The sequence below is a fragment of the Eleginops maclovinus genome, chromosome 18 (genome assembly GCF_036324505.1).
Source record: "Eleginops maclovinus isolate JMC-PN-2008 ecotype Puerto Natales chromosome 18, JC_Emac_rtc_rv5, whole genome shotgun sequence".
Lineage (NCBI taxonomy): Eukaryota > Metazoa > Chordata > Actinopteri > Perciformes > Eleginopidae > Eleginops > Eleginops maclovinus.
This window is the reverse complement of record NC_086366.1, coordinates 18480622-18600084: the sequence shown is the minus strand read 5'-3', so window position 1 is coordinate 18600084 and position 119463 is coordinate 18480622. Positions and strand designations below refer to the sequence as shown.

At 39.0% G+C, this 119463-nt stretch overlaps 5 protein-coding genes and 1 long non-coding RNA gene across 12 annotated transcripts; 5 read left to right on the top strand and 1 right to left on the bottom strand.

Annotated features, from left to right (window-relative positions):
- Positions 1-18486: 18486 nt before the first annotated feature.
- On the top strand, positions 18487-24834 carry LOC134880822 (arfaptin-2-like). 6 transcript variants are annotated; one of them, XM_063907911.1, is made up of 10 exons: positions 18487-18831; positions 18944-19052; positions 20011-20119; positions 20409-20471; positions 21035-21121; positions 21258-21361; positions 21907-22128; positions 22210-22367; positions 22466-22640; positions 23502-24834. In XM_063907911.1, exons 2-10 carry the CDS (start codon positions 18954-18956, stop codon positions 23655-23657), a joined length of 1173 nt encoding a protein of 390 aa, XP_063763981.1. In that variant the 5' UTR covers positions 18487-18831; positions 18944-18953; the 3' UTR covers positions 23658-24834. The 6 variants fall into 6 exon arrangements, with proteins under 6 accessions (XP_063763981.1, XP_063763980.1, XP_063763983.1 ...); XM_063907910.1 differs by having other exon boundaries at positions 18489-18758; XM_063907912.1 differs by lacking the exon at positions 20409-20471 and having other exon boundaries at positions 18498-18758.
- A 1607-nt stretch (positions 24835-26441) lies between these two features.
- Positions 26442-33444, top strand: fhdc4 (FH2 domain containing 4). 2 transcript variants are annotated; one of them, XM_063907789.1, is made up of 12 exons: positions 26442-26635; positions 27083-27489; positions 28351-28412; positions 29079-29181; positions 29305-29390; positions 29476-29576; positions 29689-29759; positions 29838-29945; positions 30054-30124; positions 30213-30330; positions 30421-30585; positions 30666-33444. In XM_063907789.1, exons 2-12 carry the CDS (start codon positions 27127-27129, stop codon positions 31932-31934), a joined length of 2517 nt encoding a protein of 838 aa, XP_063763859.1. In that variant the 5' UTR covers positions 26442-26635; positions 27083-27126; the 3' UTR covers positions 31935-33444. The 2 variants fall into 2 exon arrangements, with proteins under 2 accessions (XP_063763859.1, XP_063763858.1); XM_063907788.1 differs by having other exon boundaries at positions 26476-26635; positions 27053-27489.
- A 1690-nt stretch (positions 33445-35134) lies between these two features.
- Positions 35135-50012, top strand: LOC134880066 (tripartite motif-containing protein 3-like). Its single transcript, XM_063906766.1, has 13 exons — positions 35135-35360; positions 43302-43474; positions 44007-44247; positions 44379-44530; positions 44647-44827; positions 44929-45658; positions 45920-46023; positions 46102-46269; positions 46355-46523; positions 47101-47160; positions 47389-47459; positions 47666-47806; positions 47900-50012. The coding sequence occupies exons 2-13, from the start codon at positions 43329-43331 to the stop codon at positions 48050-48052; spliced, it is 2316 nt and encodes a 771-aa protein (XP_063762836.1). The 5' UTR covers positions 35135-35360; positions 43302-43328; the 3' UTR covers positions 48053-50012.
- A 499-nt stretch (positions 50013-50511) lies between these two features.
- On the bottom strand, positions 50512-99576 carry frem2b (FRAS1 related extracellular matrix 2b). The gene is given in 25 exon segments (XM_063906764.1): positions 50512-52921; positions 53778-53924; positions 54015-54188; positions 54190-54203; positions 54651-54777; positions 56168-56302; positions 56378-56505; positions 56793-56897; positions 57009-57201; positions 59260-59591; positions 59783-59914; positions 60127-60430; positions 60693-60848; positions 60938-61068; positions 61152-61334; positions 61653-61817; positions 61906-62103; positions 62196-62405; positions 63230-63379; positions 71268-71519; positions 71730-71855; positions 73474-73704; positions 77053-77199; positions 93335-93424; positions 94433-99576. Coding segments are annotated over 25 exon segments (9342 nt in total). The 5' UTR covers positions 99444-99576; the 3' UTR covers positions 50512-52420.
- LOC134880067 (uncharacterized) lies at positions 55563-100752 on the top strand. Its single transcript, XR_010167897.1, has 3 exons — positions 55563-55841; positions 56153-56195; positions 100469-100752. It is a non-coding gene; the product is annotated as an uncharacterized LOC134880067 (long non-coding RNA).
- A 9877-nt stretch (positions 100753-110629) lies between these two features.
- trpc4b (transient receptor potential cation channel, subfamily C, member 4b) lies at positions 110630-118960 on the top strand. Its single transcript, XM_063907890.1, is given in 11 exon segments — positions 110630-111028; positions 111894-112412; positions 115002-115338; positions 115873-116012; positions 116139-116449; positions 116565-116760; positions 116869-117063; positions 117290-117331; positions 117437-117526; positions 117614-118033; positions 118035-118960. Coding segments are annotated over 11 exon segments (2751 nt in total). The 5' UTR covers positions 110630-110650; the 3' UTR covers positions 118158-118960.
- Positions 118961-119463: the final 503 nt, after the last annotated feature.

The window sequence follows — 119463 nt, the reverse complement described above, 5'->3', positions numbered from 1 at the left end:
ACCACACCAAATACCCAGTTGACCCTCAAACGTTAATGCGTATGTGACTGATGTTCACACAATAGTTCTTAAAGTATATCACTATATCAAACTACAAAGCACTTATCTTTGTTTTGCTGCTTGAGAAATAGCAGTGTATGTTGCTGTTTCTACTAATTGCTCTCAATATCTATTACCCAGATAATCCTTAATACATAAGAACAATGTGACCTACTGTAAAGTGGTGAAAGCTCTACCGTCAGAGATTAATATCATTGTAATGTTTTTATTTTGTTCAGTAAACAATACTGGCACTTAAAATATACAGTGATGTTAAAAAAAGACACCACAAATCACTTATTTTACCCCAATGAACTTTTCATCAAACAGCCAAAGTGTGCAATAGTCTCAAATGGAAATGTATTTGTCAGGGCTCTTTTGAACTTTTCCATATGTTAGAGTTAATGCACATCAACAATGTTACCAAATAGTGCTATTTTTTAAGTACGCAACCCCATCTGTCATGGGAACTCATTGCATCACTCTTATACTGCCTGAGGCTGGACAATAATCTGGCTGCCTGATGAAACTGTACTGAAACTGGACCAGCGCTGTTTGCCTGCCTCCAACTGGTTTTGGAGTTGAAACCTATACCCTGCGGTATTCTGAGCAATTACACACACACACACACACACACACACACACACACACACACACACACACACACACACACACACACACACACACACACACACACACACACACACACACACACACACACACACACACACACACACACACACACACACACACACACTGAGGTGAATTCACGTGTGTCGTTTTTTTGGTCCCTGCACTGGAAACATGGGCGGAGCTGGCTGAATGGGACAGCCCGTTGATGATACATTCAGTTTAGCAGACTCAGGTTATGAGATGAATGCTACAATGACCCAAGCTGAGCACCTTGGATCGGAGGCCAGTGTATACATAACAGAACTCAGATGATATGAGTAAGAGGGTAAAAGCCAAGTCATTACTCAAAGCTCAAATTAAAGGCTCTGCAAAACCCATCTGAAATCTATAATTTTCCCGTCAACACAAAGTGGATACTCAGTCTGCTCTGCTAACAGTCAATCTTCAGTGCCAAGATGCCCTTTCCCTTCACTGACACATGTTCTCAACCTGTGTCTGGTATAGAGTTGACTATGCTGCCATGTTTATACGATAGCAAAAGAAAATCATTGATCTTTCATCAATCAAACTTGCTATCTACTTTGATTACTTAATACTTAAATATATTCATTTGTTAACCTGGATGTCATTCTCGTATATGTTATTCAATTGTGACTAAAGATCATGATGTAATTGTTAATGGTGATGTCTTATCATTAAATGAGAAAAGCAACACGAGTGGGTCCTCTTCATTAAATTGTTAAAGTCAATAAATATTCAATGAAAAAGTTGAAACCAGCAAACCATTTTATTGTATTTGCTAATACTTCTGTAGCAAGCAAGTACATGTGAATATATATCTACGTTATTATGTATATAATTGCCATTATTCTCTCTGTTCACTTTGGTTCAAATCTTTTCTAATAGTATATGAAAATAACATCCCAGGCTGACAAATAAATAATAACAACAAACATCATTTCCCTTTAATTCTCTGACAGCTCACTGAGTTGTATTATTTTTCAGTGTGTTCATTAGGCTACATGTGTTCATGCTGTCCATGCCTAAAGCTGCATTTCACAGGAAGAATAAATCCTTTGAAATTCTTAAACTTGCAAGCAAAAAAAAGATGTTCATATTATATATATCAGTATAACACTTTCATCAATGAAAATAATGTACATCTAATTTCATGCAGTTTGAACGTTTTTTCCAATGTTTGCTGCGTATTGCCCTTGATGAATAAAAATATTCTCTTTGATACACAATGAGCGTGAGTTATCCTGTAGCATTGTGCTCTCTACTGACAGCCATACCTGGGAAGTTTTCTTTATTGCCGCTTTGATAATCAGTTGTCACTTATTTCAGATGAATTATGCAAGAAAAAGCCTCTCTTTCTACCACATTGATAAGAATCAGATAATTTCGTCAAGCATGTTTTAAAGCTGTGTCTCTAAAACAAAAGGAATGAATCCCTGAGATAATTTGTCTTTGTATTTGCATTTAAATTATCAGTACAGCAACAATAAAGAAGGTATTACAACTTTAGAAAGCTATTTGTTTCCTTGTTTGTTATTTAACACTGGCATTCCAGCTTACAGTTTAATGGATTGCTATCTTTATATTACCCTAAAAGATGGCAATCTTTTATTGAACATTATGAAGATTAAAGGTTGTCTCAGAAATTGCTTATCATAGAAAGATTGCAACTTGGTTTAGGAAATGAATTGGAAGACTAGTTTGAAAATGTGATGATTTAAAGTTGAGATACTAAGCAAAGTGTCTTTTGTTTAATAAACCTACCAACATACTGCAAATGAAGGCATTACAATCACTTCGTCCTTTCAGTGTTATGAGAAAAAAATGTAGATATTTGTGTTTGTACTGTTAGCCACACTGAAGGTCATACAATTAGCATAATTACTGGATTTTAGTTAATTGACTGACATCCTTTAAAATAGTGAACTCATACTTAAACCTACATTTGTGCAGTTGTAAAGAAATTCTAAAGAAAAGGAGCTGCTCATTTAAAACTGCACTAGGGCATGATGGGGACCACAGTGTCAAATGTCGTCAGAGAGGCGGAGAGTTTCATGTAGCTTGCCCACCTGGCAATAAAAGTGGCCAAAAGATTAACCCTTACTCAGATGTTCCGGAGAGCTCTCGTGCTCTTTAGCAGAGGAGGGCTTATACAGCCCTGAAGGCCTAATGAATATAACGACTGGAGGATATAATGGTTTTAACATGGCTTCTGCAGAACAGCTTGTGCCATGGGTCCTTCTCACTGTCTTATGTTCAAAAGCCCTTTCTATAATGAAGCTACCAAAAACTTTCAAACCATTGCAAGATACTGTCTCCTTTTCTTAATCTAGGCAGTGATCTCATCTTGATGACATATGTGACAGATAAAAAGATGAATACCAGCTGCAGAGATCAGTTGATTGTGAAGTGCATCACAGGGAAGGATTGGGGCTCGTGGATATGAGGAATGGGAATCTTACCATTCGGGTGTGAGTTGCTTTGTCTGCAGGCCCTTTGGTAAGGATCAGACTCTGCACAGGCTACCGTCCAGTTAAAATGAGGCCAGACCAGAGAGAGGGATCTCTGCTCATGCTTGGATTACCCATAAACCTCTCATACCTGCAGCTTGCACGGAAGTCTCCGCTCCTTGTTCCCTCAGCAGAGGGCCAGGCTCCAGGGATGCTCCAACCTCAGCTTACCACAATCCTTTCTCCAAACACTCCAGAGGGACTATTTTTCCCCCCACCGATCCTCTTGTCTCTTACGAGTTCTGTTTTTTTCCCCTGCTCTCTCTTCAAGGTCTTGCCAGGCTACTTGCGTGACTAGAGGGAGTGGAAAAAAAAGGTTTCAAAACCCATTGGCACGCGAACCCCAAATCTATTTTTGGAGAGCGTTCTTTTTTTCTTTGAAAACAAAAAAGCCACAGGGAGAAATAGGCAATACTGGGGTGAAGGGGGTCTGTTTCTCATTTGGCCAGGCCTGCCTCCTGTCCTGCCCCGCCAGCGTCAGAACCACAGCACTATGGGGAAAGAGGGTGGCTCAGACTAGGGAGGAGAAGTGTTTTTCCTGCAAAACCGCGGCCAAAACTGTGGACCCTCAACTGAGTTCTAGTCACTAAGCAACCGGTCTAACCTGCTTCCCATTACTACGCCATCTGCTTGTGTTTCAGACTTTACTTTGTTTTGATTTGTTTCGCCCCTTTTTAAGTTTTGTCTTTACATTTGCCATGATTAAATTACTCTATTTAAATGTGTTCTCCTTTGTTAATTCATTTTCATCAGGCATTGTTTGGTAGGCCTTTACTGCAACGCATCCCATGGCTTATTTCCACTCTGCCTCTGGGATTTGTTGCAGTTAGTGTGTACAGTGGTGTGTGGAGAGGACAGGCCATGAGATAGGAAGCCAATAAATTATGTATTAGGTGTTTATTGTTTGAAAAATGAGAAAACATGTTTCACTTTTTTTAAATGTACAATATAGGACTACAGAAACCGTGCATTGTGTGGATTTAACTGAGTTAGTGATTTTATGTAACCATAAAGACACGTTTCCTCGAACCAATTGTTGTGCAGAACAATGATGTGAATAGCAACAAAATGATCAACTGCATGGTGATTACCCCGTAAAATAATTCCTCCCTTCATTCATTTGACAGCAACACAATTAGCATAATAACATCGTTTTACAATGTGCATCTGGTATCCCCTTCAATTGTTGTTTGTGCCAATTTCATCTTCCCTTGTTTTGTTAAGAGGAGGCACAAAAGCGACATTGGATCTTGTATTCAAAAGAAATTCTGCAATAAAATGAAACGATGATGATGTAACTGTTTAAGACTTTTGTGTATAGGTCATTAAGGCTGACAACTTATCCAAGTTTATAATGACAACACTTGTAATTACTCCAATTTGGGCAAAAGATGCAACAGTTTGTCAGTCTGACGTGCCAAAACATTATGGCATGAATGAAAATGGAGAGCTTTGTGGTTTTAAAGTATAATGACTCACAGCAGTGTGCTGCTGAGCCGATGACGAAGTGTTTCCCATCCCTGACTCTGTTGGGAAATTTGTTGTAGAGACTAAAGAAACCCACTGTGCCCTCTACTGATTCTGTCAAAACCTCTTTTCCGATTTTTATATACTGTACAGCAACACTGTTAAAGTCTTAGTAACTTGAAATACAGAATCTTTTTTGGAGTATCCAACCCTAGAACCATCAATCCTTGTTACTTTAAAGGTCTCCAAATTGTGATTGAAACTAATTGAAACCTTCAAATAACATACTTTGTCTCCTGGCCCTTAACTTGTTGTAATGTATGAGCGAGCTCCAAACAAGAAGCAAAACATAATTGATGTTAGCATTGATTTAAGTGACATATTCTCTGGCTCTATGTTCAGGCCAAACAGGTCTGCTGTTTATTGATTGCTTTGTTGTATATCAGTAAATAAGCTTGTTTGTCTTGACCTCGTTTAAATTGTTTGTGTCAAGATAATTCACTGTTTCTGGACGGATCATATTTGTCCACTTCCGGTAGTATTACCGGATGTTGCTTGTAGTCTCAGATAGCATAAAGCTAATATTGTATTGTATATATGAGTGGAGGGAGAAGGACGCGTGGAGTTACATACTAAACACACCGCCTCTACCTCTCACTCATTGATGCTGCAATGATACTATTGCCTGTTTAATACCTGATAAACCTCAGAAGGATTGCATAATAGAAAATTGTAGTTGAGAGATCCAGGACATCACTAACAAGATGGCGACAGTGACGTCATAAGAGGACCCGCCCCCGACAACCTCAGCCAATAGAAGAATCTGGAGAACCCCATGTGACAAGCGGCCAACAGGATCCAACCCCCCACTACCAACCAATGAGAGCATGAGAGCGGAGCACGTCTTATTTTGAAGTTGTTTATTGTATGGTCGGAAAGGGGTGGTTCTATAAAGCATGTTCGTATTGTGAGATCGATCTCTCTTTTGTTCCGGACCGCCAGACAGTAACTACTGATGAGCTCCACTCAGTCAGTGGCCTGTGGACGCGTGTCCCGGGCTATTGAGCCACGGCTGTGAAACTTTTGTAAAACCTACTGCTGCATCCTTTTATTAAATACACCTTTTAAAACTTACAAGAGGAGGTTTGCTTTCTTTCTTTTGAATTGACACCTGGGCTTCGAATAAATGAACATTTCTTACATTACCTATAATGGTATAGCACACAAGTTAATTTGCTCTGGACCAAGTCTTTACTCTGCCTGCTTCTGGTTTTAAGGCTTGGCTTGGACTATCTTAAGTTGGTCTTAACTACAGCACTGCTGAACAATAGGTGTGAGGACTTTTTCCAAGATGGCATTTGCAATTATAAATAGTAGGGTTTGTTTTTTGGCTAGAGCTCAAGCTTAATGTCAAAGTAATTTCTCTTCTCTTCTCTTTTCTATTATTTCTTTCTTAAGGACAAAACCAGCTTTGAATAAAGGTTTGGGAAGATATTAAGCAGCAGTGACATGTATTGAGTTATTATGATCTATCTAAGCCAAAGCAAAAACAAGTCAGTCCAAATAAAAACATTTTTTTATATTCATAAAATCTTTTGCCCCACAACATTTCTAGAACAAATTGATTAATTGTCCCATTTTTAGCTTGAGAACATACCATGTTGATCTAACCTTATTAGTGACAGATGGGATTATTTTCTTTAGTTCATATCTCTATGGGAATCTGGCTCTGTTTTGGGCAAAGCCATTTGAGTCAGATTGATTGACTGAATTCAAACACATTTCAGCTCTCTTGTTTTTAATGTATCATAGAAACATGGGGAGAAACACATGTTAGTACACTTCTGCAATAAAATAAACCCAAGCTGTTTCAGAGCAAAACATTTAGTGTATTGAAAACTCAGAGAAAATGTTCCTATTAAATGATCAGCTAACCTGATTCTCCTGAAGAGTATACAGGTGCTGAGGGAGCAAGATTAGAAAGCATCCAGGGGGAAAGTCGCCTAAAAGAGGCACTTAAGCATACTTTCTTGACATATTTGGTCTGCACTAACAGCACTAAAGTCCAAGTGATGTAACTGAGGAACGCTGCACTCATCACCTGCTTTAACAGACATCTTTAACTTCCAGCACTATCCAGCCAATAGACATAAATCTGGGACTATGGTAACATGCGATGACAGACATAAGTAAAAAGAGCAGAAGAAGGAATGAGCCATTTTCCTCTCTCTTACTAAACTATCATACATTACTCTGGAGATGTCTCTGGAATGTATTAAATTGTATGTAATATTATCAAAAACTACATATCAAATTGTGTTAAGTGGGTTCAAACAAGATGATATTTGCCAGCTTTAATTTTAACATTTAACAACAGACTTCTTCACATTATGGTTGCAAACAAGCCAGTAAAACTTTGCCTGTTTTCCAGTTCAGAAATCAGAATCAGAAATGTTTGATTGATAAATGACTATAACAAAAACCAGCACAGACATTCCACAATCAGAATTATAGTCAGCCTTCTCCTGTGGTTGTGTTGTGGACTTAATGAGTGATTCATCTTTTTTTGTTTGGCCAATTCATTTTGGCTGGTAACTTTTCGAATAGACTGGAAATGATAGATAATAGCAACAAATATATGGACTGTTGCCAGTAAAAAGGCTTAGTCATTGTTATGAGTTTCCATGCCCAGTTCCTCTAACAAACAAGGCTGAACATTTTCCACCCAACCACCCAATTAAGAACACAAAGAAATATCTAATCCCTGGTGCTAATTAACCCGCTGACATGCAAATACACCAACACCTGAAAGTGACTTCCAGGCAATTTGGATTTAAACTCCACGAGCAGAATGATTAACAGATTTCTGGAACTATGTTTAAACTCCATACCGTTCAGGGTCTGGCTTTTGTGTTTCAATTGTGTTTCTGCTTTGTGTTGATGGCATGGAACACAGTAAAGCATGGCTGTATATGTGTTTTCTTTGAGCCGGAAGGATTCCAGCACAGTTCCACCAGACATGACTTTAACATTAGACTGACATACTAAACCTGATCAGGCACTGCGTACATTCTCTCATTTGCATGCAATACTTGGCTGTGGGAAAAGGGTGGGGTACAATAATAAAGTTGCATCCAAATGGGCAACAATAATTTATGATGATCCCTGATGATGTTTATATCAAATACACACTCTCTCTAGCGCTTTGAGGATTTATTATGGCTCACACGGTGAATCGAGAACATATGGAAATGCTTAGCTGCCAAGTGTTTTTTTCTTCGGCTCACTATCCTCGTAGCTCAATGAGGAGTGGGGAGATTGCTAATATTGAATGGGGATGTCAGTACAAAGGTGAAATCACAGAAGAGTTGGTGATAAGTACGCTATGCCATCCTTCGCTAAAGCTATTAAATTTCAGCTTTTGTCATTATAATTTTTATTCAGTACACACCAACAATGTTGCACAACTATTTAACTCAAAAATCTGCTTAACTTCCCCGCATTTAAACTTGCACATTAAACTTAACATGACTCCTGCAACCATTTTCAGGTGCAACAGACACTCTTTTAAAGCACCAGTTTCTTTATCCTTTGGTTTACAAGAGCTTTGTTGGCTTTCATTTTAATCAAGAATTGAGCAATACAGCTGGGATGTCAGCTGAATGCATATGCTACAAATAGGCATATACCCCAAAGCAGGCCCTGAAAATGAGAGTTATCTATGCCACAGTACTATGAATTCTGCATGATGGCAATCATTTAGAATAAAACAGAACCACTGCTCTATGAGCACACTCATCCAACTTCATCCCATAAACCTTCATGTTTATAATACAAATAAAGGTCTTAATGTAGGCAGGTAGCCTGCTACCATTGTTGTATGGTCAACCTGACTTTGGTGACCTCACTTTTTATATTGCTCTTTTGGAATCCCTTCTGTATACACAAAGTACATATGTATTTGATCCATGTCATATCAGCTTCGAATGCCACAGACTGCTCTGTGAGAATTTCTGAGTGATTTTATTTCTACTTAGCTAGCAAATGCCAAGCTATGTCAAATGATTAATTGGGTTTTTCACATGGGTCATTTTTGGCTCCATGTTTCTATTTATTTTCTTGTTTCTGTTATGATTAACAAACTTTAATCGACCTTTAAAAGCTGAAGTGTTGGCATGTCATAGCAGAAAAGGCACAGGTGTAATTGATAACATAAAAAAAGACTGCAATCCATTTAGGTGAGCTAATTCAGGGTATTGTGCAAGTCTGAATTAAATGACATGAAGCTCTAGCAAAAGTCCCCATTGGTCTGGAGCTATGATTTCTTTTCTGTTAGCTGCTCGCACGTGGTTTTCACATACAGGCATTCTTGTATTTGTGTGTGTGTGTGTGTGTGTGTGTGTGTGTGTGTGTGTGTGTGTGTGTGTGTGTGTGTGTGTGTGTGTGTGTGTGTGTGTGTGTGTGTGTGTGTGTGTGTGTGTGTGTGTGTGTGTGTGTGTGTGTGTGTATTATATAGTTATAATACTACTTAATGTAAGTTATTTTTTACTTAAAGTCAGCATTTTAAATTTTACACAAAAAAAATCAACAACATACACACATACATAGACATGTAATTTCTTTCAGTTTATAATCTTAAAATCATCTGGGCATTATATTCTGCTTGTTAAGTGCTTTTCTTTTGTTTCGTATACGTGTACATCATGGCAACAATGCTTGAATACCCAAAAATAACACTGTTGTGTCTGGATTCTTAGGTGCCATTCTAAATCTCTGCTATGGGTTCGTCCAGTCCAGTCAGAGGACTTCTGTTGTAAATCAGCGCTCTACACAACGACAGTGTGGTGAGAGCGGTGGGAGCCAAGTAGTTTGAACTTCACTTCTCCAGCCGGGCGTCTGGACCGAACCCAGCTACTGAGAGAAGTCTGTAAAGAGCGGTCTACTTCAAGTGGAAAGTATTTCAGCCTACAGCCCCATCTGCTTTCACTTTGATTCCCCATCTAAACAGATAGTCACTACAGCGTGTGGACGATTATGTTTTTTGCACTGCAATTCACTTTAAAAATATTGACGTTATGGAGTCGTCATCATACTCACTACTCAGGGTCGGCATGAATCTTGAGGTAACACGCTCAGCATCAAATAAAAGTTGTGGTTCATAATTGTAAAGCTTTTTTATTGCTCATAAGAAGATATACAGTTTATAACTTTGAATTCAGACAAGAATTTCATTGAAATCTTCAGAAATTGCCTGCTTGGTCTTTGAGTCCCCTAAATCAAAATAGACTTTAGAGTTGCCAGAATAATAAAACAATAACTGAAGTTTAATATCACCCATAATGCCTATACACATGAAGTTCAACATGTTCAGCTATGTCTGAATGTGAGTCTATTATGTTGGCTATTGCAGCTTGTATCATTAGCTCAAAGCACCCATCTCTTAAACAGCTAATGTGCATTTAACAGTTCAGTTTTTAAAGTGCAAGCCACCAAAATGTCTGCTTGCTTATTAATACTTGTTGAAATAAACCAAAGTGATTTAAAAAAAATAAATGGAGCCCTAACCCTCTGCAGGAAGAAGTTACAAAAAGAAATGACAAAGAAAGAATCAGGTCTAGTGAGAATAGATGGACCCTTGTTGGTTGGCTTTAGCCCCGTCGTGCCAAGCCAAGCCCCGATGAAAGGCATTTATCAATCTCCTTGGTTGGTTGGCCGCTTGGAAATAAATGGGATTAAGAGCCAAGAAAGTGTCTGAAAAAAACCCCCCACTTGTACAGTCCATAGAAACATGTTTCAGCCTTAAAATGGGTAGCAACGTCACCGTTTGCTGTTAGTATACAGAGACCTTACTGAGCCAAATGATAAACAATGCCATTTTATTATGAACAAAACTGTGGTAGCAACTCAACAACCTGTAATGACGTGGACTTGCAAGCTTCCAACACCAAATGTTCGGCAGGCAGCAACATTGTAGTTGGTTTATCCATTTTATAATATGTAAGGAAATATTTCCAAAAACTACTGTGTACTTTAGGGAAAAGGGGAATGTCCCTCTGCTCTGCTCCTTAACCCCTAGAAACCAATGGATGCTGGTAGGATTTCATGTTGCACAGTACGTGTGGGATGGCTGCTACCTAAATATTTAAAGGTTGGGTCAGCTTTGATTATCATGATGTCTATTTGGCAAGTATATAAAGGAGTCCAGTATATTGGTACTGTTCCGCCCTAGACCCACATGCTGCAAGGTACAGATGAAAGGCATATGGAGGCATAGTAATGTAAGGAAACTATAAATAATGTAATGAAATGTCTCTTAATTAAAACAGGAATTAGGATTTGATGGTGGTAGACTTGAATATCCACTTCCCATATCTTTGTTGAGCTGATAATTACTGAACAGGCTGTAAGTGTGAAGGGTCTGCCTGAACTTTGACCATACAAAATACTGCAATACGCAGAGTCAGCTATTTCTGGCCATCATGAGATTTATGTTGAGATTGGTCATGTTTCTGTAGGTTTTAATAGAATAACGTTCAGAAGAAAATCTGATTCTCTATGTGCTGGTTGTTTTGTGATATTTAGCAGAACAAGCTTTCTTTCTCAGTTGGTTTAGGAGTATAATGGCCTCATGAATACCTGCCCCACCCAACAAACACCATATTAAAGGACCCATGCAATGCAGTGTACACTCATTCCTGCCTCTGCTTCTATACTTTGTACTCTTTTCTGTTGTTAAACTTTTGATCAGTCCATTAATGTTTAGTGTCGATCAAATAAAAGAAAAGTTTTAGGACTTGAATATCATTCCTGTTACTTTCAAAGAAGTCCTGGATTCATAAACAATAACATGTGAAAGTTAAATCCATCATCGCAACATTAATATAATATAAGCTACACTGATCAGGGATTTGGGGTGTGCAGAGTTAGAGTTGAACTTCCTAGTTGTTAAGGGCCTCAGTGTTTCTCTCTTGATAGCATTGATGAGAAAGTGGTGCTCTGATTTGCAAGTCCGGTTTAACACTTCAAAGAGTATCCTTTAGTATTCACAGAGTGGGAAGGGAATCATGATTCTTCCCTTAAAGCCTGTGGAAAAAAAAATCTTATAGAGTCTTCCTTTGCCAAAGATGTGACTGTTTCCAAAGAATAGCAACCTCTTTTTGACACCAATTCCATCATGGCGTTGTCAAAAACTTTTAATCGGAACTGAATAAACCACAAAGACCCTAATGTTTCCAAATGTGTAAGTTGCTTTAAACAGTTCTTTGGAAACACACTTTCAGAAATGTACACAGAACGTGGTGCATCACTTAACAATACCACGAGAAGAGATATGCTGACCGTGATATTTCTATCCCAGATTAACTCATTACATTTTAGTCACAACTCAACAGTTTTAGATGCTAATGTTTTTAATGTGTTACAGCAGAACATGAACCCAATGCCTCTTCACTCATACCAATGGCCACACAAGGTGCTAGCTTGCTCAGTAAGATCAATTTGGTTTTCAGTTCGTTGCTCAAGGATGTACAGAGCAACCATAGATCAAATACAAAGACAAGAGATTGTTGGAAGCCAGAAAAAAAAGAAATGTAAATCAATTGTTTCATTTGTGACATGATTGTTGTCCTTGGGAAAAGCGCCGCGCAGGTAGAATAAAGAAAAAAACAATCAAACTTGCTTATTCAACTGTCTATCCTGCACACAGTCCGTTCAGAATGTAGAGTACAAAGCAGAGCTGCAAGGAACTTTCACATATTTGTTTTGCTAGTCATGCTGATGTTTTCAGGAAACACGATTACTCAGACAAAAAGGGTGTATTCATTGCGACCAATCCCAACACAGAGTACTTTTTTGTTTCAATTACAGTATGTCTAAATGCACAACATTGTAAACACAATGTTCAATATACAGTAGCAGCTTTAAGCATCCATTGTGCTAATATATCTGTAGTGCACTTTTCAAATCTATCAGGCTTCCTATTCCTAACTTTAAACAGATTTACATATCACTTTGAACACTGCAAGACACAGTAAGTATGTACGTATGTGGGTCTGTAGTTTAGCAGTTTACTGAAACAGGCACATCTGTGAAGCAGCTTGTACATAAATGAGTGACAGAGTTAGTATGCGGTGTGTATTGGTACCAGGTTAAATGGACTCAGGGGTCTTAGCTGATGGTGACAGAGGGTGAAAACAGTTTTTAATCAACACACATTGCTCAGCTCCACATCTGCTTTATTGCATCCTGCCTGTTGCTGTGATTTAGAGTGCCACATGCCTGCAGGTGCTGTTCTACTTACTGCATGCCAGAGGAATCATGTCCTATGGGATTAAGAATAGAAAAGAATAACACGGGTCAGAAATACTACTGTGCGGCACTGTGTTCTTTATGTGAAACTTTCTGTATTTCTTTTTTATAAATGCAATATAAGTTTAGTTGATGGTTTTGTTTAAACACAGTCTAAAAAAGTCTATTGCAAGTCTAGAGTATGGCAATCGTTCATGGAAGACAAAGATACCTTAAACATATATTATATATTTTAGCTTTTGACCATCAATTGACTTAAACGTATCATAAACATTTGTTTTAGCCTTTAAATTTGGTTTAGCTGTCAATTCAAACAATAGTGTTAAAAACATTTAAACCTAAATAAAATAAATGTTAATTTTAAGAGATAAGATAACAAGCTTATTCTTATTCTCTACAGTCATTTGCAATAAGCATGCCCTTAATGTCTTCATTTTTGTAAAGCACTTTGAATTGCCTTGTGTTGAAAGGTGCTATATAAATAAACTGCATTCTGTTCTGAAAGCACAGCAGACAGATTTGGGAGGTTCTGAACCCATTTCCTTGGCAGATATCCCTATAGTTTAAAGCCCCATGCTACATGAGAGCTGACCTGATATGCTAATGCTCTAGATATTGTTTGATGTTGTAACACTCTTGTCAATGTGACACAGCTTTTAAAAAACACATGAATAAGCAAACATGAATAGGGTTGCCCATATTTTGAATAAAAATAGATAGATGGATGTTTTTCAAAGTTTTTACCAGGAGTCACAGCTTCCTCGAAAAGCCTCTGGTGAGGTGCTGGGAGTGAGACTCCTGCCAAAACTTATTTAAAAGAACAATTTGGATCCTTTCTTGGTTGCAGAATGGTGTGCTTTTTATCGTTTCAGCTAACTGAGGCATGTGTTTTTCTGTCGATTTGGAAAAAGCTTTCAACCAAGTTCCCAAAAGAATCTTGTGAAGAGAACTACGAGTATGAACTATTTGGTTTCTGTACACTTATGATTAAAGACATGCTGGTTCTCTGAGGCGCACTCAATATGCGCATTAAGCTTTCAGATGGATGCTCTATATGTACCTCTCGATGGTAACATATTCATGGAAAAGATATAAAAACTAAAATGACAGCTATTAGTCAGCTATGGAGGTCCCAAAACAGAAGCTTATACAAATGCACCATTCAGGTGACGGTAGAGCAACTGCTAAAAGTAAAGGACGGTTGTAAAACCAAAACTTCTGATAATTGAAGGTATATAGAATCATGGCGCTTCAAAGCTAATCAGACCCCAGCCCACCAAAGTGCTCTTGCAAACCTCAACACACATCTTCCAAGTAGCCATGTCTACTGATGCTGCTGAGTCTGTTTCACCACTGGGAATGACTTAAAGAACAGCTTCAAGTTTCCATTGACTGATTTGACTTTTAGGAATGGTATACATTGGCTTCATTATTTCTAAATTGGACTTATAACAGACTCACTTTAACTTCAATTGTTATATTCTATACCAAAATGCTCACCAGCTATATATAGTCCAGTGAGTCAACTCACGCTTGAAATGTGAATACACAGCAGCATATAGTTTGAGTTTCGCGTCTAGGCTCCAGCTTGATCAATCCCTGCATATATATATATATATATATATATATATATATATATATATATATTAAATCAAATATTGAGGAGTGATGATTCCCCTACCCTACAGAGGGATGTTGGAGTGGAGGTGTGGCAGAAAATTCACAGCATGACCTGAATATAGTCAATTGGAACGAACAAAAGTTTGGATGCTCAATTGGTGCATTGGTCATGTTTTACTGATTCGCTTGTAATGTTCTTAATATTTATGCTTATGGCATGTGCTCAAAGTTTAATATTTTCTAGTATTTTGCCATGACCATCGTACTCAAATTATGGAAATAAAATCTCCCAAAATAAAAAGTTCTTCTAACAACCATTTAAACAGTAAAACATGTGGTTACATGTCCACAAATAGCCCTACTTTGCATTGCTTTGCAACACAGTTCTTGAATTACTTTGAGACACCCACATTATCTTGCATTTTCATTAAGTTTTTCCACACTTTAAGAGGCTGCATGAATACTTATTGAACAGGAGCACAATGCAGCAGCCTGAACAAATATGAATTTAAGAGGAAGAGTGTGGTTAACCAGAAGTCTTCTGGTTCATCAGCTGTTATGTTACAATACAAGTTTTAAGTGTTTGCTCTACATTTAGAAACCAGCACAGATAATATGTTTTAATAATTAAATTACTCTATTTTTCATGAAAAGTAGTTTTTAAGTAAATATATTTGTCCTTTATTAGTTGGCCATTTGCAGTTGAAGTAATTGACAGTTTGATGGGGGAACTTCTGTAAAATGATGCTTCATAGCTCAAAATCCTACCATATAATTTATAAATATTAAACTTGTCATCTTTATAATTATGTTTTTTAAGGAATTGTTTTGGCTGAGTTAAATTGATATCGTATTAGTATATACAGTTATATTTTGAGATAGAATTCTTATCTCTTTACATGGCACTCCTAATTCAAGGTTTGATAAAATACCTGCTGCTAAAATGAATGAGACCTGCGAAACAGAACATTGCATGACAAAGTACAGTGAGTAAACAGTATAAATAAACTAAACAACTGCCCTTTCGTGCATATCCAGACCGCAGCCTCTGTGTGCCAACCAAAGGTAGCGTTCATGAAAACCCAATTAACTGCTTTAACACTTCGGTGAAAAAGCCAACAAGCGCTTGTGGGATTTACGAGTCTTAAATTGGCCCCTCATTTTATTTGCGGCATCTGACTGTTTGTCCCTCTGATTATGCAGGTGAGTTTAAGTGGAAACATCAGGACTATAGAATAGCATGTATTATCTGGGGCCATGGCTCTCACGCCATATAACCAAAGGTTGTTGTGCTCACCACCAACAAGGTGGTTTGTATCAAAGAGAAATCTGCCTTGAAAATAAATTCAAAAAAACATATTCTTTAAATGTGTATTATCACACTAACTAAATAATGCTGTTTGTTTTCTGCATTTCCATTTATTGATAACATGTTACTTACTCTATTTGTTTGGGACGTGATATGATCTTGATAGTTTTGTGTTTATTCCTAATTGAAAATCTTAGAAACGGAGAAGATAGCAGAGAAGAAAAATGGAACAAATCAATCAATCAATCAAAATGTATCTTCTCATTAGAAATGTGATCTACCATCTCAACCATGCATTATTTCCCACAGAACAATCTCTGTACTGTTCATTATTTATTGAATAAAGGGAAAGCCTATAAATATGTATTGTTGTTTTCAATGATGTGTTGTCTTCCCAGACATTCTATGATTGATATTCACAGCATCTAAGGATCTATTATGAAGATGAATTGTTGTTTCTCTGAGAGCATTGATTGAATAACCAACTGGGAAAAAGTTTGAAAGATTGTTTGAAAAGCATTAAAGACACTATAAAAAATGACTTCCATATGCGTATTTATGTGAAACTTGAGCTCTGTTTGTAATTCCCATGGCATAAAGATGCATTCAGCCCCGTTTAGCTATGTTTGTCTGGATTCCTCTGTCTCACTCTGTACTCCTTTTTGGTGCTGCAGAGCACAGGGAACTGTGAGGAGTTTAATTGACCTCCCAACATCTGGAAGTATGCTTAATGATCATTAAAAACAAGATATCCTAAATGACAGGGGGCAGGATACACTGATGTTTAGGTCTCCATCCCTTCTCATGCACTGGATTTGTGACGCAAAGCAACGATTCAGAAGAGACCTTCGAGACCTTTAAAATTGTAGTTGATCTTGTTAACTTATAGGCAAATCAAAATTGACATTCTCCTGTGTGAGGGTCTGGTGTCTTAAAATGTATATTCAAAGTTAAAAGTAGGGAGAGCTTCAGAACTGGTATTAACCAACACAGCTGCTCTCATTAAAACATAAATCTGTTGACTGTCATGAAGCTAAGTTAATGTGATAAACATCACATTAAGATGCTGAAACATGAGAGAATTTGTGATTAAAGCCTTCTTAAACTAGCCTAAAATACCTCCTTGTAGCTTGCAACCTCGTGCAATGCTGGTAATTAACCGCAGCACATAATTTCCCTCACTTACACCCCAAAAAAACAAAAACAACTTGTTTTAAAATTTCAACTCTCAGCAACAGCAGGCTGTTTGTGGCCCATGAATAATGTGTAGGTCAAAGGTACCGGAGCTAAAGGATATTGAGTTAGTCACTCTCTTCAAATGGTAAGTCAAAACATACCCATACAATTATTCACTGACCAAACTTAAACTAAAGCAGCAACAGCCTCATTACCATTACAATTTCTGTGACCTCAGTTCCAGTCCTATAGGCATTGATTGACAAGACTTAAATATTATGCCCAAAAGCACATTACTGTCTTGGGTTTGAATGTTGATAGTAACAACTGTAGCCTTGTGTATATGCTTTGTTATTACAGCAAACATTTTGTACTGCTTGCCATTATAAAGATCACTATTCTAAACTTTTAGATCTCCATATTGTGTTTATTGGATGATTGATAATGAATGTCCTTGTTCAGCATAATAGTATAGTACTATGCATTTGAAAGGAAGATCAAAAGCAGAACACATAGAGTATCATGCCTGTCAAATAATCTTTGAGTTGTTGATTAAGAGCAAAAAAACATGTCTTGTCATTATATTGTCTTTGATCTTGTTGATGATGTAGTCATTTGAGTCATATGTGGATAATCAAAAATCCTGACAAAGGAGGAGTGGGAAGGGCGATGAAGAAAAAGCAGGCAGGGGGAAAAAGTTTTCTAAAAAGGACATGTTTGGAAAATATGTCACTTGCAGGAAATCATCACATCAACGAAAATTTGCCATTGTACTGACATGAATTGTGGGTTGGTGTGCGGGGCTGGTTCCCTGTTCAGACCTGGAGTAATCACAGAACATTTTCTACATTTGGAGACCATGTGCACTTCCCTTGCATCCCTGATTGAAACAAATGAGGCAAATAATTGAAAGTGTGGTCAGTTTACTAGGGTGAGGTCTATCTCGAGGCCTTTCACATCTCACAATAAAGACTGTATTTATACAATTCGATTTCGAGAGATATTGCAATCAACGTAACAGGCAGGACGAAACAACCTGCCTTATAATGACTAATAATCACAACATTTGAGGGGCCAACGCCTGGAGTCACTGATGCTGAGTGTATGTTTAATGTCAGCTTTTCTTTTCACTAGTCAGCGAGCTGTTAGGGACATCTTGCGGAGCAGGATAATACTGCAGTTTCGGGATAGAGCTACGTCAGCACAGCACGACGTGGAAGATGGAGCGGGGGGAGGAGGTTTGACGGTGATGCCACGTTAAAGGTATTACCCTTCAAAATAATAGCATCCATTCACATTATACGCTTCCAGCCCCTCATTTATTAAATAAATCAAACTAAAGAGATCATATCCTACGTTATACTTGAATTGCTTTGATTTGAAAACCCTGCCATCTGATTTGCAATAGAATAAAAATCACAATTAATTTTATTTCGAAGTGCTACTAAAGCTGTTAGCAGCCTGGATGCAGGGATTTTCTGGCTGAATTACATGAAAGCAGGCAGATAACGTGGACGTTGCTGGAAAAACAATGGATAACAATGGATGGATTTAGCATTCGATTATAGCTAATACAATAACGGTGCTTTCCCGTTGGACATTTTGCATTTCAAGTTTGCTTTAAGTGTAAATAACGGCGTATTTCTCCTCGGAAGGCTGGATTTCAGGTTGCTCGACTGGTGAGGAAGCTAGCTGTCAAGTAGTATAGCCACATCAGCGCCGCTGAGATTAGCCAGTCACATTAGCATCAATGTAAGCAAGAAGCTGCTTTTTGTCAATGTGGACATGAACGCTGTATGATGAGCATGTTGCAAAACGGCAAACATAATACCATCTTTATGTGTCACTGTGTGCTGCCTTGCAGAGATTAAAATATGGCAGACAGTATCATGAGCAAGGCTGCAACCATGGAGATCCCCATTAACAGCAATGGAGACACAGGCACTCTGCCAGAGGATGACAGCCTGGAGCAGGTCAGTCACATTTTCTCTCAAATGGCTGACCAAAACTTTAAATAAATCTGTTTTGTTAGTGTATGTGCTCAGATTGTTTGTTACTCGGTCCCTTTTTACACGACACACAGGACTACTGCTGTTCAAGCCAGCTGTTACCTAACATCACAAAGGCCTGCAGCTATTTACAGGATCTGTAACGTTATACCACTATTCCCATCAATACCTGCAGCTGGACAAGATGTTTTGAGAGCATGGATAGTGAGCACAAGGCTGACATTTATTTATGAGCTTCAGCTTGCATGAAAAGCAATGCACAACTGTAATGCCACATACAATGTCACATTTGTGTACAGGGATGAGAAAGCTGCAGTATCAGTTGTCCTATATGAATAATATGTCTGTGGGAGAAAAGTAGGGTCATCGTACTGAATAACCACAAACTGCATATAAGCAAATTCTTAGTGTGGTCACTGTGTGCAGGTTGACTTGGATCCCTCAGTGTCAGTTGACAAAGTTTGACTTATTAATTGATGTAAACAACATACAAAACTGATTTTTCTCCTTAAAGAATCTTGCAAAAGTAAAGCTTTGAATTGTGTGTTTACCAGAGAGGTCTTCATAGTTTTTTGTAAATAAGTCATTCAGCATGAAACTGGATAAAAACATCTCAGTGGACCAAGGCCAAGACATACAGTTAGTCCACTAAGAAGGGGATAGCCTTGGGAAATTAGCTTTGTTTTGTTTCATTTGAACAATAAGAATGCTTGTTTACTTTGCACTATTCTTGTATCATATTAACACGCATGTAATATTTTGGGAATATAGTACTATATTGTACAACTAGTGAGTTTGTCATGATATATTATAAGTTGAGTATGTAAACAATATACTAAAAGTTTCTAAACCATTACATTTGATAATATGTATTGCATTCTTAATCATATTAATTAACAATATTTTGTGGTGAATGCATCAGGACTTGCAGCAGGTTATGGTGTCTGGACCCAACCTGAATGAAACCAGCATTGTCTCAGGAGGTTATGGAGGACCTGCAGGGGGCATCATTCCTACCAGCAGCATCAAAGGTAGAAAAAGAACTGCCATCCTTTACAGGTTTTGCTTTGTTGCATATTCTTACAAAGATAGTTTACTCTGCAAATATATCATTGATTTATCCACATCTACAGGCTTCACATACCCCCATGCGCTGAGCAGGAGATGTGTCAATGCTGCAAACCTTAAGTCACCTAAAGTGTCGATACTTGACCCCCATTGAGAAACACATGGAGAGCTTTTCTGTCTTGTATTTTGATGTTTCTCAATATTCTGAACTCTAGGCTTCAGGTTCACATTACAAAAATCCATATCCCATAGGGCCTGCAGTCTGCTTCAACCCTGAGTATGTGGACAGAAGAAGAGCCCCTGCACTGGGACCAGGTGGCTGTGTATACTGACAACCCTTTTTTGTTTTGTAAATTAACCTATATGTTGGTTGGTCGGTTTGGCTCTGTATGAGGTTTTGATATTGCTTGACCGAGGAAGTTGTATGCAACCTTGCTTGTACCTCTTCAACTCACAGCTTCAACAACAAAAAGTGTATTGGCAGCTTTAAGGATTACGAGTACACTAACCTGATATTACAGGGCTGTCACTTTAAATGTTGCATTGTTTCCTGATACAACTGTCTCTTTTTACTGTAAAATGCACTTGGATGACTGTTTTGTCATTGCTTGGTAGTTACCTCTCATCCCATGAAGTCCATTTTCATCTTTGTGTAAACCCTTTCCTTCTGCATGAGAGACCTGCATGGTGGATTATTTCGAAATTGTTTAACTCTATTATTATTATGTATCCTCCATCACAGAGCTCAACATTTTCTTTTAGTCTACACACTTTTGCTGTTCAGCTGCATATCTCAATGCCAAACCTCTTTTTGACTCATATTTCACTTCATGCCTTATTCTCATCCTCACTATTTACCATCACCATGCTCATTTCAGACATTCGCATGAAATCGCGTGGTGTTGGCTTGCCCAACAGCCAATCTGCAGCAAGTCGACTTTCCCAACACACAGACCAGCATCCAGGTATCACCAGGCTCATCACCATGTCCACACTGTTCTCACTCACTGTCATATTCCATGCTGCTTATGTATACCCCTGCCTTTTAAACCTCTGATAAAATGCATTAAAATCTTCATTCATAATTTTTTTCTCTGTTAGGGTTGTCAAACAATAACACTGGTAATTCAACCGAAGAACTTTCTCGTGGTGTGGCAGTAGAGAAATTGGACAGTGTGAAGAAATGGGGCATAAATACGTACAAGGTATTGTGAACTGTTTGTAGATACTTTCTTTTCAAAAGATCCCAAAGCCTCAAAAAGTTTTAATATTTATAATTATTTGCATAACTCATATAAACTTGAGTATATAAGCATGTAAGAGAGGTTTAAAATAAATTATGTGAACATTTCGGGTGTCATTTGGTCCGAAGCTTAACCATGTTATTAATATATCAGCTTTATTATGCAAAAAGTTAATGTCAAGAAGTCAATTGGTAACTACCTTGATAATGGATTTAACAGAAAAAGTGATGCTAAAAAAATCGGTTTTTTGCATCTTAAATGTGAAGATGTTCTCTGTTTTTTCTGTTGTTTTTATTCTCTATTCATTAGTGAATATGACGGGCTGGAATAGACATTTTTCAGTATTTTCTGAGTTTACGATTAATAGTTTAAAAATAAATTATCACAAGATTAATCTATATTTCAAATAATTATGAATTGCAGCCCTAGTTTCGGTATTATTAGTTACATGTTTTTTTTACTTCCTTAACTTAATCTGAATTTCTTGATTCATATCCTTTATGCAGTGTACAAAGCAGATGTTCTCAGAGAGGTTTGGCAGAGGTTCAAGAACAGTAGATCTGGAACTGGAAGCTCAGATTGACGTTTTAAGGGACACCAAGAGCAAGTATGAAACCATCCTAAGACTGACCACAGCACTCACCACTCATTTTCAAAGCATGGTGCAGACACAACAGGCGCTAGGAGACACCTTCACTGACCTCAGCCAGAAGTCCCCGGAGTTACAGGTACTGTTCAGAATTGCAAAAGCTCCCAGTGTAATGTTACGTGGAACTGAAGTTGAAACGTAAAATTGTGTTTCTCTGCAGGACGAGTTTGGATATAATGCAGAAACACAAAAACTGCTGTGCAGAAATGGCGAGTCTCTCCTCAGTGCCATCAATTTTTTTGTGTCCAGTATTGACACGCTGGTCAACAAAACAATGGAGGATACTCTGATGACCATTAAACTGTATGAAAATGCAAGGTAACAAGCCCTGATAAGTGAAGAATATGATCTGAATACTTCGGTGGTTATCACCTTGAGAATGAGAGCCTGGCAGCCTGAACTGTTTTTTTGTGCAGACTTGAGTTTGATGCCTATCGTTCTGATATGGAGGAGCTGAGTTTGGGCCCCAGGGATGCAGCTGCCATGGTCCGCATAGAGATGGCTCAGCATGATTACCAGATCCACAGAGACAAATATGAAAGGCTGCGTAGTGATGTCACCATCAAGCTCAAATTCCTGGACGAAAACAAGGTTTGTGGTTTAAATGTATTTCAAATGTCCGCCTACTTAAAGAGGAACTTAATACCTCCGGAAATCTGTTATTGTTATATCTGATCTCCACTAGATTAACTTCTCAAATTCCTGCAGTGATGTGTAGGTGAAGTATTCAGGAACCTGTGACATCACTGTTGGGAGTGTCTGAAGTGCAACATTTAGGACCACACCCAACCCCAACCTTCAGTGATGCTGGGTGTGGTCAGAGGTGAAACAGGCTTAAAACTGTCAACCAGTAGAAACGAGTGAAACGCCACTCTTCAGTCAGGTGTTAAGTTACTTCCAGAGATTACTGCCTGTGTATAGCATTCGGAATGTAGAATCTAATTAGTAAGTTGGTTAATCAAATTCAGAATAGATGTACCAAATGCTGCCCTGATTATATTGATAAGAAATTCCTGTTACTTTTAACTATAATGCAATACAGCAGTGGTTTGAGGTTGAGTTGCCCAACCTAATGTGCCCGTATGCATCTATTGAGGCCGAACTGATCAACCAAAGGAATCCCGCAGACTTCTTCATGCACAGACATGAGTATAATTATGCTGTAGATAATTACAATGAAGAGAGAATGTGTCAGTTCTGTCATAATGAAAACAGATCCATGAGCCTCACTGTTTGCGTCAATAATTGACAAATAAGAAAGAAAAACATGAACATTAGGCACTGTTTGGACAGGAAGTTTGGGAGTGCAAGTTGCTTTCAGCTTGATTCCCTAGAAACTAAATAAACCGTTTGTAAATTTTATCTTAATAGAGGTCCATGGCTTCACTCTGTACCTCTACAATTTTAAAAATGTGTTTTTAATTGCAACATTTCCCTCTTCTTTTTCTTTAGGTTAAGGTTATGCACAAGCAGCTGCTTCTCTTCCACAATGCTATCTCAGCCTACTTTGCTGGCAACCAGGAGCAATTGGAACAAACTCTAATACAGTTCAATGTAAAGTTAAAGCCCCCAGGAACAGACAAGCCATCCTGGCTGGAGGAGCAGTAATCTCGGCTGGTTGAGGTGTTCAGTGACAAGCTGGTCAGAGAGGAACTTGACATTGGGGTTAGATGTTAAAGAATGAAATGCATAAATGAGTATGTTATAGGATCAATTGTGTTCATTGACACAGAAAAAGTAAGACTTTCTTTTGTAATGTTTTTAAGTATCACTGGTACATAGACAGTACAACTATTTAAGTTGTACTTTTTTTTGTTGAGTCACAAATTACTTTTTGTTACTTTCTTATCCTTTAGGTAGCACAATCATTTACATGAGTATAACTTTTTTATGTACTGTATGTACAGTATAGTCTACTATTGTGGAAATACTCCTTGGCAGTTTTGCACATACATTATGTTTTTTTATTTTCAATTATGTCAATAGCGTTATCTCATATATGTATATATATATATATATATATATATATATTCAGATTATATCACATTGGAGGAACTCCACAATTCAGATAAGCAAGTTAGTGGGATGATATCAAAAATATTATGAAATATTCTATGCATGACTGAACTCTATTTTTCAAATTTAGTTTCACAAATGTAAATCAGAGCCACCAGAATAAAGCATCATTTTTTTTAAATGATCCCACTATGCTTCTAATATCTTGTGGTTTACCTCCCTGAATAGTCAGTTTGCATAGAAGGGAATATATAAATATGCATAGGGTGATTAAAGCGATTTTCTCTAACCTAATATATAATCCATAACTATTTTGATATCCTAAATTTTGGGAACCTTAAGAGATGTGAATTCAGCTCAGTATCTGTCTTGTTTACTCCAGGGTTTATATATGGAAACAAGCCTCAATAGATGTTACACCAAGTAACTCTGCATGAATCCATACATTAGATGCTTCTATCAAAACATTTTCTGAACAATCAATAAGAAATCCAAATGCAACACACAGCCAGTGTTTGATAGGTGCAATTAAAAAAAAAAAGCCTTCAACACTCATTCTTGAAGTCTCAAATCCTAATATAATTTCAGTTTCTCTTAAAGGACCGAATGTATACTAAGTACTTTTCTTATTCTGTGTTATTTATTTACCAATCTGTTTGTGACACAACATTGTATGGTACGTACATTTATTTTCAGTTCTAGTCAGATGAATGTCTTTGTCTTGTTCTGCATTTCCAATAAAATCTGCTGGATGTTTTGTTTCACTTAACTGTGCCGTTGACACAGCTCCTTAAATTTTATGTGGGAAGCTCTTAACGATTATGTACAGAAAGCTCACAATATGTTATATGTATGGCAACATTAATTATGCACTCATTAATACAACCTGATATATCTTTAACATGCTTTTCATAATTTGTTATTCAAGTAAAATACTTCAGTTAATATTTAAATCATAGATGTGATACCCATCAGATCCTCTGTATGCATTTACAGTATTCAACTGCTGTGTGCCCTGAGCTTTATTTTCAATCATGTGTGCTACCATTAATTACATAGATGACATTACAGTGAATGGGAATGCTGAAAAAGTCTGAAACCACATACTGTATGTTCTAGGTAATACAAGTTTCAGTATCTCACCGAGGAGTGAACAATAATTATTTTTGTTAGGATTTTTTGTGATGCTGTACAGTAGGCTTACTGTAAGCCAACGTTGACTTGAGGGGTGTTGAGTCAGACATGTGTAGACTGATGCCTTTTATAACAACTGTAGCCTAAACAGGCAGATGTGTTCTTTTTGTACACTAGGTGTGTGCATCAGGTATAACCTTCCACATGGCAATACAACACTAAAATTACATAAACATTTTTATGATGATTTCATTTTCCAGCTTATCTCCCAATGAGCATGCATAACCCAGGATTTACTTTCTAAGGAAAGCCCTATATATCTGGTTATAATGTACTGTAGTGTAAGTGTTTGAATTCTAACCTTGTCTTAAAAAGGCACACAGTGCAAAGTGATCACACATTTGGTCTTATTATTATAGGTTATGAATGTATTCACTTTTGTTACGTCCTGTAAGAGTAGGCAGCCAAGAATCATAACATTCCCACATAATTATTGGTAAAATTCACTTACAGGCTTACAAGACTCTATTGCACACTAGATTGATGAAAATGACATTTTCAATGAATAAAAAGTTGCAGAGCCTTGGCTATATTTACATTGTAGTTTTTATGTGGAACATTTGCCTGCATTTCATAGATACCGTTATTTGTGCAGAAAGATAAGATGGCAACACATTAACTTTTTAGGTGTTCTACAATTGGATAAAAGATCCATACCTTTCCTTTTTGTGTAGCCTACTTCAAATTAGGAATCTAGTTGATACAGTGTATTGAGTTTCTCTCAGACAGCTGAGAACCACCTCATTTGAATACAAATGCATCTAGGGTATTACAGCTATCATTCTAAAGGGCTAATCATTTCTGGGACAGAGTTGAAGTGCTCACAGCTATGTGACGGGCTTAATCAATAACCCAAGTTTGTTGTTTAACCCATTTATTCATTTACTTAAAAAAAAAATAAGACCGAGCAGTTATTGTGTGTTCTTAGCTTTAACGTCTTCGTGCTATTATAGCACTAACATCACCGCTGTAAGCCTGGTTTGTCTTCTACAAACACCCTGAATAAATCAATGTTCTGTCTCAATCAATGAGGACGTTAATCACTCTGGAAGAGTCTATATATCAGGCCGACTGCTCACATGAGTTTCTGACAGCTAGACAGAAAACAGAGTTGCCTCAAACTCTAGCCAACAAGCCAAATACCTTCAGTATAAATCCCAGAGTTCCTCCTTTACGGGAAGGTGTGGGCTGCCATGGACACACGAGTTACCTAGGCGTGTCGAGTGCACGCAGACAGGAGTTTCGACACTTCTCTCGCGCTACCAAGGTTGTTGTCACTCGACATTTGATGGTGAAGTTTCAACAAGAAAACGGACTAAGGAAAATAAATCGACACAAGTTAGGATATTGGGGCAGCAGCTGATCCAAGAGCAAACGTAAGTGGTCCTTTTACTTCCTCATTATGTTAGTAGGCAATATTAAGAAACATTGTAATGGATTTATTTGATAGATAATGTTAGCTTTTCCAATTAAAAATCTAAAGCTCAGTCAACTGGACTGAATTTATCATTTAATATCAATACTGTGATAGATTAGGAGTTACAGCTGGATTATACTTTCAAAGTATATAATAATACTAGATGTATGCATTATCCATGGCATATTTCTGTTGTTTACAGCTAGTGTACTGTGTGTGAGACTTCTAGTCAATCTGTCCATTTTCTGTTCTGTTTCTTTCACTGTAAATGCATCGTCATAACTGATTACACTTTGGACAAGTCCCTGCAGCACATTGGCTGCAAAACAATTCCGTCATTCAGATTAGTTTATTTTTCCCTGGAAATGTGTAATAGGCTTCAATCTGGCCCGTATGTGTGACTCAGACCATGACTGCACCCCAAACCGGCTGAGAGCTCCTTGACCAAAGATGCAACCAGGAGGTCCACCCGCTCCACCACCACCACCACCACCACCGCCTCCACCACCACCACCACCACCACCTCCACCTCCAGGCCTTGGCCTCCCTCCATCACTACATGGCTCTGGCATTAATGCCAAGGGAGCGCACCGGCGCTCCAGGATGCGCAATTTCAACTGGGAAACCCTCCCCAAAGCCAGTGTGGAAGGAAAACACAACATCTGGACAGCAGATAAAACTGATGGGGAATATGAGCTGGACACTAAACACATGGAGGAGCTGTTCAGCCGCAAGCAGGACCAGCAACAACTCAAGGCCCTGAACCGCCAGAGCCTGAGGGGCCTGCCAACCTGTGCCTCAGGAGGGGTAATGGTGAGTTCTCTAAAAACACAGAGTTGAGTATCAGAGTTGCCCTTTAACCCCAAGAGTTTAGAGCTATAGATTGAAATGTTTGCTATTTTGTGATGTGTAATTCTGAGCTATGGAGACAACTTGATTGACCTGGATAGATGTTTTGTTTTCTTTGCATGCAGTTAAGAGCTAAAACATAAAACCAGTACAGCTGCACACTCTCCATTTGATGTTGATGTCCTCTGCTTAGCTTCTTCTCCATGCTAAAGGAATAGAGACAACGTGATATTTTGGACACTTCACTTTTTAAAATCTTCCCCTTTAAGAACAATATCAATTCATTTTTATATTGAGTTGCAAAGAAGTATAAGGAAATATAATGTGTTGTTTGCGTGTATTTGATGTGGAATCACTCAATACAAGGGTGGAGTCTCACCATTCTTCATATCTGTTTGCCTAAGGAAGGTAAAATGTATCATCCAACAGCTCTATTCTGTGTAATAGCCTCGTGCTCTGTGTTTGAGCTACTAGAAATAATATGTATTGCCATTCAGTCAAACTCCAAGCCAAAACACATCTATTTATAACTTTTTAGAACAAACAAAGCTGTTTGTCTGTCAAAGTAGGTGAAAATATGTTACCAAACCTTAACTTTGTCCTTTGTCCCATTATCCAAGAGAGACACTGAGAATATGTATCGCTGATGCAAAATGGTATATTTGCTCTAATTGTTCAATACAATCAACTCTAAGAATCCTTAACCTTTGGAATCGACTATGTGTTTAGAAAACTAAGGGTATCTGTTATAATAGTGGCAATAGTGAAATATCTTAGCGACTGACAAGCTTATTTATCCAGGTTTGTGTCTGTATCCATTCCCAGGTTTCCATCCTCAGCTCCAAGAGAAGCATGAACATTGGAATTTTCCTGAAGCAATTCAAGCGGTGAGTCAGTCTTAGTACTCATAAGGTGTGATGGGTTTTTTCACAATCATCATGTCATGTTTCAATGTTCAACAACACAGGATGAAGCATAGAGAGTCTGCAACATACACACAAGCCTTAACAATTCTTACATGTCCTGGCAGGCCTGATCTAGACTGTTCTACAGCTCTGACAGGTTACCTCCCTGGTAATCCACAGATCAATTACTAGGAGGTATTATGAATGTATTGCCTCAGGTTATTTGACATACGCAAAAAATTCAGCAGGAAGTGGAAACATTACGATACAACTTTTAATGATGGACTCAAACCTTGCCAACTGTTGACAATGTCAGCAACAACACATGCAACATCAAATCATCAAATTTTTTGTTCTGCTGTCTACTAATTTTCCTCCAAAAATGTAAATTAGTTTTTAATTTTCTCTGTTTCAAATCATTCCATCATTCCTATGTCCAATACAGCACATGTTTTTCTGAGGTTTGACATCACGAGGTTTGCTATTCCACAAAGATATTTGAGCATGTAAGGGCTTGTTGAAGTCAGCAGCAAAACAGCAGCAAAGTGTGGTATAAATAAGACACATGCACTTCTCATAATAAGTCCTAACATTAAACAAACAATCGTAATTGCTGAGTCTAAACCTTATCTTTTTCTCACTCCACAGGTCTGTAAAAGACATGATTGAAGAAATTAAATCAGGAAGCAGTCTCACTTTTGGTCCTGGAAAACTGAAGGAGCTCTGCAAGCTGCTGCCAGATGAAGGGGAGGTACTTGTGACAGCTTCTTTACTTTTATCATGTTTGTAATGTGTTTTGTTGATTTAACAACTTTGTAGCTAGTAGTTAAATAGCAAGCTGGTTTTAAATGTTGTGCTTGCCTTGTTTTTGCAGAAGAAGCAGCTGGTCAGTTTTAAGGGTGACCCTTCTGTTCTCCCTGACGCAGATCTGCTCATGCTAATGCTTGTCAAGATTCCCAGGTGAGCTACCTGCATGTCATCCCATGTATTGCAAGTTTTATGTTTCAATCGTAGTTCAGTTATGATGGAAAGCTTGTGTCTGTAGCTATGAAGAACGTCTCAACAGCTTGGTGCTCAAAGAAGAACTTTTCCCCCAAATGGATGAAATGAAAAAATACATCAGCACTTTGACAGCAGCTGGAAATGGTATTATTGTTTTCCTGGATTATTTAAAAACAAAAATGATTACATACAGTATTTTTAAGCAATGATAGAGTTGTAAACCCATTTGGACGTCACTATGTGTGTCTTCTTTTAGAGCTCTTGGAGTCGGATAACCTCCATTCTGTCATTCGCCTGGTGCTGAAGACTGGAAATTATATGAATGCTGTGAGTGTATAATAAAGTGCAGCCTTTCATGTCTTTTGTTTGTGTTTGTGCATCTATAATTGATTTCTTTGTTCACAGGGTGGCTATGCAGGCAGTGCAATTGGATTCCGAATGGCCTCTTTGTTGAAGTTAGCAGACACTAAAGCAAACAAACCAGGAATGAATCTGATGCATTATGTAGTGATGGTTAGTACCTTAACACTTTAATTTGTGTGCAATGTGAGTCAGTTTTTACTAATCTGGTGATATTTTTGTGAAAGTAGAATTTTATCCATGTTTTCATATTAACTGCAGCAAGCCCAGAAAGCAGAAGGGGACCTGCTTAATTTTGCAGACCAACTCACACATATTGAAGATGCAGCAAGGTAAACAATCTTACTAACAGACATTCAGCATTTTCAACCCTTTTTTTTGTATCATCAGAGTGTATTATGTTTTTTTTTTTTATCATAGGCTGAATAAAGGTGAAATAGAAGCGGAGTATGAAAAGCAGGTAAAAAGAGTGCAAGATGCCAAAGGAGACACCCTGAAGCAAGAGGACCTAAAAGTGCAGATGGAGGATTTTCTAAAGGTGAGGAAGCCTTGTTGAGAAATGTTTCCAGGTTGGTCAAATGTCAGTGGTGATGACATTTTCTAATTTTTTTATTTGGTCTCCATTTAGGAGGCTGAGGTCTGCTTAGCAGAAATGGAGACAGACATTCAGGATCTACAGTCAGTGAGTGACTCTGTGGCTGAGTACTTCTGTGAAAACCCAGAGAAGTTCAAACTGGAGGAGTGTTGCTCCATTTTCCACTCCTTTTGTGAAAAATTCATGCGGGCCATGCAGGTAAGCCTATATATTGGTTTTCTTTAGCTGAATTATAAAAAAAAAACATGCTTGATTATTAACTTTGTCATTTTCTGCAGGAAAATAAGGCTCGAGAGGGGGCAGAGGTGAGGCGGAGACACAGAGAAAGATTGCAGAATACCGTCAAACGTAGGTCAACAGCTACCTGCTCCATTAGAGACAAAGAAATGGAAGGAATTCAATTGCAATCTGTCCTACAAAACTTTCTCACCAGTCGTTCTCCTCGGAGGAGACCCGGGAAACCCTCATCTTCATATGGAAGCCCGACAAGTGGCAGTCCTAACAACGGGAGTCTATCTGAAATAAACTCTCAGGCAAACCACCCCACTGGAATTCAAAAAAGAGGAGGCTCTGTGAAAGCTATGGACATGGGCAGAAAAGAGTGGAGTTCAGCTGATGAACTCACAGACAAACCTCCACAAAAGGGAACTCCAACCAAGAGCGAGGACAACAAGGCAAAAGGTGGTATTTCCAATGTTCAAGTGGTGAACACTTCCAGAAAAGAGGACTCCAAAGGTTTATCACAGCCAGCCAACAGGACCACCACCATTTCCTCCTCAGGCAGACTTTACTCCGCCACCACTGATGATAGTGAGGAAGACCTACAGGATAATAACGAGGAGGAGGCCCAAAGATTGCGGGACGCGTCTAAAAAAGTTTTGCGTTTTCAGAAAAGCCGTAGCAGTGTCTCATCCGATTCTTTTGAAAATCAGAAATCTCCTGGTCCACAAGTCAAATTGACTCGTCAACGCACCTTTAATGAGGATGCAGAGAGGTATCCTGGAGATCCCACCAATGAAGATTTAGTTAGACTTTTGCTAAATCCTGAGTCTTTCTCCAAATTTGACCTTGGCCGCCGCCATACTCTACCTTCTAAAGTTCCTAAAACTGACGAAGAGGAAGATAAACTGTCTCCCAAGCCTTCGGTAAGATCTCCTTCTGCGGCAAGAGAAAAAGTGACACTGCCACCAGAAGGTTCTGAACAAAATCCTTCCAAACAAGTGTTTGACTTTACCAACATATCTCAGAGCTTCAAAAATGCTGGTTACAAAGACCAGCATTCTCCATCAGCAGAAAAGAAAAGCAAGCTGAATGTTTCTGTAAACCATGTTCCGGATGCTGGACATGAGGAGCAAATCAAAGTGGACAAATCAATAAAGCCGTCAGGGAACCCCTTGCGAAGAAATAGTGAAAACCCCCCTAACAGTGCATGGACAAAGACTGAAAACTCTGGACTATTTTTTAGCTTTTTAAAACGCCTTGGAGATATGAGCAAACTGCAGACTAGCAAGGAAACTGTCCTTAAGGGCAATGATTCTAGTGTTTAGGCATTGAGATGTATAAAATGTAAGGTCAGCAAAACACAAGTAGCTTTAGTGTTACTTGAATTACCCCGTCATGGTGATTGCGTTATTTAATGTTAAGGTTGTGAATAGTAATGAGGTTTTTAAAAAGACAGAGAGATGCTTCCATGAAAGTGGTTCGATTGGTGGTTAGAGGACGTTTTTCTTGAGGAAAGGCAATTAGCATGTTGTACCACTAGATGGCAGAAACTGAGAGTAACATGGAACATTGTTGCTCAGAAAATAAGGTTGTTGTTGATTTCCAGGCAATCTGTACATTGTAACCAAAGAATGATGGTCACACTGTAAACCATTTCCCTATTTGTTATCCTTAATATTAACTTTATTTTGACAGTAAGGTGTTTTCTGTTGGACAGATGGGAGAATATACTTATAGTGTGTGTGTGTGTGTGTGTGTGTGTGTGTGTGTGTGTGTGTGTGTGTGTGTGTGTGTGTGTGTGTGTGTGTGTGTATGTGTGTGTGTGTGTGTGTGTGTGTGTGTGTGTGTGTGTGTGTGTGTGTGTGTGTGTGTGTGTGTGTGTGTGTGTGTGTGTGTGTGTGTGTGTGTGTGTGTGTGTGTGTGTGTGTGTGTGTGTGTGTGTGTGTGTGTGTGTGTGTGTGTGTGTGTGTGTGTGTTCTTTGTCTGGATTACAATGTGAAACCTTTCCTTATGTGTTGAGAAAGTTCATGGACGTTTAGTGAGGGAGCATAAAGAAATGCAACAGTTTGTACAATCTTGGTTTGATTATTATTGTTTTATATTTTGATACTTCTTGTACTGCATGCTTGAATTCAATACTGTTTTGCAATCATGAACTTCTTTGCTTTTTGCCTATTTTTTTCATCCTCTGTTCCTGTCACATAATCACATCAAAAATGCAGAAGGTTGATGATGCTTTCAGGGTCTCACACAATTCAGCCATTGTTATGACCTTAAATGGGTCAGTGTTACATAGGTAACCTGTATGTAAGCAGAACTGTATCATGGACTGTCCATTGCAAAGTGAAGGGTGCTGATTTCAAATTAACTTGATAACAGATTACTGTGGTTGAAGGGCCAACTCCCGGTTGCCTATTACGAAGGAAGGGAATCAGCCTTGCTTCATTTGCCACTGTGCACTGCTTGTGGCAAAGCCAGGCTATGACCCCAATTTCTCCACTGGAGCAGATACAAGGGGTCAGTGAGGCCACAGCCTGGGCCAATACATCTAGAATTTCAAAATGTAAGTTCAACCTTGTCCAGCTTTCTGACTGAAGTGTACCAATGAGGTAATGACATTTATTTGAAACTGTTTTTTTTTAAAAATAATTCACACAGCAATGGAGTGATCTGAATGCGTTCAGATTTTATTGTTGCAATTTAATATATTTTATTTGACTGATATGGATAGCCACCAATTTCAGAAAATCATTGGTGTTGTCACTGAATCGTGTTCTTCGGTAACTGTATCTCTAATCATTAAGAGTGATAAATAAATATGTATGGATACCTGTTTCTAGTGTAAGAGAATCACTAATTGTAAAGCAATATACTTCCTGCACACATTTCATGTTTATAGTAAAAAATAAATAAATGATATGTGATGACACAGCAAACTTAAAATTGAAGGTTAATAAATTAAGTTAATGGGCAATAACTTCAGGGTCATCTTATGTCTTTCCATTACAACCTCATATGATGGGCTAGTGTTGGGGTAAATGATAGTATTTGTGAACTGCACAATACAAACATATACAACTTTTTCCTACTTACATTTATAATTACTTAGCTATGTAACACATGTTTTAAATCTTCAATTGAATCAATATGGAGCATCTAGCACTTTAACATAATTTTGGATTACTTGTATTCTTACATAATGTATTTATACACCCACTGACGTGCTGTCTATGATTTGATTTATTATTATATAATCTATTTATCCGGTTAGGGAAGGAACTGGCAGTTATTCATTTTTCCAGTTACCCATGAAGATTCATTTTTAATGAAGGAGAGCCTCTTGTTGGAGGAGCATGGGACATAAGATTTTCATTGCCAACATATACGTTGTATATGCTGTGCATATGACCAATACAACCTTGAATCTTGAATCTTGAAATCTTGAATAAAAACAACAACAACAATGTAGCCTAATTTTCAAATGATAATATTAAGGTTATTATAGAAAATGTGTGAGTGAATATAAAGACACTTTGAATTCTTCGATCTTCAGTAGTAGTACAAACCATGTTATTAATTATTTTGACGGTATGAGTGTTGGCAGTAAGGTTTGTACGGTGTGTTTTGTGTGACCTGCTCACTGCTGCTGCCAGACTGCAACAGCCATCTTGACTACATGGAAGCAGTTTCCATGGCAACGCCACATTGCAGAATAAAACCCAGAGATGACCGGGTTTGCCTCTCACCCAAAGCCCCACCCCCAACACACTCCCCACCGCCTGCACCACAACAGCAGTCTCACACAGTGCACCCACATTACAATACATTGCCATTTTTTTTTCAATCATCCAATTCTCTCTATAGTCCTTCTCATTAATCTTCACTTAGAGCATCTATTGACCCATCCCCCACTGCCCTACCAATAAACCTTTAGAGGGAAACATCCATTGTGTTTAAACCAATTGCTTTGTTCTCTAAACACCACTTCCTAGTTAATGTAGGTGAAAATCTCAATTTCTCCTGAGTACACCCAGTCCATATTATCATAATTGACTCATCAAGGGCCCTGATCCCCCACCACCACATCCTGATTCCACCAGAATAGTCATCCACAGCAGAACAACAGGAGTCCCGCGGCCTTTACAGATCATTTATCAATTTAAGTATTATGAGTTAAAAATGTAAGAAACTAGGGCCTCCTAAGGCAAGATCCCAGAGATTATATGATAATTACTGTACAACTGTTAATGACCTAAAGTTAGTTTCAGAAATGTTTCAGCCTGATTATTTCATTGAGCATTATATTCCTTGTGTCTTTGTACTCTAACATCTCTTTGCACCCTATCAATTTATAGCTTAAAGGAAATAAACTGCATCCTTTGTCCTTTTATGGGAACTGGGCGGTACCTAGAGAGGCCACACCCCTTTGCACCAGACAGACTGAATCCCTCAGTCACTTCCCGAGATTTCAATTTCTTTTTGCATATTCCCTACCCCCTCCGTATGCTATTGGGTTCTTCGACTCCTCCCATCAGCCATTCGACCAATGCTGCATGTCAGCCACTCCCCTGATCTCCTCCTTTCCCTTCTCCTCTTCCTTACTGTCCCCTTCTTCTCCCAGACAGACCCTGCCCTTTCCTTTCTGTCGCCCGGCTTGTGGATTTTGTTGTAGGTTCTGGGACGCTGACAATGGGAAGCCTTCTCTACGGCCTGCAATGCTGACACTCCACTCCCCCCTGCTGTGTATTCTTGTGAGTACAATGTGGCTTATTTTTATTATGTCGTATTTTTGCTTTCTGGTCTTGTTTGTGCCGGGAGTCCTTTATGATACAATGACTGGGATGAGATCAGATAAATAATTGAGTGCTGCATCTCTTCCTGCATCTGTGCTTCACATATCAAATGTTGTAATATGATATTTGCTTCATCCATCTGTCTTCAAAACATGAAGGAAAATCATTGTGTTTCAGCCTTGTTTAAGAGCAACTGTTGCACTAAAACACTCCTCTGCTCTGATTCTGTATGCTTCCTCCACCAGCCCACACACTTCTCCATTTTAGCTCCCAGGCAGGCTGGCTACGGAGCAGGTGGGCATCTGTGCTGCATTCTGAGGGCTGGGCTCTGTAATCACACATACATGCTCTTTTGTTTAGAGGATTAGTGAGCTGTCGTTGGTCTTCTGATCTGAATATATATATGGGCTGTGCTGCATGGGAGCTAATGTGAGCCACATGTGAATCAGCGTATTGTTTGCTTATGTCATTCTGTGAGTCCCTGTACTGCAGCACTAGCCAATGCATCATTTTCACACCTCTGGCCAGGACTTTGAGCAGATTCTTCAGTGGTTCCTTATTGATTGGTCTTTTGTTCTGGGATATGGCTCATCTTTGTGTGTTAATCGATCTCAAAAGTCGCATGGCAGATGTGCAGCTGCTGGAAATGTTGGGCTGGTTGTTGGCTTCCTGCACTGGGTCAAAGGGAGGCTGCAGACGGCCCTGGATGCTGTGCCTGGGGGCAGATGCTTAGCTTCAGGATTTCATACCGTTTGTATAAATAGGCTGGGATTCTAGGAGATTATGTCGAGATTTGTTTAGGTAAACAGGTCTAGCAGCATGTGTTACAAACCAAGGTGTCATGTTGACCGCAGCAGAATGTTTGAATTGTTTTATCACATCTTCCTACAAAACTTTGTGTATTGTAGGTTGCCTGTAAAAGAGATTGAATTTTGGCTAAGAAGGAACTAATCGTATTAACATAACCATGTGATTGTAATGAAAATGTTGCTGAACCCTACTTGTTGTTAAAAAAAAAAAGTTTCAGGTGCACCCAGGCAGCTCGATAAAGTAAATCTCCTAAATTAACTTATTGCTTGGACTGTTTTTTTTTTTTTTCTTCAACTGTGTCCTGAAGGGGCATGCGAAATATGATTTGGATTATTATCATCTAAAATTATTTATTAGGGTTATCCTTTACATTTCAAGTTGGTTCGTTTCTTAAAATAAGGATAGGTAAAGGTATCAGAAAATTGCTGTTCACAATAAAAGCATCCTATAGTACATTTGGTTATTTTATATCTATTTCTATTTGAAACTAGTTCCTAAATAACGGTTATTCCTGGCCCATTTTCAGACTAGGAACTACATATTTATATTGACCTCAACCAATTGTATTGGCTCTTTTTACTGCATGTATTGTAGTTTTCACTAAAGATTGATCAAAGCCAATCGTCAGAATATGTAATTGTCCTTTCTTTAAGATGGATTTCCAGAACCACATTTTAAGGCTTGGCTTTTTCATTAAAGTCAGCACTTTCACTGGTTTGGGGCATTTTTTAGGTAATGTTTGTGAGGCATCACCCTTGTAACATAACCTCATCAGAATCAGAATACCTTTAGTCGTCCCACAGAGGGGAAATAATGAATGTAGTCACATCAGAGATTATATAACCTGCATAATGAATATTAGATGCGAGTAAAATGTACAGTCCAAGCCATCCATCAGTGGTATTTAGGATACAAGCTTCACAATCCTTGCACAAAGATGTACAGGGTTGATACTTGTTTTATTTGTATATTTTAGCTATTGAACTTAAATACCATCAATATTTTAAATTAACAATATAGTTGAAACATCTTAAGACCCACATGATGCAATGCATCCGGGATAGACAAAACAAAACATTCTTTTTAAAGGTGTAACTGGCCAAACATGTGACAACCCTTTATTAATGAATGCTTGACTACTGAGTTATATCAAGTAAACAAAACCCAACACAAATCTCTGCTGTTGCTCAGACCATTCAGCACTGATGGAGTAGGATTCTTAAAACAAAACATTTGTGTTGCTCAACCAGTTCATCTTTCATAATGAACATCCGTTTGTCATGCTATTATTTATTTTTTTTAGAACACAATGAGGATTGGGAATCAAATCACAGAGCAAACCAATGCCAGTTTATTCACTCAGGATAATATGTTAAATACCGTACATCCTGTTACTACCTCTCTGCAGGTGGATAAGGGTTGGATGCAGGGGCTTGTACTTGTGCACTGATGGACTTTTTATAAACACCTGCATTACAAGTTGTGACTACAGACATCCTGCCTGCATGCTGCAATGCCTTCTGCAACTCTTTGTTAAAGTGGGAGGGACACAAATGTCTCCTGGATCCCTTTTTGTGTCAATGTTGATTAAAAGCTCTGCTAAATAATCAGCTTGACATGATGTGGTCACTTTCTCTCATTAGCTGTCAGATCTCATCAATCTAATTTCTGCAGACAAAGGCATATAATAGACCGCTTCAATGCTAGTCTTTTGAAATAAAGTAACTAATTGCGCAATTGGCATAATTTTGTTTGTTTTTTACATGTTGTAATGCTTAGTCAGCAATGTTTGGCCAGACATTTGTCATATACTCACATGTATGCCTATGCACTCAGACTCTGAGTCATAAAATATAAATATAAAAACAGGGCCAGTTGTGGATTAGATGAGTTCCATCAATACAAAATTAACATGAAACAGCAGTGGTCCATGTAGTTGAGTCTTATGTAGAGTATGTTGTTCTTATACATTACGTCCACAGATATTTCCTTTCGTCATGTGAAGCCCAACATCCACTCTGGCAGAGACTGATGCATTGAGATGGATTCCTTCATCTGATGCAGTGAAGTATAAGGGGAGCTTGTTAGTTTGAGTAGCAGGTTTCGGTGTTGAATAATGATTGATGAGTCATCATAGAGCCAGGCACCCTCACTGGCCTCACAACAGCCCCTTAACAACCAAAACACAGAAAAATAATTTCCGAAATTATATTCTATGGATGTTTTGTTCTCAGATGTATCTCAGCCTTGTTGCTGTAAAAGGCAAAAGGGTGATTTGGATACAAATGGGAAAATGAATCATGCTTGACTGAATTTGATTTTATCATGATCACAAGTTTTTCATTTGTTTATTACTTTGCTGCTTATGGGAAACATAAAAAAGCCAAATTCCCAATGCATTTTAGAGATGCAGTTAATGAATAGTAGATATTCTCCCATTCTTCTCTCAGTCAAAACTATTTCTTCATTAGTATCTACATAGTTTTCCAAAATGTCACCAAATCAGTAAGGAGGAGGTTATTCAAAATAAGACCTCGGCTCATTCTGCTCCGGCCGTGTATAGGCAGGAACAATTACTGTATGATGACACATGCGCAGGGACACAACAGATGTGGATGGAAACATAAACTTAAGTCTATATTTAAACCAAATCCTGACAGCAATCATCCAGGGCCAACACTTCCTACTTTAAGTCACTAAGACTTTTGCCCATGTTTACCGGGACAGCACACAGTTGCCTGCTGAAACAAATGGTTGGAAAACTCTTTCTCTCTCACTCTCTCTGCTGTGACACATGGCAGGTATAACAGAACTACTAATTCCTAACTACTATTTCCAAACAATAGTGCAGATAATCTAACACAGGTACATACAAAATTGTAAACTGAAACATGAACTAAAAACACTAGATGCAGTCTGAAGAAAAGGTGCAACTCTTACTCAAACATGGGAGAGGAAGCGAAGAGGAAAATACTTTTTATAGCTCTTGAAGTGCAAACATCCTGAGTAGCCACAGTTTCATTCCTCAAGTTTCAGAGTGATGATATCACCGTTATATGACTGTAGCAGACATCCAATGAACAACGTAATCACAGTTTTTGGAAAGACATCATATTATTTTGTTTAACATTGCATGCATTTGCTGTATTATGAAATGTAGATATACCAGACAATCAAACCCAGTTCACCATTTTAATATTAGCCACTTCTTCAAAATCTGTACAAATTAGACATCTATAACCACCCCAGTACAATTTAGTGAATGGAATTTGATTTGTAGTGTATAGAACACAATCCATAATGACAACTTTTTCGGTTGTCCAAATTAGAAGTAATACACATGTTTTTTCTAAACGGTTTTCACCTGGAACTATTCTCTACCAAATAGTGAATTTTATCCTGTGGATTATTTATTTCCATGAACTGTTCTTTAAATGAAAATACATGATAAATGAATCATAGATTATTTTCTGCATCACACTGTTGGAATAACCTGATTTGCCAAAGAGTACATATTTTCTACAGAGTTTTATATCACATGTCTCATAAATAATTAAAAGAAAACATGATTAGTGAGAGAATTACATCATTGTCGGACTTTTTGGGTTGAGTCTGGGCAAGACATTTTCTCATTCAGAAAATATGAAATTACTCATACCGTCCATTAGTCATAAGGCAAAACACTTTTATTTAGTAATTAGCAACAAAGTGGCATCTCTAAGTTACATACAACTGTATGGTAAGCAGCATGTTATGGAATAGATAAAGAGCCACGCATGGCAACCTGCCCTCAGACAAAATCCAAACTCCCAATGCTAAATGTTTTCTATGATTGTAAGCTTATGTCGCCCGAAATCCAATTAAACCGTTCATACTAGATGTCCCTGTCTTCAGGAGAAAGCCGTTTAGCACACATTCACCTCATGGAATTACTCCTTATAGTCTGCCTGTCCCTGCTACACTGGTGTAACAGCATAGGGTAGTGTATTAGTTTGTGCAAGGTGTTTGCTTAAAGCCCTCAGATTTGAATTGACTTGCCATGAGTCTGTGAAACACCGTAATCCAGATGGCAGACGGGGCCTGACCCTACAGGAGGACATTAAGCCAATTACCTGTAACGCAGGGTGAGAGTGGCAAGAGATGCTTTGCAGTCAAACGGCTGATTGTAAGAACAACATTCCTATTTGGTGGATTTTTCGCAGGCATCATGTTCCAGTTTGACGGACACAGTACAGAGAAAAACCACAGTTGGAAGACTGACCTCATCTGTATGAAGTGCTGATCATGCAGTTCCCGTGACAGAGCTTTGAAGAGGATCTAGTCACATGATGGCTTCAAACATTACAGTATACTGCAGATTTAGGGCTGTAGTCTACTGGCAGTGTTACTGTATGTCTAATATTTTTATCTGAGCTATTTTTAATCTAGCTATTTACTACATTTCCTTGTTATATTTAACAGTTTAAGGAAGTGTGACTGTACACATTACTATGATATGCTAGGCTTCACTATTTTATAAAACGTATATCTTTAAGCTATGATAAGTTCTATATTTCAACAATCTGCAATCAGAAATGATTACAACTATTAATACATTTTTGCTTCTATGATCCAGCTTTTTTTAAAGCACAAATAACCGGAGCTACTGTAAGGGAGAGACTGTTTTAAAGAAAGATCCTTTTTCAGCCAAAGAGTGCTGCTGGAAGAACGGGCAGGCAGGGAGGAAGCGAAAGGGAGGGCGGGGGAGACTGTTGCAATGCTAAAGGCAGCAGCTAGCCAGCCGAAAAGGGAGGAGCCTGAGGGCTTTGGTTCCTCAATCTTCCTCCTGATGTCACCGTTCAGCTGCTGCAATTCAGAGTCCATGTGAAAGGAAGGCAGTCCAGCGAGGGGAGGGCTTATAAAGAGGAGACAAGAGGACGGGGGAGGCAGAGCGGGTCGGGGATGGGCTGGCTGTTTGGACAGTGAAAGGGCTCGACGGAGCTCCTTAGTCTGTAGGCCCTGTCGTCACTTGGCAAGAGCAACAACGTCTTATACAATCCCCATCTGCAAGACGTCTGTGGCTGAGATCAGGCCTTCTGATGCTATGAGAGCATTTATGTGGTTGGGAGAGAAGAGAAAATGAGAGGACAATAGAGAGAGGGAAAATATATGAAGGGAGGGGAATAAATGTGGGGTGGTGAGCTGTGAGCAGATCTGGAATGCCATTGTTAGAGCTTGCCGCTCTGAGTTGCAAAGGGACAGCTGCCTCTCAGGCTTGCTTGCTCATGTGAGGCCTGTAGCCCAGTTCACTGTGAATTTTTGCCCCATCTCCAGACAGGTGGTGCCTGATCTTAGCAGGCTAAGAGTCAAGGGAAGGAACTGGTAGGAATTTGGGGAGTGGTGATTCAAAGCTTCCTCTTTCCTCTTCTTACTCTCAAAGAAAAGGGCCCTATAGCTATAGTGAGAGTGGGAAGCTTTAGCTCTTGGTGCTAGCTGATGTGCAGCTTCGGTTTGGGTGTCATTTCTTAGCAATAATTACTTATGGATCATGGCTGCTAACTGGGATATTAACACTGAATCAATAGTGAGTCTTTCTCAGTTGAGTGGTTTTGCTCATGAGTCTTTTAGATTTTTGGTGTCCTTGTGGTGTTTTGCATGGCATTAAATTGGTGTCTTTATTCTTGTGAATTCTTGCTTTAATCCTTTGTCAGATACATAAAACAAAAAAAAGATCAGCTAATTAATAAATATAATATAGCTTAAGTTGTTGATAGCATTGCTGTCTGGCTGACTGAATATATTAGCATAGACATCATGCATATCATCTGTTTGTGGTAAATCTTTCGTTTCTAAATGTAAACCCCGTACACACAGTGTTATCTTACAGCAGCATTTTTGCTTTTGGTTTCAAAACAATGACTTGCCTCAGTTTTTACAGTAATTCAACGTGGCGGAGGTCCTCATGTCACAGATGATGAGCAGACTTTGTCATTCCGTACATTTTATTTAGGGTTTAGGGTTAGGGCTTTTAAATTCAATCAATTTATAATTAAATCTAGAAGTAGATGGAGACTGAGAGCTTTTGTTTGAATGGCAGATGCATTCTGAAGGTTGTTGGAGGATGTTGCATGGCAGACATGACAACAAGAGCGGCATCTAAAAGGAAGTGATATTTACAAAGAGCGAGTGGATAATGAGACGCTCTCTCTACGATGTTGTGTCTGAGTTTTCTGTTGAAAAGATGTAATAGAAGACGGAAGATCTCTGGGGGGAAAACACAACAGCAAGCTCACTATATACTCAGTTTGTACAGTGAAATTGAACAAATACAAGTTACGATAAAAACAAGTTAAAATCCATACCAGATCTATGGATGAAATATTTTAGATTATATTACATTAATACACGTAGATGCTATTTTGTAAATAATACGTATCAATCATGTGACTGTTTTTGGTATTAATGTAATCCTTTATGGGTTTATGTACAATATGACAGATGTACAACATGTTATTAGCACACTGACATAATCTGTGCTTGACCCAGTGATAAAATTTCATGTAACAGCAACAACCATCTGAACAGAGAGCCCACAGGCATACACTCATTAACAAATGAGAAACAATAAAACATAACATAGTATGTATAGTAAAATATTGCCACTAAAAACATTTCAGCCTTATTGTCAACATCATGTTTACACACATATACATATACACATACTACACTTTTAAGACCACTGTAAACACAGGCATGTTGGCTCCTAGACTGCATAGTTGTTCGGCCCTGTGGTGTTACATTAATCTTTCTTCCACTGCATTAACTTGTAAGGGTTTGCATTTATAAAGTCAAACAACCTCTGGCTATGCGGATGTTTGTGAAAAAAGAGACTCATCCTACTGACACAGTTTAATAAGTAAGGGAGAGCATTAAATCCCTGCAGATATTTTACAGTGCATGATTTGGATGAGTTTTTTTTTTATTAACAGCATTATGACTCATGTCTTCCTTTGCTCCTGCAGAGGGTAAGCAAAGACGCTCTCCTCACCCTGTTTGAGCATTTCCTCAAGGCTTTCTTGACCTTTCTCCTGTTTCTCCCTGTGTGTGCAGGTTAAGTGGTCCCTGATCACCCTTTGAATGTCTTTAACCATGGCCAAGCGTGAGACCGGCAGCACCAGCCCTGTGGTCAGGCAGATAGACAAGCAGTTCTTGGTCTGCAGCATCTGTTTGGACCATTATCACAACCCAAAGGTCCTGCCCTGCCTGCACACTTTCTGCGAGAAGTAAGCCCTTAACCATCAAACTTTATTACATTTCATACAATGCAGCTCAAAGTGCCTTCCAGGTGACTGACAAACTAATACTGTAAGATGAATATGGCATTATAAAGATACACAGTAAAACAATGGGTAACTGGAAAATTAATAAGAAGGTAAATGTAAAGATGAGACAGATTTTAGGACAAGATGTACTACAACGTAATCTTTCTATGTGGGAAATTCTCCAAATGATCGTATAAAGTGACTGCATTCATTTCTCTTCATTATTTCTTTCTGCAGTAAGTTATATAACTGTAATGCAATAAAGGGGTGATTTTAAGACATTTGATATATAATGGATAACGTGTATAACGGGCCAAAATCACACCACTTATGCCAGCTTTTCTCTCATCGTGACTTTTGCTTTATGTAAGGCACTAACCACTCTGAGCTGGCAGACTGCATTTTTGGCACGAAGCATTGATTTCCACACATGGGACCGATAGTACAGTTATTAAATTAAAGTTATTAAAATCTTCATGTTGTTTCTGCGTAGATGTCTACAGAACTACATCCCTCCCCAGTCTTTGACGCTGTCCTGTCCAGTGTGCAGACAGACCTCTATCTTGCCAGAGAAGGGCGTGGCAGCCCTGCAGAACAACTTCTTCATCACAAACCTAATGGAAGTGTTACAGCGAGACCCCGAGTGCAGCAGACCTGAGGCCGGTAATGTCCTCGAGTCGGCCAGTGCTGCTACAGCCTGTCAGCCCCTCTCCTGTCCCAACCACGAGGGCAAGGTAAGCTAAAGTAAAAGGGCCTACGGTATTCAATAATCAGTCAGATCTATCTAATATTTCTTGTTATGTAAGCAAATATATTCATGAAAATATGAAGGTTGGTGTTTCACGCTCCACTGCACCATCTGCAGGTGATGGAGTTTTACTGCGAGTCATGTGAAACAGCCATGTGTCTGGAGTGCACAGAAGGGGAACATAGGGAACATGTGACAGTTCCTCTGAGGGATGTACTGGAACAGCATAAGTCAGCGCTTAAAAACCAGCTGGATGCTGTGCGCAACAGGTATGATTTTCATATCTTCGATCCATAATGACTTATGTGATTGCATTTGGTAGGTCTGGGTAGTAATGGAAAACATAAAGCATGCTCATTTGAAATGTTTTCTTTCCTACTGGCAGATTACCTCAGCTGACAGCTGCCATTGACCTTGTTAGTGTGATCTCCAAGCAGCTTACTGAGCGGAAAAATGAGGCAGTGACTGAAATCAGTAACACTTTTGATGAGCTGGAGAAGGCCTTACATCAACGCAAAACCGCCCTCATTACTGAGGTGGAAAACATCTGCAGCACCAAGCAAAAGGTCTGAGGTTTTTCTGATATTATATTCCTTTTTTTTGTAATCATATTATTTTAGTACAAGCATAACTGACTATCTGCCTGTGTCTCTTTGGACACTTTCAGGTACTTCAAGCCCAGCTAACCTCTTTGCTTCAGGGCAAAGAGAACATTCAGAGCAGCTGCAACTTCACAGAGCAGGCCCTGAGCCATGGCAGCGCCACTGAGGTCCTGTTGGTCCAGAAGCAGATGGGTGAGCGAGTCAGTGCCCTGGCGAGACACACCTTTCCTGAGCATCCTCACGAAAATGGACATCTGGAGTGCCAGGTAGAAACGGATGGACTGAGGCGCTCCATTCAGAACCTGGGAGTCCTGATCACCACAGGAACCGTAGGCCATACTAGTGTAGCCACCGGTGAAGGCCTCCGACATGCACTGGTCGGCCAGCACACTTCCGTCACAGTCACCACTAAAGACAAGGATGGAGAACTAGTGAAGACTGGTAATGCTGCTCTGAGGGCGGAGATCATCGCTGCAGATGGAGCATGCACTGAAGCAGAGGTGACGGACAACAAGAACGGCACCTACGAGGTTGGATACACCATCCGCTCAGAGGGAGAGTTCACCTTCTCTTTGCTGCTGTATGAACAGCCTGTGAGGGGGAGTCCTTTCCGTTTACGTGCCGTCAAGCCGTCCGATGTCCTGCAGTCTCCAGACGACGTGAAGAGAAGAGTGAAGTCCCCGAGTGGGGGAGGAGGTCATGTTCGACAGAAGGCTGTGCGCAGACCCTCCAGCATGTACAGCACCACCAAGAAAAAGGAAAACCCAATAGAGGATGAGCTGATCTACAGAGTGGGTGGGTGATGTCACTGGCTGGATGTTAATTATGGTTTCTGTCGACTGAGCTCTGTGAGGTTTTCCTCTAGAGCACACACTGAGTTATATATTTGGATAATTTTAGTACCTGATGATGCAGCGCATTTCGTTTTAGATCTCTTTTGTTACAGCTTAATTGTTCCTTTGTCTGTCACAGCAAACACAAACTAAATATTTCTACAGAGTATTGTTGTTAGCAAAGCACAGCAGAATTAAGCCTGATGTATATTTGATATGACAGGAACAAGAGGGAGAGATAAAGGAGAATTTACCAACCTACAAGGCATCTCTACCTCCAGCAATGGACGCATTGTGGTGGCAGACAGCAACAACCAGTGTATACAGGTCAGTGTCAGTATACAAATAAAATGAAGTATTAAATTGTTCAGGCTTCGGAGTACTAGAAAATTCTCTTTTTTCTAGGTATTCTCAAATGATGGCCAGTTTAAGATGAGGTTTGGGGTCAGAGGTCGTTCACCAGGACAGCTGCAGCGCCCCACAGGGGTCACAGTGGACGTGAACGGTGACATTATTGTGGCTGATTACGACAACAGATGGATTAGCATCTTCGCCTCGGATGGAAAGTTCAAGGTAAATGGTCTCATCCAAGAAAAACTGCACACCTTTCACACACTTCACAATTGTTTCTCTGAATGACTCCAGTGTCCTGTCATAGAGCAAAATCGGGGCTGGAAGATTGATGGGACCCAAGGGCGTGGCTGTGGATAAGAACGGACATATCATCACAGTTGATAATAAGGCCTGCTGTGTATTCATATTTCAATCAAATGGGAAGCTGGTGACAAAGTTCGGAGCCAGGGGAACATCAGACCGGCATTTTGCAGGTACTGTGTAACTTTATAAATAAGTGACTATTATCATTGAATCGATGTTTCTTGCAGGAAGAAAAGATGTACAACAAATGACGCTCAGGGCATGTGGTTGGGCCAGATTTATGGTTTTCTATTCATGCTTTATAGTCTAAAGTAATGTTGATTTTAAGTATCATTTATTAAGTAATCGGCATGTTTTTTATCCTCCTTTTTGTTTTAGACTTGATCCAATGTTAGCATGTATAGCTGCTTGTTTAATAATAGACATAGATCCACAGGATTTGAGTGTTTTTATTGCGTTGTTTATCTTATACTGTTACCATGCACCTGATCCTCATGGTACAAGGCAGAGCTGCAAAGAGGCAAAAGATCATAATGCACACTAATGCCTTGAAATAATGTGAAGATTGTCTTTGCCTTTCACTATAATTTTTGGGAGAACAATCACGTCTCTCAGTAGGATTTGCTTGCCTTACTGGAATCCATCATTCGTACTGCTTCAGTTGTTGCACAGACAGCAGTATTTCAGTTGGAACTCACTCTTTCTTTCAATTTAATTTCTCACTTTGACTTTTTCTTTCCTTTTTAGAAAAAAGTGGTGCAAACATTGCACTGGAACAAAAGCTTAGTAAATCTGGCCCTGTGTTCAGTAAGTAATGAAGTCACAGTGAATGTAAACAAACTCGTCTATGTTCTTCGTACGTGTCGATGCATCAACTCTGTGGTGTCTCATGCGTTGTCCCATGTCATCTCTGAGTGTCTGTGTGTCCTGTGTTTCCAAAAATAGTGGGGGACTTCCTGTTGTGCTGTATGTTCTAAAGCAGTGGATGACTCATCGTTTCTCTCTTTACCTCTCGTTCTTCTCTGCTGCTTTCAGGTCCTCACTTTGTGGCCGTGAATAACAAAAATGAAATTGTGGTAACAGACTTTCACAACCATTCAGTCAAGGTAAGACTATTTGCAAGTATGTACGTACATTCACATTACTATATTTTAATAAATCGTCATCATACGGCAAACCTCTCCTCCAGTTAACATCACTTGTACTGTGTTGTTTTATATCATTCATGTCCCTTTTGTGTATATATTTGTGATATGTGTCACAGCAGAGTATCATTTTTTACAAAGTCTTTCCTTTGTAATCATTCCTGCAGGTTTACAATGCAGATGGGGAGTTCCTGTTTAAATTTGGCTCCCATGGGGAGGGGAATGGCCAGTTTAATGCTCCAACAGGCGTGGCTGTGGATGCCAATGGAAATATCATTGTGGCTGATTGGGGCAACAGTCGGATCCAGGTAAGTTTGAGAAACACTACTTCTGATTTACTGCAGAGACCGACTTTGTAAGTATATCACTAACCTTTTCCTCTGTGCTGTGTAACCAACTAGGTGTTTGACAGCTCAGGGTCCTTCCTGTCATACATCAACACAACAGCGGACCCCCTTTATGGCCCCCAGGGCTTGTCCCTCACATCTGATGGTCATGTGGCAGTGGCAGACTCTGGGAACCACTGCTTCAAGGTCTACCGCTACCTACAGTAGAGACGTCAGACCGCCATCTTTACCACAGCAAGCACTGACAACGACACAACCAATGTATTCCACAGGGTGCAATGACCTTTCCAATGCAGCCTTTTGATGTGCACATCAGCTGTTCGACGGATATAATTAAGTGTCTGAGTTTACCCTCCTTTTGATGTGTATTGAAGGTTGTTTTTAAAGTTGGATAATGTAGCATCCGCTGGACAAGTAATGGTCATAAAGCTATAAACTGGTTTTAGAGAACTTTCAAAAGCTTTTTTGTGTCTTGTACGCTGTTGATGGTATTATTAAACAACACTTTCTTTGAGACCGGGCAGGGTAGGATATAGATTGAGGTATTAAATGAGCCATAACTTGTTCAAATGCATGACCTTTTATTTTATCTAAATACCTAGGCACAACACAGTGTACCCATTGGTTGCTTTTCTCATAAACTAGTTAATGCTTACAGTAAAATTAAAACAGCGCTACGCTTCTCCAGTAATGAAGTATAAAATGTTTCATTTACTGATGTCTCACATAAAAATATCACCACCATCTGTGCATTGATTTGCTGTATGTAATGTATATACATAAATGTATATTGTGTATATTAGATCACTCCGTATGTATGTGCTATGATTTTGAAATACGCAGCCTTTTGGCGATTCAGAGAGCAGCAGTCAAGGATTTCAAACGTGTTTATGGCAGCTGTTAAATAAGTGTGCTTTCTAAACATACCCAGCACATGCTTAAATGAAGAAGTGTCATATTTATTGCTAATGTAAGCAGCACAATATTTGTTTTTGTTAATATCTATTGATTTAAAAGGAAAAAAAATGGGGAAAAAAAGCCTATTTATTTTATTTTATACACTAGCTCAGCTTTTAAAAATTATTTTTCTATATTGATGTTCTTTTTTTTCTTCTTTTAGGGCTTCACACTTTCCGTTAAAAAAAGGACATTTAATCTTAAAGTAGGAGTCGGCATCTCGACATATTTGGAACATTTTAACAGTGTTATTGCACACAAGCATCTCTCTTTTCAAACATACAACCCATTTTTGTTTTTGTTTTGCTCAAGGATTTCTGAGTTTCTTTGTCTTATATGATATGGGCTCATAGAATTATTGTTTTGCCTTTTATTTATTCAAGTCCTAATAGTCACAAACCAGAAATGATACACATATCTCAGGAAATCCATCCAAATTAGATTAGCATGCCAATGGAACAACTTAAAAAAAATTAAAAAAAATCTTTACTGTTGATCAGCTTTAAAGAGAGACATTGGCAGCTTTGAGATACAACTGTTATTCTGTGCACATATAGTTTGGATCCAAAAACGATTGGGATGGAATATGAACTCTGTTTTACAGTGGGCTTTCACATAGGAACCAGTTACAACTATGACATGATAGTTTATTAGATGGCATTTGCCAGCAAACTCATCCACGCTTTAGAATACACTCGCCTATTATACTGCTATCTAAGAAAAATGCTTTTAGATCTGAGTTTCTGCCTGCACTGCATCAAGCAATGATTCTCAAGTAGGAACCTGTAACAGTAGAGCTGTTGGTGCTCTTGCTCCCCTTAGTGTTCATTCTGTGTAATGTCATAGAATCTGGTGCCACAGCAGAATTGAGACAATGGTGCAGGAAAAAGGCAACTTCCTGGGATGAAATAATTACCCACAGCACTGTGCTAAACCCACACACGCACCTACATTCACCTTCCCACATGTCGAGATTTTCAGACATACAGGATGTGACCTGATTTCACTTGTTTAGACAACCAGGAAGATGCTGTTTTCCGTGCACCTGATCTGTTGTTTGACTTGTTGCCAAACAGAAGCCAATACATGTTTAAAGAGTCGAAGGCTCCACCTTTCTGAAGCATTTTACTCCATGCTGTGTCACACCAATACAAACTGTTGTGTTTTCTTTATGAATATGCACTGGTAATAAAAGCACATGGTTTACTGAGTTGTTGTATGACTGATGGTATGGTTGACTGGCACTGAGCAATGTCGATATTTCTAAATTTGCTTGTAAAACTTAAATGAAATGAGTTAAGTAAGCACCATTTTTTATTCCATTTTACATTCTAAAAATAACATTAATTGCACATGATATTTACAGGAAAGTGGCAGTTGTTTTATTAAGTAATTATGGTTTAACATTTCATGTTGATTAATGCATTTCTGATTGTTCTTCAACCACCTTTGTGCCAACATAAAATAATACAAATATAGGTACATTTTGATATGGTATGGGATATCCATTATTTGTGGGTTTAAGGTATAGGTATATTTATAGATTTTTTACAAGTATGGAGATGGTTGCATGTTTTTCAAGCCTTTTTGTGTACAAAGTTGATGGAAAAGCTTTACGTCAATCACAAATAACTGGTATAATTGTCTTGTAACACTGGCCAATAACACCTTCAAGCTAAAAAAAAAGTTTAATCAAAAAACACAAAACGTCTTGAAAAATTATTTTATTTGCAGACCATGCTGTGCTTCTGGCCTATGTTACAAATACTTACATCACATACAGTATGCATTTTTTAACAGTAACCATTCCCAATACATCCAAATGGTATATTTATAGGTAATACATACGTATATACATACATACATACATGTGCATAAAAAAACTCAGGATGCACGCAAATCATTAGAGTGGAATAAAAGAACCACAGTACATTGATACAGTGTCAAACCTAGATAAGCAAGCAAATGTAATGTGCACTGAAAAAAATCATACTTGGGGAAAACATTTCATGAAGGTATGATATCACAGGTTGCATAGCATTGTATTCAATTTAAAAATAAAATTGCAAATAAACTTGACATTTATAGAGCAGTGATTACAGTCGATCATAGGATATACAGTCGTATGAGGTAATCAGATTGTATGGCAATCCTGTGCCTGCATCTGGGGAAAAAAAACGTAAAACATAACCTGTATGTGTTTATTGTACATTGAAATCTGAATTAGTATTACAATTAGAATTACACAGAATAATTTACTTTAATTAAATGTATTATGTCGGGAAAAAAAATACATAACTGTATTAGGTTAGTGAAAAGCAATAATATTTAATTTAAATACGGTTAACTTAATATTTTTGCTTTCAACTAACCTAAAACCGTCATGTGAACTTGTCGACAAAATACATTTAATTAAAGTCAACGTTCCAGTTTTTTCAGTGCAGGTTCAAGCTAAATTAAAAGGGGGGGTAAGGATATTATGATATTTTTCTGCGCTAAATGACAAGCACAACAAATAAATAAATACATTTAAAAGTGATTGATGGGGGGAGGACTGCAGTTCTGAAAGTAATGATGAGTCAAGGTAAAACATTTAATTCCCTTTAAGTATAATTGGCTAATTGTGTTGGACTATATTTAATGTTTATAAATGTATTAGCCAAGAGTGAATGGTTCCTGTTGGAAAAAGTGGATCTGGAACCGCTACTATAGTACACTGTACATTGCAGACCAGCTGTCTTGAAAAGTCAAATCATTACTACAGACTCTAACAGTTTTACTCCTTTTTTTTTGATTTAGTGCCATGTGTCAATTATACGTTTTAAAAATAATACTAAATATTAGAGGGGAGTTCAAATTTGGCCATTGATAAATACTGTTTTCCAGGGAATACAGTATAAAAAATACACTAATGGAAATACAGTAGATTAGACACATTTGCCACAAATCCATTCAAATCATCATTTTGACTTATTTTTACAATTTGAAAAAAATACAAAATTAAATGCATGCATGCAAAATCATGAACACTGCAAACACTATGATGTCTTACTGATCATCACACAGGAAAAATCATAACATACAACATAAAACCTCAAAATGATTTCTTAGGCACGCACTGAATCAAGGACAAATCATTCTCTAAAAGAACAGACAGGTTTACCCAGTGTAAGTAGACTTCTGACAGTGTCTTGATGCAGAGAATCAAACATAAGAAGCCTGCTGTTAACAACTGCAATATTTGTTATATTCACCTTCTCTTGACCTGCTCAGCAAAATACCAATTGCCATCCTAGTTAAGAGGCAGCTTCTGTAGCACCTTTGGAAATGTAAAAACACCTTTTTGGGATCAAGTGGCATAAAAAAGCAAATTAATAAGTGAGTGCTGACAACTCAATTAGAATCTTAAAACAGCTGCTAACAAAGTCCGTCTCTAAGTCAGTGTCCCAAACCAATCCCCGGTCATGGAAGTGATGCCGTATTTCAAGTAGATTTCTGAACAGATTCAAAGCTCTTGTAGTTTGTGTTGCTTCACACACAATCTTCAATTGATATCTAAATGTGAGGCACTTGCAAAAGAAAAATATTAACGATAACTCTCTGTGATCAGTCTGTTTGTTAGACCTCTGAACTGTCATTGAGGGCTTGTGTCATCATGGGCTCTGCGCTGCTGGACTTCTTCGGTACATCTTTCTTTCCTCGCTTGGACCGCACCAGTAACACCACTACGATTATGATGAGCACCGTTAGGAGCAGCCCGACAAAGACCCCAATCATCAACACCAGTCTGTCATCACTGTTGTCTCTCTGGTTGAGTTCACGCGGGATGATCCCTTTGGTGAAGATCTCTCTCTCTGGGCTCGTCCTCTGCTGGCTGCTGCGATCAAGCGCGATGTGGAGGATGTTGGTGCCGCGGTTGTTACTCTGACCGATCTCTTCTATTATGTCTGGCACATCGTTGGCTGATCTTCTTGTGCGATGTTGACCCTTTGGGAGTAGACTTGTTTGCTGGCTCATTACATGGTACTCAAGGCTTCTCTTACCTATGCCACGGTTAGCGTTGTCCCGAGAACGGACAGTGTAGATAGTGTGAATAAACCATTCCCTTCCTGCAGACACCTGGAGAGAGAAATAGTTATTGTTAGAAAAAAAGATACACTTTGGCTATTTTTATTGCACTAATTTCTACAGAGTATCTGATGTTTTGTTTATCCTAAAGTAATAAAGGAAAAGAAAACACCATGAAAGACTTAGGCAACTGTTAAAAATGCAGTTGCTGTCAATGGTGCTTGTCTTCAATAAAGAGTGGCCATGGTTGTTGAGGCATTTTTGTTCCGTAATAGTTTATATTAAGCCAACATGGTATGCCGCCTCAAACACAATGAGTGGCCTTTGCAGTTACTGTACAATAGAGGTGAAGAACAAAACATTTTCAGCCATTGGAATTTAATGTCCATCACAGTCAACAAAGTTTAACACCTGCACCATAGTTAATGTGCCCAGTATGTGTTTAATGTGTTTATTTTTTTATGTTTGTATCGATCTCATTTTATCTCATTGTGTTGCAGTTATAAATATCCAAAGCATATTGTAAATTCGATAAGGGTACTTGGCTCCCCTTTACAATCTATCCTGTGTTTGGTTTTGTATTTTTTGTTTGTACTGGATTGCTGAATAGCAATATGGTTTCCACACAGATTATCAGGTCAGTGATTCTCTCTCGCCTTGATAAGAAGCAAAGTAAACAATTTGAGAAAAAACAAATATCTTTTAATGTTACTTTCTATGACCCTTGAACAGCATACATTATTTCTACGTTGCTCTTTTCATTTGCTCTTTACACAACAGGATGGAAAAAATGTAAATTCCAGCACAAACATAACCTCTAGGGTGCATTAAGGATTGGTTGAGTTGGAGAATAAGGACTATGGTGTGTGTGCTGAATGCGTTTGCAGTGCTTGACATTCACACTGACCTGGAAGAGAGCTGAGGAATCTACTCTGAAACCATCTGACCCAGGTTGTCTCACTAGAGCTAAAGCGCCGGGGTCATCCACTGCAAGGAAGGTGTTGAAAGCTACATTACCAAATGAGTGGGCCTGGGTCTCTGGCTGGGCCTTGTCCTGGGGTAAAGGATGAAACAGGAATGAACATTAAGATTAAATTGGACACAAAGCCTTTGTGACATGATGAGATATAACGTTTATACTTACAATTATCTTGAATCTGTAGAGAAGAGAGGGAGCATCTGCCAGACAGCCAAACTCAAAGTTGCCGGGGTTGTATTTAGGCACATATCCATCAGCTCCAGTACACAGGAACACTTTCTCTATGTTACAAATAAAGGAGTCGCCCAAGTTCTGCACTGGATCCACCATCACTCGGCCTGTAAATTGTATCACCTGAATTAAAGATGAATAAAAAGTAGTATCACTGCAAAATACCTGGGTATTAAAAGTTGTTGATTTTACTTTGAGAAAAACATTCAAACCGCAGCAAAAACTAATCTCTCATTCTTGGCAAGAAGAGCTTTCCACACTGACTTGAAGACGTTCAAGATGTTGTTGGAAAAATAAAATCCAGCTCATTAGCTTGTTTGTGGAAAAGACATGAAAGTGGTCAAAATAACACATCATGGCTGCCTCATTTTCATTTAAATTTATGCTGTTTGGTCAGATAGGGAACATTTTTGCTAAATCAACAGAAATATTCATCACAAAGGGATTCTAGTTTGAGCACTAGCACTGTAATGCATTTTCAGCCATCCATGCAATTTCAATTACTACTGTGGCGCTTTTTGCTTATCTGTTTTTTAATCCTTACGCTATCAAACATATTTTATGCCTTACCTTGGGAGAAGGCAGTATCACTCTCCTGTCCGAAGCCCATGGACCCATCTGAAAGCCAGAGCGTCCGCTTCGATAGTAAGATCATCTGCGTGTTCAGACTGAACTCAGCAGCCACAGGGTCGCTAACCTAGAAGCACATAGAGGATGGACAGACACACAAGCCATGTTAAGAGGCAAAGCCAAGCAAGTTTCTTTTGTTCCATCATTATCAGTGAGATACTTTTGTTTTTGTTTCCTTTAAAAACTGTTGGAAAGCCAGTAAAATATGTTTTAAGAACTCTCTTTGGTCTTTGATAAACTGCGATGAGGATTTGTTATTATATCTGGCATTTTATGGGATAAACAGTTAATTATTTGTTTGGGTGATTCGATTTTGGCATCAAAATGTGTAGCTGGACACATGGCTCTCCATATGCATCTGAATATATTAAAATAACGATGTTGATTAGAGATCTGTCCTGTCATTGTAAAGGAGAAGAGTTGCAGTTTTATGAGCACTTAATTAGTTAGAGTAGGCCAGGAAAACAGATTGAGGCAAGAAAATAAATGACTAAATAGGAGTCTAGAGATGTGGTTTACAGGAAGCAAAGAATATTAGAGTATGCATAAGTTGATGAATGTTCAATCATGATTTCAGGTCTTTTTGTTTTCAATAATTCTCCTTATTTCATTACTTCCTGTAATCCAAACCTCTGGGTTTCACAGCAAGGCCTTTAAATGCACAGTATTTGAACAAGTAGTTCTGAGTCCACTTGACCTAATCAAAACATGTTGTTCAGTTTATGGTTTTCTTTTATGTAGCTGAAACAATATATGTTTTGACTGAGATACATACATGTTATATGAATCCAGGTCAATGCTGCTTTAAATTATTTGTCTAATTAAACCACACTAGTCAGGTGATCTGTTTCTCCAGAATGGTGAAGGGGCGTGGCCTTGGGAACAAGGGGAATTGTTTGGGGTGGTAAGGAAGGAAATGTGTTTTTGTGAAGAGTAGGAGTACAAGAATAATGTATAATTTGAGCAGCATTCAGTTTAGAGCGGTAAACAGCTCATAGCTAATTTCAATGGCTGTGCTTCACTCATACAAAGTCAACAAGGAACCCAGTGTGATTTGAGAAGCAGAGCTATGGGGCAAAGGACTGGAAATCGACCCAAGGCCAGATTTACTGATTCCCAACACTGTGGCTGGTATGTTTAATACTTTTAGTTTATTTTGGAATGCATTAATTTACTTTTTTTGAAGCGCTTTGAAGAAAGATATTCTGTATTTTGGGCAATTTGTTTGGATTAATGGAGTTGGAAACATCTTGTGTACCTTTAAGTGAACATGACTGCTATTTTATTCTGAAGGGGCAGGGAATTAAAACATACATCTCAGGGGTTTATAAAATCAATGTCCTTTTTTAACAACATCTTGGTATCAAAGTAGCTTTTAAATTGTGTAATTTTTCCTCACAAGCTTCAATTAATAAATCCTGTTTTTTCCTATCTCATTTTAGACAAGGATAAGTCACCTGCTGAAAGCGGATGTCCATGTCGAAGGTAAGAGGCTCTCTGGGGTTGCAGACAGGAGGGATGTTGTACTCCAGGCCGGGGGGAGATGTGCAGGGGATCAGCTTCACCGTATACGTGCCAGAGTAGTCACGCACCTAAAAAGGGAAACTTTCTTTTGTAAGAATTAGGTGTACAAATATTTAAACTGGTAAAACAAAATGTTTACTTACAGCAAAATCAGAAACAAATGTCCACTGCTGGATGGGCTGGTTGTAGGTTGGCTCATTCCTCACAAGACTGAGGTTATAGGTTATGCCAGGGTGTTCCGGACACATGACCATAGAGGTTAGAGGTGAAGCTGATAGAGAAATACATCCATTAAAGCATATGTGGCAAGGTCAATTACTGTACCATCAGGAACGTATGATAAATGTGACTTTAAAAAAAATCATTTTATCTTTAAATTAATTGTCACAGACAAAGCATACATTTAAAGGCTGAGTAAACCCTCCCCTTACACTCAAAAATATTCTACATCAAGAAAACTGTTTTCTTTTAACTTTAAAATAATGTCATGCTATAAAGCAAAATCTATATAAGACTTTAAATACGTCAGTTCCCTCTTTTTAAAATGGCATACTCTACCTGGATGTGCAAAAACAAACAGGCCTCTGAATCGAGCCTCAGTGCGGAAGTTCACTACTAGTCTTCCCTGGCCATTTATACGCATACTGGTAGGGTACAGGGCACCTGCGAAGACATCACAGACAGATTTAAATCAGCTACTTAACTAATTTAAAAGATAACATGACATATTTATAAATATTTCTTTATTTAAAATTGCAACTGCTGTAGTCTTACCTTGTAGTTCAGCTTCTGGTGGGCTACCGATACCATCCCTCCATAAGATGGCAGTGTCGTACACAAATGTGAGCTTCATTTCTGACTGCAAGTCAAAGTGCTGCCATCCTCCTGCTCCCACAGGGGAGTGGAAGACATAGGAGACATAGAGCGGGACTCGTAGAGTCACATAAGACTGGACCAAATTCAACACCTGCAGTGACAACCAACATCTTGTGTAAGCGCAAAGCCTTAAAATCTTTACTTTGTTCAATCCCTATGAAGATAACAACATTTTGTATTCTATCTATCTATATTATTCCTAATTATTGCTGATATAAGAAGTTTTTGTTGTTCAAACTTGGCAACACATGTGATAGGAAACTTTCTTGGGATATAATTCCTCTAATGGTAACATCAGGCATCAGTAAATTCAGCTCTTGTGCAAAAGTATATGATTGAATGTATCTTAGTGGTAATGGACTTAATCCATTATACAAGTACTGACATTATTATTTATAGCTTTCTTTTTCTTTTCATGTCAAATTGCAAATCAAATGTGTCCAAAACATATTGTTTAGCAGTTATACATAAACATTGAAAAATACAGCATTACAATAACATTTGTATGGGATTTTACATTGCTTCAAATTGTCCTTCTCTGAAAGAGCTGTCTTAAAATGGTCAAAGGATTTCAAGTGGTGAGAGCCCTGTTCTCCGGTATCTGCACTTTCCTCTGACCTGTGAGAGGTACCTGCCTGCACTGGCTCTGTGTTCATGTGGAGACGTGCCTATGCCTCTGGGCGCTGAGAGCTCAGGCAAATGATTTGGCCTTCTGACACATCCTGCTGGGCCTTAATAGATTCCTTTGGTCCTGTTAAGCTGGGCACTAAGCCCTACACTGTGACATGACACTGGCCCCCGGCCTTCACGGAGCTGTCTTCTCTCAGGCAGCCTGCCCACTTAGAGGAGCACCCGGGTCACAGGGGCACCCACAAACAAAGGCACCCTTTTTCCCCCAATGATCCTGCCTTACATATCCTGAAAGTGAACCTGTGACGCCCCTGTGTATGCTATCAATTCAGTCTTTTGCTCTGTTTAGTAACCATAGCAACAATACATTCATATACAGAGATGTATAAGGGCTGAATGTATACTATTCTTCCCCTTGATGGAAAGACAATGGGGACCCTAGTTGTTTGTTCTTCAGGATTTCTAAACAACTCATCATTTGCAAAACTTAGTTAGTTGGTTACTTTTCTTTTATATGTTATTGGGTTATCTCTAATTAATGTGGCCACTTATCAATAAAGATGCAAACTTTCTGCATCATTTATTTAACCTCCAGGTACATTTTATGAACTGGCAACTGTCTGGTTACTTGTTAAGACATGATTATTACTGCCACATTTTCATTTACATCACATGGCTACAGGCTACACTGTTTCACTTGTTGGGAATGTCTGTTATCACCTGAGTGATGCCTTTTGTTATTAATTAAACCTTAAGCCATGTTAAATGACAAATGGCCAATACTTATTAAAAAACATATACAATCTTGTATACAGTAGCTTAAGAGCCAAAACCTATTTGCAAGTGCTATAGGGCTTTAATTAATAATATTCAGAAGGGAGCGTACTGGAGGTTTTCACCATGATGTTCTCCTTGCACTCCTACTGCCCTCTTTATCAACACTCTAGCTTAATTAACTGCAAGTCAACTAACGGTGGGTTTCCAGGGTGAATACAAATATTTGAGGCCGAAGGTATGTGAGGCAGGACGAAACACAGGGCTTGAAGATTTCCTCTTACCAGCACTGCATTTTACTGCTGCTACAAAAAACCCATTGTACACAGCGAAACAGAGGAACACAGATCTGTATAAGGCTGCTGGTTATTGACTTGCTACTTTAAGAAGACAAATAACTGGAAGTAGGGTGGAACAGGGTGTTGGGTTAGTCATTACTACAGAGGTTAACACAGGTCCCTGGACACTAATGGATGACTTCTCTGCAGGCTGGTATTTACTTTAGGATCACTTAAGGAAAACCAAGTAGGCAAAAAGGGTTTTAATAAGCCTGCAAATGATTAATAAGCATGGAAATCCAGGAGGATTGCAAAATGAAAATTGGCAAGACTAAAACGGACCAGTAACTGCTGCGTCTACATTAAGGTGGTCTGCATCTTTATTGAACTGCCTCCTTGCTCCTCATGTCTTGAGATGACAAAAAAGGGTTAGAGGTGAGCTGAAGGTCAAAGGTAGGGCTGATTACCTGTCCATCAGTCCCAATGGTGCCTCCACAGTCACTGAGCAGCTCAGACATGTCATAGTAGCTGGTGAACTCCCACAGACAAGCCTCCAGGTTGAGGTTTCTGTAGAATCGTAGTGTACTGGATCCCCTGAGGGAAGGGCTGTATTGGTAAGAGGCCGTCTCGCCGATCACTTCTGGATTTTTGGTGGCTTCACTTAGGAAGCCGTAGCGAGTCATGACCTCAGTGTAGTCCAACAAATTGGAGCAGCGATGGTTTCCAACACGGGTACCGTCGGGGCTCAGTGTCAGCTCAAAGTTAGACAGGGCTCGGGTGGAAACTACAGGCAACATACCTGAGGCAGGACACACATGTAGAAGTCAGGAAGTGGAAGCATTGGAATGTTACATTTACAACACTTTATGTAAAATACTGATTGATGAGAGACATAACGATCCAAGACTCCCAGCTCAAGAGTGGTTTCAAACCAACAACCTGCCCTTTTACATTTTCACTGATGAAAATGACTTGAATTGCTGTTCTTACCATCAATGTGGGGCATGGTGACAGTTAGTTTAATGAGGTTTGGGTGGTCTGTTTCTTCCATTCCAGTGTATCGCAGCTTGGCAGAGAAGGGCTCGGCCCCCACTGTGCCTGCAACACGCGGCTGGCACATTCCTGCAACCACGGCATACACAAACAAACATCAAACGTTTCGTTTCCCTAACACTTCTCCACAGAAAATGATTTTATGTTTCAATGTTTTGTCGGAGCAAGGACAGCAAGTACTGCTGTGGGAGAGCAAAACGCAGCCAACAACTGCTTATTGCATTGAGCCATTTCCATGAGAGGGAGTATGCATCTCAAGCTAGAAAATAAATTGCACTCACCCTCGTCCATGCTGATTGACACTATGGGGCTGCTGAGCTCTAGACCTTCATCCCCGTTAGAGTTCACGCCCCTTGCAGCGCACTGCACCCTGGAACCAGCCTGAAAATAGACTGAATCCAGAGTGATAAGCTTTGACGAGGTGAAGAAAGTATCAAAGTCAACTTCCCTCATAGGGCTGGTGACGCCATCGGAGCCGGTGGGGGCACTGACGAGCCAACGATAATGAGTTAGGGTGTTGTTGATGTTCTCGCTTACACAGATGGAGCCTGTTTTGTCATAGTCTGGGAACTTGGGGTTACAGGCCTGGGAAATTAAAAGAATACATTAGGCTTTTGAGTAAAATGCATCCTACAATCACTGCAGCAGCCCAATTCATTCTGTATTCTCCTGATGAGCTTTCAAGGTAGATGGTAATTGAGCAAAGTCTGCACATCTGCTAAACACAGCCCCATCAACAGTATTTACGGCTAACTGCACATCAAGTCTTGTGAAATAGATCTTTTGCAGTTGAAATGACTGAAATGTTTGCCCTTAAGTATTTATTTGGCTATCACTTGGAACATACAGTGACACAAATGACGGGGTATCCAGCCACAGGTGAAGAGTCCCTACTCCTGTCGATGTCGTCGTAATGCAAGAGAGAAACCACTCTGGGCACTGATGGGAAGGTGACATCCGCCATGCTGTTGGTCTCCTCGATATAGATTATGGCTTTGCTCATCTGTTGATTGACAAGAAGGGGTAATCAAGAGGATGTTAATGGAGAAAGTAGTTACACAGTTGTTTATGTTAATTTGGCTACATTTTCACCTTTGTCTCTGCCACCATGTTTTCGTCAGGCTTCAAGTGCACAGTGAACGCCTCCCTCATTTCTCTGACACTATCATATAAAATCTCCACCTCCACATATTGCTCTGTGATACCCTCTTTGAACACGATTTCTGCAAAAGAGGATAGTGGATACATTTTACTCACAAACACCATATATGCTATTCTGATTTAAGTGCCTTGCTTTATTATTTACCCTCAGAGATGGGATGGTAGTCCTCCCCAGAGGTGGCAGATCCATCCTTGGTGTGTACTCGGACAACAGACACCTTGGAGGTGTCTCCAAGACGCAGCACTGAGATCCTCACAACAGACACTTGGCCACTTTCCTTTGGCTCATTCACACTGAATTTTGTCTCTCCAAACCTAATAATCGCCTCTGAGAAAGCATAGTTTCAAAATGCTGTGCTAACTATTTCATTACAGCATACCACATATGAAAGCCCCTGTGTATGAACCTTTTGAAATTGTTGCCTTAAGATTCATTTAATTAAAGTTACTGTCCCATATCTGGAAAAATAGCAACACTGGCTAAACAAATTGTTCATTTTTTTCACATTCTCAATGATTGACATCGGGATAGCTAAAAACTGGGGGGCATGACCCCTATAGGGGGCCAGAGTTTAATGTAATAATCATATCAATATTATGCATTTAAATATAACCTTTTAACTAACAAGAAACAAAGCATCCTTACTGTCTCCATCGTCTTTGACCTTGATGAGTGTTTCCTTCTGCCTTCCAATAGATGCTCCAAAGGGAGATTCACTCTTGGGGCTTCCCAGGACAAGACGTAGCTCTTCTTCCTCCTCATGTTCTGTATCATCAACTAGTACCAGCACACAAGGCTTTTCAATCTCTCCTGAAAAAAGGAAAAGTGAAAAAGATATTGAATGTCTCAATCTGTTAAACAGAAACTATGCAAAGGGATGTGTGATTAAAAACACCACCTGGTAAAAATGTGATTATGGAATCATCTGTGTTGGGCCTCTCATTGAAGTCCATCATGACCTGGGCTGTCCCCTGCCTGCTGTAACAGCGCACTGTGGACTTGTAGCCGATATCTCCACTACGGTATACAGTAGTTGAGATCTGCCCTGAGTTCTCATTGCACACATACACAGCATCACGGAACTGCACCTTTGGCACTAGAAGAACATAATTAAACCCATAAATTACCATCAAAATTGCAGCATTAACGTCTTTAATCACTTACAAACCAACTAAGCTGTTTACTCACAGTCTGAGACTGAGTCATTGATGAGTATGGTAGTCTTGCTTGGCTCCCCGAGGATCCCATTCATGGGCATTCGGAGTACTAATTCAAACTTCTCTGGCCCCTCCAGCACTGGCTGGCCCAGGTCATCCAGGATGGTCACACGAAACGTCTGCATGGTGACCCCTGGTGCAAAGTCCAGATTCCGGCTGATCCCAACGTAATCCACACCAGCTGGTCCGCAACACAAAATAGGTCAGGAATGTTTCCGATAACATAGTGCTTATGGGATATAGAGGATATATCACAAATGGACTCTGCATTTTGATCTTATTCTAAAGCAGTTCTCATGTTACTCCATAATTCATTTGTGAGTGTCAGGCAGCGAGCAAGATGAAAGGAAATATCCTGTATTCTGACAAAATAACACTTTCTATCTCATGGTCAAAAGCCATAAACAGTTGGAATTTGTTGCGTGATTAAAAGATAGCAGCGAGAAACTGGATATCTCCCTGAGCGCAAACAGGTTATTCATTTGCCATTCTTTGAAGAGTCTGAGTGCTCACCCTTTGCCTGCAGGGTTTTTTCATGTACTTATGAACCAGATATGTGCGTAACCGTTGGCGTGCATTTCTACCATGCTGTATATGATTAGTTGGTAGTTATATTAACGGTTATGAAGCAGACGAGAGCAGAGATGGTAAAACTATGTGCACGGGTGGAAGACCGCCTCGGGGCAGAAGATAATGGGGACTGTGGGGAAAGTCCAAGGAGATAGCAAATGGTCTTGGGTCCAAAGCATGTACAAGTACAACGGATGCCTAGAAAGTGAGGGCCCAACTGAATAAGCCTTGACCTTTCCTTCTAACCTAAAACATTGGTTACTTTCCCCAGTTCAACTATCCAACATATCCAGCTTTAACATCACCATGGACTCTTGAGCTTGGGAAAACAAAGAATGACAGGTTGATGATTTAAGTCTATTGTTTTCTGTGGTTTACATTATCTAAGCACTAACTAGCTAAAGCTGTCTAAAGGCACCTTGCAGAGACACGTACCCTCAGCGGAGACGGGATCTGTCTTTCTGGAGCGCACTGTCACGGTTCCTCCTTTTGAAAGATCAGTCCCCGTCCTCCATACCTGCACCTCCACGTAGCCGTCACTTTCATCCACGTGGTAGTCTGTGTTGCCAAAGTAGAAGATGGGAGCTGGGGAAACAACAGAGAAATGCATGAAGGCGATGATTTAAAGCACACAGGACGACCAACTTTATCTGTTTCACAACAGGATATGTGAATGTCTGTTGTAATTGCTGAGTTAAATCTGTAATAGCTAGCATACTCTGTAGGTTTACCTCTGATTACAGGAGAAATTGAGAGATTGTTTCTTTCAAAACACCAGTAAGTAGTCCACACTGTAATTAGAGCCCTTAAACAACACTTTCTAACTTCCTGGAATGATGTTTTGGGAGGATTTCTACATCAGTATTCATTAATCAAGTCTTACAAGACAAAAAAGCAACCTGAAGGCAGACTTGAATTTGCGGGTTTTGTTTTGGATGAGCCTGTTGGTGGGGATGACTTTGAAAGTGATCGGTCTGAAAGGCAGACAGGAGGCCTGACAGGAGGTCTGGGGGATGTAGAGCTCGATGTGCCAGCCCAGGCCTGCCTGAGTGCAATTAGTGTTTCTAAGAGCTGAGATTCCACTGCAGCCAAACTCACCCACTATTATTCTATTTAACCCTTTCAGAGGCTGTTTTCCCCTATGTCAGGCTGCTTGTGAAATGGTTGTTTAAGTACCTAGACCTCTTGTGCAAATAGAGTATCTGGTTTAGTGAGTGCTGTAAGACCTGCAATCAAATAGAGACTATTGTTGGATTTGAACAGAGGGGAGTCAATTATGGAAAATTAAATAAAAAGCAGTAAGCTGAAAACAATACAAAGAGGAAGTTTATCCTTACGAAATACATACATTCTCACACTTGAGCAAATACATCATTGCTGTTAATACTAATGAGAACAAGCCACTTTTGAGCTGTAAAAACCTTGTGATTTTGAAAGCAACTGTGAACAATTAATGAATAAATTAAGTGAATGCTGATGGCCATGGGCAGAGTTGTGGTTTCCATGACAATGAAACTCGGCACCTCTACAAAACGACACTCAGTTATTTCTCATCTCATAGCATAAGGCTAAGTGAAGGGTGGGGATGATGTAAAACTGAGCAGTAAATGCTAACAAAAATAAATCTATACAGACATAACAGCCAGACAATTAGGTTATCTAACAAAATACAAGAGCAGGAAAAAAGAGGTTCACTGTCGACAGCGCTGCCAGGCACAATTACTGATCAAGAAAAATATGTTTATTATTCTGCATGATGTAATTATTCTCTTAAGTAGAGCTTCAGATGATGTTGCATATGTTGGTGCTATGACATTTACTGTTTTATATTTACAAGATAAGACTTGTTCTAAAAAGGAAATAGTCTCTTTAGACAAAGCCTTGGGATCCGTGGTTCTCAGGGGAACCATCTCTGAGGTTGAAATAATATTTCCCCTTAGAGCAACCAAAGGACAGAAAACTTTTATGCTTTAATCTATCCTGAGAGCACAGCCAGAACAATGAGTGCTGCATCAAGAGGCGGCTGCCAGCATTTCTCCCCACAGAGAAACCAAACAAAGATGGTTTTGGCTGCCTGCAGTGGGTCCCCAACAGGAAGAGTAATCAGATCTACTTGCCTGAGGTTTGCAGCCAGGAACTCAGGCCCTGTTGTACCAGTCCAGTAATCAGATAAGGTTTGTGAAGCAGACAAACGTTGAGCTTCAAAGAACCACGGCCCATTAACTGAAAGGTAAACCACTGGCTACTGGGCTCCAGCCTTCTACACCACACAGTATGAAGTTACCTGGATTTAAGTAATCCAGATTTAGACACACCTATTATGTAGATTTAGGTAAGGTGTATTATCAAAATATATCAAATGTACCTGATTTATTAGATTACCGGTATATATTTTTCATTGTATGACTAAATCTTTGTCCATAACAGCCCCTTGGTTTACTACTTCAGAAATAGGAGCCGCTAATGTATTGTCATTATGTTGGTTGATTTGTTGTGTGATTTTGCTAGAGTTACAAAGCCAAACAAAGGACATATTTTCCCAGTTGCATATGTGTGAACACAGAAATAAAATAAGAGTCACAAGGAGAGACACAGGCCTCCCTAAGGTGGCTGTTACACTCCCACTGACTGCTTGATTCTACTTGAACTTTGCATGACATTCCCACAGCGCTAAGTGGCTTCTCTAATGGTGAGATTCAATTGAGCCCAGGCAAATGCTCCTCTGCCCACTGTGTGCTTGACAAAATTCTTTCCAACAGCAAAAGCACATAAAAACAGCTCAATTCAGAATAATCAACATCTTTTAATCAATGAATACTCTATTAAAAACGTTCCAATGAAGGCTTTAGATCTAGTGGGTAAAAGCTCTTGATCAAAATCAGCATTATTGTGCTTAAGAACTTTCAACATCTGTTTTATATCAGAACGAGTGGAAATCCAGGTGAGACATAATGACAGGGTTTGTGGGTTCCCCCTTGATTCATCCCCATCCAGGATATACTGCACACGCACAGGGCCGCCCATCTTTAAAGTGGCTCATAATCATACCTTCAAACCCAGAATAAAATGTACAGGCAACTGACACAAGACCATAAATACACAAGTCAAGTCCTGCTGAACAAGCTTTCTCATGTCTTACAGCCCCAACCACCAAAACATTCTCCCGGATGCAGAGACAATATCAAACAATAATTATCTCTGCAAGAAAAGACAAGTTTCCCCAAACCCATGGTACCCAAAAGTCAGAGTGGAAACTGTAAAGGTGTGAACATTAATGTGCAGATGGTCTGCCGCTGGGAAAATAGCAGGTATTCTGAGGATAGCAGCTGTCCGAGCATGCTAATGTAGAATACCTGGACAGCCTGTAAACTTAACAGTCTTACATGCAACGCTTTAGTTTTTCAAACAATAAAAGAGAAACATATTTCATGTCCCTGTTGTAAAAAGTAGTCAACTGTTAATATAAGCAACAAGCTTGTAACTAAATATTGAGCAGGAACTACAGTATTTTGTGTTCATTCGTGCATTCGTTTCTTTGTGTGAATAGTTTTGAGAAGACAGAAACGAAAGTTTGAAAGGCTATTAGGCTGTGTGCTTAGATAAATATTGGCCATAGGAAATAACAATATGCTTTTATGTTGTTATTGTCCATGGCAGTATTTACTTTAGTAGTACTTATGTCCTACTGGCATTTAAGATTCTCCTTGCCGGTCCATATGTGTGTTATTTTATTTTTCAGGCTCTGTTAATTCCAATTTAATTCTTTACTTTCTATTAGGTTAGGGTTGTGGTTATTGTATTGGCTTTATTGCGCTCATTTTCAGTTTCATATTTGTATTTTGTGCCTTTAAAGTGACATGCATGTGCTTTAATGCTCAAAATGCTACTGCCTGTGCTGCAGCACCTCCTTTCACCCTCTGTCTGAAACCAGAGCCCAGTCTCCTCTGATAAGTTAGCTGGTTCGGCTCTGTTGTGATTGGTCAACAGCTTAGAGATGCACCACCCCTTACCATATCACTTACAAAATGTTTGAGTGGTAGCCAATAGAAGCAAGAGTGTTACATAGGGATGTCACTATGTAATTGAAGTAAACAAAGAGTCCAATGGAGAAGTTTCAGGTATGACAGGAGTTTGTGGGACCTTTGCAGACCATTTATATGCACAAAATCCTACACAGCACAATACAGGATAAGTAACACCCTAAAAAACACAATTTAAGGTATATTTTAAGAACCTTTTTACTTCTTTGTCTTCTCTGGTCATATCAATTTCTACGTGTCTTCTCTGATCTCATCTAAATTACCTGCTTGCCACCTTTTATAAAACACCATTATCACGAAAGTCAATACTTCAAATTAATTTTCAATTAATTAAAGAGGTTTCCATAGCCCTTAAGGATCTGAGACTTTGGTCTTTTTGTAATCTTCCCGTCTAATACACAACCTGAACAACCAGCAGGGACAGAAAGTGTAGCAAGCAGACAATGATCCCTCATGACCTTCCCACCCAGACTGACAAATGTGTTTGTTGTAGGTCTGGATGGGCTAGAAGAACAGCTGTTAAAGCTGAACCTGCATGAATCTCTCTCTGACTGAGTGCAAATAGAGTGCCTCAGGGATGACTTATTTTTGTATGCTAATCCTGAAGTTAGCATAGCACTGGTTCCCTTGAGAAAAAAGCCAAGGGATTAATCTATTGAATTTTGGATCATTGCAGAAAATTACCTCTTTGCAAAACAAAGTTTCATAGCACAGACATGTTCTGCAAAATGAAGAACTGTTAAGTGTTAACATAACAAATAGTAAAGAACTCCAGTACTTAATTATTGTTTTATACATAGGGGACATTTAGTAAATGAACAAAATGTATTCTACTTAATGTTTTAAATGGATTTCCTGTAGAAAAATTGAAAAAGTTTAGAGACCACCCAGAGGGATTTTTCTTCGGTTTTGGTTACCCTTTCTATCTGAGATCATTTGCCAGCAACGTTCCTTCAGAGGCACACATAACAATTCCTGTGCCATGTAAGAGTCTGGTGGTTTTCATTTCAAACACAGCTGATTTTAATGACTCTCTCGCTCTGTGGATGAAGCTGTGCTAAGTGAAAATAATGTTTTGATTGGATAGAAAACTTGCCTTTTATTCCATGGCACAGTTTCTACACAACAGATTATTATCACAGAACTTTTCAACTCATTTATTTGTGAAGACTGCAAATATGTTCTCAATTCAGAATCCCATAAATTGTCAGATAAACATCAGACTCCTGGCAGACAATCCAAGCTCCACCTCTTACTGCACTTGTGTGGTATCTTGCAAGAGCTTGTATCTACTTACGGTAGGTGGCCAAGACTGTGTTTGCTCAGAACAGGGGGTGCATACATTGGTTCCCTGTGGCTTCTAATTGCATCATAATGTGAGCTACGCTGGTTTGTTTTGCTTAGAAAGAAGTTGCTGACATTTATTTTTGCTGATGGGACTACTATATGTTTCTAAGACCTCTCTGCCCACAGCTTGGCATAGCTGCTGGAAGCCCTCCTGGGGAGACTCAGCATAGACCTCTCACAGACAGGGACAGGTGCTCGGCCAGGCACAGACTCTTTCTTCCAATGTATGCCCACTGGGCAGCTTCTGCTGCAATAGGGATGACAAAGAAAGATGTGATGCCCCCATTTGCCTCCCTGCCATACATAATGCAGTAGAGTTAGGAAACGGATCTGGAGTGTGTACTTAAATGTAATACTAAACCAGAAAAGCTAAACTTGGAGTAGGTCTAAATCTCCTTCTGCCATTATACTTTTCCAGACAGGGGATCATTCTTGTTATGCTTGCCTCTGAGCTATTTACTATTTACCTCACCATCAGCACGCAAGCCATTTCATTATCGTCTCCTTCAGGGAGATATGAAAGCTTGACACCACCTTATTTCTCCCCGCTATGCACATTCCAATTATTCAGTGGATGCAGGAACCTGAACACCCCCAGCATCTAATCCAAATTAAACTTTGGAGGCGTTGTTGCTCAAACTTTACACAAATTGTGTGTATGTGTGTCTTTTTTCTGTATGTGTGTTCAGGCAGCATTATTTGTCTCCACATTATGCTGAAAGTCTTGACAACAGTAAGTATCTAAGATGACAATAAAACATACACAAAGGCAGTTTTCACAAAAAGAGTCTGTAGATTGTCCCTTTAAAAAGGTGCTGTATGGGGGACCCTAGTGAGTTTGCTGCTTTCTGATAACTGATATGCATAAGGAGATTTTGATTGTCACTCAGCCATCCTGTAAAAGCTAGAGGCAAAGAAAATATGATTACAGATAAAGCAGGAATAAACCTGATTGCAGACTGTTTACGCCAGTTGTCAGGCTGAGTCAAGTTAATCCTATAATGCACTGAGCCTTTTTCTCCTGTTTCTGCGTGATAATACACTGAGGACCTCTAATGTAGGCGTGGCATGCCAGGAAGTTTCAAATCAGTGGAGCAAGAACAACTGATTGTATATTTAATAATGAATTGGCTTTTCAAACCACAAACATTTGATTACTCAGGCAAGTAATTGTTTATATTTGCACACTGACTGATTCTAACCGGCGGCTTAAAATAGAGTATGCCTTCCAACACTATGAAAAGCAGAAATTCATAACATCAAGATGCTATTTATGAGTAACAGGACAATACTAAAAGAGTAGTCCCTTTAACCCATAACACTTTGCAATTTGTTCTTCTGAAACCACTTCTGAAGCAAACTTTAAGTTGGCTTATCTTACTTAGTACTTCCTACTGTATACAGTATGCGGTGTATTTGTCAGCCTCCGGGTTTCTCAAACAGCATAGACCTTAACCCAAACTGTAAATGAGAAGCAACCGTGTTTGATGGAGTCAGACAGCCATACTAAGACTCAATAATATCTCCAATCAACAAGCTGTCTGGAAGGTGTTACACATCAGTTCTTGCACTTTAGAGTCAGAGCTATCCATAAATACTGTATTAGCACATTACTTTGTCAAACATTCTGTAAGTACCGACTGTTGTTCATCCTATTAAAAACGTGTGTGTCTCAGCAGCTGTCTTGGCAGTCTTGAGTCGATACCCAGGAGCAGCGGAGGTCAAAAGGACCTGTACTCACTCTCAGGTTACACCAAACGCTGCTACAGTTAGGAAACATTCCAAACACGTAACCTCCTCCTCCTTCAAGCAGTTCAAATCCACTTGCCTCGAATCCCACAGGAATTGAAGCGGAGAGTAACTTGTTACACAGTTTAATTTGCAGTAGCCTTTAAGGCAAAAACTCCTAAGCACAGGTTGAAACACAGGTTGTAGTAGAGACTGAGACCTGGATACATTTCTTGGGAGGGGAATAACATCATAAATATTTAATAAAAATGTATGTGTTGCTTAAGCACACCTCATTAATAAATGTGAGCTGGTAGCGGTTGGACTATCATTAGGAACAGAGCGACAGTGTTTAAATCATGATATTTTTACAATCAACATAAAGTCTATGACATTTTCAGTAGTATGAACAGAATATGAAATAGGAGGATCTCCTGCAGGAAGCCTCCAACTTTGAGCAGTTGAAGAAGATTAATATAAATCTCCATAAAGCTGAATAGCTTTACAGAAGTGACTAATTTCACAATGGTGATGATTTTTCTGAGTACTTTAACCAAGCAATTAAATTATGTAAGAATGCTGAATTGAATATTGCATCATCACCCAAATAATGAAGTTTTAAATGGGTTTGGATTCAAGGGAAAAAAGACCATTCAGCAATAATGCCGGGTTTTTCAGCTCTAGTGTTGCCTGCCTGTGATCACGGAGTCTTGAGTTTAGAGCAGTGCTTCCGGAGATCGGCAAAGCGATAGGGAGCTGAGGAATGGCCGTCAGGTGTTTGGGAACAAAGAGGCGTCAGGAAGAAATGCGAGACTATCAGCCCTCCAGTCTGAGCCTGCAGATATGAGATAAAGGCTTTGCCTCGTGGAAGAAGGCTCACACACTCAAACGCTTTCCCTCAAAGACATTGTCAGACAAGCAGGAACCCATTCAGAAAAAACCTTCAAGCACACATTTCAAATTTACTCCTACACTTTTGCTGTCTGTCTGGCCACCTGCCAACTGTTTACATCTCTATTTGGATCAATTTAGCAAAACATCTTGCAGTTCAATAAATACATCAAAAAATATGTTCAGCTATTGTCAAAGTGCTTAAACAAGACGCAAAACAGCTTGAACAAATACAGTAACTCCTCAAAATAAATTGGATAATACCTAGGAAAATACAAATTCATGCTGACTTTTTCTGGAGGTTGAATTAAAAAAAACGTTGAAAGTAAAGGAAAAAGCAAAAATGTGTATCTAAATGTCACACAAGGAGATTCAATGACCAAAGCCCTTTTCATTTCTAATCCCCGACCATTTGACACTGTATTGCATTCCACTTCACACTTTAGAGCATTGAAATGTCATCTTACCATCTTCCATATCGGGAATGATTGTGATTCTAGCTGCGGGGAACTCTGAGCCCAGACGGCCCCCCATGGGCATGCTGAGGGTGACATTGAAGCTTTCCTCGTCTTCATACAGAGAGTCGTCAATGATCACCACCCGGCAGGATTTCTCAACCTCTCCTTTGTCAAAGCGCAGTATGCTGTGATGGTCCTCAGGCCTGGAGATGTAATCAGAGTAGGACAGCACGGTGGTGGGCACGGTGCCTGTGGCCGAAACTAAATGAGTAGAAAACAGAAAAACTGATAGCTCAGTTAATGATCCATACCATAATACAGTTTTTCACATTTAATCAATAATTTAGTATATTTTCCTTTTAACCCAAATTCCTTTCTTTTTCAAATTATCATTTATCTTATAAAATCATCATATACGGTCCTGAAAATAAGCTTATTTTGCTGCTCACATTTCAACACAGTTGTTCTTACCTTGCTGTGTGTAGCAGATGACCATGAGCTCCTGGCTAACATCTCCACTCCTGTGCACCGGGATCAGCAGCTCACCAATGTCCTCCTCTATGTTGTACTCAGCAGAGGGGATGAACACTGTTGACTCTGTAGAGGAGAAAAATCAATGCACATCAGAGTATTACGATGACATACTGTAGAGGCGTTAATATGTTATTAGTGTTTAAAATGTTTTGTCAAATTGTATTTGACTTTTGGTAGACATAAATTGCTTATGTATGAACAATTTGGATGTGGTTGTATGTGATTGTATGTCAAGCAAACTAAACTGAATGAGAGAAGAAGAAAAAGGAAAAGCTTCAAAACATCTAATCATTTGTGACATGATTTACTTTTAATACAGGCTTGCAACTTATACACCAGGACCAATGACAGCTCTCATTACAGCTCTGCTGATGCTGCCTCCTGCTGAATCCCTAAGAGAATTAAAAACAATGTGTACAAATCCAAGCCTCACACCTTCATTCTGAGTTTCCCACATAAATTGGCTGGTATAAAAACGTGGGTAACACTAATTGTGACACGTTAAACAATTTGGTAGTTTTTCCACAGTTTTACTGGCAGCCCTCCATTCCTTTGTCTCTTTACTACTCTGAGCTGAATGTGAAAACTAGGAAGCTCAGTCAGAGGCTTTGTCTTTCTCTCTCAGCTTGCATCATGGTCACCCACATTAAAAGTGTTGGAAAGTCAACAGAGCTTGACCTGTCCTTTCCCGTCCTGAATACCATGCATACTCTTCACCTCTTTTAAAAAAAAATGTTGTAACACTAAGCTGATTCTAGTCTGAGCCACTCTAGTCTGTCTGGTGTGAAATTATTTATTTATAGTTTCATGGTTGCAGCCTGTGGGGATTTTTTTATTTATCTGCTGGAAACAAAAACACATTTTTATGAGTTCAGAGTTTATTTGACCTTGAGAGACCAAAACACATCAAAACTTTAGATACCCTAAACGAAAGGAACAAAAGCAAAGACAATCAGAAGAAAGGAAAAGAAAAAGATCACACTGTGCAGAGATATCTGCCAATTGAAAGCCCACTAGAGACCGATGTTCTGTAAAACAATGTTCCAACTAAACATCTTAATTAGCATTAAATATGTACAGCTACTTCTTCCTTTTCACCAAATGAAGCCTTATGGGATAACAAGGAGTATTATCCATATTTAAAATATGCAGTCCTCTATCTCAGTTCTATCACAGTCAAGCTGTTCTCAGAAACACTGTTCATCTGCTCTTCTAGAGCTCATTTCAGATGCAGGGAGGTCGGTGTGCTCTCCAGATATCATTTTGACCTTGTATGCACTTTAAAAGAAAGTACAGCCCTTACAGTGTTTCTCTTGTTACTTATTAGTTTTTGCCATATTCTAGTGTAGTTCAGGATGTGGTTAGTTTCTTAAAGCATTCAGTTTACATTTGAATTCATTTAGCACCCCTTTTCAAATTAGGACATTGTTGTCCCTGATTTCTTTCAGTATGATAGAAGAACAGCTGTGAAACACAATGTTAATGGTTTGAGACATGTGAAAACTTAAAAGAAAATGTAATGTATAACTCTGAAGTGTTCTGCTGTCAAACTCCATCGTAGCTGCATTAAAGACCTGAGCCTTGTTTAACAACATCTTATAACGTCTTATTTTAATCGTAAAATAAGCGCTATCCCTATTTTAAGCAATAGAATGAAAAGTAAACGTGTATCGTTACTGACCATCATCTGGGTCCAGGATCTCCACAGTAGCAAACTGGGGGAATTCAAGGGCGGCCATCACCGGCTCAGACAGGACAATATGGAAGGTCTCTGACACTTCATGCTCGCTATCTGACAGGATCCGCACCTTCCAGGTGGCTGTGTTCTGGCCGGGGTTAAACTGCACCTGTTTCTGAGATTTCCCTCGGAAGTCTTTGTCTTTCTCTGCAGTGCCATCCTTTGTGCCAATACCTTAGGAAGGACATGGAAGAAACAGGTTATTATCATCATAAGAGAATGTTTCACCCTGCTAAGGTTTTGATACCAGTAACTATGCATATTTTTAATTTATTTACATAAAGACATTTCCTAATTGGATTAACAATCTGTGAATCCCGATATTTTTTAGCAGGGAAAGGTCATTGTTCTACAGCTATTGCAAAATATGATAATAGAAAATATAGATTTTTTGCCCTATTTAAAACAATGAAAATGTCATGTCCCAGTTAGTCTAACCAGCCATCTGACCATCTTCTGGTTGCAGTTTGCCATTACCAATGATTCAAATATCCATAGTGGGAATAAAGCCAATTATCCCTCATGTCAGCCTGCTCTCAGCCGCTGTTGGAGGCTGACTTGCGTTGTCTGACCTTCACCATGTGAACAGTTTGATGGTGGCTTCAGACACTATAGCTGAGAAACTGTCAGGGTCTCTGTTGAGCGGGAGCACTGAGGCCGGTAAAATGTCACACAGCCTCTCCATTGTCATTGCTAACTGGCCACACAACAACCAGCAGGGATCTAGCATTCAACGGAAAGAACATGCCTGCACAGACCAAGACAATCCTGAAGGCTTCAATTAATGTGAAAAGCAATGCATTATTAAATAAATGAAACAAGAGTATTGCATTTATAAGAAAAAAGGCAAAATTGAGAAAAGGTGCTGTTTGTTAAAACTGAAGAAGGAAGAAAGAGTAGAGAAATATGTAAATAGCGCACCAGACTACAAACAAGCTGTTCAAAAGACCACAGATTGAGTAATGCATGAGTTTGGGCTTTTAAGAGAATTACCATTCTGTTCTTTGATGAAAATAAAAAAAATGGGCTTTGATATGCAAGTACAGAGAGAAGGAAAGGCCACTGCACATACGTGGTAAGATAAAATGGTCAAGCTCAATTGAGCTTGAAAAATCAGCAGTCTTCAAAGAGCAGCTAGGAGAGGCAAGAGTATGATTTGCTCTTAACTCTATCTCTCGCGCAATGCCTGGATTGGATTGCCCTGATCACAGCAGTCATTCTGACGCTTCGCAGCAGGTGGGCTCGCTGTAGACTCCAAACTGGTGACACCTGAACTGTACACATTGACCAGTGAAGCGGTGGATGGCTCCTCTGATCAGTGTTCACTCAGGCTGGGTTGGGCAAGAATAGATACCTCCAGGATTCGTGAGTCGGTACTTGCTTGGGATCAGTCATTATCTCATCGCAACAGAGACAGATGGGTGGCTTAAATTGTCAGGATCTTTCGTGGCCTGCAAAAATTGTCTGCTGCTTTTGCTTTGTATCTTCAATGCTGCTGAAGAAGAGCAGCACTACCAATGATTACTTTGAAAAAAAGTAATGAGTGCTCTTCTTTTGTTCTTTTACCTCACTGAGACAGGATATTGGTTTTTAGTTGTTTACCTGTATGGGAAATGCGGCAGAGATGTTTTTGAAGCATGTACTGTATGATAGAATACTCTTCCCAAAATGATATTTCTACGGTTTCTCATTAAAACCAACATTAATTATTCAGGCGTGTGGTCATTTCTGACAATGTAAATATATGCAACTTGCATCCCAAACCAAAAGCAGTTTCAGCAAATGTTTTTCTTGGCTAGAAATGAAGAAAAACATTTTCAAAAGTCATTCAATAAGACTGACAGAAAAGGAACAGAGTGATCTATAATCAGAGAATTGACTCCTGAAGATGTAAACATGTATTCAATAACTGTAATAAGAAACGGACAACACGAAAGCTTTCATAACTAAACATTTAGAAAGATAACCTTTATTGCTTGTAGGGAGCTGTAAAACACAATAGTTGTCACTTAAGATTTTTCTAAATTGCAGCTTCTTTTGAGTGTTTTTTTCACCAGCATGTAGGAGTGGACCATCCTCCCTCAATGATTATCGTTCCCCTTGATGCTGCCTCAATCATAACAAAACTGCACTGTGGAAAGCTATTGTTTGGACTTGAAAGCTCACAATAGTACTTTTAGGCATTACATAAAGTGGAAAGCATGTTTTTATTGGGGACTGAACACAGAGTGCATCCATTGTTCAAAATAGCGCTTCTTTAATTTATAATGCAATCATTAATAAAACAGTAGCGATTCTCGAGAAAATCAAAACAAAGGACAGTCATGTGATTATTTGCCGAAGTTCCTGATTCAAGATATGCTACTTTGCTGTTTAATGTTACTTTGCTAAAAGATGACATTCATCTACTTCTTACAGTGGTTTATAATCACCTATGTGCCTGTATATCTGTAGAGTGTGATGATCTGTATATTTCATTACAATGAGTGGCAGAGATAGCGATGATAATATAATGAGCAGTGTGAGGCACTATAAAGGTCGGCAAAATTTGCATATCGTCGAAGAGATGTTTCATTAGTCTGTCGCCCCGGGGCATACACAAATACTGACGACAGTAAAGGAAATGATCCTTAGGGATTTTGACCTTTAACATCCAGTCATTTTAATCACACCGCGTTTTTATGGACAGAATAAATATAGGCAGTAAAAAAGGCCGATAGTGTCGGTAATATGAATTTCTCCCAGCAGCTTGTTATTTTAAATAGTGTTAACAGTTATTGTCTGTTTGGTTTCTGCCAGTAAATCTCCTCTACTAATATTTGGAACAGCATCTTTCTATAGCCACCAACTTTGGGTGACCTTTGTTATGTGCACATGTGGTTTCTGAGGGGTAGTGTTGTGCTATTGTGTGATTGGAGCGTAAATACTGGCTGGAGGGGAAGGGTGAAAGGTCAGGACCTGTGTGACCCTAAGGGTGTCAGGGCAGCCTTAGAGTTGCCCCAAGATATATCAAAATGTGTGTGACCTCTGGCACTCTGCGTTAGTAAAGGGAAACGGAGTGTAGGTTTCTCATTTGTTTTCTTCTTTTGTATGTTTTTACATAACATTTTGGCAGATAGTGAGATTTTCTGATTGGTTAGCTCTTTGGAAAAGCAACACAAGTGTAGTTTGTGGTGTGGATCGGGGACTATATCCAGGATGTAAATTTCACTAAAGCACAAACATATGTGCATATTTACATGCACTTACTTTAATAAAAAAATCTTGCACGTGTATCTCATGCTACCTTTTTATATGACAGTACCTTTTTGATGTTTGTCACAGATCTTGTATTTAATATATTAGGTGTTTTACTTATTCAGTACTTTTATTCATTATTTTTGGTGCATAACTTGATCCAGATCAAGATAGAGATCAACATCATTTTTTAAACAAAATTGCTTAGAAGTGGCATTGAGTAACGACTATGGAGAATCAATTAGTATAAGTGTCATCATAAAATCAAAGGAAGTGTCTGCTTACTAATGAAGGAAGTCTCCCCCAGGTAGCCCCGACGTTTCAGCACCACCTCTAGGAACTTGACCTCTTCATCCACCACATAGTGCTCTTTGTCCAAAGAGATCCAAGCCCAGTTAAGACGGTACTGCTGGTTCTTCAGTTTGTTGCCTCCTGCAAACAAATATAGTTAATCATATTAAAGAAACTTAAAAATGGATCCAAAGAAATAAACAGAGGCATGGGAAAACACAAGAAATAATTAAAATAGCCCAAACGATTTAAAAATAAACATTGGTATTTTTGATAGGGGAGTAACATAGGGATTTTCAGTAGCCCTAAATAGATTAATTTCTTCCTTTAGGATTTGACTTTGAGACTCATAGGTATTACTCAGGGAGAGTGGTGCACAGCCCTAATGCCAAAGAAATAGAGTTGTCTAATTGCTTCTTTTTAATTACGACAAAAGGTGTCTGTTTCATGTCTGAACGGAGGTATTTTTCTTGCTTTAGTTGGATTCAAAGGGCGAGGCTACAGTCCTTGAGGGCATCACTGCTTCCATTATATCATAAATACTCAAAGCCACACACACAGCCATCAAAAAGACACACCGGTACGGAAACATCATCAAAAAAAGTGCACACACTGACCTATAAGGAAACCACCACAAAGTTGAATTGAATTTTAATTGCACTGACTTGCCGTCTAGATAATTATACACTCAATTTTAAAACATGGAAAGCATTCACCAGACTGCACAGTAAGTGCTGCTGCTTTTCTAGATCAGGCTGGTGAGAAACAACTGACTGATCCACTAAGGATCTGGCACTTCTGAAAGTGCTGGGATAATAGGATAATAGGACACTGACAGAAGGTTGCAGGGTCAGTTTTGTTTCCCAGTATTGCTGTTGTATTTGTTGGGCATGACCTAGTCTCTAACCTGCCCCACCATTGTCGTTAGGGTCAGTAAATCTGTTACATCCAGCTGACCGCTCCACTGTGTCCATTTCCTTCCTCGATAGTCCTACTGAGACCTTTACACATTCACCCTGGATGTTTTATTATGTATGAGGGGGCACGCATTTACCATTAGTTAGTGTGTCTAAATGCTCTCTGCACCAGCTTTTTCCTCTGGTACACAGAGCATTTCTTCAAAACAGGGTCTGAATGCCCACCCATTGATGCTTGTAAACAATATTGTGCTCTTACCATTTGTGTCACTGTGACCTGGCAGAAAAATTGAGTCCTTTTTGATGCCTTCTTATACAAACCCAGCAAATTATTTAGTTCAGTAAACTTCCTTCTTCCATAATGAATACATGGAGGTACTTTCTACCCATAGAGAGCTTAAAGAAAGTTGTGAAGAATGAATAAGTATAGGGAGATTCTAAAAAAGCATGACTCTCCATTATTTATCTCTGCATTTCTAGTTAACACAATGAAGAATAAAGAGATACTGGTGTCACTTGAACTTGTAGCTCCAATTCAGAGTGACACAGATAGACTTTATGGTTTCAATTACTGTCATTGGAAATCAAAGTTGTAGAAACTTTAAAGCTTGAGCGGGAATGAAAGCATCTTCTCTAAAACATAGCATGTTTACTTTACTCCAGGGCACCACTATGACGATGTTACTAAGGTCCTGATTAATGACTAAAAGCATTATTAAGTTAATGAGCGGTCCAACAAAGATAAAGGTTTCTATAGTTGCTGTTGTTTAGTTGGTCTGCTTACCCCTCAAGTCACTGTTGATCCTAAAGAAGTTGCTTTTTTGTGCTACGCTATAATTTGCATCACAAACAGCATGGTAATGAACATCATAAGGGACAAGCACTGAATAAATTACTAAGCACAGCAGGGAAAGTTGTTGGTAAGTCAATATGCCATTACAGTTATATAATATGCCTTAAATTATAAAGTCAAACAAGCATGATCAATGTTACGGCAAGCAAGTGATAAGAAAAACTATTCAATATGAAACTTTTCCAAGAACACACTTTTTTTTTGTGTAACACCGGTTGAATCCTGTGTAATAAAAGCAACAAATATTGGAAAAAGTTTGATTTACCATTGTATAATATCAACTGGTTATAGAGAAATATCACTTTCAAAACATGTTTTTTTAATTAAATGTCTCAAGTGATACATTTTCAACCTCATACATTCTTGAGGTCTATCACAGTGTAAGATTTGAGCTTCCTGTGTGTTCCACATCATTCTTGTGGAGACAGGTGACCTGTGTATGACAGGACCTCCCTGCTCCATTTGGATTAAAGCCAGCCGCATGGCACGCATGGCACCGGTAAACATTGCATGTGTGATCTCTGAGACGTGGAGGAGACAATCCTCCACTGAGGTAATGGCAAAAGAGAAGGTTTTGTCTATTTGTCAAGATGTATATGGTTGGCATAGAGGCAGCTATAACATAGGGACATTTTAGAACCATTTATCGCCAGATTTATTCAAAGGATCCGCTCATTTCAATAAAAGCATGAAATGGTTAGGTTTTGCATAATTATTTACATGACCCTGAAGAAAACTGGCTACAAATCAAGCTAAGCCTTAAAGGAGCAGCCTTCCCTTTCAATATGAATCACATTAAACACCTGTTAGCCTTCCACAGTGTTCACAAACATAAAGAGGATCTATTAATTATTAATTTTTCATATCTGGCAAGATCTAAGGAGGATACATCCAGCAGCGTTTTCAAATTTCCTGAAAACAAACATTTGTGTTCACAGTTTATACAACATACAATTGCACCATGTAAAGACCAAATATTGAGTTGAGAAGGCATTAAAGTCCCGGCAAAGCTGCAGTGTGGCCTTCAGGGAGCTGGGGAGTGGAGGTGCTCGTTTTCAGAAGACCACTTCACTCCTACGGATTTCTTTCTAATTAAGATAAGCAGGGGTTAGAGTAAGTCCACTTCAAAGAGGCCCAAAGGAAAACACCAGAGTCAATCTTTAACCAACACTTGCAGCAGTGAGACGGAATGTATTGAACAGTATTGGTATCTCTTATGCCCCGGTCTTGCCACTGCTTTGCAGTATAGTGCAGAAACACACACCATACGCAGGGAAAGCATTACGTAAGCCAGTTATATGAACTGTGTGTTTCTTCTACAGTGTATGTATGTAATATTCTCATTTAATGCAAAAAGCATTTGGTAATAGGATGGTTCCCACACATTCCAGTGATTAGGCATCTTTAATTATTCACTGAACTAATTGATTGACTTTCAAGCAGTGGGAGTGTTAGTTTCTTTATAAATGAAAGTCCAAACAAAGTATCATCCTCTATTATTAGAACCACTTCATGATTACCAGCCTTGAACATGACTTGTTTTCACAAAAAAACATGTACAATTCATGGGTCAGCCCTTTCTGTTCTGTCCACTCACATACTAGATGTTTGATGAGGGATGCTAGCCTTTTCAGAGAGTCCAAAGAATGTGAGAGACTGGACTGTGCCAGCTTAGTGCCCCCTGTCTCCTAGCATACATGTTGCAGACAGACCTTATTTAGTCACCGTGAAGCATTGTGGGGCCACAATGCCCCATGGACCCTCGCCTGTTCATTCAACCAGACAGACAGGCAGGCCTTTGCCCACAGAGCCAGCATTAGGCAGGATAAATTGGGACAAGTCTGTGAATCCCTTTCAATAAGCACAATGCATCTGATCATATACCTCAAATGGATGTGTGTAGATCCAAGATCCACAATAGCTGAAATCCACTGTAGCATTAAAGCCAAGTACACTTTAGAGACGGATGAACAATCAGGAAAGTGCTCGCAGGCCAGAGATTTGAGCTTTAAGCATGTGATTTACAAGATGCCCTTCCGATGCTTTTGAAACAAACCACACAGGGACAAAAAGCCATGGGAGCTTCTTATTATACCATGTATCTTTTTCATTATAAAGTCTGAATACTGGTGAAGAATAACCCTATCCTATTGCTGACACAACTCGCAAAGCATGTAGCTAAGGAGACTGGAAGACTTTATTTATAGTATCATAATATATTTTACATATATGCTAAAGCAGTCTGTCACAAATAGTAGCCCCTGCATCGAGGGCAATAAATAGTTTAATCTGTTCACATTAAATGTTTTACTGTCATAGAAAATGTCATAATGTGCATAACAAAATGCATGATAGGGAGTTTTCTTACCAGGAGGTAAAAATTCTTATGAGGAAGATTCAAGCATACGTTTTATTTACTCATAATGATAAGTCAAGTTTTCCCAATCCTGATCAAACAGGTTTTTGTGAACAGCACAAGCACAGAGTAATTGAAAATAAAAGATAAAAGGATTGATTGACTTTCCTGTTGGAACAGCTGTGCCGCAATTGCAATCAGCTGATCACCTGCCTAGACTGACTGTTTTTGGTTGAAAACTAAATGGAATAAAATACCTGGTCCCAAAAGCGAGTTGAGCAGAGACATATGAAGTGAAAAGCAGATTGTCTTTTTGTGTTTATCTAACATTTTCAATATGACCAGAATGCAACAAAGCATAAGGGGATTCTAAAAAAAACAACCCTTCAATTCAACTCAAGGTTTAGCCTAGACTAAAACTTGCCCATGACAAAATACTGGACTGTGTGTTGGAAACTAATGGTCACATCTCCTCGAATGTGCTGTTGCTATTCATGATCCACAGAGAATGAACCATGACCCTTAGAACACATCATGAGGTTTCTTCAAGCACAATAGCAAAACTTTATACATAAATCCGACAAGCTATAAAGATAGGCCTTAATGTTGTATGGTGAACATAGCAGAATTACGGGCATTTAGTGGGTCTTTATTTGAAATTCTGCTGTTATATATCATAATAACAATTTGGGTGTTTCATTAGTTCTATGCTACTTACAGGTCAAGGGAAAAAAAGAAATGTCAGCTTATATATCATTAAAAAGTTTTAAAAAATCAAAAGCCAAGGTTCTGAACAAGCTTCATATACCCTATCATCAGTAGTTATCCTATTCTCTATAAAAAATGAGCTGCCGCTGGGTTCCATTAAGTACCAGACACCAGCATACTTTTTACCTATGGGACATGATAATCTTGTTGAAGGAAAGAAAGCACATGGCAGAGGATAGAGAGACAGAGAGGCAGGGAGAGAGAGCGATATTTTCTAATCACCCTAAGCCTTGTATCAGCAGTAACGAGTTGGTCATGGCTTGAAAGATTTGGAACTGTTATGATTTCACAAGCCCTAAACCCACTTCTACAAGAACGGCCTTTCCGGACACTGGTGTGCCATAAATTTGGCCGCTCCACAGGGTCCATTTTGGCTGCTGTCGCCTCTGTGTCCGCTCTGGTCACTCTGAGGCGACATTTGAGGGGCCTCAAAGGAAGGCCAAAGGCACTTATGAACAAAAGTGCTGGGTCTGAGAGGCAGGCAGGGCTTTGCTCTCAGCAGGGAAATTTCTTTGAGATTAACATATGAACCACAGCTACAGAGGTGATTTAACTCTCTGTGCACTTAAAGAAATTGCTATTGCTAAAGATGTTTAGAAATGCATTAAACAAGAGGTGCTGAAAAATATAAATTTCTTTTCAGTTCCTTGGGAAGATAGTTCTTATGTCAGCTGTAGTGAAATTACAATACCATTTTGGAGTTATTTTAGGTTATATTTTACACCACTTATAGGTGTGTAAATAAATGATATAAATCATTATATTCTCTCCCTTGTTTGGCATTATGCAGGCAAAACCTGACAGTAAAATTGACAAACGTTTAAACCAACTGCTCAGAGTCCATACTTAATGGTGATGGTTGGATGAGCACAGAAACTAAATAGCTCATGAGAGCAAGAGCGTATTTTTAAATTGCGGCACAATCAACCAACATTCACAGAAAGTCATTTAAGGCAAAGTACGTAACTTTCTAGTTTCTGATTAAATGTGCCTTCTTTGATTTAAGAAGGAGCTTTAGTGTTATTATACATTTTATTCCCCACAGTACGACTGACAGTAAAATGCCTTTTAAATTAAAGCTACGACTTCCAGTCCTTTCCCACACTTTCTCTTTTTGATTCCAAATTGCAGCATAACGTTGTTGTGGTAACAGCTCCATGATTTTCTCCCTGGCTCGCAGCATAGGAGCCCCATCGCTTATATTTTAAAACAGTAAGGGATGCAAATGCACATTATCTGGATGGAGCTCCTTTATTTGTGGCCCAAGAGAGAATTGTGTCAGAAGAAATACTGTACACTGTCCTTGCAGTGAAAGGTCACTCCTGTCCTGGGAGTCTGCTTCATGCTCTAGTGTCCTTACACACTGCCACAAATTACACCATTTATCACCCTCTGAAGAAAACACTTTACACAGAACTCACACATTGGCTTTAGAGATGCACTATTTGAAAGTTATTGAGAGAAACTCTAAATTAATTTGTTGAAAAATATGAATCAATGCTGTATATTGGAGAAAAAAAACAGCAGACAGAAAAACAACTCAATACAGTGCTCTCTGGATATTTGCGAAGGTCATTATCTCTCTGTGTCTACAAATTACTGCCATGAAAAACAGGCAAACATCCTTGGTTTTTAAGTATAATCCTATCAGCCTCGCCTGGAAATGTTAGTTGAAAAATTATCTTTCCAAACACCTTATGGATTAGGAAGCAGCCAACTCTTGATGCACAACTCTGCAAAAGATTTGTCTTGTCGTGTGTTGCTGATTTCCAACGGGGGGGGGCAGAAGGTGGCCTGCCAAGCAACCAGGGTCAGGATTTATCCCTTATCATGGCCACATCATTAGAGCTGAAAAACAGACTATTCACACTTGGGTGGTCGCAAGTTAATCTAACTTATTTCAATATTCAAACGTCTGGTTAAGCTTAGAAACATTGACAAGATTGTGATTAAGATTTACTCCTTTGGAATTTCTAAAAAATCTTTCTCAAAAACATTTATTATAATTATACTTTAACATTCAGACAATGCCATGTGTTGTCTGGCCTTGTTCAGCAAAATGATGACTGGTGCACCTGAAAAGATTAAAAGTCTAATTCCCCAGTATTTTTTTTACAAGCAATCAATAAGCTCACCTTGAGTTTAGCAATTGATCCAAAAGATGTATAAAAGTTGTTTCTCAGGACTTGTTTTGATTGTGAAAGTGAGGTCAGACAAAGTATCCCTTGATTGCCCTTGAATGGAATTCCTGTCTGTCAAAGAGAATGCTGCCTTGAGTGTCTTAATTAACAATCAGCCACATGATTTGGAGAGCAAAAGCCTGAACTCTCAATAGCCGGGGTAATAACAACAGGCTAAATTAGCAGCTGCAGGGCTTTCTTACGCATTCACTTGCAAAGGCCATTGTGTAATTAAAAGCAAGTTTCTCGCTCATTAGCAATCAGTTTTGTACAGTATGAATGTCCTGAAAGCCAGAAGAGTTAAAGATAATAGAGAAGCTTCGGCAAAACTGTGACCCACTGGGGGGAAAAAGGAAATGCATAAGGTGGAACATGCAAAATTCTAAAATCTAAAACCATAGCAATATATTTACTAACTCATTACAAATTCTTTATAAATAAGGTCAAATGTGTAAAAGAATAACAGGTAAAACAACTTTTGGGCTATTTTTGAAAAATAAACAAACATTTTAAATCACACACTTCCTGATTGAAGAGATGAGTTTATGGAGACAAAAATATATCTACATTGTTACAATGCATGTGTTAAATATATATCAATGCCTTCAGAAAAGGAAAATACATGTACATAGGTAGTGAAATAAAAAAGGGCATACAATGAGAAGTGTGAAAATGTGAGAGAAAACAAAGCAACATAAGGATGCAGGATGAAGGGACTTGACAAAGAGAGGGGGACGTGCTTTTTCCTTGACCCTTGAATGCACAGTGTTTGCTCTCTTGTCAGATCGAATAATGGTGGACTGTTTGCTGAAAGCAGCAGTGTAAGGCCATAGAATATAAAACCCTATCCCAGTCCCACAGACTCATGAGCTCCATACTAATAGAGCATGTTTGTCGAGACTGTTCTCAGGGCCTCCATTGGTTTCAATATAACAACATGTTCCGGCTGCATTACACAGTTTTTTTTTCTTGCAAATCCTCACATGTAGAGAGGCTTTTGCCTGAGAGGAAAATGCTCCCTGAAAAGCTTAAATGGTAATTCCTAAAGAAGTGTTAAATGACTCTCGGTTCTTTGTTTATGACTGGTAAAAAAGGAGCCTTCAAGTAGATCTGTGCAAAGCTGTGTGTTAAAGATAAGCATGCTAGTCTGCTTTCATGAAAATAGGGTAGAAAATGTCTTAGGATTTAATGTTGTTATTTTCTCCTTTTCTCCGTAATATTGAACTGAAGATTAGTCCGTGCAGAAATAAAACCCAGGGCTCAAAAATGTAAAAAAAAGGTTCAGAGAGGTAGAGTACCGGTATGTTCAAAACTGCAAGTGCCTTGCCCTTTATTTTAATTTGGATATCTTTGTTCAACCATATTTACTTAGCACTGGAAAACTGATGGAGTACTGGTAGCTGTATGGGTGGATTCATTAACATTGTATGACATTGTAGTGAACATGCGTAATATGTAAACATTATTTGTGTGCAGTAATTGTATTTCAATAAGTATCACTCGTATCAATCATTTACATGTAGTATATATAATATATAAAATATAATATACTAAAGGCTAAACTAAAGTATGGACTTGATTTAGTTAAGCCATCAATTTTGTAATGCAAATAGCATTATCATTTGGCATAATCATGGCCAGTATGTTTTGTTTTCAATATTATCGAAACTTGTGCATTTAACTTTTAAGCCACATAACTGGACATCTTGCAAATTACAGTCATTATCTTTATTGTCCCAGGAGCGCGATTTTTCGTTCCCAGCCAGGTTACTGAAGCAGTCACAAACAATCATTAAGAAACAATATTTAGAATACTTTCAGTTAAAACAAGCCATTGTAGCAGTAGAAATGTGACATCAGCCTACTGTAATATCAACCCTTAACCTACTAGGGCTTATGTAGTTCCTTTAATCGGTGCACCATAGTCCCTGCAGGTCTAGTAGGCAGTGTTACATCTAATGCTTTGTTGATCCCAGAGACTGCAGAAAAAAATAGCTCCTCAGCTAACTTTGGCAATTTACACTGAGATGGAAACTAAAATGTTGATTAATGTGCACTGTCCCTGATACACCTCCAACTTAACAAATGGCATTACTTTACGTACAGATAGGCATTTAAATGATGAAATAACTATTTCTTGGCAGTTGGAATAAGCAACTAATGATGTTTTATCAGAAGTCATTTTTCAAAAACACAAATGCCTCAACAAAATGTTATCTAAAGAAGCCTGACAACAATCGTAATATATCTCCTGTTATGCAAAATAAAACCTTATTGCTTTATATAGGTCATTCAAGTAGTAAGCAGATTTTATTTTATATGGAACCCGTATTTTTAAAACAAACCTAACACTTTGTAAAATGTCCACAGAACTGTACCAAAATGTGTCAAAAACTCTCAACAATAAAACGCTACAAGAAGCTGCTCTCTATGTTGGGCTGCCATTCGGAGACACTGGTGTTCACAGAAGCAGGACCTTGTGTAAGGAGCACAACACCCAGACTCTGGGGGAATGCTAAAGTTATATGGTTTGATGATTCTATTTCAAAGACAGACGACAACATCTGAAGGACAAAAGCTTAATGTCAAATAGAAATAATAAAAACGAGATGCGTGCAGAAGTTACATTGATGCCTACAGCTATATTTGGGACTTTTTAACACACACACTGTGAATGCCCTTAAAAATGATCAACCCTCTTCAGAAGTTAAATTAACTGTGAATTAAAGCTTAAGTTCATGATCCCAAGGGTTTCACAAAGGCCCCAATAGCATTGAGTGTTCCCTCCCCTGTAATGAAACACAAAGAACGTTTTTCCATAATGACTTATTGACCAGTGATAACCTTTAAAGTATTACAGGACAAATTTGGGGAAAGTGTAATAGCTGCTGCCAATTACTTAGGGATTAAAGGAGCTATATGTGACGGCTGTATCAGAAAGCCCAGCGGTCTAGACCTGCACCCTGTGGCCTATCTTTGTTTCCTTACTCCCATTTACTTGCTAATATGTAACTCTTCACTCACGCCTGTGTCCTGGAAAGCCAAGATAAGCCCAGGCATGGTCTAGTTAATTTCAGGCAGCAAGACATTCCTCACTATTCTACATGGGGGAAGGGGTTTATCTGAGCTCTGGACATTTGCCTGGTTGTTTCAGACATGTTTTTAAGTTGTTATTTGTGTCTTTTAAAGCAGTGTAGAGAAATCAGAGAACTCAAGTCTGTGTGAAATATTTTTTAAAATCTATTCCGTCTCTGTTGCCCTCCTCTTTTTTCAGAAAGTGGACGTAACAGTATGTAGATGAGGCTGCACACCCACAGGGCTTACCTACTACATTAGAGCCATCACAACTTCTCAACACAGGCGGTGTTTAGAGAGTGAACTGCACTACAGCACATTCATTTCTTCGCTACAGGCGACAGGAAGCCGCTTGAAGCCTAGCCCCCACCATTACTGGGACCAACAGAGCACTTCTATCTTTCATCTCTTCTGACTGCTTTCCCCTCCCACTTCTCAACGAGATGAGTTCTCATATCCTGCCTATCAGTCTCCACTTATGGAGCATAGCAGGTGGTGGAGGTGGTGGTGAGTGTGAGCTTGATCCACACACAGAATCCCCAAAGGTTTTCATCAGCACCTTTTATGAGATGAGCCCTGTTACTCTCAAGACACTCCAACTATGTTCACAGGGAGAATTTAAAATGCGAACCTTCTCAAGAGAGTTTGCTTCAAATTTTCAATTCCACTCTACTGTATATCTTTTCTTGGCATACTGAAATGCTGATTGTATCAAAATGATAGAAGCTGTTTTTCCCCCTGGCCTACATCATAGCAGTTTAATCAAGAAAGACAACAGCTTGAAATCAAAGACAAAGCAGTTATCAATTAAACTGTAGTTGATGCCAAGCATCTTGATGCAACATTTGAGCAGTGCCAGCTTCATCTCTGATTATGGGATCAGGCAGCTGGCCCCGAGATAGATAAATGGTGGGTGATTTGTGTAGGCAATTGTGTGTGTGTGTGTGTGTGTGTGTGTGTGTGTGTGTGTGTGTGTGTGTGTGTGTGTGTGTGTGTGTGTGTGTGTGTGTGTGTGTGTGTGTGTGTGTGTGTGTGTGTGTGTGTGTGTGTGTGTGTGTGTGTGTGTGTGTGTGTGTGTGTGTGTGTGTGTGTGTGTGTGTGTGTGTGTGTGTGTGTGTGTGTGTGTGTGTGTGTGTGTGCATAAAAAGTGTCTACACAGGAGATCTACTGTACAGTACCCCTCATTTGGGCTCCAGTGAAACCCAGGCTTAGCTGGAGAGTGCTGCAACACTACAGCCTCAGCCCAGCTGTCAGAGACTTATGGTGCCGCAAGGATGTGAGGAAGATCTCCGGCCCACTGCTGGGATTCAGGGGCCAAAAACACATTTTCCAGAGTGATTTGGCGAAATTGAACAAAAACTCTGCTACTGGGAAAAAAAAGATGTCACTGCAGTGATTATGGCTTGACTGACTCTCAGAGTTCCTGCTGTTTTTTTGGCAATATCAGTTTTGTGGAAACACAGTCTCATTGAATTGCTTGATATGTGACAGCTACAATTCAATTAAATACAAATGTAATGCTCTCACAAGAGACAGGGATTTTATATTTGCTTTCATATGTGGGAAGAGATGTATGAAAAGAGTTTAAATTAGCTGAACATTTTATTTTTTCCATTCCTTTCTACACATTTCTTTCTTTCTCCTATCAGCAGTTTTAGAAAGCTCTTTATATTTTGTATATGTCTTCATAGGTTTCCTGAAGTAGATAGGCCTCCTGACTGTCCAATCTTAAACCGAAAACAAACTTCAGCCTGCAAGCTTTTTCCACATAATAGGTATTTCCTATACACTCATTACTTGAACAACCCCTTTTCTGCTACACTAATATCCTAAGGCAGGTATGACGACACATGTCATCATCCAGGGAACAGGCCTGGACTGGGTATCTATACTTTTGGGAATTTGCCTTCTTTCTTTGTTAACCTTGGTTCCACACACTGCATTTGGCAGCAAATTATCACCTAGAAAGGGGCTAATGTAGCAGGGTTTCACTTGCTTTCCAGGGAGAAAATAAGGGCACATCAGTGTTAAAGGGTCTAAAACAACTATAGTCATGTATCACCCAATTCCTATATAATATCCAATCCCTCAAAAACGTAAGAGATTGTTGCTCCTCTAAATCAGGATATATCATTAAGGGTTCTCTTTTATTCTGTTCTGGCAAATCCCAAACAGTAAAATATGTGTTTCTGACTATATAGCAGTAAACAGCCCTCAAGAGAAAAAAATAACAATAATGGAGAAAAAGTAAAATAAAACACATCCCAACAATCTTGACCCAGGGAAGGAAATAGACAGAAAAACCTAATGTATTGCATACTTACAGTGGTAATCAAAATAGAAAACCTCTCACTTTTTGAATCACTGCAGCACTATGCAGATATGCTTTTACTTCATACACATAACTGATAAGAAATGTCCAACTCCTTGTGTTTTGTTGAAAGGAAGGACTGGAGCATGGTAATAAACATTTCACCACAAAAACTCAAACAAGTTAGCAATTGAGGAAATAAGGGACCAGTGAGACATGCAAAATCAGTCTTCATTGAAAAAAAAAAATCACCTAAATACTTATTTTGAAGCAGCTGCTACCAAGAAATTCTTCCTTTAATAAACTTCTGGATGTTTTATCACAAGCTGTTTTTCCATAACAATAAAATGACTACCTAGCATTTTATGAGCTGCAGCACAGATGGACTGTGAGAAAAACGCCCCAAAAAACCCTTTAAAACAAAACAACTTGTCCAGCTATGTAATTTGTTGAATCTTACTCCTATAATTCACACACTATAGGTTCCAAGGACAGAAACATTTTATAACCCCCAAGAAAAGTGTAGGGGAGACACTTCCATTAATAACAGGTGAGAAACACACAGAGCAACTGCAGTCATCACATGCACTGTGGTGCGGATATTATAGCATACACTAAGTCTATATTTCCCTCACAACTGCATGTGAGTTCATGTTCCCCCTTACTTTTGTTTTGCTAGCACGCTATGGGGAGGAAGATAATCCTGCCTAACCTGGGATTACACAGGAGGAGAGTCAAGGGAGATGGATTCAAGTATGCACTCACTGTCACAGTGAGATTACACACCGATAACATGGAAGACGTATAAGATCAACTTGGCAGATGTTACTGCAGGCCGCAACGGTTCAGAGGATTTATTAGGTTGAGGTACTCACGGTGAACTGAATTTATCTTGTTACACGGGGCAGAAATAACAAACACAACAGGCATGTTTAGGTGGGCGTTGTAAACTTGCATTGAACACTTGTAAGGAGAAAAAATCCTCTGTGTTTCAGGGGCTGCCATGCGAGAAAAACATTGCAAGGCTATTTTACCAATCTATCTATAAGTCAGATTTCTTGAGAAACACAAGGAAACTTTGAACATAGCTGGGGAGTTTGACCTTCAGAAGTAGCGCATTAATGGACTGAACAATCAATGTTCTTTTGCTGCCTCTTTGTAGCTCAGTAGAAGAAAAAAATGAGATGGTAGTGAGAGCCTGGAATGAAAAACAAAGGCCACAGCAGTGTGTCTGTCAGTAGGAACATCCCTGATGCTGACTGACTGGTGGGAGGTAGACAGGGATTCTGCTTCACAGACAATTGACTGGGAATGCCAGGGCTTGTGTGTGCTCAGGTAAGCTCACCTGAATGCACCCAAATGCTTAGGAGACAAGGGGAGGTTTTAAAGCCAATGAAATACAGCAAATAGGTGACTTATTTGCCAAGCCAAGTTAACAAAGTGAAACAGCAACTTTTACAATAAATTCCAAATGATAATTTATATCACTAAACAAAACATTGAAGAAGAGTTAATCATCGTTTTTTATTTGATAATAAATCTAAAATATTCAAAGCAAAAGGTCATTTTTGCAACAAATATTTACTGTGCCAAAAATGAACAGGAGTTGGGGTGGTCCAACATACAGTAGATTGTAATTTTGGCTTTGAGCAATCCAAGTTTAAATGACACATCAAGCAGCAGATAAATCGCTGCCAAAAAGAACTCAATTTAGGAGAGCCTAGAGAGTGCCTTGCACCAAGAGAATCCATCTATCACAGAAACTATGATCTCAGCTTCAACAGCTAAAGCAACCACGTGGTGTAACTGGTATAATATTTCAATTGAGCCTGATGAATGGCTTGGCACTATTAATTCTCACATCGCAAAAAAACCTGCAAGGACTAAATTAGTGCCCTGCTCTGTAATGAGAGCAAGTTGCACTTGTGGAAGATGTGAGAATGAGCTGAATATTATTGTGTTTAATTGTTCATGTTGAAGCTGATTTTGTTACTTTATTCAGATTTTTGTTATTAAATAAAATGATTTCTTAATTTTAAAATAAACGGAATAATCACAACCCTATGTTGTTTAAATGGAAATGTAAACAATGACTACTAGCCTAAAACTTCATACAGTACATACATTGGCTGAAACATTTACACACATTCACGGTTCATCACAGCTGTTAGCCAAAGTTTCTGGATTCCCACTGAGCAGCTGCGACATGAAAAGTAACTTTTCACCGTAAAAAAAATGCAAAGTGCAGTTGGAACATTTCCTAATGAACTTGAAGTGAGGAGGGGAATGTTTTCCACTGCTGAACATGACATACTGCAGCTGTGTACACCGTTCAGCTCCTTTCCTACACGACTGTTCAAAGAGCTGGAGGCTCTGTCTGGGGATTTAGGGCAGCCACCAGCGCAGCTTAAATCTTATTAAAAAAAAATGTCACTGACTGCCTCACGAGCTGCAGTGCAGTATGTGTCGTATCCTTATGGAAAGTCTTCCAACAAGACTCTTAATCAATCTGTCAAGCCATTTTGGTGCCAATGTAAAGCAACAACATCCATGTCATAGAATAACATTGAGATATGTGATGTGTCAGACCGTTGCAATTTCATGTTTTTTTCAGGACATAACTTTGATTGAGAACAAAAAAAGACTTTTTTTTAAACTAAAATTGCCTTAGATTCACATTTCCCAGAACTCCCTACACTCTTATACATTACCTTTTAATTGCCAGTTCTGAAAGATAAACTACCAGTATGGGATACAAGTATCAAGTATCATCAAGCATAGAGAAAGCTAGAAAGAGAAAGAATGTGACAGAGGGAGGGAAGTCCGGAGAGATCCATGACAAATACCCCAATTGAGACAATAATAAAGGGACCAACTGAACCTAGCACAACAACAAAAGAGCTCTGCATGGGCTTGGCATTTGCCAGCAGTTCAGGTGAAGCATTTTCATTCAGTATCACCTCCTGTTAAGGAGTTGTCCTCTGCATTTTAGTAATCACTCATTAGCATGCCATCTACCTGTTGGCATTGATGTTAACCTGTCTATTATTCAACCGAAGCCACAGATTAGTCCCGAGTGGAGAGATGAGAAAATTTGTACAGGGGCCCACCAAGGTGCTTGTGGGAAAAGAGGGCCCCTATTAGAGAGGTCCTTTGTGCTCACTCATCACAGCTGAAGGGTAGCAGAAAGGACACACTGTCAGGCACACTGCTTCTGCTAATCGGCAACACCGGCATGATTGCCTCAAACCATTCACTGATTACATATCTACAGTTGAAGGAAGGACTTTGCTAATTGTTTTACTAATTACTGACTTGATAAATCATTCCTTAAATTCCAAAAGAAGAAATCCTTGCATGGAAATCATGGGTGATCATCACTGATCATCACTGAACTACCTAAGGTATAGTGCACAGTCATACTAATGTTCGAATAAAAGCTTAACTAGCATGCAGCTCTGGCATTCTAATTTTTTGGGCCAAGCCATTAGATGAATCGAAATCAACAAAGCTTGACATACACAAAAGTTATCTTTAAATATTTAATTTTCGTTAAATCATGTTTAGGGCATTGTTAAAGTGTTGTTAGTGATTTCTATCAACTGTGCACACATCTTTTGCTAAGCAATTTTGTTAAATTAGGTAAATTATGAAGAATACTCAAGCTTTTATCTTTCCCTTATTAAAAAATGGTTTCTTAAAGTTAAATATGAGACAGTGAATTACAATTCAATATTTCAGCCCCAAAGTCAGCATATCATTGTAAATTTATTAGATTATAATTTCAAGAGGGCATGTTTAGGATATGTAACTTACCGCTGTCCTCGATGGAGAAATAGAAGATGTCATTTGTAGCATTGTCACCATCCCTCAGAACATAGCATATGTTCATGTCGTCAATTTCAGCTGAAAAAGAGATACATTTGCATAAATATCCATGCTACTACTGAAACAAGTTCACATCAGTTAATTAGCTGAAATGACAAGTGGGAAAATATGTCCAATATGTTCCTGACAGACTATTTGCCAATTACTGCTCGTGAGCCCTGCTATGAGCAGGCGCAGGCTATATGATGAAATGTGCTGTCTGCCTAGTGTCAGGATGGAGAAACGGCTTGGTAACACAGGCTGTATATATCTATGACACAGAACATAACATATGGTGATAGACATGGTTCTTTATAGCTCTGGATATGGAAGAAAGTGAAGTTAACAAGGCTTGCTGTCTTTAATATTTTATATCAAAATATTTCCTTTTTAAAAGGACTGATGCATCAAAATGCATAGCCAGGATTTAAAAATGCCCAAGAATGAGTGCCTTTATTTACTGTCTGTTTATTCTCGTGAGAACTCTTGAAATATTGAACAGGCCTTGTGGGGAAAGCATCTCACAGCGACTTGGTAAATAAAAGCAGGGATTACATGGATATTGAACTAAGCTCTGATGCTGTTTCCTTGATATCTAGCATTTACCAAGTTTTACCAAACCCTCAGGTTTGTTTAACTAGTGCAATCATGTTTGCAAAGCCATTGGTCAGCTTTGAGCCACCTGCCTCCTATGTTATAATATATGACTGTGGTAATGTACAAATCACCATCTATTCTATCCCAAAGTGAAACACATTAGGCTGTGTTGCGCTCCTTTAGTGAGATCTGTTCAGCCTTAGGCACAAACATATTTCATCTCTGTAAATAGGCAGTCTCTTGAGTGAAAACAAAAACCTTATGATTGAACTCAGCATTTTTCAGGCTTCACAGGGGAGTGCAGTTAGCAGTGTGAGTAAATGTAAAATGAGTTTGAAAGTGGACTCTAGTGAATTAAAAACTGTCTTGAATGTGAATTCTTGCAGTATGTTACAAAACTAACAGATTGTTACAAGCTTTCAAAACTGTTTTGAAATGCATCTCTCTTACCTTGCGTGAAGATGGAGATGGTGGCATTTCCTTTGCCAAGGTTGATCAGGTAGCCGTGTTCTGGGGCGACAGTAATCCTAAAGGTCACAGATTTTTGGATGCTGTCTCTGTCCTCTGCTTTAAGGGTCTTACTGGTGATCACAAACCCGAGGTGACCAGTCTCCAGAACACGCAATGTTGGGGCACCCTTGTTCACCAAAATCTGGGGTACCCCATTATCCACAGGGAGGACTGTTATCTTCATCATTTGGGGCTTTCGAGTCTCAAAAACTGTGTCGGGAAATATGTAGAAGTCTGTGTGGGTGCCATCAGTTACTGTAAAGGAGAAACTGTCCTCTGCACTCTCTGTGCCATCATGCTTGTAGCTGATCATGTTTTCATTCAGGTCCTGCTTTGTGAAAGAGGTGACAGGCCGGGTGTTGTTAAAGAGCAGTCGACCATGAACTGGGATTTGAGTGACTGTGAACTTCAACAAGTGGTCGGAGGTGTCTCTGTCTTCCACTGTAAGTTCAAAAGGAGTGATGAGTTTGTTCTCTCCCTCAGTTACCACCAGGCCGTGTATTGTCACCACAGGCTTTTTGTTATCCACATCGGTGATGGAGATGCGAAAAGTGCGGAACACAGGGTTATAGCCATCAGTCACTTCAAATTCGAAGCTATCCATTTTCACTTCATCGTCAGAAGTATGGATGTAATAGACTTTGTTGCCAGCCAGCTGGAGCTGAGTAAAGGATGAAATCGGCATCCCAGGTGTGTCTGTGCACTCAAGGTGTCCTCTCATGGGAGCTCGAGTGATTGTAAAAACCAAGTGTTCATCCGGGCTGTTGAGATCACTTGTACTAAGCAGGTCTGTTGTCAGAGAAACCCTCCCCCCCTCTTTAAGGGATACACCTTTACTGATAACATCTGGAAAAACCATGTCAATGCCACCCACTGTGACATAGAAGTATCTGTCAATCAACGGGTTGATGCCATCTGTCACATCAAATTTGATGAGGTCTCGAATCCCCTCTTGCCCATTATGGATGTATACAATTAAACCCTGATCAACTTCCTTCTGTGTGAAGTTCATTCCAACTGTGATATTTTGCAATGTCCCAGAAGTTGATGCCTTCTGTAAATATCCCTGCCCAGGCCCATAGCGAATAACGTAAGTTAGCATATCATCCTCTGAGTCCAGATCGGTAGCTTTTAAAACATTACTGTTTATGACTCTCACATCACCTATCTCAATTTCAAGGCCATCATTTATTGCCATCCTCGGAGTCTCGTCGTCCACAGGGATAATCATAACTATTATAGTTTTCTCTACACTGAACTTTCCGTCTGTGAGCACAATATCAAAGCTGTCCTCTGTGGTCTCTGAGTCATCATGCTCATACACAATGCTAGAGGCCTCCCTGATCTGATCCAAGGTGAAGTTAGAGACAGGGATAGTACCAGTAGTGAGCTGATTGAGAATAAATCCGTGCTTGGGGGTTTTGGTAATAAGGAATGTTAGCTGATCCCAGGGAAGATCTGCATCAGCACCATTAAGAATGGGAGTGTCAATGACTATGTTCATGCCCTCCATAACTACAAACTCTCTCATGTAAATCTCTGGCTTTTCATCATTAGAGGGGATTATGGAGATTGGGAAAAAGTGCCTTTCAGAGAAATTGATGCCATCAGAGCATCTGAACGTAAACCTGTCCTCCACTGGCTCGACTCCTTTGTGAATGCTTTGAACATAGTAAATGTGATTCTGTCTGATGTCCTTGATGGTGAAAGCACTGATTGCGGTCCCGGACCTGGATTTCTCTGAGCCTGGGGCAGGGGAGATATTTTCCACATATCCTGAAGTCGGCTGTACAATGATTGTGCAAAGGAGGTCGTCGTTGGAAGTGTCTTCATCATCAGCGCTTATATGAACAATTTGAATGACATTCTTCTCTCCCTCAACAACAGTGAACATTGGGCCAACAAAGACTTCTGGAGCTTGGCTGTCCAGGGGAAGAACAGTTACATGTACTCTGACACCGGTGATCTTATTTCCTCCCACAGTCCACTCATCAGACATATCCGTCAAAGTGAGATTAAAAAAGTCTTCCTTTGTGGTCAAGCCTATCTCCCCACTGGTATGAGCATAGACCACAAAGCCATTAATAATATCAGCTTGGGTGAATGTGCGAGAGGGTACACCTTTCACCAGAATTTCACCAAATGATGGTGGGTCCTCCACAATGAAGGTCAAGCGGAGGTCATCTGTGTCCTCATCTCTTCCCTGAATTACATTGCTTGTGATTTCCGTTGCTCCATTTTCCAGTACATCTATGTAAGAGCCAAGTGTGCCAGCTGGAAGGCTGATAGTTGGAGTTTCATCATCAATCGGCTTCACACTAATCCTTATAGTAATTGGGACAATGTGGACACCATCACTGACATCAATTTGTATTGAATCAACTGTTGATTCATCTCCATTATGGATGTATGAAATCCTGTCATTTCCAATATCCTCTAGGCTGAAAGTGTCCCCTTTTGTCATGTCGGTGAATGTAAACTGAATCCTGCCGTGCAATGGAGGCTGAGTAATAGTGAAAGATATCTGTTTGCTGTCTGTGTCTGTGTCAGAGGTGTCCAGCTCTGCATTTGTAATGATATGTGTGCCGCGTTCAAGCACAGTAAATCCAGAGTTGGTTATTTGAGGGGGATTGTTGTCTACAGGCTTTAAAAATATAGTGAAAACTCCTTCTACAACATTTCCAGAAACATCCTCCACAGTATACCGAAACTGCAAAACATGACTGGTGATGCCAAGCTCTAAATCAGGCGGTTTGTAAGCTATTTTATGGTGGTTAATTTGCGCCTGAGTGAAAATTGTGACTTCAGTGTTTGGCTTTTCAGTTAATACCAAAGCTCCCAATACAACCGGGCTATTCTCATCTGTATCCGTCGGTGGCTGGATGATTGTGTATTTGAGATCCCGATCCTCTGAGTCCAGGTCAGTGTAAAGGAGGAATTTCTTTCTTAAGTAAGTAAGCTGATACTCGTGCACAGTCATTTGCAGAGTGGTGCCGGGGTACAGTTCAGGTGCAACGTCGTCAACAGGGAGAATTTTGATAATAAACAAACTGTCACCTGATTGGTTTGGTGGGTCATTGTCATCTTGAACTCTAAACACAAACTGATCCATAACTGTGCTAGTGCTGTGGGGCCCAATGTGCTTGTAAAACAGTTTACCATCGGTAATATCCTGCTGCAGCCATTCAGTTACTACTTTCTCATACAATTCATCCTCTGTATTAAACTTCCAGGTTGATGGGTCCTCTGGGGCCTCAGACTGACGCAGCAGCACCTGTCCAATCGTGGAAAAGGGAGGCTCTATTGTGAATTTTATTGAAGAATCCTCTGAGTCAATGTCTGCTGCACTAAGCATTAATGAGGAGATTGGCATCATTTGGTGTTTAAATAAAACCAAACCAGTGTTGGCATTGATTATTGGAGGCTCGTCATCAGTTGGAACGACAGTGATGGGAAACAGAAACTCAACCTCATTTTTGCCATCTGTCATTCTGAAAATTATATTATCACTGTATGTGTCACTGCCATCATGTTGATAAATGACCACTCCAGCGTCGAGGTCAGCTGGGGTGAAGAATTTCCTCCTCAAGCCAAGAACAGTCAATTCTCCATGCCTCAGCCCATCAACAACAGTGATTCTGACCTTGTCCAAACTGTCCTCATCACTGATTTGTAGACTTTGTGAACTGGACAGAGGCCTGGATTGACCCTCATACAGTAACTGGCCAGTATTCCTAGTCACCACAGGGGCCAATGTGTTCATAGGCTTAACAACAATCATGAAAGCAAAAGGGTCTGACACAGCCCCCTCTGTGTCCACAACCTCAAACTCAATCTGGAAAATCCGCTCAGTGTCTGAATCGACAGCAGGGGGTTTATAGGCGATTTTCAAGTCTTTGAGGTCTCCTTGATAAAATGAGGTTATTGGTAAATTCCTATCATCGGTGCTCACTATGTAGCCCTCTTCAAAGGACAGGCTGGAAGTGATGTTAAAAATTAATTCATCAGAATTAGACTCTACATCCTCTGCAGCCAGCATATCCATAGTTATTGCTGTCATAACAAATTGGTCTACTTCCATCATCATCATTGCAACAAAACTGGGTTTAGGAGCAGTGTTGTCCTCTCCCTCTTTAATCCTCACCAAAATTTGGAAAAATTCCTGCTTTAGCAAATTGCCTTCCTTATCATGTAACTCCACAAGCATTGGAATGTAATCTCGGTTTGGTGACTTCAAAGCAAAAGTATGCTGATAACGGATGTTCATTTTAATAAATTCATCACATTCCACCATTGTTCCAAGGCTGTCCTCATCCACAAGTTTCCCGTACCTGGGGAGCACGCTGCCCCTGGAGAGAGAGGCTATTTTGCATTGTGCTGCACTTTTGTCATAGGTGAATTCTAAAATTCTTCTATCAATGGGGTTACTCGTGCCAAGCAGTTTCTCGACAGTAAGTGGCATGTTTTTGGTAAGCACTTCCAGCTGTGTAAAAATTACTTCCACCTCCATCATGAAAGGAATAATAATCGTATCCGTTTGGGTGTCATACCTGAGTTGTAATCTCACTCTATCCCTCGGCGGACTCCTGGAGCCAAAGTGAGAATACTTCACGTCGTTGGGGCCAAATTCACACGGAAACTTTTTCGGAGACAGGTGTCCAGGCCTTTGAGACAAGGGATCACTGTCCAGAACCGTTATGCTGCATCTATCGCCGGGCTGAACTTGGATAACCAAATCGTTGACGGGATCAATGAAAACTGATCTCCCAAAAGGCACGCGGATCCCATTATTGGCAACCAATATCGTGTCCTCTGACAGCTCGGACCTCAAGGCGTATGATAATCCATAGCTGTCAAAAACCTGCGAAACTGCATCACCTGTCAGAATCACTGCAAGCAGAACAAAAGCAGCGCCACGGCCGTGCAGATGAGGGAAAATAATCCAGGCCATTTGTAATGTGGAACCGCAAAGGAGACACGGTGAACTTTGCGCATTCAGCCTCGAAAACTAAGTAGCGTTAAAGTTGCAAGAATATAAAACCAGAGTCGGATAATATCACGCACCTACGGACACCAAGGTGCACCATTCTCTCACAGCAGCTGTACACTGGTAACATAAACTTCATACTCCTGCTTTGCTGGAGTAAGGAGAGTTACGCCCTCCCCTCAGCCGATTGGTTAACATCTCCGCTGGGAATGCGTTTGCCAGGTTTTAAATGGACGTGGCTTGTGTCATTCTAGAAAGACAAAACGATGCCGCGTGGGCTGGACCTCGTCAGGTTTGATATGATAAAACAAATTAATGAAAGAGGCGATCTTTGAGCCTGATGCAAGATTTATACAGTAGTATGACCAGTTGTTATATTAGGTTCAAGGTGCATCAATTTTCTCTCATTATCTTTGAAATATCTTGATATTTTCTTCAATCAGAGCTATTCAATCACTCCAGACTATTCCTAACAATGAGGGAAATCAATTAGAAGTAGCCTACAGCTGTATAAAAGTCTTTACAGACAATCTTGAGAAAAGCTTTGTCTCCCTCTCGTGGTTCCGCAGCTGAGGAGGGAGGATGCTTCACACACCCTTCATTAGCAGCATAAATCACATACCTCCCTCGATTTTATGCAAATTCCCCACCTTCTTGTCCCTGATAAACACCAATTGCATGAAATTGCATAAGCAGTGCTCATGAGTTGCTGTTTAACAGGGCATACCGATGTAAAAGCAGATTTTGAAGGAGTGATTGGTGACAGTATGTAGCCATTCACAACAGAATTGATGGAGTGAAGGCACCACACACATTTTGACTCTATCACTGTTGTGCCAATATGGCCACAATACAGCTACTACTCTTGACAGCTTTCACCTGTAAATTAACCAACAATTCACTCTTAAAGCGTGAGTGAAAAGTCTATTTATTAGATTCATGCAGTTGAATTGTCCTGTTTCCTGCTAAGCTGCTTTCTCATCACACAGGTCCTCCAGGTGTCAGCCGCTTCCCCCAGTAGAACATTCTCCTCTGACTTCTGACAAGCCCAGTCATGATCCGGCCTCTCTCCGTGCCGCTCATGTGGAGAACTGGTGTTTATTGAGAGGACACCCACACAGACATTGTGCAGCACAGCATGCCAGGCTAAGAACTCAATTTTATTAGAAGGTGCTTTAATTTTGGCCATTGAAAGTTAATAGAAATTGGTTATAATGGGTCTGAAAATGATGATGATGTTATATATATATATATATATATATATATATATATATATATAGTCTTAGTAGTCTTATATATAGCTTCTCTATGGTATGTGTAATGTTTTTACATTAACATAAAATGTCTTAAACTAAACAGTGATATGCCTTGTACATAGCTACAACTGCAGCTGTTATGCATGTTTGATTTACTCTACATCCTTTGTATCTATTAGATATAACATAGTAATGCTCCTGTGCCAATGTGAAGCAACCCTAAGGCCTGTGTCGCCTGGGAAAAACTGACTTCAACTGTGTGCAGTCCTCTCTGATCACTGTGAGATGCTTTTCATTCCATCCACAAATAAAGGGTGAAACCATTGTGTCTACACCTGCCTATTGTTGCACATTAATGACATACAAACCGTCTCACAGCTGGCATGTGTTGAAATGGGTACACATAGCTGCCAAAACAAACTATGCAGTTGAGTTGCACTGGACACTGTTGACGGGGTCCAATTATAAATACAGCCAAGCAAACTGCAAGGCAAAGCCCCCAGGCCTTGACAGCTCCTAGTTACAAGAGAAAATGAAAAAGAAGATGAATAGAACTTTCTGACAGCAGCCATGGCAGAGAGGGAATTGGATCATACCCAAACCTTCAGGCTTATTTTTGAGGTGAAGGGAAGTTTGATGATATTCTGTCATATCACATTGATATCAAATGTATTGTAAGTGACTAATTCTTCTCAGAAGATAGAACTGTTGGTCTATAAAGGAAGTAAGGATGCCAATTGCACTCCTGATGTGCCAGTTGTTTTATTGAGGTTCAAAGGTTTAGGCTGACATATTGCAGTTCAGTTCTTTTTTTGGATACCATTTATAACCATTTATCAGAACAACAATAGATGATTTCAGAAGCTCATCCATTTTAATGTTTACTCATTCCTAAGCACAAAATATTCAGAAATGTTTGTTCTGAAGCTCATAGAAACCATCTTTGTTCTGCTTTGAAATAACTCTAATCTAATACTCTTATAATTGAAAATAAAATAATAAAATATATTCACATTACATAAATCCCTAAACTTAAAATATCCACTTTTCCCTGTTCTTACAGAAGGCTAATCTTTTATTTCTTTCCACTTAGAAGAAGAGGATGGATCTTTAATAATCCCCCAAAGAGGAAATTCAGTTCTCCGCTCTGTTTTTTTATATACACGCACATGTAGGCGTAAATTCACACACAATTCACACACTTGCAGTATACACATGCATCGAGAAGATCTAGAGTTGAGAAGCAGCCAGTCTAGCCGGCGTAAGGGAGCATGTGGGGGTTTGGTACCTTGCTCAAGGGCACCTCGGCGGTGGCCCACAAGGTGATTTGGCTCCTCTCCAGGACCAGTCCACACATCGCATTTCTTGTTCCGATCGGGACATGATGCGGCGACCCTTCAGTCCAAGGTCCAAGGCCTTACAGATTAGACCACTCCCGCCCCTGTCTAAAGAAGACTAACGCCCTGTCTTCTCATCAGTACACACACACTGACAGGCCAAACCCTGAAAACCAGCAGGGCATCGTTAGTACGGGGAATTACAGAGTTATGTATCATGTAAGGTGACCTGAGCCCTGAGAAGTGTAGACAATCTGTAGCTAAACCAACCATTCGTTTTTATCTGCATACTTATAGCATACATCAGATTTTGAAATACATGGGTGACTAAGACAATTTGGAACGTGTGTTCGGTCTGTGTTTAATAATAAAATGTCAATATCAGACATAATATTGGTGTCACGGCACTGTTTGTGTCAGTGTTGCTAAAGTGACTCCATTCTTACAATACCTTGGACTTATCAGGGCTATTTCTGTTGGTGGCTTTTCCCTGGAGACAATCGGCCCCAGTCTCCCTGATCTCATAAGGCTATTTTTGTTCATTATGTCTTTGTCAGGGACAATTCGTTTGATGATTGAGCCTGAAAGGTTGGCAGCAGCTACTGTGAAGTCCTCCACTATAAAAGTATATTGTGTAGCCCATAGAAACACAATGCAGAGCCAACAAGCAGTCATATCCATCTTACCCCAGCTTATATTACTCTTGGGATGCTACAGATCTAAAAAGGCAGCAGAACCAGTCAAGTTTAATCACATTCTTTGTGTGCTCTGCTAAATCCCCAGGTGTTTGGACGCATGTGTTAAGACATAACGCCTGAGGAATCATACTGCTTACAAACATAACAATGCTTATTTAAGTTTATTTACAGAAAATAGATTAATTGTTCGTTAATAGATTTAAAAAATCAAGGACAATGTTGTGTTGGGTTGAAGCTCCTTTGCCACATCATGTTAACCTCCACATGAAACAACGCATAACCTCATGCTTTCATCAAACGTTTTACTTCAAAGTGTAGGAGTTTAACCACATAATTATCTTCCAAATCTAACCGCTAAACTTTTCTTCTTTTTCAGAGGCTCATTTAGTAGTATTCAATGGGAACACAGAACACAAAAACAGAAAGAACTTCAATTAAATTCAAAACGCTTTGAAGGTTTCTAGAGGCAACACCAGTAAATATTAACTGGGAAGTTTGGTAAACATCTTAAATATGTTATTGATACAGTATGTTTAAACAAAAAAAAAAAGAAATGAGTTGATATAATTTTTTGTTTGTTTAATGACATCCAAGCTGTCCATAAAATGGCCAATATTTTTACTTGAACAAACTGCCAATACATTTGAGCTAACTTTTTTCAGTTTGAGATAGTAATGACTTAATGTTCTTCTCAGGACATCATTTTACAGAGAAACTTTAAAGAGGTGTCCAAAAGCTTTTGATAGTGCAAAAAAGATTTAAGGGGCACCAGGGCACTGTCAAAACAGCTTTTTAATGTTGTTCAACTACCCTGAGTGATATGGCAGTTAGGGACACAAGTAAAGGCCAATCAGCGGACATTTAACCATTCATCCGTGACTAAAAACTGCGTCATTGACTTCAGACTTTTATGTTATTAAAAACTCAAAATCTTTGGCTTCCTGTGGAGGTGTGGTCGCCTACAGGCCAAAGGTTACATCATTTAATCGGATTGCTGCTAGATACCCCGCTGGCCTTCATTCTCCAGATGAGTTTAAAAGCTGAGAGGCACTTAACATGTTTGCCCACCCCGCGGGCTGAGCTCATTTTCACTGCGTATAAAAATATAGAAATGAGAATTCACCTGATGGGAGACACTGTGTGCCATCTGCACATTGTCACAACATCAGAAGATAAATGCTTTTATGAGTTTTTCAATTGACTTTTTACTATAAGAAATGACTTCTGCATTGAGAGTAAATTGATCTTTTTTAAAAAACATTTTTTCTTGAAAGGTGGAATGATCCTACTCCCCAAGTATTTGCCTGTGGACTTAACAGCTGCATATTCTTGCCATTCCTCCCTTGTGCATTTTTTTCTCCTTGACCCTTTTGAGTTTCCAGTTTCTGCTGAGCTTAATGTGTTCTCTTTCTACCCGGTTTGATCTAAAGTTGGGGACTAAGTCAGCAACAATATTGTCTAGATGAAACAGAGTGCATTCACTAGATAGTCATGAAAAAGCTGCAGACACTGCAAACGTTGGGGCAGTAATGCTGTCACTTGGACTGGGATTCAGCGTTGTCATTGTTATGTTATTATCCAGATTTATTTTTTAGGAAAAGAACCAAGTACATTTTGTTGGATTTACTCTGACATATAAAATGTACGGGCTTGGTTTGACAGCGTCTATGTGAGTGCCTATTGTTCCAATAGTCTTGGGAATGTCTCAAATATGTCTTAGTCCCCCTGCCAAGCTGTAATTGACTTAATCTTTCCATTGGCTCCAAGTCACTAAGGTCATCTGTCATCTGTTAGAGTTAATTGTTGTTAAAGGGTGCTTTTTATGCTTCCTGCATACATGTGACTTAGCTATAGACCTAAAGGTGAGTTTTAACCCCATTCCCCACTACACACACACATACACACATCTCCCCTGCTGACAGCTCTAATAAGCACCAGCACACAAACTGACAAACTCCTGCTCATTTTTGTCAGTTGATGGGGAATTGCTGATGTTATTAAGTTTAGTAAATACCCCCGCAGACAGACATAAACAAAACCTATAACCTCCATGCACCACTCAACAGGAAGCACATTCAGATTCTTGCACAGTTTTTGGACACAAATGACTGCCTTTAATTGTATTGAGACATGAGACAAGAAAAACATTACATTTTTAAAATTTTCAGTACGGCATTCAAACATAATTGCTGTAAATAGCATGTACGGTATCATACTTCACTGCCAGAATATGACAACATCATATTATACGTCTTGTGAGTTGCAAAGTATACAATATAGTGTTGCATCATAAATGTATATATTATGACAGCTACATGAAGTTAGTAGACTAATGAATAATAATACAATATTAAAGTAAAAAATAAAGAGCATTTCTATGGGGAATTGTCACATTTTCGTATCTTTGGGTTAATTTATTGTAGTCAAAAGTCAAGTTCTCATTACAAAATGAATGCTTTGGTATGATAAGCAACCTAAATAATGAAATCATCTGTTAAAGGAATGGTTTGTCTACTTTGAGTAATGGTATGTCACATTGTCAGTAAAACATATTTATGTCCTGTTTGTGGTATGATCGGGCGCTAAATGGGAAAATGAACTGCTTCAAACAAAAATACTATATCTTTTCCAGATGTGTTTAGATTTATTTCACATGTCAGTTGAGCTATGCTCTGGCTGTGTTCTCTCACTACCGAAGGACTGGCAGGCCTAATTAGTTCAAGATCTTGTTTAATGACTTTGAATTTCTGCTGCAAGCTTGACTATTGCATCAGTGTTCATTTTCAGAAGCTAGTTTAAAACCTGCCAGATACATACTACATCTAATTGACAGATAGCTGGACTGCAATACCAAATTAGTTCTACAACCCGGCAAACACTGACCACCTCGTGAAGTCAAATCATTCATGCATACCGCACAACCCCACTGCTCCACTGGAAAAATGCATTGATTTCACTGTAGAATATGGTCCTTGTACAAGTATACAAGCTATTTATTTTGAGTTGAAATAAATTAAGAATATTCTGCTGAAGCAAGCTTAAAGCTCAGAAGAGATTCAACAAGGCCATTAACAGAGACTGGTTTTATTTAAAATGTCACAAAAACACTATAAGAGTGCCTGCAACCTCAAGTTGCAGAAACAAATAGGGGTTTTCTTTGGCTTAACTAACATCACAAGTTGTCTCTATAGACAACATTATAATTAATAATTATGCCAGCACCACTTAATAATACAATTCTGTAATTAATATGAAATTATTGTGCTTTAAATGTCTTCAGTAACTGCTAGCAGCTTGTGTACCAAGTGTTGTTCAGTTTTCATTATTTATTATATGCAGATTAAAGACATAAACCCCAAGTGCTGGCACCAGAAAGCGAGAGTCAAGTAAAGTGAAAGCAGTAATCAACATGCCAAGAACTGGGTCAGCAGACTCTTTGATGATAGCAAACACCATTAACAAACATGTGGCCCAGATTTAAATCTTCACTAAACATCAACCTTTGTAGGAAGTTTACTTTACTGTATATGTTTCTCAAACAGAATCCTTTTGCTCAAGGGGAGCCTACTAAGGAGATATTTTTTTCCGACAGGGTGAAACAGTCAGTGCCCAAACAAGCCACAGACTTTTGAAGGAATGGAGCTGCCACTAAAGAGCAGATGAGGCAGACGATTATAAAAATAATGGCATTCGTAGTTTGGAAGCCTTAAACATCTGTGCATCGTGATGAAGCTTATCAGGGTTTTGGGAGAAAAGGAAATGTCTCTCTGCCCTCTAGTGGAAAATGAGGTCATTTCCTTTAGTGAATCATTGAATTACAGTGGTACTGCGTAATACGCAATAAAGTTGAATGATTCATAAAGAAATAACAAGCAATAGTGTGTTTCTTACGACTGATAATAGTTACAGATCTGGGCCTGTTTTACCACGATATTTGTAGATATTACTGTAGTTAAAGTCAGTAAAAATACATGTTTAAGTGTTTGGACAAGACCATTTAGAGGGGGAGTAATAGGTTACAATCCTATGTTTTGCGTATAATTGTTTTGGTAATAATTTTTGTTAGCTTATAGCTTTTATGATAATTTGTTTAGCTGTTCTTTGTCCATTTTAAAGATAGTGTTTTAACCAACTGAGATCTTTTTTGTTTAACTTTGTTAGTTGATTTTAGTGGAGCTGAGTGCTGGTAATTGTCGGGGGCTAGTCACCCTTATTGTTTGCTGTGGTGAAGAGCACTGGGACGCACGAGTGAGTTACCTCTTTGCTGTGTATGGTTGGCTGTCACTGCAACCTGTGCGAATATGGTAGCACCCCATCACTTAAAGTAGCCTGCCACCCAATATACTTGCCTCAGCCCACTTTAGTTTTGGTTTCTTTCATACACATATACTTTTAATATTGTATTTTGAGTAAATATTTTTAATATATTTTGTTCTAAAGTTATTTTTAACTGAATATGTTGTTGTTTTCTAGCAAACCATTTTATCTTGCAGCAACCATTTCCTATTTATTTAAAATAACAGTTAACTCAGTCTTGAAAGCACTCTGGTAGCCTATGTGATTACTTTCTGGGGAATTCACATGTCCCAAACTGCCTGAAGTAGGAAATAGAAAGTCTGATTGAGAGGGACCTCCTCAAATCTTAAGCTGAACTAACCAGTAGGAAAACAGGTGTGTTACTCTGGAGTTTGCAGTTCACTGAACACAGTCACATTACACTATTCTTCATTGGCAATAAAGTGCTTACAGACACACCTCCAGTCATAAGGGATGATTGAGAGATATTATGGTATGAGTTTTAACGTTTCCCTTATAGAAAAATCCCTGCAAATTGTGTATTTAGAGTGATATTGTATAAAATATGTCGGGTTAATAAGTGCTATTTTGTTCACCTGTGTAAGACCATAATAACCTATGATCAGGTTTTATGGTTTAAAGAGGTTATATAATGCATACATAATGTAATGTATGTCAAGTACAAGTACACATTTTATGTCTGCCTTTCACTGTAGGCTACAGCTGGATAACACTGCTGGCATAATTGTATTGATTAATGCACAAACCAGATTGCCTTGCAGATGTCTTGTGAGAATTGTGTTGTGATAATAGCTGCAGTGATGATAATGATGGCCGCAAGTCCTGTAAGTGGGAGGCACTGTTGATTCGGAGGGAGGAAAATGTATATTCTCATGAATTACTTCCTCTCAGACACATTGTGTATCTGCCAAAATAACACGAAAGCACACACATTTCTTAAGTGCCTAAAACTTGCTAATTGCAATGACTAAGAAGAAAAGGAGAAAGAACTGATTGTGAACTAAATCATAATATGCAAAGACCAGGAACAAAAATGAATGATGTTAAATAAAACTATTTAACTGAAATCCTTATTTAGTCATGTGTTATCTGTGTTTATATTGGCTATCTTAGATGACTGTCTAAATCGTAATGGCAATATTGGTCAAATGAGTTTGTATTTGTAATTCTCTTGGGCTGGAGTGAAAATGATTCAACACAGAGTTTGAAAAAGGCTCTATCAATAACATCTCAACGAAATTGCTAACTAAAAAACAAAACACATGATTTGTTTAAAGAGTAATTGACAAACGTTCCCTATGCGGACTTTAAAATCAGCTGCATCTCAAAGGTAGTAAAAAGACCTCAACAAACATTAAGCTCTGGATGTGGAAGTAAAAGATGGGTTGGACTGAGGTTTCTTAGCAACAGTGCATGCTCACATTAGCCAGTTATAGACTGATGCCAAACATCTTGAAACATAGTTTCATTGATGCTACCCCTAATAAACTTTGAGAGCTCAATGGAAAAATATATTGTGATTATTAAAGTACAAACAATCTTTGCAGTGTAAAAATACAAGACGAAGACATGTTAAACACGCTCTGACAGTTCCTTAAGGCTATTGAGTAGAAGAGATGATGACTCTGTGAATGAATTGATGCAATTGATCCAAGTGAACATCTGTTACATTACTTCAGGGCAAATGTTCCACATGCATGTTTCAGTCTCACCAAATCATGTCATAATGAAAGGGCCACTGTGTGTTCTCATACAATGTTTCAAACAAACATCACATGATATATTTTCAACATTGTATTAGTTCTCCATTATGAATAGGAGCCTAAACTACAGCAGTGATGCTAGCCTGGTTTTCTTCCTCTTTACATTACTACACTCTAAACTAACTTTAGTCTCACCTGTAGAAGTAGTCTGTTCAGATAGATAGCTCCCTCCACACTTTCTTAAGCACTCCAGTTTACACTTTATTACCTCTGCCGAGGAGATTAAGTTCTTGCTTATGTTTGTTGGTTTGTTTGTGTCTTTGTCAGCAGGATAAGAAACTACTGGTTTTCTAAAACTCTGTGATTCCAGTCTTAAGAGAGAGCTTTTACCATAAATATATCCATTTATTATAGATCGAATAATGTTCATTCCCAGCAATTATTTGCATTCAAACATTATTTACCAACAGGGGGAGCTTTTTGAGCTGCCTGAAGTGACGTCATCGCTTCCTCCCACCTGGCCTTACTCCCGTGATAGAGGAAAGTTTGTGTCCGTGCATCACTCGCACTATTTCAGGTAAGAGTCCTTCATACCAAGTTTATTTGTGGGTTTGCTCAACATATGTAGCCCTACATTTGGTGGACAAAATTCAATGTTTGCTTGGGCAGTTTTATAAAAAGAAAACCGCAGTTATTTTCATGGCAAAATTACTCAACTAGCTAGCCTTATTACTGCCGACCACCAAATGGCAGCACCAGCCTCTTAAACAACGACGTCACAATGTAACGTTTCTTTCCTTATCTTAAAATAAATATATTAAAAATAATAATAATAATATAAAACTTTAAGCAGATATTTCAACTAGTATAAGACTTATTTGTAAAAATCTCTCAATAGCTATGACGGTCATAATGATGCATACATCTCAAACCATCTTGCTTAAGTTCATGAATCTTCTGAAGTAGGCTATGTTCTGTGTTTATAACCACATTTTCAAAGATATGCATTTCTTTAGGAAAAAAACTGCGTAACGTATTTCGTTAATGGAAAACTGACCCTCTCATCGCCAACAGTTGTTACACTGTGATAAAGTAGAACAAAAGTGTAAAGCTACAATAAAGGGACAACGGGTATAGATGCGTTTCCAGGTCGCGCAGTTTTTGCAACATAATACAGCGAGTCACTCCTTGTCACCACCTGATCCTTCTCTAGTCTTTTACAGAAAGGGAGAGCACAAACATTTCCTGCTTTCCTACAAACGAGTGAGGGAAAGGGGTGGGCAGGGGATTTCATGACATGCCGATAAGTTACAGTGACTTCAGTGGAGACTAGTGATGAGATCACAGAGGATCCGACCACACAACTTGCCCTCTGACAGCCGCATCCTCTGGTTCTTCTTCCAGTAGTTCCAGAGTATATCTCAACTGGGAAGCAACAGGAAGAAGGTAAAGTTTCAGTGTTTATGCTGGGAATGCGCTTGGATTTCTTATATTGTTATTGTGACAAAGGATGTTGTGATTACTGTTATTTTTAAGAAGAATCAAATATTTAAATTATATTTGAGATTTAAATTATTTTTGAAAAATTCTAGGAGTTAACAGTAACGTGTTTAAATAATATTTTGACTAAAATATATTGTTGGATATTTTTGGCTAAACATGTCCTAATAGTAAAGCATACTACAATGATTTGATTTTGAAATTGTAAATGAAATTGCATTTGTCAAATGAGTACAAACAAGATACATTTCAACATTAGTTATTCTCCCACTGTTAGACTTACCTGAAGTGTAATGCAATATTTTCCTCTGTCTTTATTTCTCATCTATTTTCAGTTGAGACTGTGATGCTGTAGCAGCAATGTCACAGCTGTATTACAAGAAAAATGACTCCTCTTCATACAGGGACCGCATCCCCCTGCGTATTGTACGGGCAGAGTCTGAGCTCTCTGCCCTTGAGAGGGCCTACCTGGGGGCTGTTGAGAAGGGGGACTATGCCAGTGTAAAACAAGCCCTGGAAGAGGCTGAGATCTACTTCAGGATCAACATCAACTGCATTGACCCCCTGGGGCGCACAGCTCTGCTCATTGCCATTGAAAATGAGAACCTGGAGATCATTGAGCTGCTGCTCAGCTATAATGTATATTTGGGTGATGCCCTGTTGCATGCCATCCGCAAAGAAGTGGTGGGGGCCGTGGAGCTGCTGCTCAACCATAAGAAGCCACGCGGGGAAAAAAAGGTACTGTATATAGTTATTGTTAATTTAAACTGTTTTCTTTCCTCAGTCAATTTCTATTTTGTTACTTTTTGTTTCCATTTTTTTCGGAGCCTCTTTGCTTCTGGAATAGAATTTGAACCAAACTGCTAAAAAAAAAGGTTTATTTTTAAACCTTTCCTTTACAGCATATTGTAAGCTATATAATAGCACAAAATAAGCATTTAGTGTCTATCTCACATATTGTTACAGCATATTGTAAGCTATATAATAGCACAAAATAAGCATTTAGTGTCTATCTCACATATTGAATTAAATGGCTGTTGCACTGAATGTTTGAATGTGAATGTATTTGTTTAATCTTAAACTGATAAAGATATAGAAAAAACATTATACAATATGTTTGCTTGTCTTTACTTCGAACATTAGGAAATCAACGCCCTGTTTTTTCTGCTTACACGTTCCAGCTCTGATACGCTTTGATGTGCTGCTGTTGGTCGTTTAGCCTCTGTTTTCAGTTTGTTGACATCTTTGTAAATGTGTTTTTTTTATGCTGCTGGGCCTCCCTGTAATGGACTGGGTGTAATGTGTTTCCTGTCAATATAACGAAAAAGAATAAAAGGGTTTAGTTGCCTCCAAACAGGAAGATATGTTGAGGCCAGCTTAACCACAAGCCATTAGCTGTGTGCTTGCTGTTAGACATTGGAAGGTCAGATGTCAAAAAGAGATGAAATTAGGCCCATTCAAACTAGCTGTTTCTGTTTGTGTGCGGGGATCAGAAAAACTGTATTTTTGTTGTGAATTCCCTGAAAAAAATGAGAATATAGTGTAAATTGATTGTGTTTAATGCTTCTTCATTTGTCTATTCCTCTCTCTGCTTTCTCAAAAGGTCCCACCAATTCTACTGGACAAACAGTTTTCAGACTTCACACCGGACATCACTCCAATCATCCTTGCTGCCCACACCAACAACTATGAGATCATTAAACTGCTTGTTCAGCGAAGTGTTTCCATACCTCAGCCACATGCTGTGCGTTGTAACTGTGTAGAGTGTGTCTCCAGTTCAGATGTGGACAGCCTACGTCACTCACGCTCGCGCCTCAACATCTACAAGGCCCTTGCCAGCCCATCTCTCATCGCCCTCTCCAGCGAGGATCCTTTCCTTACAGCTTTTCAACTCAGCTGGGAGCTTGGGGAGCTCAGCACAGTGGAGAATGAGTTCAAGTCAGAGTATGAAGAGCTGTCCCATACATGTAAACAATTTGCAAAGGACCTCTTGGACCAGACCCGAAGTTCTAAAGAGTTGGAAATAATCCTCAACTACCGTGATGACATCAACCCCCTGCTAGACGACAACACAAATGATCTGGCCCGACTCAAGCTGGCTATCAAATATTGCCAGAAAGAGGTAAGCTCTTTGAAGGTTATAATATCTACTGATACTAGTGAAACAAGTACAACAAGGAATACGTATTACGTTATTTGAACAATATGGTCTAACTAACAAGAATGTTTCAAAGATGAGTTGTTAATGGACTGAGATGGGTGGAGATGTGCTTAGGGAGTTTAGGATAACATATAATTGCTAGGATGGCTCTTACCAATGCATTACAGTAGCACTCTCAGAGTGTCCCATGACAATTGGATAATTGGGGATAATGATGGAATAAGTGATGACCATTTCCCTGAAATACAAACTCATAATATTTTAATTAGGGTGGGATCATTTTACTGTCTTTTACATTTTCTTTAGAGGATGAAATGCCAGCTTTCTTTCATTTATTGCGAAATACAGCTACTTAAAACGTGCATATACACATTGGCAGGAACAGGATGAGAAATATCATTAAGTGTTTCATACTGTATGAATCCAAAAGTATTAAATACTATTTATGTTGAAATAAAGGATCATATCTGTAATTGTATATGGAGCATTGATTTTTGCACACCACAGCAGCAGGTGACAAGAAAGGAAGCTTGTATGAAATTATTTCTCTTTCTGCTACAATGTAAACAAACAAGCTCAGTATTTTTGTCTTGTGTACTGCATAACCAGGCTAATATATAGAACAGTGTAAGTATAGACAGGGTTTCAGTCATTGTATTTCATTTGTCCCCTTAATTAAAAAACTACCTAAAGATTTGAGGGTCTTGTTTGTATACAGCAGTTTTATAATAGTGGCAATGTAATAATGATAATGATCATATAATTATCTGCAGGGAGATTTTACTTGCTAAAGACCTGAATGCATTATACTCAACTTAACTTTGGAAACTGTTTAAACCAGTAAAATCCTGGAGCCATAATTAACGTGACAACAAGGCTGTCAAAAGTAGGACAATTAATATGATATCAAGTCAAATTAATATAGGAGTGTTCACTGTTCTTCCTGGCTGTCCCTAAATTCACAGTTGGTGCCATTGAGCAATTGCTTTGTACATGACAACATAGTATGTTTTGAGCATAAGTTATATAGACCTAAATTGTCTATTCATGCTAACGACCAGAATAAAAAACTCACAACCTGTGCATATTTTTTAAGGTTCGTTTTTAGACTCCGCCTAAAAAAAGCACCAAATTGGTTACAGAGTTTTAATGGAACAGAGTAGTGCTGGTGAGATACAGTAGATACAGTACAATATTGTAACATTGTGGTAGATGAAAAACTAAGTGCACTACGTGCTTTTATTTGCTTAGCAGAACTTAAATATTAAGTTGTTCATTATCACGTTTTATCATAGTGAAATCTAAAGTGGGATTACGAATCATATCTAAACTGACCAATTTTATTCATTAGCATAATTAATACACACAATTGATTCGGCCTTAGGACAAAATGTATCCTTGAATGTGAATATGCTGTGACGTGGATGGGGTGATTTTCACCTTCCAAAAATGTCCTCTGAAAAAATGTGGTTCTGCCAGATGCTTCCTTTACCCTCCAGTCATGTTACAACAAGTCAACATCTTACAAGGACGGATAGGAAGAGGAAGCTTTAAAGAAGTCAAATTCTGCATTGAGATGACATCATCACTCAAAATGTAATGCTATATTATACCATAATGGGAATCCATTTGGCCATAATTTGGTTAAAAACGGAATTAACCTCCATTACCATCTGCAGATGTCCAGCAGATGTTTGTATCAAATCTCAAAGTCAATCACTCCTTAACAGAGGATTCAGAAATATTTTTCCAACTTGGAACTTTTGTCTCGCATGCTTACATGATATAAGTCAGTTATTCATTCAAGCACTAGTTATCTAACATCCATACATGTGTCTGACAAGTCACATGTATGGATGTTAGAAACACTAGTGCTTACAATAACAAGGTTAGCATTGTCTCTAACAACACTAAATAAATGTTGTAGCAGAACAAGCCTTGGCAGTTTTTGTCACTTCAAGATCAGAGAGTTTGAATCGGCAGGGAAAAACAATCTTTGTTACAGCTGTGAAAAGGATTTCTTTGGTCCAGGCATTTCCCAAATGTCTGCTTGCACACCCTGTGCAAATGAACAGTATATATGGAATAAATGCTGAACAGACATGTTTCACCTGGGGAGTTTTTCTTTGATTAGCAACTGTAAAATAAAATCGTGGGATTTCCGAAGGATTGTTTTAGATACTTCTGAGTGTTCTGTGTTGTGTGCTTATACAAAAGTTAAAGGGGTTGGCTTGGCATAATAAAGCTCCCTGTAAGGGACAGAGAAGTTTTGCATTTTGAGGAAAAATGTGATCTAAGTTTAGTGGCAGTTTATTCTTGATAGAGCACACATAGGTCTACTGGTGTGACAGTAATCAACATTACTAAAGCTTATCAAATACGCAGTATATATAGCTACTTATCAACTTTTAGTCTAGAAAATTGGTCATAATCACTTTTAAAAATTTGATTATTTTTTATATACAGTCTGTATCAAAGTTATGTTTGCAGGTTATGAATTGTGGAAGTTAAATCTTAATCGGCTAAACCTTGTCTTTCCTTTTCTCTCAGTTTGTTGCTCAGCCTAACTGTCAGCAGCTGCTGGCTTCTCGGTGGTATGATGAGTTCCCTGGCTGGAGGAGGCGGCACTGGGCAGGAAAACTCATCACGTGTATCTTCATTGGCCTCCTCTTCCCACTGTTATCCATCTTCTACCTGTTCTCTCCAAAGTGCCGCTATGGCTTATTCATTCGTAAGCCCTTCATCAAGTTCATCTGTCACACTGCTTCCTACCTGACCTTCCTGTTCCTGCTCCTTCTGGCCTCGCAGCACATAGCGTCTGTGCAAAAGGACTATCAAGGCCCACCACCCACCACGGTGGAATGGATGATCCTGCCCTGGGTGCTTGGTAACAACACACTCTTAAAAAACTCCTGTTTACACTCAAGTTATCATGTTTAGTACTATTGTGCATCTGTATATTTGGCAAAAGTAAAACTTAGGTGCTTACTGTGACCACTGGTTGTTTGGCACACTTTTGTTCCTGTGGACACCTGCAAAACAGTGTTAAAATGACAAATTACTTTTGGTATTTACCAGCAGTGGCTCAGTCAGTAGGGGCTTGGACTGGGAATCGTAGGGTCGCCGGTTCAAGTCCCCGAACAGACTTGAAATATGGAAAGTGGACTGCTACTTGGAGAGGTCCCAGTTCACCTCCTAGGCCCTGCTGTGGTGCCCTTGAGCAAGGCACCGGACACCTCCAATCCCCCCTCCCCATTGCTCCCCGGGCGCTGCACGATAGCTGCCCACTGCTCCTAGTACTAGGATGGGTTAAATGCAGAGGACTAATTTCACTGTGTGTGCTCTGCTGTGTGCATGTATGTGACTAATAAAGAGGGTTTCATCCTCCGATTCTATCTATCTATTTGTTTATATTTCCAAGGCTTTATCTGGACTGAGATCAAACAGATGTGGGATAGTGGTTTCAAAGACTACATTGATGACTGGTGGAACTTAATGGACTTTATTATGAACTCCTTGTATCTTGCAACAATTTCTCTGAAAATTGTTGCCTATGCAAAGGTAATGTACTTTCTAATTTCTCTCTAAAAAGGGTAAATAAACTTGTATTTTGCAGTAAAAGGGCTGGTTGCCTTTTTATTTTTTATGGTATGGTATTCATCATTCTCCTTCTTTTCTTTATTACAGTACAGTGGGCATAAACCCAGAGACAACTGGGAAATGTGGCACCCGACTTTGATAGCAGAGGCATTGTTTGCCATCGCCAACATCTTCAGCTCCTTGCGCCTCATCTGCCTTTTCACTGCCAACTCTCACCTTGGCCCCTTACAGATCTCACTGGGCCGCATGCTCCTGGACATCCTCAAGTTTCTCTTCATCTATTGTCTGGTGCTGTTAGCCTTTGCCAATGGCCTCAACCAGCTATACTTTTATTATAACGACGATAAAGAGAAATGCTACGGCGTACGCTGTCAAAATCAAAACAACGCATTCTCAACGTAAGTAAGAGTCCCTAAATAAATGTTATTCTGCCAAATATTAATTTTGAATAGTTAATTTATCAGATTTGTTTTTAGCAGCACATTGTTTGATGTATCGTTGTTTGCTTTTCAGGCTGTTCCAGACGCTGCAGTCATTATTTTGGTCGATATTTGGCCTAATTTCCCTATATGTTACCAATGTGGGACCAGACCATAAATTCACTGAGTTTGTGGGCTCCACCATGTTTGGCACGTACAATGTCATTTCCCTGGTAGTGCTTTTAAATATGCTAATTGCCATGATGAACAACTCCTACCAGCACATTGCTGTGAGTGCTTTAGCATACCAATTTTATATTTTACCACACTAATTTGTCTAGTATGCCTTTTCAAACAGTTTTAAGTAATTGCTTGTCTGTTTTGTTTGTTTGTTTTAGGATCATGCCGATATAGAGTGGAAATTTGCAAGAACAAAATTATGGATGAGTTATTTTGAAGAAGGGGGAACTCTGCCTTCTCCTTTCAATATAATACCCAGCCCAAAGTCTGTTTTTTATCTATTTGGATGGATTAAGACACATCTCTTCAGGAGAACAAGCATAAAAAGGCTTGAAACATTCGAAACTCTGGGGGTAGGGGCATTTGTTGTGGTTTATGTTGTAAGTAGACTGTAAAGTGGCTAATCAAGAGCAAATTAAATAACCTGTTCTCCTTAGAAATCGATTAATTTAAGTGAATGACGTCTCTCCTTTCATGTATATCATAAGGCCTCCTATTGTCAAAGGGCGAGTACAAGCACTATACTTACAAAAAATAATGAGTTGGAATGTTAATCGACTTTTTCTTTTTTTTATGTAGAGACGAGCAGCCGATAATGTGAGATTAAACTATGAATATCAGGTAGTTATTTGTATACCATTAAGTGCTGTAAAGTTTGGATGTTAAGGTAAAACTTATAAACCATTGAATCTGCAATTATGTTTTTAAAAAATCATCTTTTTTTAGGGGGTTTTGAAGAACCTCGTGAAGCGTTATGTGGCTGCAATGATCAGAGATGCAAAGACGGAGGAAGGGCTGACAGAGGAGAATTTTAAGGTAATATGCAGTCAAACTGAAGTTGGTATTATTAATTGTTGTGTTATCTCTGCTGTTGGTTAATATCTGGCTCTTGGTGATTAATAGGAGCTTAAGCAGGACATCTCCAGCTTCCGCTTTGAAGTCCTGGGAATGATGAAGGGTAAACCTCAAGGTGAGGGGGTCGCTGGTAACGTTCTAGGCTCCGCCTTGGCTTACCCTGGAAATTGTTTCAAATATTCTCCCAAATTCCCTATTGATGAGCCACAACAGAAGCTGAGCCTGTTTGACATGACCAACCCCACCCTGCAGAGCGGAGCGTCCGCCACCTCCATCCCTGTGGGCTCTAACAGTCAAGCCAATGGTTCAGTTGTCCTGTCCAGCACAGAGCAGACTCTGAACAAGCTATGCAAAACTGTCTCAGATGCTGTGTCCCCCAAGAGACGGAGCAGACTCCCCTCTCTCTGTGATGAAATATACTCATTGTCAGAGGAAGATATGTTGGGAACTGATGGACAAAACCAAGGACGACTTACTTCAGACTGAGAAATCCATTATTGAATGCTTACGGCAAGCAGATAAGGACATTCAGGAGATTGAGCATTCCTGCAAAGAACAAACTAAGGAAGTGAACAATGGGCCAAAAAAATAGACGCAAAATAATCTGTGTCTGCTAGTGTGAGTTTTTAACCATGTATAGATGTTATTTATTTGTTGGACCTACATTCATTCATGTAGCAGTTGAAATCAGTTTATCAGAGTACAAATTCTCGAATGTTGAAAAGTTAAACTGTACTCAGTGTAATAATCATGTATTCTCTTGTATAGTACACAGCATAGAGGTATAATACAATTTCTCACATTGTGTTACAAGTATTCCTCTCTGATTGATAAAACGTATACAACACTACAGAGCAAGGCTAACTTGAACCTCAGGGAATTGTAAAGCAAGTTAGAAATGTATATTGTACTTTGAGCGTTTAATTCCAAAGAGCCTTGACGACACTGCTGCCTATCCTATCCTCTTTCCCTTTGATATCTTACTGTAATTTGCAAAATCTCTACTACGATAACTATAATATAACTCCAAATGTTCTAACAGTTTCATACAGGAAACAATACTCAGGATAATAATGATCAGATAAATAATATAAGTGTAGTTGTATTTAATAACCTAACAATTCCATGTTAAATCTGTACGTATCCAGGTTAACAATGTAGCATCTGGATTTTTATAACTTTGGCTATTTTTTATTCCACCATTAATTTCCTAACCTGTTCAGGGTGAGAAGAAATGTATTACTCTAAATGTTATTGATGGAACAGAAGAGAAACAAAATTAAGTCAAGATATGTTGCACATGTATTCCTATTCCTAAATGTGTAGTTACTGTGGAACTTTGTAACTTGTAATGTATTTAAACCTCTCTGTTATTAAATGAAAGAAATGGCCATACTCAAGCAGTATTATGTAAAAAGGCTATACAAAGTGTACATCTTACTAACATAAAGACAGAGATTAAATGGCACAAATATGGAGAAGAAAAATACTTGTTGAATTGGCCTTTCTCTTGATTAGCTTTAATCCTGACATTTCTCGTCTTGTTTACTGGAGAGAGGATTTGAGTAAATAGTTGCTAACCTTCTATCTGGCTGTATATACAGTGGTTTGTCTAAAACTGCGCTAGATGCAGAGTTTACATAGACATTCTCCTTCTGAGAGCTATTTCTCCTGTGCACAGTGACCTATTAGAGGACTAACATTATGCCAAGTTCTGCTACTCCTCCTTGATAAAATGACTTTTTGATTGCTCGTTTAATACCTTATACATATATTGCCTGTCAACTGACTGTAGCTTTTCAAACAGCAGGCATTGCTGTACTTAATTTCATAACAAAGATCAGTGATATGTTATATTAAGAGTAAGTCAGTTAATTTGAAAGTTTTAACAAACAGTT

What these genes read in the sequence shown, in the direction of transcription:
- LOC134880822 (XM_063907908.1), top strand. Translation starts at nt 20,692, where the DNA reads ATGTTGCATTGTTTCCTGATACAACTGTCTCTTTTTACTGTAAAATGC. An exon ending in ACACACAGACCAGCATCCAG is followed by an intron (nt 21,122 to 21,257) that starts GTATCACCAGGC and finishes TTTCTCTGTTAG; the next exon opens with GGTTGTCAAACAATAACACT. An exon ending in GGGGCATAAATACGTACAAG is followed by an intron (nt 21,362 to 21,906) that starts GTATTGTGAACT and finishes TCCTTTATGCAG; the next exon opens with TGTACAAAGCAGATGTTCTC.
- fhdc4 (XM_063907789.1), top strand. Translation starts at nt 27,127, where the DNA reads ATGCAACCAGGAGGTCCACCCGCTCCACCACCACCACCACCACCACCG. An exon ending in TTTGACAGCAGCTGGAAATG is followed by an intron (nt 29,577 to 29,688) that starts GTATTATTGTTT and finishes GTCTTCTTTTAG; the next exon opens with AGCTCTTGGAGTCGGATAAC. An exon ending in AGATGGAGGATTTTCTAAAG is followed by an intron (nt 30,331 to 30,420) that starts GTGAGGAAGCCT and finishes GTCTCCATTTAG; the next exon opens with GAGGCTGAGGTCTGCTTAGC.
- LOC134880066 (XM_063906766.1), top strand. Translation starts at nt 43,329, where the DNA reads ATGTCTTTAACCATGGCCAAGCGTGAGACCGGCAGCACCAGCCCTGTG. An exon ending in CTGCACACTTTCTGCGAGAA is followed by an intron (nt 43,475 to 44,006) that starts GTAAGCCCTTAA and finishes GTTTCTGCGTAG; the next exon opens with ATGTCTACAGAACTACATCC. An exon ending in TAAATCTGGCCCTGTGTTCA is followed by an intron (nt 47,161 to 47,388) that starts GTAAGTAATGAA and finishes TGCTGCTTTCAG; the next exon opens with GTCCTCACTTTGTGGCCGTG.